Source organism: Mobula hypostoma, chromosome 21, assembly GCF_963921235.1.
Source record: "Mobula hypostoma chromosome 21, sMobHyp1.1, whole genome shotgun sequence".
NCBI lineage: Eukaryota > Metazoa > Chordata > Chondrichthyes > Myliobatiformes > Myliobatidae > Mobula > Mobula hypostoma.
In genome coordinates this window covers 43,320,965-43,433,674 of record NC_086117.1, presented here as the reverse complement: position 1 = coordinate 43,433,674, position 112,710 = coordinate 43,320,965, and the positions used below count along the sequence as shown (strand labels likewise).

The 112,710-nt window shown below is 43.8% G+C and overlaps 1 protein-coding gene across 6 annotated transcripts; it reads left to right on the top strand.

Annotated features, from left to right (window-relative positions):
- Positions 1 to 10,625: 10,625 nt before the first annotated feature.
- Positions 10,626 to 112,450, top strand: LOC134359958 (glutamate receptor ionotropic, NMDA 1). Of its 6 annotated transcripts, XM_063073859.1 has the most exons (21): positions 10,626 to 11,010; positions 24,497 to 24,631; positions 37,355 to 37,531; positions 51,016 to 51,078; positions 51,659 to 51,759; positions 57,549 to 57,670; positions 58,397 to 58,571; positions 59,120 to 59,264; positions 62,011 to 62,094; positions 63,495 to 63,630; positions 68,316 to 68,449; positions 71,120 to 71,284; positions 73,237 to 73,355; positions 74,302 to 74,414; positions 77,333 to 77,481; positions 79,699 to 79,856; positions 81,489 to 81,650; positions 83,022 to 83,131; positions 86,471 to 86,616; positions 103,056 to 103,169; positions 108,163 to 112,450. In XM_063073859.1, exons 1-21 carry the CDS (start codon positions 10,759 to 10,761, stop codon positions 108,229 to 108,231), a joined length of 2,829 nt encoding a protein of 942 aa, XP_062929929.1. In that variant the 5' UTR covers positions 10,626 to 10,758; the 3' UTR covers positions 108,232 to 112,450. The 6 variants fall into 6 exon arrangements, with proteins under 6 accessions (XP_062929929.1, XP_062929930.1, XP_062929931.1 ...); XM_063073860.1 differs by lacking the exon at positions 51,016 to 51,078; XM_063073861.1 differs by lacking the exon at positions 103,056 to 103,169.
- The last annotated feature ends 260 nt before the right edge of the window (positions 112,451 to 112,710 follow it).

Genomic DNA, 112,710 nt, shown 5'->3' with positions numbered 1-112,710 from the left:
TGATCTAAGCGCCTGTTTCAACATTGCCTGGCCAAAACCTAACTAAAGTGGAGAAAAATTAATTTCGTCTAACACAGGATGCGTCAAGAGAGTGTGCTCTTTATATCTTGAAGAATCCGCTAATCGCTGGATTGATATCATTCTAACATGCTAACGATGCTTTATGTGAAAAGCGCGCTTTACACCAAACGAAGTGATGTGAAAGGCAGTCCTGGCGAAGGACCTCGGTCCGAAATGTCGATTGTACCTTTCCTAGAGATGCTGCCTGGCCTGCTGCGTTCACCAGCAACTTTGATGTGTGTTGCTTGAAAGGCTGTTTACCTAGTTTTAGAATATTGCAAGTGAATCACGTTTTACTTTCGTTAATCAAAAGCCCCCAACTGCACCGAGACGGCACATGGGTCGCCGTCTCCAATGAGCCAGGCCCTGACCTCCGGGACAGTCTGTATGGGCTTTTTATTTTCTCCCTGTGACTGCACAGTTTTCCCTCCGATGCTCCGGTTTCCTCGCGCCTCCCAAGGGCGTGCTGGTAGGGCGATTAACTTAAAGCGTTCTCGTTCTCTCTCTCTCTCTCTCTCTCTCTCTCTCTCTCTCTCTCTCTCTCCTCTCTCTCTCTCTCTCTCTCTCTCTCTCTCTCTCTTCACAAACTTGCTGAATAATTTCTTTTAGATTCCCAGCACCCACGGTTATTTTTATGTTCAGAATCAGGTTTAATGTCACCGGCATAAGTCATGAAATTTGTTAACTTAGCGGCAGCAGTACAATGCAATACATGGTAATATAGAGAAAAAATAAATAGATAAATCAATTACAGTAAGTATGTATATATAATACTTAAATTAAAAATAGTGCTAAAACAAATAATCTAAAAAAGAGAGGTAGTGTAGTGTTCATGGGTTCAATGTCCATTCAGAAATCAGACAGCAGAGAAGAAGCTGTTCCTGAATCACTGACTGTGTGCTTTTAAGCTACTGTACATCCTTCCTGACAGTACCAATGAGAAGAGGGCATGTCTTGGGTGATGGGGGTCCTTAATGATGTCCCGGATACTACGGGCATTTACTGGGTGGTTGTGCAGTTGACATTGAACAAGGAGATGTACAATGGAATGGGAGGAGTATCTATTGCAGGATGAACCATGCTTTTTCCTCCGGGATCCCAGGTATTGTTTTGGCTAAACTATTCATGAAACAACCAAAATGTTGACCTCACAATAACCGCTAAAGATTTTCATAAACACGAGAAATGATTCGATGAAATAACTAAATAAGTTGAATTGTAATGTTTGAATGGCAAGGAAAAACACTCTTCTGCCCAACTCAAAACCTATTATTTAACCTTGCCTTTACCTGAGATCTTTTATTTTCATCTTTATTTTTATTTTTGTTTTTTTTTAAATTTTGTCTTCATGTTTGCTCTTCATCTCTTTGCAAAACACTTTGAACTATATCCTCTGTATGAAAAGTGTAGAAATAAGTTATTAACTCATCCATGCTGTCCAGGTTACCCATCTGAACCAGTCCAATATACCCATCCGAATAGTCCAAGGCTTGTGACCTGTACCTCTCTAAATCTTTCTTATCCATGTATATACTGTATCCAAATGCCTTTTGAACATTGTAACTGTACCCAGTTCTACTTCTTTCTTTGGCAGCTCATTCCATATATCCACCACCCTCTGTGTGAAAAACACGCTGCTCAGTTCCCCTTTAAAATATTTCCCTCTCAAATCAAAACCCTCTAACCTTAACCCCCACCGCACCATCACCACCAACCCTGGGGAAGTGTTATCTATCTATACCCCTTATGGTTTATAAAGATCACCCCTCAGCCCGATCACTCTTGAGTAAACAACCCCAGTCTTTCCAGCTTCTCCCTATAACTCAAGCCCTCCAGTTCTGACAATGCCTTTGTGAAACTTTTCTGCATCCTCCATAGCTTATTCACATTCTGCCCAGAACTGTGCTCAATTCTGGTCGCCTTATTACAGGAAGGATGTGGGAGCCATGGAAAGGGTGCAGAGGAGATTCACAAGGGTGTTGCCTGGATTGGAGAGCATGCCTTATGAGAATAAGTTGAGTGAACTTGGCCTTTTCTCCTTGCAGCGACGTAGGATGAGAGGTGACCTGATAGAGGTGCACAAGATAATGAGAGACATTGATGGTGTCGATAGTCAGAAGCTTTTTCCCAGGGCTGAAATGGCTAGCACGAGAGGGCATAGTTTTAAGGTGCTTGGAAGTAAGTACAGAGGAGACGTCAGGGGTAAGTTTTTTACGCAGAGTGGTGAGTGTCTGGAATGGGCTGCCGGCAACGGTGGTGGAGCCGGATATGATGGGGTCTTTTAAGAGATTCCTGGATTCATACTTGGAGCTTAGAAAAATAGAGGGCTGTGGGTAAGCCTAGGTAGTTCTAAGGTAAGGACATGTTTGGCACAGCTTTGTGGGCCAAAGGGCCTGTATTGTGCTGTAGGTTTTCTATGTTTCTATGAGGCAGAGATTCTGTATCTAGCTCAGAACTGTACAACCAGAACAATGCAACACTCCAGGTGCCATCTTACCCAAGTCTTGTAAGGCTGCAAGATGACATGCCAGCTCCTGTACTCGAGTCGTGTTGCCTTGGGCCAGGAGAGACAGGTGAAGAGCAAAACCTCAGCTGCTTCAGGTTTCAAATAGCTGTCAGGCGTTGCCTTAAAAGTAAATGGAAAAAAAAACACTGCAGATGCTGGAAATCTGAAATTTTAAAAAAATGAAAATGCTGGAAGGGCTCAGCAGGTCAGGGTACTTGTGTGGAGAGTGAAATAGTTTCAATCCCTCATCAGAACCAGATCCCTTCTGAATTTGCAGCACCCACTTCATTAGGAACTAACCCAAATTCTGACTAAGGATTTTTGATCTAAAATATGAATGCTGTTTCTCTCTCTATGGATGCTGCCTGACCTTCAGACTATTTCCAGCTTTTTCTATTTTGCTGTAGATCGTAGAGCAGTACTGCACAGCAGAGGCCCTTCAATTCATACTGTCTGTGCTGAACACAATGCCAATTTACTTTGTACATCTGCCTGTACATGCTCTCCATTCCACTCCAACTTGTTCTTGTCTCTGACTAAATACCTCTTAAACAGATTATTATATGAATGGTGGCCGATTAGGAAAAGGGGAGGTGCAATGAGACCTGGGTGTCATTGTACACCAGTCATTGAAAGTGGGCATGCAGGTACAGCAGGCGGTGAAAAAGGCGAATGGTATGCTGGCATTCATAGCAAGAGGATTCGAGTACAGGAGCAGGGAGGTACTACTGCAGTTGTACAAGGCCGTGGTGAGACCACACCTGGAGTGCAGTTTTGGTTCCCTAATCTGAGGAAAGACATTCTTGCCATAGAGGGAGTACAAAGAAGGTTCACCAGATTGATTCCTGGGATGGCAGGACTTTCATATGAAGAAAGACTGGATCGACTAGGCTTATACTCATTGGAATTTAGAAGATTGAGGGGGGGTCTTATTGAAACGTATAAAATCTTAAAGGGATTGGACAGGCTAGATGCAGGAAGATTGTTCCCGATGTTGGGGAAGTCCAGAACGAGGGGTCACAGTTTGAGGATAAAGGGGAAGCCTTTTAGGACCGAAATTAGAAAAACTTCACACAGAGAGTGGTGAATCTGTGGAATTCTCTGCCACAGGAAACAGTTGAGGCCAGTTCATTGGCTATATTTAAGAGGGAGTTAGATATGGCCCTTGTGGCTAAAGGGATCAGGGGGTATGGAGGGAAGGCTGGTACAGGGTTCTGAGTTGGATGATCAGCCATGATCGTACAGAATGGCGGTGCAGGCTCGAAGGGCCGAATGGCCTACTCCTGCACTTATTTTCTATGTTTCTATGTTTCTAAACCTTTTTATGTATTTTCTGCCACCACTTCCCCTGACAGACCAGGCACTTATCACCCTCCTTGTACAAAAACATGCCTTGTAAATTTCCTTTAAGCTCATGCCACCTCCACCTCACCTTAAAACTAAGCCCATTAGTAATTGACATTTCCATCCTGGAATAAGGTCTCTATCTACCATATCTATGCACTTCATAATTTTATACATTATCAGGTTGCTGCTCAGTCTCTGATGCTCCAGAGAAAACAATCCCAGTCTGTTCAACCTCTGCTTATACCTACTACTCTCTAATCTAGGTAACATTTTGGTGAACCTCTTCTGCACCCTCTCTAAAGCATCCACATTGTTCCTGTACTGTGCACAATATTCCAAGTGCTGCCTAACCAAACCTTTATACAATTGCAATATGACTTTTATACTCAAACTCCCATGCAATAAAGGCAAGTAACGCTGCATGCCAACTTTACCACCCTATCTAACTGTGTTGTAATTTTCAGGGAGCTATGGGCCTGCAGCCAAAAACCCAAGATCAAGATCTGTACACCTTAGAGTTAGGACAAGGGTGCTACAGTCAGGCAAGGGTAATCTGGTCAGTCATCAGAAGCCATACCTCACTGGATCATCACTGATATCTAAGATGGTTGTGGATACATGGGCTCAGGTCATAGTACAGAGGGGAAGCAAGAAAGGATAAGGTGTCATAATCACAAGAAAATCTGTAGATGCTGGAAATACAAAGCAACACACAAGAAATGCTGGAGGAACTCAGCAGGCCAGGCAGCATCTATGGAAAACAGTTTCAGCCGACACCCTTAATCAGACCTGGGAAGAAAAAGAATGAAAAGTTAGAGAAAGAAAATGGGGAGGGGGGAGCGGAGGAAGAAGTACAAAGTAGGTAATAGGTGAAACAGAGAGGGGGAGGGATGAAGTAAAGAGCTGGGAAGTTGGTTGGTGAAAGAGATAAAGGGTGAAAGAGAAGGGAGAATCTGATAAGAGAGGGTGAAAGACCATAGAAGAAAAGAAAAGGGAGGAGAACCAGAGGGAGGTGATGGGCAGGTAGAGATAAGGTAAGAGTAGGAAATGGGAATGGGGAATGTTGGAGGGGGCGGGCAATTATTGGAAATTCTATAAATTGATGTTTATACCATCAGGTTGGTGTCATGGTCCGGTCCATGAAGTCCGTATTCCGGTTCATGGTCCGGTCCATCGACCCTTGCTCCAGGTTTTCCTGTCTACCCTGTTTCTGTTCTTGTTGAGCTCTAATTGAGTCAGCTGATGCTTGTTGGGGCTGGCTGCATAAATACCTTCAGAGACCAGGGCGTGGCTGCTGGATTGTTCTTTCCTTACTCCTTGTATCCCTTCCTCTGCCTTCTGTTTCCTCGCCTGAAGCCTTGCCTTGTCTTGCCGGTAACTCTTGCCTTGCCTGAAATTCTTGTCTCGCCTTGCTTTGCCAGAAGCCTTGCCTTGTCCTGCCGGTAACTCTCGCCTCGCCTGAAGTTCTTGTCTCACCTTGCATTGCCTGAACCCTTGCTTTGTCTTGCTGGTAACTCTTGCCCATCTTGCCTGCAGTCTTGTCCTGGAGCCACCCTGTACCTAGCTCCCTTCCCGTCCCTTGCCTCCGCCCAAGTAAGCCAGGCCGTCTTGCCATTACCCGCGGTTGGTCCTGTCCCTTCCTGTCCCTTGCCTCCGTCGGGTAAGCCAGGCCGTCTTGCCGTTACCCGCAGTTGGTCCTGTCCCTTCCTGTCCCTTGCCTCCATCGGGTAAGTCAGGCCGTCTTGCCGCTACCTGTTCTGTCCCTTCCTGTCCCGTGCCTCTGTCGGGTGGTGATCCGCGCCCTGCCCAGGAGGAGCCTGCCTAGCCTCAAGCCTGAAGACTCCAGCCTCCTGCCTCCTGCCAAGCTGCGCCTCCAGCCTCCTGCCTCCTGCCAAGCCTCGCCTCTAGCCTCAAGCCTGAAGACTCCAGCTTCCTGCCTCCTGCCAAGCCTGGCCTCTAGCCTCAAGCCTGAAGACTCCAGCCTCATCCTGCCTGCCTGTCAAGCCTCGTCCTTGTCTAGTTCTGGGGTCCAAGCCAGAGGCAAGACCCAGGTACTGGGCCCTTGTCCAGTCTCCGGCTTGGAGTCCAAGCCCGGGCTCCTAGCTCTCTTGTCCAGTCCTGTTCCGGGTTCCCGGTTTTCGTGTCCATGTCCCTGTCCTCAGCCTGTATCCTAGTCCTGTCCCTTTTACTTCACTGTCTGTGTCTTGCACTTGGGTCCGTTCCCAGCCATTGCCTTATGACAGTTGGAGGCTACCCAGGTGGTGTTGTTCCTCCAACCTGACTGGGGCCTCATGTCAGCAGTAGAGGAGGCCATGGACTGACATGTTGGAATGAGAATGGGAAGTGGAATTGAAATGAGTGGCCACTGGCAGATCCTGCTTTTTCCGGGGGATGGAGCGTAGGTGCTTGGCAAAGCGGTCTCCCAATCTATGTTGGGTCTCACCGATATACAGGAGGCCACACCGGGAGCACCGAATACAGTAGATGGCCCCAACAGATTCACAGGTGAAGTGTCACCTCACCTGGAAGGACTGTTTAGGGCCCTGAATAGTAGTGAAGGAGGAAGTGTAGGGGCTGATATGGCACTCGTTCTGTTTGCAAGGATTGTGAAACCAGGAGAGGGGGAGGGGTGAAGTTGATTGGTGAAATCTTAGCTGTAGTTGTAATCTCTTAATTTCAAGTAAAGGAATTCTAGTCTTTTGTTATTTATCCTAATCCCTAGTCAGGGAATCTATACAATTGACAGTAGTTCTATTACCAGTGTGTTGTTCGGCAGTATCGCTGACAACTGCACGTCCTTCCCCAATGAGCTCAGTGTATTCTATACACATCTTGAAGAGAAAGTCAGCGAAGTGGCAGCACCCACCCCGAAGCACAGGGTGCCATGGTAGTATGGGCATTAGTGCAGCACTTCACAGCACCTGATCAACATTTGGGATTCAATTCCCACTGTCACCTGAAAGGATTTGTATGTTCTCCCTGTGACCGCATGGGTTTCCCTCAGCTGATCCAGTTTCCTCCTACATTCCAAAGACGTATGCGTTAGGGTTAGGGTTAGTGTTTGTAGGCATGCCAGAAGCATGGCAATGCTTGCAAGTTGCCCCTAATGCATACTCGGATTGTGTTGGTTGTTGGCATAAGTGACACATTTCACTTTATGTTTCCGTGTTTTGATATACATGTGACAAATAAAGCTCATCTTAAGCTTTTGACACACCTGTACCCACGGCCACCGTTGCAGATGTCAGATCAGCATATTTCAGAGCAAACCTGTGGAAAATTACTGACGTGGAGAGAGTTCCTGGCCATGCCCTCAGACCTGCATGAAGCAGTTGGTGGGAGCATTGTAGACATCTTTAAGCTCTCGCTACTCCAATCTGAAATTGCCACCTATTTTAAGAAGATCTCTATCATCTCAGTGCCAAAGAAAATCAAGGTAATATTCCGTAATGACTACTGTCTGACATCCATCAACATGAAGTGCTTTGAGAGGCTAGCGCACATTAACTCCAGCCTCCCTGGCAACCTTAATTCACTGGCATTCACCTACCACTGAAACAGGTCAATGGCAGACTCCATCTCCCTGGCCCTGTGTTCATCTTTGGAGCATCTGAACAGTAAAACCACCCATGTTAAACTCCTAATTAATGACCAAGCTCTATCTCCAATGCATAATTCATCTCCAAACTCCTCTACCTAGGACTCTGCATCTCCCTCTGTAACTGGACCATTGACTTCCTGACCAACGGGTAGCAATCAGTAAGGATAAGCAATAATGTCTTCTCCATGATTATCCTAACACTGGTGCCCTGCAATGTTACATCCACAGTCCCCTCAGTCACAATTGTTTGGCCAGATCCTGCTCTATCTCTACAGTTTGAGATAAAGAGCCTGGTGGCATGGTGCCAAGCAACACCCTTCCCTTCAATGTCAGCAAAGCAAAAGAGCTGCTCATTTACTTCAGGGAAAAGGGCAGAATTCACACTCCGGTATGTACCAATGGTGCTGAGGTAGAAATGGGGTTGAGACCATAAATTGCTAGCTGTCAATGTCAACAACAGCTTGTCCTGGTTCAACTACTGTAAGACTATAAGACATAGGAGCAGAATTAGGCCACTCGGCCTGTCATGTCTGCTCCACCATCCCATCATGGCTAATTTATTATCCCTCTCAACTCCATTCTCTAGCCTTATCCCTGTAACCTTCAACGCCCTTACTAATCAAGAGCCAGTCAACCTCAGCTTTAAATATGTCATATGGCTTGACCTACACAGTCATACATGATGATGAATTCTGCAGATTCACCACCCTTCAGCTAAAGGAATTTATCCTCATCTCTGCTCTAAATAGACATCCCTTGTTCTGAGGCTGTGCCCTCTGGTGCGAGACTGGTGCAAAGTACTTATTATGTTCATCCTCCCTTTCTTTGTCCCCCATTACTACCTCCCTAGCATCATTTTCCAGTGGTCCAATTTCCACTCTTACCTCTCTTTTATCTTCATATATATGAAAAAAACTATTGGTATCCTCTTTTATATTATTGGCTTCATATTTCATCTGTTCTCTCCTAATGGCTTTTCTGGTTCCCTTCTGATGGTTTTTAAAAGCTTCCCAATCCTTCTAACTTCCCATTTTTTTTTTGTGATATTATATGTCCACTCTTTTCCTTTTCACTGTCTTTGACTTCCCTTGTCAGCCATGGTTGCCACATCCTCTTTTTAGAACACTTCTTCATCTTTGGGAGGTATCTATCCTGCATCTTCTGACTTGTCCCCAGAAACTCCCAGTCATTGCTGTTGTGCCATCTTCCCTGCTAGTGTCCCCTTACAATCAACTTTGGGCAGCTTAGGCCTCTATAATTCCCTTTACACACTGTGATTCTGATATATCTGACTATAGGTTCTCCCTCTCAAATTTCAGGGTGCATTCTATCATATTATGATCACTGTCTCCTAATGGCTCCTTTAACTTAAACTCCCTAATCAAATCTGGTTCATTACACAACATCCAATCCAGAATTGCCTTTCCTTTAGTGGGCTCAACCACAAGCTGCTCTAAAAAGCCATCTCATAGGCATTCTACAAATTCCCTCTCTTAGGATTCATCACCAACCTGATTTTTTTCACTCTATTGCATACTGAAATGCTCCGCAACTCTCATAACATTGCCCTTTTTACATGCCTTTTCTATCTCCCATTGTAATCTGTACCTCACATGCTGGCTACTCTTCAGAGGCCTGTAAATAACTCCTATCAGGGTCTTTTTACCCTGGCAGTTTCTTAACTTTACCTACAAGGATTCACATCATCTGATCCTATATCATCCATTTCTAAGGATTTGATATCATTTTTATTAACAGAGCCATGCAAAGCCCTCTGCCTCCCTGCCTGTCCTTTTGATACAATGTGTATCCTTGGATGTTAAGCTCCCAACTATGATCTTCTTTCAGTCAAGTTTCAGTGATGGCCACAACGTCGTACCTGCTAATCTCTAACTGCGCTACAAGATTGTCTACCTTATTCTGTATCCTGCATACATTTAAATATAACACCTTCAGTCCCATAATTGTCGCCCTTTTTGATTTTGTCCCCCGTGTTGCACTGCAGCACATATCACAGGCTGCAATTCCGCCCTATCATCCTTACTGTCCTAGCTCACTGTCCTACTACACACCGCACCTGCTTTTATTCCAATTGTCCCATGTTCAACCCTATCACCCCGGTTCTCATACTCCGATTGAATTAGTTTAAACCCTTCCTACCAGCTCCAGCAAACCTGCCTGCAGTGACATTTGTCACCGTCAGGTTCACGTGTACCCTGTCCTTTCTGTAGAGTTAATATCTTCCCCAAGAAGAGATCCCAATGATTGAGAAATCAGAAACCCTGGTGCCTGCACTAATTGCTCAGCCACTCATTTATCTGGCAACTCATCCTGTTCTTAATCGCACTGGCATGTGGCACAGGTAGCAATCCAGAGACTACTGCCCTGGAGGTCCTGCTTTTCAGCTTTCTATCTAACTCCCTATACTCTCTCTCCAGGACCTGCTCGCTCTCTGTGGATCAAATCCGTGACATCCCTGACCCCAGCACGGGAGAATCTCCTGTCTGCTCCTCTAACTATGGACTCCCCTACCACTACTGCACTCCTCCTCTGCCCTCTCCCCAGGGTCAAACTCAGTGCCACAGACCTGACCACTGTGGCTTTCCTCTGGTAGATTATCCACCCCCCCCCCCCCCCCAACAGTATCCAAAGTGTATACCCGTTTGTTGGAGGCAACAGCCACGGGAGTACTCTGCACCTGGGGATTAATTTCCGGCAGGGATGCAGATGACTTTAGTTAGGGACGGTGGTTGTTAGTTCGAGAATAGCTATTGTCAAGACTTCAGGGGGACGGTGAGCTAATTTTGTGAGTATTGGGGCTGCTGAACGATTTAGTGGAGACGGTGGGCTAGGGGACACCAATGAGATGGATAGCAGTGGAAAGAGACTGCATTGGAGTTGGAAGCTCATCTAAGGGTAAAATAAGAAGCCCAGTCTGGGTACCTTGGCAGAAGGTGCCATGGCAACCGGATGAGAGGGAATGAGGTTTGAGATTGCGAATGCCAAGCCAATGAGACGGGAGGTGGGCGAGCTCTGGCACGGCTGGGACCAATGGGAGCGCGGATCTCTGCACCAACAGCAGCGCCAATCAGACGGGACTGAATGCGGCATTGCAGCAAGCGGGAGCCGGCGAGGGAGCGCATCCCCGGCAGCTGAGCTGCGGCCGGCCGTGACGGAGCATCGCTCGCCCCAGCGCCTTTCGCCCCGGCTACCACCGTCGTTCAGGGTCCCGAGCAGCCGCAGGATGAAGTGCCTCCTTCCGTTGTTCCTCGTCGGCGCCCTGCTCCCGGCTGGAGCCGGCGCCGCGCCCAGAGTGGTGAACATCGGCGCTGTCCTCAGCACCAAGAAGACGGAGAACATCTTCAGGGAGGCGGTGGCTCTGGCCAACCGCAAGCACGGCGCCCTGAGGATCCAACTTAACGCCACGGCCGTCACACACAAGCCGAATGCCATACAGATGGCACTGGCAGTATGCGAGGATCTCATCAGCAGCCAGGTAAACCGGTAACTACCAACGCGCATCACTAACTACTACCCCCAACCGTGTACTTCTCATCATTAACCACCTCCAATTACAACCAGATCTTCATTTTTTGTTAACGAATACTAATCAGCGACGTTTTCTATTAACTAGCAACATCTGTCATAGAATACTAAATAGCGACATTTTCAATAAATTAACAATATCTACTGTTAACGAATGTTGATCAAAGACGTTTTCTATTAGCTAGTAACATCTATTGCTATGGAATACTGATCAGCAGCATGTTCTAGTAACTAGTAATGTCTATTATCAAATTCTGATCAGTGACACTCTCTGTAAACTAGAAATACTTACTGTTATTGAATACTAATCATCAATAGTTTATATTAACTAGCAATATCTACTGTTATGGAAATTTAATCTGCAGAATTTTCTAATACTTATTAATAACATTTTTAGTACTAACTATTAACTAGCAATGCATATTAATTTAGAATACAAATCTGCAACATTTTCTCTACTAATATTAATAATGATATACAGCAATATTGAGTACTGGTTGTTGATATTTTATAGTGTTGACTATAAACCAGTAGGATTTACTATGATTAAATTAGCAATTTTGTTTTAGTACATACTATTAACCAGTAGCATTTTCTACTGTAGGAGAGGGAGTGGATTATTGGTGCCAACACTGTGCTTGATTGGGGTGGAGGGGAGTTGGTGACGGGATGGGGCAACACCAGAGACAGCGTTGAAAAGGCTTTTTAACCCCTGATGTGTGTGTTCCCCCATTCATGAAGAGCATGGCTGATGTGTGACAACTCAATGTGCTTGCCTATCCCCGTACATGTTGATATTTACAGTTAATAAAAAATCTGTTAGTATCAAAATTTATTCTCTCATTTTTTATGGCTTAGAAGGAGAACGTTTGGCCCTTCTAGCATGTGCTGGCTTGCATTCCAGTGCCAATTCCATTACCCCATTTATTTCCCTGTAACCCATTTTCTCATGCCCGTATTCTCCCCCAACACACCTGCCAACCACCTATACAAAGAGGCAATATACAGCAGATAATTATTCCTATCATTTACAACTGACAGGCAACCTTGAATCGATAACAATTTGCTGAAAGAAGCAGTCAGTCTCTCTTGTCCTCTGTGTGTGGAGTGTTTCTTGACTTCACTGCAGAACCCTCTGATTTTTAAATATCCTCCAACCACTGGAAACAGCTTCTCTCTGCAAAACAACATATTTCACAACATACAAGACAGTGGTAATAAATCTGACTCTGATTCTCTCCACCAACCCTTATAGTTCTAATTGATATCTAAAATCTTCAAGTAAACCGCAATTAACCTTCTAAAGCACAAGTTTTGTAATCTCTTCTAATTTAAGCTCTGGAGTACAGAGATCAGTCTGTTAAACACCTATTCCACCTTCTCCAAGTACAATGTGTTCTCCCCATTTTATGGATTCCAGAAACACTGCTGGTGTTACAGGTGTGGTCCTGCCAGGCTCTGTGGGTGATGTCCACACTTGGTACACATGGAGATGCTAAGTCCAACCTCCTGTTAACCTTTGTGAATATTTTCTGTAGATGTGGTAATACCCTGAATTGGTTTTATGTGGAATTCTAAGTGTATAAGTGTTTCCATTGCCTTGAGCTTTTCCTTTATAGTAAGTAAGCTGGTTTATTATTTTATGGGTCCAAAGTGGGTGAACAAATGTATTGTAAGCTGGAAATTAATTTCAGATGATATTTACAACTGATGGGAGATGTTTCTGGGGTGAGTGCTCAGATCAGAGGGTTGCTAAGTGCTGAGATGTGGTGTGATTGCACTGTTTGTGTGAAGTGTTGTACAGACAATGGAAATCGCGATGGGGGTGGGAGTTAGAGCAGGAAGCTCGTGATTGCCCTTGTTAACGCAATGAGTGTTTTGCAAAATGATCACCCAAACCATATATGCTTTTCTGAGATTTTCAGGAATTACAGTGTTTTGCAGTGTTTATGACTCACAGTTCTGGCGTTTTATTCTCTCTCTTTTCTGACTTTTTTTCTCCAAATACTTAACCTCCTCCAGACAGATTGGCTACAATGAACGAGACTTCTCATTGCCACTAGCAACGCTGTCTGCATCATTCATTCTCTCTGGTTCTTTGGACAACCCCTCTTATCCCTCTGTCTTTCCCAATCTCTGCAACTTAAAACATGCCTCTTTTCTAAAATTTTCCATGTCTGATGAACCTGCTGGGTATTCCCTACAAACCCCTTGCCATCTCTCAGTGAGAGTGCAGCACAATGTTATTTATGCTCAAAGAAAAGATTCCTCTCCTTTCTCTCCAGCAATAATCAAAACAGTGCAGTGTTGTTATACCTTGTACATGGCTTGTAACACTCAAAGTTAACCATTGCCTAAACCTGCAGAGGGGGCCACTGGTCAGAACTAAACCTTCCATTCCTCCTTGTGCTTTTTTTTTTCTGGATGTTCTGGGCATGACTTGTGAGATGTTCACAACTGAACCAGGTTCCAGACGGCAGCAACACAGGACTGGTCTCTAGGTGTTGGAGCTCTTGATTCACTGCAGCCCCGACTTGCACCTCACGTCTCAGTGGGGCAGGGATGATATATGAGGTGGAACAAGTGCTGTAGCTACTTTGATGAGTGATTCCTCCTACCCTCGCCCCTTTGCAGCCGGGAGTAGGGGAATGTGAGATGCGGCAGAGATCATCACGAGTAGCCTGGAATGGTTCTGAGGCCAAGAAACAGAAGGTGACTAGGTCCTGCTTCCAACCACAAGAGCAGGCTTGTTGTAAAACCTACATCAACATTGATCCTTTGGGAAGTGTAGATATGGGTGAAAGTCTCTACGAACTCTGGATGAATAAGGTTTTAAGTGGTGTGACCTTCCACACCTTTCTGGCTGCTTGTGGTCCCTCTGTGGTCAGTGTCTCCACCAGATCTGCTTGTGAAGGACAAGAGTGCTTGAGTGCATGGATGAGGCATTTACGCTGAAAAATGCTTGTGAGTGTTTGGCCCTTTTGAGTAGTATGGCTTCAAGGAACCAGCATTAGGAGGAGTTGCCTGATCTGGGAGTGGACAAGGGCCGTTGAGGTGCTGGATCAATGTGGGTCAGCATCATTCTGGAAGATTAGAAATAGGTCTCAGACTATTGTGAATATCTTTAGGGCAGATCTAACCTTGGAGGTGCAGTCCTAGAGTTTAAAAAATTCCCTAAGGAAAGGTGTAGACTTTCTCAGCAGGTGACTGGAAAATGTTGCTTTCCTCCATGTTAAACCCTTTCTCCCGCCGGCAGCACAATTGTTTTGTTTTTCTTGGGGTCGTGATAATAAATTTCAAGGCCATTCTGCTGTTTGGTTATTGGACTACAGAGGTAAAATACCATAAGACCTTAAGTCATAAGAGCAGAATTAGGCCATTTGGCCCATCGAATCTGCTCCACCATTTCATCATGGCTGATCCTTTAATCTCTCAACCCCATTCTCCGACCTTCTCCCTGTAACCTTTCATGTCCTGATTAATCAAGAAACTTTCATCCTCTACCTTAAATACACCCAATAACTTGGCCTACACAGCCGCCTGTAGCAACGAATTAAACAGATTCTCCACTCTCTGGGTATAGAAATTCCTCCTCATCTCCATTCTAAATACCCCTCTATTCTGAGGATGTGCCTTCTGGTCCAAGACTCTCCACCATAGAAAACAACCTCCCTACATCTACTCTGTCTAGGCCTTTCAACATTCAATAGGTTTCAATGAGATTCCACCCCCCCCCCCCGATTATTCTTGTAAATTCCAACGAATAAAGGTCCAGAAACATCAAATGTTCCTCATGTAGTCATAATCATAGTCATAGTCATACTTTATTGATCCTGAGGGAAATTGGTTTTCATTACAGTTGCACCATAAATAATTAAATAGTAATATGTAAATTATGCTAGGAAATAAGTCCAGGACCAGCCTACTGGCTCAGGGTGTTTGACCCTCCAAGGGAGGAGTTGTAAAGTTTGATGGCCACAGGCAGGAATGACTTCCTATGACGCTTAGTGTTGCATCTCGGTTGAATGAGTCTCTGGCTGAATGTACTCCTGTGTCCACCCAGTACATTATGTAGTGGATGGGAGACATTGTCCAAGATGGCATGCAACTTGGACAGCATCCTCTTTTCAGACACCATCGTCAGAGAGTCCAGTACCATCCCCACAACATCACTGGCCTTATGAATGAGTTTGTTGATTCTGTTGGTGTCTGCTACCCTCAGCCTGCTGCCCCAGCACACAACAGCAAACAGACTAGTAGAACATCCTCAGCATCGTCCGACAGATGTTAAAGGACCTCAGTCTCCTCAGGAAATAGAGACAGCTCTGACCCTTCTTGTAGACAGCCTCAGTGTTCTTTGACCAGTCCAGTTTATTGTCAATTCATACCCCCAGGTATTTGTAATCCTCCACCATGTCCACACCGACCCCCTGGATGGAAACAGGGGTCACCGGTGCCTTAGCTCTCCTCAGGTCTACCACCAGCTCCTTAGTCTTTTTCACATTAAGCTGCAGATAATGCTGCTCACACCATGTGACAAAGTTTCCTACCGTAGCCCTGTACTCAGCCTCATCTCTCTTGCTGATGCATCCAACTATGGCAGAGTCATCAGAAAACTTCTGAAGATGACAAGATTCTGTGCAGTAGTTGAAGTCCGAGGTGCAAATGGTGAAGAGAAAGGAAGACAAGACAGTCCCCTGTGGAGCCCCAGTGCTGCTGATCACTCTGTCGGACACACAGTGTTGCAAGCACATGTACTGTGGTCTGCCAGTCAGGTAATCAAGAATCCATGACACCAGGAAAGCATCCACCTGCATCGCTGTCAGCTTCTCCCCTAGCAGAGCAGGGCGGATGGTGTTGAACGCACTGGAGAAGTCAAAACACATGACCCTCACTGTGTTCGCTGTCTTGTCCAGGTGCGAATGAAATATTAATCTTTCATTCCTGGAATCATCCTCGTGAACCTCCACTGGACCCTCACCAGGGCAGCACATTTTTGCTGAGATAAGGGGCCCAAAATTGCTCATGATACTCTTAAGTGTGGTCTGACCAAAGCATCAGTATTATATCCTTGCTTTTATATTCTAGTCCTCACAGAATGAACGCTGGCATTACATTTGCCTTCTGCACCACTAAGTTAACCTGGAGATTAACCTTTAGGAGATCCGACATGGGGACTCCCAAGACCATTTTCAACTTGGATATTTTGAATTTTCTCCCCATTTAGAAAATAGTCTATGACTTTACTCCTTCTACCAAAGTGCATGACCATACACTTCCCAACACTGTACTCCTCCTACCACTTCTTTGCCCATTCTTCCAATCGGACCAAGTCCATCTACAGCCTCCCTGCTTTCCCAACACTACCTCCAACTATTTTTGTATCATCCACAAACCTGGCCACAAAACCATCAATTTCTTCATCCTTTGACATGTAATGTAAGAGGAATCAGTCCCAACACTGACCCCTGTGGAACATCACTAGTCACCAGCAGCCACACAGAAGAAGCTCCCTTTATTCCCCATCTTTGCCTCCTGCCAATCAGCCACTGTTCTATCCAAATTAATATCTGTCCTGTAATACCATGAACCCTTATCTTGTTAATCAGCCTCATGTGAGGCACCTTGTCAAAGGCCTTCTGAAAATCCAAGTACACAACATCTACCAATTCTGTTTTGTCTATCCTGCTTGTTATTTCCTCAAAGAATTCTAACAGAGTTGTCCGATAAGATTTTTCCTTAAGGGAATTATGCTAGCTTTGGCCTATTTTATCATGTGCCTCCAAGTACCCTGAAACCTCATGCTTAATAATCAACTCCAACATCTTCCCAACAACTGAGGCCAGACTATCTGGCCCATAATTTCCTTTCTTCTGCCTCACTCCCTTCTTGAAGAGTAGAATGATATTTGCAACTTTCCAGTCTGGAGCCATTCCAGAACCTATTGATTCTTGAAAGATCACTACTAATGCCTCCACAATCTTCTAAGCTAACTCTTTCAGAACCCTAGGGTGTATTCCATCTGGTCTAATTGATTTATCTACCTTCAGATCTTTTAATTTTAAGTGCCTTCTCCCTAGTAAAAGCAACTACACTTACTTCTGCTCTCTGACACTCTTCAACTTCCGGAATTCTGCTAGTGTCTGCCATAGTGAAGACTAATGCAAAATACTCACTTCATCTGCCATTTCCTTATCCCCCATTATTGCCAGTCCAGCATCATTTTCCAGGGGTCCGATATCTACTCTCACCTCTCTTTTACTCCATATATCTGAAAAACTTTTAGTAGCGTCTTTGATATTGTTGGCTAGCTTACTTGCATATTTCACCTTTTCCCCCCATATGGCATTTTTAGTTGCCTTCTGTTGGTTTTTAAGTTTCCCAATCTTCTAAATTCCCACTACTTTTGCTCTATTATAAGTCCTCTCTTTTACTTGTATGTTCGTTTTGACTTCCTTTGTCAGCCACGGTTGTGTCATCCTGCCTTTAGAAGATTTCTTCTTCTTTGGTAGGTGTCTATCCCATGCCTTCCAAATTGCTGCCAGAAACTCCAGTCACTGCTGCTCTGCCATCATCTCTGCTACTGTCCCCTTCCAATTAACTTTGGCTTTCTCCTCTCTTTTGCCTCTGTAATTCCCTTTACTCCAATGTGACATGATACATCTGACTTTATCTTCTCCCTCTCAAATTGCAGGGTGAATTCTATCATATTATGACCACTGACTCCTAAGGGTTCCTTTGCCTTAAACTTTCTATCAAGTCAGGTTCATTGCATATCACCCATTCCAGAGTAGCTGATCCCCTAGTGGCCTCAACCACAAGCTGTTCTAAAAAACCATCTTGTAGGCATTCTACAAATTCCCTCCTGGAATCCATCACTGTCCTGATTTTCCCAATCTACCTGCATATCAAAATCCCCCATGACTATCGTAACATTACCTTTTTGACATGCCGCTTCTATCTCCCATTGTAATTTGTAGCTGACATGATGGCTACTCTGTGGAGGCTTGTATATGTTTGCTACCAGGGACTTTTTACCCTTGCCGTTTTTTACCTCCATCCACAAGGATCCAACATCTTCTGATCCTATGTCACCTCTAAGGATTTGATTTCATCTTTTACCAACAGGTCTTGCCACACCCTCTGCATACCTTCTGCCCTTTTGTACATTGTCTATCCTTGGACATTAAGCTCCCAACTATAATCTCCTTTCTGCAATGACTCAGTGATGCCCACAACATTATACCTGTCAATCACTAACCGTGCTACAAGTTCATCTACCTTATTCCATATACTGCGTGCGTTCAAATATAGCACCTTCAGTCCTGCGTTCGCCTTTTTTGATTTTGTCCCCCTTTTATACTGCAACTCAGCCCACTTACTGCAATTTTGCCATATCATCTGCCTGTCCTTCCTGACAGTCTCCCTATACACTGCCCTTCTTGACAGCCTCTGCTTGTAACCCAACAGCCCAGTCTTCAGCCCTATCACTGGATCCTATCCCCCTGCTAAATTAGTTTAAATCCTCCCCAACAGCTCTAACAAACTAGCCCAGAAGGATATTGGTGCCCTTTGGGTTCAGGTGTAACCAGTCCCTCTTGTACAGGTCATACCTTCCCCAGAAGATAGCCCAGTCATCCAGAAATATAAACTCCTGCCCCCTGCACCAGTTCCCCAGCCATGCATTTATCTGCCAAATGTTCCTATTCTTACTCTGACTGGCACCTGGCACAGGCAGCAATCCAAAAGTGAGTGTAGTTGCTTCTACTAGGGAGATTTTAAGGTCTGAAGGTAGGTAAATCAATTAGACCAGATGGCATATACCCTAGGGTTCTGAAAGAGTTAGCTGAGAAGATTGTGGAGGCATTAGTAGTGATCTTTCAAGAATGAAGAGATTGCTGGAGGACCTGCTTTTCTGGTTTCTACTTAGCTCCTTAAATTCTCTCTTCAGATCCTCCTCGCTTTTCCTGCCTATGTCATTGGTGCAAATATGTACCAAAACTTCTGGCTGCTCACCCTCCCCTCTCAGAATATCGTGGACCCAATCCGAGACATCCCTGACCCTGGCACCTGGGAAGCAACGTGCCATCACGTCCACAGAGTCTTGTGTCTATTCCTCTACCTATGGAATCCCCAGTCACTACTGTGGTGCTCTTCTCCCCGCTGCCCTTCTGAGCCACAGCGCCAGATACAGTCTCAGAGACCCAGTGGCTACGGCTCCCTCCCGGTAGGTCGTCCCATTCAATAATACCTAAAACAGTAAATTTAAAGAGGGGAACAGCCACAGGGTAGTCTGTACTGGCTGCCCATTTCCCTTCCTCTCTTGACAGTCACTCATTCACCTGCCTCCTGCAATCTAAGGCTGACTACCTCCTATTGATCACTTCCTCACTTCCCCGTATGAGCCGAAGGTCATCAAGCTGCAGCTCCAGTTCCTTGACGTGTTCCCTTACACGTTCTCGCCAAAGGAGATGATCTTGTTGTCTTCCGTGACATCTTCAACCTTGGGCACAAGTAACATTATGCTGCACTCTCACCAAGAGATGCCGAGGGGGAAAGCAGGGAATATGCTGCAAGTTGAGCAGCATCTGTGGGGAGAGAAAGCATTTCAGGTCAATGGTCCTTCTTCACAACTGGAAAATGTTAGAAAAGAGGCTCAGTTTAAGTTGTAGAGATGGTGAAGGACAAAGGGATCAGAACAACTTTCTGGAGACTGGAGAGAATGAATATTATAGACAATTATGGAGATGGCAGCAGCAAGTTTTGTTAGTTGTAGCTGGTCTGCTGGGATAAGTGTGAGATAGGTAACTAGTGGGAAAATGAATGAGGTTGGGGCAGAGAGAGATAAATGCCGGTTCTGTGAGTCATAAACACTGCATTTGCTGGAAATCTTCATTTGATACTCAAATGTGGTCTCCTTGATATTGAGAAAAGCGTACATGGTTTGCATGGCCATTTTGCAGAATACTCATCGGGCTCACAGAGGCAGGCAGTCGTGAACTTCCAATTACCCTCTCCACCCTACTCCTTCTCTGTTCTCCCTGTTAAACTGAATCCCAACATAAGCTCAAGTATCAACTAGGTGCAATTTGTGAACCTGAGGTCACAACATTGAATTGAACTGGTTCAGACAACCAGATTTTCCAGTTTATATCAAAGCTATCAGACGCTGGGTATTTCCTGATTTCTCTTTATAGTTATAACTTCCTGCAGCTGTTGTGTCCTCTGTCACTCTGTTCAGCACAGATATCTCTCTCTCTGCCCTTCCTTTCCCGCACACTTCCCAGTGTTGGATGATGGAACTGAGCTAAAACGGAACCAGGGAATGTTGAAAGTGCCCCTTGTCGTCCAGGCTGCTTCTGACAGTGACCACACTGGGGCCTCTGCCCTAACTCTGACTGAGCAGCTGCCAATTTGCCAGTTCATTTCCTGAAAGTGCTGGCAAAGTGTCCTTCAGAGACACGAGGTCGGACACGAGAAATTATAAGACAGTGTCCTAGGAACAGTGGTGAGAACAGCCGGACTGCTTTCTGTGATGGGAGCTAGACAGTGTTTGTCCTTCAAAGTTCAAAAGTTCAAAGTAATTTTTTTCATCAGTGTATGCATATGTTACTGTATATTACCTTAAAAATAAATGAGGAAAAAAGAAATACAGTAGAATTTTACATAAAAGTTAAAAGCTAACAAACAACCAATGTCTGAAAGAAGACAAACTATACAAATAAAAATAATACTGAGAACATGAGTTGTAAAGAATCCTTGAAAGTGAGTCTGTAGGTCATGGAATCAGCACAGAAGAGTGGTGGATGAAGTTCTTCATGCTGGTTCAGAGCCCGATGATTGTGGAGTACAAACTGTTCCTGAATCTGGTAGTGTTGGACCAAAGGCTTCTGTACCTCCTGCCCCATTGTACAGTATTAGCAAGAAGAGGCATGACCCGGATGGTGGGGATCTTTGACGATGGATGCTGCTTTCTAGTGGCAGTGCTCCATGTAGGTGCACTCAGTGGTGGGGAGGGCTTTGTCTGAGATGGGCTGGACGGTATCCACCACTCTTTGTAGGTTTTTCCATGCCTGGGCATTGTTATTTCCGTACTAGGCCATGATGCAACCAGTTAGGATACCCCTGGGATTTTCTTGGGAGAGCAGATCCAAGAGGATAGGGTTTACATGATGAAAGATGATCCTTAGTTTCACTGCAGTTGTGTCTCCAGTGCAGTGGTTGGGAGGAGCATCAATTCTTGTGTTAATCTTTCTCCGTACAGTGGATGAAGGCAGGGCTGGATCACAGAGGAGGGGCTGATCCCAAAATGTGTGTCACACACATTTTGGGAAGTCTCTCTCCTCCTTTCTTTCTGGCTTTGCTCTTCCCATTGTACGGTTCTCCCAGCCAACAGCAATAATAACCAAATGCACTTTGATTAAACATGACTTTAAGCAAATCATATTACAGCCAGTTCTACTACGCTTTTCTAAAGCATCTGAAATCTGACCCGTCAGGGTAATTGATACCACTATAATAATTGGTACCACTATAACTTAGACTGTGCGGTTGATAGAATCAAGATCACCCTATTCGAACTAATGCACAGCACCACTGACCCAAGGACAAGCAAAGACTGCTCCAGCTCATTGAAAACTCTTTCCTCCCATCACCTCTACTATCTTAATTTCCTTAATAATGCTAACCCTTGCCCTGCCACCCCTCTATTTCTCTCTGTATGTCCAACCTATCTGATGAATTATATCTCCTCCAGTCTAATTCCTCCGTCACATAGAGTTGTAGAGTCATACAGCAGAAAATGGGCCCTTCAGCACAACTAAACTAGTCTGATTTGTCCTTGTCTTTTAAATGTAATTAATGTACCTGCCTCGACTGCTTCCTTTGGAAGCTCATTCCATATATGGACCACACTCTGAGAGGAAAAATATTTTTGTCGCTCAGGCTCCTATTAAATTTTTCCCTTCTCACCTTAAACCTATGCCCTCTAGTTCTTGACTCCCCAATAGAGCGCATTTAACCTGTCTAAACCCCTCATAATTTTATACAGCTCATTCTCCTATACTCAGATGTGGAGTCCAAGACTATTCAATCTCTCTCTACACTTCAGTCCCTAAAGTCCTGTATAGGAGGTCATGTGGAGAAAACTTTGGGTCGGACGATGGAGCTGTGCACTGGTGGAACAGGCAGGAGACCCAGGTTCAATTCTGACCTTGCAGTACTGATGATGTGTCATCCCTCTGACAGAGCGAGTTTCCTCCAGACACTCTGGCTTCCTTCCACATTCCTAAGCCTTATCCGAGTTGGTGATGAGTCTACATACAGACAGGTGGTGGAATAGCTGGCCCTCTGGTGTGGTCAGAACAATCTGGAGCTAAATACGCTCAAGACTGCGGAGATGACAGTGGACTTCAGGAGGAGCCCCCCAATACTCCCCCCACTCACTATACTCAACAGTATTGTGTCTGCTGTGGAGACCTTCAGGTTTCTGGGTGTCACAATCTCCCATAACCTGAAGTGGACACCCAACGCGGATACTCTTATCAAAAAGGCTCAGCAGGGGTTGTATTTCCTACGTCAACTCAGGAAGTACAATCTGCCTCAGGAGCTGCTGATTCAATTCTATTCAGGAATAATCCAGTCTGTTCTCTGTTCGCCCATCACTGTCTGGTTTGGATCAGCTACCAAACAAGACAAGAATAGACTCCAAAGTACTGTCAGGGCTGCTGGAAAGGATTATTGGTGTGAAGCTGCCCTCAATCCAGGACTTATATGCACCTAGAGTCAGGAAGCGAGCAAGCAGCATCATTGTAGACCCATCAAACCCTGGACATCACCTGTTCCAACTCCTTCCTTCTGGTAGGCGCTTTAGATCACTGTATGCCTGGACAAATAGGTACAAGAACAGTTTCTTTCCATGTGCCATCAGTCTTATGAACACTTGAATTTTAGTCTATTATAAACCAAGTCCACCTGTACATACACAGGTATACCTCATTGTATATAGTTCACGATTATTTGCACTATTGTTTTGTTTGCTTTTTGATTTTGTACAGCGAGAGCTCAGGGAAATCGGCATCAAATTCCCTGTACGTGTCTACAGACTTGGCGATAATAAAGGATTCTGATTCTGATCCTGAGACATGCAGGCAGATGGGTTAGTGGTCCACTGTAAATTGCCGCAATGTATAGATGAGTGGTAGAATCATAAAACCACAAGATCATAAGACATAGGAGCAGAATTAGGCCATTCCCCCATCAAGTCTGTTCCACCGTTCGATCATGACTGACTTATTTTCCCTCTCAATTCCAGTTTCCTGCCTTAACCTTTCCCCATACCCTTTTGATGCCCTTGCTAATCAAGAACCTATCTGCTTCTGCCTTAGATATACCCAATGACTTGGCTTCCACAGCTAAATGTGGCAATGGATTCTGCAGACTCACCAGCCTCTGGCTAAACAAATTCCTCCTCATCTTTGTTCTCCTCATATATTTTTTTTATTCCCAGGATCATTCTCATAAACCTCCTGTGGGGAGATGGTCAGAATGTGGGAATTTTTTTTAAATGGATTAATATAGGCTTAGTGTAAATTGGTGATTCATTTTGGACAGGCTGGGACAAAGGGCCTGGTTCTGTACTGTGTGGCTCTATGATTCCCTATGCTTCTGCAATCAGTGCTTTCAGGTCTTTTTTTTTATTTGAATTGGGAAAGTTTAGAGGTGTGGTGACAGAAAATGGGGAAGGAAGAATTGGACAGGAGAGAAAGTGTGTGATGGGGAAGGGGAAAAGAAGAAGAGAGAAGAGGCAGCAGTGTGAAAGAGGAGGGTAAACTCACCCGGGAAGGAGCAAGAGATGGGCATGGAGGTTTGGACGTTGAAATTGTTGGTTAGTACTGACTCTGGGATCTGAGAGAGAGAGAGAGGGAGAGAGGGGAGAGAGAGAGAATGAGAGAGAATGTTAATGTTAGCAATTCTTTATGTTTACGTAAGGAGCATACTTCACGTGCTATGGGTAAAGTGAAATTAATCCCTCAATTTCAGTGACTACTATTTCAATTCAGTTATATGGACGAGAAGTACATACCTAGTTTTTTTTACCAAGTAAGGGAGATGTAGTGGTAGTTAATCGTGTTATGCCAATGCTACTCAGCTAGCCACTCCTACAGAGTTCTCATCCTGTACAAGTAGGGGGATCAATAAAGCTCAGTTGAATATCCTGCATGCCAGCATCCTGGTGTGCTCTGCACCCTCCCTCAATAATGAACATAACAGTATGTACTTTCAGACTTTTGTATGTTCTGCCCAATGGAGGGGAGAGAGGAGAAAGGTCTTTGTCCTCCAGGCTAATAAGGCCCAGAGGAGGGGAGGAGGGGAGGAGGGGAGAGGTGGACACAAGTCCTATGTGGTTCTCATCCCTTTGTGCATTTTTATTCCAGGTGTATGCAATATTGGTGAGTCATCCACCTGGCCCTAGTGACCACCTCACTCCAACACCAGTCTCCTACACTGCTGGCTTCTATCGAATCCCAGTGATTGGCTTGACGACACGTATGTCAATATATTCTGACAAGGTAAGGAGTACCCAGACAAATGGAGCAGCTCACCACATCTGTCCTGGGGCAGAGACATTATTTACGTCAATTTTACCTCACTGATAAAATGTGTAGTCTCCTTCATACCACAGATAAGCTTCACAAATCATTTCACCATGTTTAAAACTGGTATTTAATCTACACATCAAGTACGGAGTTGCCAAGTTGAATCCTGATCTGTGACTCAGTCCTGGAGCTCTACTGCATTATCCTAATACCTCTCCTGTACCTTTGCTTCTACAAACCTTTGTTAAGATTAAATATCCAAGGGCATCATATTAATCCCAAACTTTATCACCAGGATTCAGCCGATTTCAGGATTAACGGTCTAACCAACAGCATCCAAAGTCCTACCCTGGGGAAAAGACAGTGACCATCAACCTTACTTATGTCTCTCATGATTTGAAAAATCGATAAGATGACCCCTCAGCCTCCTGTGCACTAAGAAAAACAGTTCCAGCCTAACCAGTCTCTCTTTGTAACTCAAGACTTCCAATCCCATAACAGGGTAATAGGGTAGGTTGAGAAAGTGGTTACAAAACCACTTGGGCTGCTGGGCTCTATAAATAGAGGCATAGACCTTTTTATATTTATAGGCATAGGTATCACTTTATATTTATGACTGTGAAGCTAAGAACAGCTCCAATGCCATATCTAAGTTTGCTAATGATACCACGATCATTGGCCGAAACAAAGGTGGAGACAAATCAGCCTACAGGAGGGAGGTTGGAAATGTGGCTGAGTGGTGTCACAACAGCAATCTCTCACTCAATGTCTGAAAGATCAAGGAGACGATTACTGACCTCAGGAGAGGGTCAGCAACTTCTAATTTCTTGGTGTTATCATTTTAGAGGGCCCAGCGCATAAATCCCTTTACAAAAAAAGCACAGCAGTGCCTCTACTTTCTTAGAAGCCTGTGAAGATTTAAGTCATTTAAAACTTGTATAGACGTGTGGTGGAGAGTATATTGACTGGTTGCATTACATCTTGATATGGGAACACCAAAGCCCTTGTACAGAAAAGCCTATAAAAAAGTAATGGAAGCAGCCCGGTCCATCATAGGCAAAGCCATTCCCACCACAGAGCACATCTACACGGAGCATTGTCACAGGAAAGCAGTATCAATCACCAGGGATCTCCACCATCCAGGCCATGCTCTCTTCTTGCTGATGCCATCAGGAAGAAGGTGCAGGATCCTCAGGACTCACACCACCAGGTTCAGGAACACTTATTACCTCTCAACCATCAGACTCTTGAACCAGAGGGGATAACTTCACCCAACTTCATTTGCCCAATCACTGAACTGTTCCCATAACCTATAGACTCACTTTCAAGGACTTTTCATCTTATGTTCTTGATATTTATTGCTTATTTATTTATCTATTTATTATTTTTAACATTTCTTTTTGTATTTACACAACTTGTTGGGTTTTTTTGCACATTGGTCATTGCCCATTCAGTTAGGTGTGATCCTTCATTGATTCTATTGTGCTTATTTGAGTTACTGTGAATGCTTGCAAGAAAATGAATCTCCAAGTTGTATATGGTGACGTATATGTACTTCGATAATAAATTTACTTTGAACTTGGAGCGTTGTTCATTTCTGTATCTCAGCACAGCCATGGTCTAAACATGAAACAAGATGAACAAATCCAAACGTTAATGTATTTTGATCATAAATTTATTTTGAACTTTTGAACTTTAGAGGAAGTCATGATGAGCCTTTATAAACACTGGTTCAGCCATAACTGGAATATCATGTCTAGTTCTGGCCTTCATACTTCAGGAGAGATATGATCTAGAAAAACGATGCAGAAGCGATTTACTGAAATGACTCTGTGGTGGAGGGACTTTAAGTCTGTGGATATATAGGGGCTGGGACTGTTCTCAGTGACAAAGGGTGAGGAACCAGGGATATTGCAGCAAGACGATTTGCAAAAGAATCCCAAGGGACCTGAGAAAAATCTATTTATGAAGTTATTGGTAATGGTCTGCGATGCGCTGCTGGAATAATAGTCAAGGCAAATTCAAATCTAGTCATAAAACGGGAGTATCAGCTGAGAAAGAATTTGCTGGGCTCTTGGGAGAGGGGACTGAGACCAGCTGAATTAATTCTCAATGGAGCAGCATAAAATTGGTGGGCTATGTAACCTTCATCTGCACTGTCCTGTGATTCTCTGTTTTTGAGAAGTTACGAGGTAGTCAACCAACCACGCATAGATTTTCCAAAGTGAAGGAGGCCAGTTTGTGAACAATGAATACATTAAACTGGAAGAAGTGCAGGGCAATTGCTGTGTCCCCGGGGCAATTGTTTTGCAGATTGGATGGAAAGGAGGAAGGCAAATGCATTAACTGTCCATTCACATCTCTTCCCTTCACACAGCTGCGGACTCAAGTTTACTTGCATGCAAAGCAGTGTGCTTCCGCATTCCTGCTGTTTTGCAATTTCACCACCCCCAGGCATTTGCAACTTTGCACTTTCTCTCCTTTTGTCAGTTCTTCTCTTCTGCATTCTTTCACTTCTCTCCTTCCCCTTTTCTATCCATCCTAAATCTGTTCATCCCTCAGTGGATGTCAGGGCATTGGAAATGCCAGCTCTCTACAGATACTGCCAGATCTGCCCAATAATTCCAATCATCTTTAAGTCTTTATCTGTCACTTTGTAAATAAAGGCCATATAGCTGGATCAGATTCCATCCAACAAATCACTCCAGGCTATCTGTGATCTAACATATCAATCATCCAGATCATATTCCAGTAGTATCTAGTTTTCAAGGTACTCATTTACTAATGACACAAAGGTTGATGAGAGGGCCTGCTGTGAGAAAAGTATTTGGATTCTACAACAGCACAGGTAGAATGAGTGAGCAAAATCTTGAAAAATCCAGTTTACTGTCGGAAAGTGTGAGAAAAATTAAAAGGTGGACTATTATCTAAAAGGAGATTCCAAATGAGTGGAGTACAGAAGGATGTACAAAGTTCAAAGTTCAAAGTAAAAATTTTTATCAGAGTACAAACATGTCCCCACATACAATCCTGAGATTCTTTTCTGTGGGTATACTTAGCAAATCTATAGAACAGTAACCGTAAGCTGTAAACAAACTGTGCAAATGCAGATATAAATATTAGATTATGAGAACACTCAGTCCTCTTTCTATTGTCATTTAGAAATGCATACATGCATTAAGAAATGATACAATGTATATCCGGAGTGATATCACAGAAAACAGGACAAACCCAAGACTAACACTGACAGAACCACATAATTATAACATATAGTTACAGCAGTGCAAAGCAATACCATAATTTGATGAAGAACAAGCCATGGGCACGGTAAATAAAGTCTCAAAAGTCCCCAAGTCGATAGACTCCCAAGTCCCCTATAGCAGGCGGCAAAAGGGAGAAACTCCCTGCCATAAACCTCCAGGCACCGTCAACTTGCCGATGCCACAGCCGACACTGAATCCACCCATCTGAAAACTTCGAGCCTGTGACCAGCCGCCCCCCCCCCCCCCGATACAGCCTCCCGAGCGCCATCCTCTGCCGAGCACCTTCGACCTAGCTCTGGCCGCTGAAACAAGCAAAGCCGAGGATTTCGGGGCCTTCTGCTCCGGAGATTCCGGTTACCACACAGTAGCAGCAGCAGCGAAGTGGGCATTTCAGAAGTTTTCCAGATGTTCCTCCGTACTCTCACATCCGTCTCCATCAAATCAGGATTGTGCACAGTGCCCTACTTGACAGATAACAGATATTCATCACCGGAGAGGCTGCCAGCGCTGCAATAAATAGCAATAAATAACGAGCATGAAATGACAATATAACAGAGTTCTTAAATAAGTGTGTAGTTATCCCCTTTTGATCAAGAGCCTGATGGTTGAGGGGTAGTAACTGTTCTTGAACCTGATGGTGTGAGTCCTGAGGCACCTGTACTATCTATCTGATGGCAGCAGCGAGAAAAGAGCATGGCCTGGGTGGTGAGGGTCTTTGATGATGGATGCTGCTTTTCCATGGCAACATTTCATGTAGATGTGCTCAATGGTTGGGAGGGTTTTACCCATGACGTACTGGGCTGAATCCACTACCTTTTGTAGGATTTTCTTCTCAAAGGCATTGGTGTTCCCATACCAGGCCATAGTGCAGCCAGTCAGCACACTTTCCACCACACATCTGTGGAAGATTGTAAAGGTTTTTGATATTATGCCAAACTGGGGAAGTAGAGGCGTTGTTGTGCTTTCTTCACAATAATATATATATAAGATGGGTCCAGGACAGGTCATCTGAGATTGTGACACCCGGGAATTTAAAGATACTGACCCTATCCACCTCTGATCCTCCGCTGATTACGAACTCATGGACCCCTGGTTTCCCTCTCCTGAAGTCTACTATCATTTCCTTGGTCCTATTGACACTGAGTGAGAGGTTGTTGTTATTACACCACTCAGCCATGTTTTCAATCTCTCTCCTGTATGCTGAATCATCACCTCCTTTGATACAGCCCACACAGTGGTGTCATCAGCAAACTTGTATTTGGTGTTGGGGCTCTACTTAGTCACACAGACATAGGTGTAAAGCGAGTACAGCAGGGGGCTAAGTACACAACCCAGTGGTGCTCCTGTGCTGATTGAGATTGTGGAGAAGATGTTTTTGACATTCTGAACTGAGTGGGGCCTACAAATGAGCAAATCCAGGATCCAATTGCACAAGGGGCATTAAGGCCCAGGTCTTGGGAGTTTATTGATTAGTTTTGAGGGAATGATGGTGTTAAATGATGTATGCATCTTTGCTGTTCAGATGTTCCAGGGCTGTGTGAACAGCCAATGAGATAGCATCTGTTGCTTCTGTAGACAAACTGGAAAGGATCCAAGTCGCCATTTAGACAGGAGCTGATATGCTTCAACACCAGCCTCTCAAAACACTTCATCACTGTGGATGTGTCATTGGGCGAATGCCATTTAGACAGGTTACCACACTCTTCTTAAGCACTGCCAGAGCGAGAGGTTGAAGATATCCGTGAACACACCAGCCAGTTGGTCGGCACAGGTCTTCAATACTCGGCCAGGTACTCCGTCCAGACTGGATGCTTTCCTTGTATTCACTCTCTTGAAGGCAGCCCACAAGTCCTCTTCAGATACTGAGACCAAAGGATTATTGGGAGACCTGGGGGTGTGCGGTGGGTACTCCCTGCTCTCGTGATCAAAGCCAGCATAGAAGGCATTCAGCTCATCTGGAATAGAAGCTCTGCTGTGCCCGATGTCACAGGATTTAACTTTGTATGAGGTTACGGCATTCAAGCCCGGCCACAGCTGTCGAGCATCCCTCGTTGATCCCAGTCTAGTCCACTTCACCTGATAGATGGCTTTCTGAAGATCCTACCTGCACCCCTTGTAGCATCCTTGCTCTCCAGTCTTGAATGTCTCTGATCTGGCTCTCAGCAGATTCTGGGTTTCATTGTTCAGCCGGGGTTTCTGACTGGGGAAAACCCTGAATGATTTTGTGGGGACACACTCATCCACGGCTGTTTTAATAAAGTCAGTAATGACCCTGATGTGGCCAATTAGGTCCTCAGATGAGTTCTTGGACGCGGCCAGTCCACTGACTCAAGGCAATCCTGTAACTGTTCCTTAGCCTCCTGCGCCCACCCCTTGGTTGTCCTGATCTCTGGAGTCTTGGTCTTTCGGCTCTGTCTGTAAGAAGGTAGTAGGAGTACAACCAAATGATCTGACTTGCAAAATGCAGTCTTGGAAAGGAACTATTGGCATTCCTTATGGTAGTGTAACAGTGGTCTAGTGTGTTGGGACCTCTGGTGCAACATTTACATGCTGGTGATAATTGGGCAGGGTTTTCATCAAACGGGCCTGATTAAAGTTAAAGTTGAAATGTGTTGGGATGGGCCATTTCTTGTTTACAGACAGCATCCTGCATTTTTATGAGTGTTTGATTATAATCAGGCACTGGTGATATGTAAACTGTGGTCAGGATCACGGATGAGAACTCCCAAAGCAAATAGAATGGTCTACATTTAATCACTCGTTGTCCTCAGTCAGGAGAACAAGGTAACACCGCCCCAACATCCGCGAACCAATGAGAACTGAAAAAAGCATATTACGCCACCTTTTCCCTTACCAGAGTTCAAAGTTCGATCCATTCTGAAAATCGTCAAATCTTCTGGGCGTTTTTGTGCATGAAACACAAAGAACAGGTGCATCAAATAATGAATGGCTTTTATTGTTAGGAGGTTTGGAGTTTAAAAATCGGGAAGTGTTATCATGCAGGGTGCTGGAGAAACTGTGCACAGTCTTGACCCTCTTATTTAATTCCTGTATTTTATTTTTGAGTGCCGCTCGGTAACAGGCCCTACTGGCCATACAACCCCATGCTGCCCTGTTACACTGTGAGTGATTAGGCTACTAACCCGCACATCATTGGAATGTGGGAGGAAACCCCAGGCGGTCACGGGGAAAAGCGGCGGGAACTGAATCGGGTGTCTGGCGCTACACTACTCTGCCACCCTCCTTTTGGCACCGGAGGAGGTCTTGAACAAGATAACACAGAAATAAGATGAGGGGCCAGTCTTTAAAATCTGAAGTATGGAGGGATTTCTTCTTGCAGAGGGTAGAATTTTCAAACCTGGAGGGTTCTGGAGGCTAGTTTGTTGGAGTAGGTAGGGACATTTATGGAGGATCACGGAACTGAGGGCTGTGTGGAACTGGCACTGAGGTAGAGATGAGGCCTGGGGCAGATCAGACACGATTATGGCTGCTCCTACACCTGTTTTACTATGCTTACTCTTCGTCTGGGTGTGTTCCTCAGTTTTATGTATGTCGTAGTGTGATATAGCACACTGTATATCACAGAATCAGTGTGATATAACACACTGTATATCACAGAATCAGTGTGATATAACACATTGCATATCACAGAATCAGTGTGATATAGCACACTGTATATCACAGAATCAGTGTGATATAACACACTGTATATCACAGAATCACTGTGATATAGCACACTGTATATCACAGAATCAGTGTGATATAACACACTGCATATCACAGAATCAGTGTGATATAGCACACTGCATATCACAGATTCATAGTGTGATATAACACCCTGTATATCACAGTGATAGAGTGATTTGGTGGTATCTGTTAGTCTTGCAAGACCATGGATCTGTGCCTGGAAGGTTTCCAGGGCGCAGGCCTGGGCAAGGTTGTATGAAAGACCGGCAGTTGCCCATGCTGCAAGTCTCCCTTCTCCACGACACCGATGTTATCCAAGGGAAGGGCAAGGGCCGATACAGCTTGGCACCGGTGTCGTCGCAGGAATTGCCAGAACGAAGTTGAAGGCAACGTCGGACTGCCTTAGGGACTCCAGCTCCAGATTTGTCCTCGGGGTTTACTCCCGAAGCCTTTCCTATGAGTGGGTATGGCCGCAAGGCAGCGGTGGTTTGAAATCAGAGTTTTCTCTCTCCTAGATAGACTGCCTTCCCAGGCTGACAAGCTCCATCTACCCGAAAGAGTGATATAGCACACTGTATATCACAGAATCAGTGATATAGCACACTGTATATCACAGAATCATAATGTGATTTAACACCCTGTATATCACAGTCATAGAGTGATATAGCAGAGAAACAACACTTAAACCTATGATATACATGCCTCCAGCAAGTATCCACCTATACTAATCCCACCAGCACATGACCTCTGGGCCGTTGCGATTTAGATTCATGTGGGAGTCCCTGTATTCATCAACTATGCAGTGCACTCCAGGTAGCAACCACCCACGGGATGAAGAAATTCTTCTTTAGATCCCCTCTAAACCCATTTCCTCTAGTGTTAGACACCTCTACTACAAGGGGAGAACCCTTTAACATTTGCCCTACTTTTAAGACCATGAGATATGGGAGCAGAATTTAGGCAATTTGGCCATCAAGTCTGCTTCACCATTTCATCCCTCTCAGCCCCAATCTCCTGCCTTAAATATACCCAGTGACTTGGCCTCTACAGCTACCTGTGGCAATGAATTCCACAGAAACATTACTCTCTGGCTAAGGAAATTTCTCCTCATCTCCATTCAAAAAGGACATCCCTCTATTCTGAGGCTGTGTCCTCTGGTCTTGGACTCCCCCACCAGAGGAAACATCCTCTCCACATCCATTCTATCGAGGCCTGTCAACATTCGCTAGGTTTCTATGAGGTCACCCCTCATTCTCATTCTGAGGTCACCCCACATTCCTCATATGACAAGATGACAAGCCTTTCAATTTTAATTTTCGTGAACCTCCTTTGAACCCTCTCCAATTAAACCCCTCATAATTTTGGATATCACTGTCAAGTCAACCGTCGGATTCCTCCACTCAAGGGAATATAAACCCAGCCTATCTATAACTGAAACAACCTATCACAGGCAACGTCCTGGTGAATCTGCCCTCTAGAGGATCTCAGCGGGAGCTGCATCTGCGGGAGGAAAGGAACTGGTGACATTTCAGGATACAAAACATTTACAGTTCCAACCCCTTCACCCCCACCTCCCTCCACCTTACAGGTGCTGCTGCATGCACTGGGTTCCTCCATCAGACTGCCAATTGCTTTACAATCCAGCACCTATACACCCATAGTCTCTTGCACCTCCATCCTGGTGAATCTCCTCTACGCCCCCTCCAGTGCAGTCTCATCATCCCCATTGTGCGAAGGCCAGAAATGAACACAGTACTCCAGTTGTGGCCTAGCCAATGTCTTGTAAATCATCTACACAATATGAGCTGCATGCTATAGCAAGCTTCTGAAGATCTGCCAAGCTACAGGCAGGGTGGGGAGGCACGTCTTGTGTACAATGGGCCTGAACTGTGGATCTCCAAGTGAGAAGTGTGTGTGGGAAGTGATCCTTCAGTCACTGATAATGTTCCATTGCAAACGTGATCTTGGACCACAAAACTGGCAGGTTACATTATAATTAGTACTGAACATGACTTGTAAACTGCCTTAAGTGGGCGTATGAAACATTTCTTCACTGCAGAGATTCTAAGCCTTAATTTACTTCCTGCTGAATTAATTTTGGCAACTATGCAGCCATTAGCTGCCATTCAGCAGAACTGGCTCTACCTGTTCATCCAACAGCTCTGATCAGAATGCAAGTCAGCTCTATCTGCAGTCCAGTGAGCAGCGTGAGCAATCTCGCTGCCTCCATGAATGTGAGCGATCTTCCTTCTGTCACAAAATGCCAGAGGAACTCAGCAGGCCAGGCAGCATCTATGGAAAAGAGTAAACAGTTGATGTTTCGGGCCGGGTAAATGTAGACTGTTTACTCCTTTCCATAGATGCTGCCTGGCCTGCTGAGTTCCTCCAGCATTTTGTGTGTGTTGCTTTGTTTTCCAGCACCTGCAGATTTTGTCTCATTGGCGAATCTTGCTTCTGTAAATGGTGAAGAACCTTCAGCTTCGAAGGAGAGTGAGGCCCCTCACTGCTGCCATTCTGTGTGGGAACTTTGCTGGTCCCGTGTAGTGTGAGGACTCTCTCCGCCCTCGTCTAATGCACGTGTTGCTGCTTGGCATGGTTCTTGGCAGCCAGTGGTTTCAGGACATCTTCCACTTCCTCGATTGTTTATTCCGGCTCCTGTCTCCCTTGTTTATTGAGCTGAAGATGAACATCGAGCCATTTGGGGATGACATGAGCAAACACCTTCCCAACAGCTGGCTATGCTTGTTGAGAGTACTGAAGTTGTGCTGGGTAGATTGCTGAAAATTAATTATGTGATACAGAATGTGGTTAGTTCCTCTTCGCTCACCTCAACGAGTGGCGAAGGGCTACACACTCAGCAACTCCTCCACCACTAGACTTGTCATCCCCTGCACCACAGTTTATCACTGTTCTGTGTGTGTGTGTGTGTTTGTGTGTGTGTGTGTGTGATCTACAAGATGCACCATAGCAACTCAGCAGTGTATCCTTTGCAGAATCTCGGCAACACATGTCAGGTCAGGGGTCACGGTGAACAATACTGCCACCATCTTTAGGAGCCATGTCCGGTCAATGCCATCCTGAAGCAGAGCTATATCTCCATTCTCCCAAGGCACTCTCTAATCCTTGACTGTCAAAGCTGACCCTTCCCGGCCTGAAGAAAATGGCTCACAGTCGTGAGGCAGGTTGATAACCCCAGCCCCGGCTTGGGGCTGTAAGAAGCTGAAATCTTCAGAATACTCATCTTCAAAGTGTGAACTTGCTTCCGGACACCATTGAAGCTGAAGTCAATACATTTCTGAGCATTAGGAGTGTCACCGCAATGCAGAAGACAGCGCAGTCTCACCGCTAGTACACCCACTATCTCACATTTCCAGTGACCTGGCTTTGACCCCAACCTCCAGCGCTGTCTACGTGGAATTTGCGCACTCCCCCCTGCAACTGTGCATTTTTCCACTGGGTTCTCCGGTTTCCTCTCATATCCCAAAGATGTGCAGGATGGTGAGTTAATTGTTGCTGCAAATAGGGCCCTAGGGTGTGGGTGAGTGATTAAAAAAGGGGTAGTTAATAGGAGGGTAGGAAGGATAACATGGGATTAGTTTACTACTGTAAATGTATGTTGTTAGATCTCTGTTTAATACCTGGTCCTCACGGTCCTAATTCCAAGATTTCAGTTTATTTTAGACTGCAAATAAAGATAGAAATACCGAGCAAACTAAATAAAGAGCTGAAGCTGAAAAATTATGCTAAAGGGACTAAGACAAAGGAATAAAGGAGAAGTCAAGAAACCGAGAAGCCAAACTGGGACCTCTGATCATTTTTATCACTTTTATAGATAAGATATTCCTTAGATAGGAATAAACTAGTTAATAGGCTGCATAATTAAAACAATTACATCATGTGGGTAATGTGCTAATACTTAGCCAATGAAAAATGAGCAAAGTAATAAACTATTAGTTTAGATGCTATACTGCTTTCTGCCAATGAATGTGAAAAATACATGAGTTTGTTAAAAAGTACAAATCTTATAAAAATATTATTACAAAAGTAGTAGTTTCCAATAATGGTCACTGAACTGAATGAGCTGAAAGGGCGTGGGGAGCTGGGGTGAGTATGGACAAAGAGCACATTGTGGGCTGTGGCTTCATTAAGTACCAGAACAGCCATGATGGGCCATATGGCCAGTTCCTATTTCTACCAGTGTTCTAAAGAAGAAATTAGGCAGCTGGCTGTGTTGACACACTGAAATGGACAGAGCAGCCAAGAGCCGAATGTTTATCAATGTTTCAGAAAGTTCAAACAGAAAAAAAACTCTTAAAATATCTTATAATCCTATGAAGAAATGGCAAACAAGAAGAAAAGTAATTGAAAAACCTTTATATTTAAAATATTGAAACCTTGTCGGAAAGCAGGAGGTGAATGGGGCAGGAACTCCATGCTATGTGATATTCCACCCCCCCCCCCCGCCACGTTAGACTCTCAGCAGCGTCAAATGCAGTTGGAATAATCCCAGTGTAGTGCTGACAGCAATACCATTCACATTCCCAGAGATCCAGGGACTGCCGTTGGATACCACAGAATGAGAAATGTGCAGTGCAGAGGGAGGCCTTTTAACGCACTGTGTCCATGTTACTGTAAGTGGATTTAGGTAATCCCATCTCCCAGCTTCTGTCTAAGGCCCAAAGATGTTATCTGGACATCCTTTTTAAATGTGATGAGGGTTTCTGCCTCACAAGTGTGTCAGGCAGTGAGCTCTAGACTCTCACCATTCACTGATGAAAACATATTTTCTCAGCTCTTTTCAGATCCTCTGCCAATGAGCTAACATCCAAGTGTCCCAGTTACGCTTTGCTCTGCTCATGGATCTATCTTCCCTATTTACTATTTTCATTAAATGCCCTCTCTGTCTCCTTTGCTGCAAAGAAATTATGCCCATTCAACGCAGCTTTTCTTGAAAACTGGGAGCCATCCCTCGAGGCCAAAGTTACTGGGAACCCAGCTCTCTAAGCCTAGATTTACTGGGAGCCTAGTTCTCTAATCCCTGTGTTACTGGGAGCCCAGCTCTCTAAGCCCAGAGTTACTAGAGCCCAACTCTCTAAGCCCAGAGTTAATGGAGTCCTGCTCTCTATGCCAGAGTTACTGGAACCCAACTCACTAAGCCTAGATTTACTGGAAGTCCGGCTCTCTAAGCCTAGATTTACTGGGAGCCTAGTTCTCTAATTCCTGTGTTACTGGGAGCCCAGCTCTCTAAGCCCAGAGTTACTAGAGCCCAACTCTCTTAGCCAAAGTTACTGGAAACCCAGCTCTCTAAGCCTAGATTTAATGGGAGCCCAGATCTCTAGCCATCGTGTTACTGGGAGCCCAGCTCTCCAGCTCTGTGTTACTGGTATCCCAGCTCTCTGAGCCTAGATTTACTGGAAGCCCAGCTCTCTAAGCCCAGAGTTACTAGAGCCCAACTCTCTAAGCCAAAGTTACTGAAACCCAACTCACTAAGCCTAGATTTACTGGAAGCCTAGCTCTCTAAGCCAAAGTTACTGAGAGCCCAGCTCTTTAAGCTCAGTTACTGGGAGCCCAGCCCTCTAGCCCCTGTGTTACTGGGAACCCGCTCTCTAAACCAAAGTTACCAGGAGCCCACCTCTTTAAGCCTAGATTTACCAGGAGCCAGTTCTCTGGCACTGAGTTACTAAGATAGGCTTGGCCTCTCCAGATATGGGAGCCATTCTCTGACCTGTATTTCTTCTCCCTGCAGAGTATCCACCTCTCCTTCCTGCGCACTGTGCCCCCCTATTCTCACCAAGCTCAGGTCTGGTTTGAGTTGATGAGGCGCTTTCGGTGGGGTCACATTATTCTGGTGGTCAGCAATGACCACGAGGGCCGAGCCGCACAGAAGAAGCTGGAGACCCTTCTGGAAGAAAAGGAGTCAAAGGTTAGTGTGTCACCTCTCTGTCACCTCCCGAGTGTTTTATGTGTGTAGATATCTGTACGTGAACACATTCTCTCTTCATTATGAACATGGCTAACATATTGCTTGAAGCATCTACGGTGTCTTGAGTGGTACCTGACAAAACTTGTATTTATCATTCCACGTGCTTCACCATAGTCAACATGTGATCAGCAGCAGGATGAGAGCTCGTACACTGGAGCTGTGCAAAAAAAAACAACCCACAGCTCTTTCTGTAGTCAGACTAATTCGCCTGTCAACCAGTGAGAGCAGACTCCAGCACCAGCGCTGAGCAGCTCAGGTGTAGTGCCCAATGCCAACGTTATGCTGGGCACTCCACCCTAACACATGGTCCACCCATCCCCATTCCTGGTCCTGCTCTTGGGATGGACATTGGTGAATTCCTCTCCTCCCATTTCCTTCATCCTCTGCCTGGCTCTTTCATGAGGTGAGCAAGGAGGTCCTCCTACCTCTCAAGCTTTCAGTAAGATCATGGCTGACCCATTACCTCAGCTCCATCTCTAACCACCATCCACTGATCCCACCAATCTAACCATCCCAGTGACTGGGCATCCTCATCCTTCCACAAGCCATCTTTCCTCCTTTCAGCCATAACTGTCTGTCCTTTACCCCAGGGTGCCCTGAGAACTATATCCTCTAGCTAGAAGCAGTTGCTCAGATTTTTCCTGTCAATTCTTCACAGAATTTTATTTTCTCAACAAGTCTGCCTCTCCTTCCCCTGTGAGGAGCACAGAATACTGTTAATCTTTCTCTGCACAAGAACAAATGCCCCATTCCAGGTACATTCTTCAGTGAGTAGATCTCCCCTCATCTCCAAGGCAAAAGCTGATGTGCTCTGAATACCTCCTGAGACAATTACGGAACAGATCAAAAAATGCAACACAGCATTTGCCTTTCCAATTATTGTCTGTCTATGCCAGTTAATTACTGTTTTTCACATCAAAAGGCGCACTGATTCTCACACAAACCCACGCCTGATAGTTTTTCATTATTTAAAAATAAACCTGCTTCCTGCTGGTTACATATTCAGACATTTAAATAGATTTGTCAGATATTGTTTCCCTATTAACTGCTGCATGTTAACTAACTTAGGCTTTTCCTGTGAACATATCATCAATAACTGGTTCTAACACCTTGCTGACATTTCACATCAAGCCAACTGGCCCGCAGGTGCTATTTCCCTTCTCCCTTCATTCTGAAACAGCAGGGTAACATGGCACCTCACAATTTGCTGTGATTCCTGCAGATTCTGGGCAATTTTGGAATATTTTATCATAATTACCCAGTGCCACTACGGCAATTCCTAAACACATATCTTACCCAGTTGAGGACTGGGCATTCTTTGTCCCATTATTTTTTCTGTCTTTAATAGTAAGTTTTTCACTTGCTTTAGAACTTTGCTTTAGGATACAGTAGGAGTGGTGGGAAGAGGATTAATTTACCTTCCTATGGCCATGAATTGCCTCAGACAGAATGCTGGACTAATTTAACATGTTTGTTTGGCAGTGATGGTCATAGCCAATTGGGTCAGGATCAACAAGCACATTCAAACATCAAGTCGATGACACACCAATTACATCACTGAAAAATTTCACTTGAAAATATTTTCTGCCTCCCTCTTCCCTTCACGTATTTCCTCCTGCCCTGCCCTCCTCTTCCTTTCTCCTAACACATTTGTTTTGTTTCCCCATTCTCACTTTTTCTCCCCTTCCATCTAAAAATCCTCATACATACCTCTGCCCTCCCATTCCCTCTTCCATGTCCATAAGGTCATAGACATAGGAGCAGAATTAGTCCATTCGGCCCTTTGGGTCTCACCTATCATTTCATCATGGCTGATTTATTTTCCCTCTTAACCCCATTCTCCTGCCTTCTCCTTATAACCTTTGATGCCTTGATTAACCAGGAACCTGTGAACCCCTGCTTTAACTATACTCAATGACTTGGCCCCTACGGCTGTCTGTAGCAATTCATTACCCTGTGGCTATAGAAATTTCTCCTCATCTCTGTTCTAAATGGACATCACTGTAGTCTGAGGCTATGCCCCCTGGTCCTAGACTGCCCTCCGAGAGGGAACATTTTATCTAGGCCTTTCAATATTCAATAGATTTCAATAAGATTTCACCTCATTCTTCTAGCGAGTACAGGCCCAGAATAATCAAACACTCCTCATATGTTAACCTTCTCTGGACCCCTTCCAATGCCAGCACTCCTTTTCTCAGATAAGGTACCCTAAACTGCCCATAATACTCCAAATGTGACCTGACCAACGCCTTATAAAGTCTAAGCATTACATCCTTGCTTTTATATTCTAGTCCTCTCAAAATGAATGCTAACATTGCATTTGCCTTCCTTACCACTGACTCAACCAGCAAGTTAACCTTGCAGTAGGACTCCCAAGTCCCTTTGCACCTTTGATTTTTCAATTTCTCCCTGTTTAGAAAGTAGTCTATGCCTTTATTCCTTCTACTAAAATGCATGACTATACACCTCCGACACTGGCTTCCATCTGCCACTTCTTTGCGCTTTCTCCCAATCTCTCTGTCGTTCCGCAGACTCTCCGCTTCCTCAACACTACCTGTCCTCCACCTATCTTCATATCATTCGTAAACTTGGCCACAAAGCCATCAATTCCATCATCCAAACCATTGACATTTACTGTGAAAAGAAGCGGTCCAACACCGAGCACCACAAAAGAACACTTATTACCAGCAGCCAACCAGAAAAGGCCCCTTTATGCGACTGTTTGCCACCTGCCAGTCAGCCAATCTTCTATCCATGCTATAATACCATGTGCTCTTATCTTCATGCGTGATATTATGTCAAAGGCTTTCTGAAAATCCAAGTAAGCAACATCCACTGACTCCCCTTTGTCTATCCCGCTTGTCAGTACTGATGCTTCCATGGTCTCTTCAGCTACCTCCCTCAGAAACCTGGGGTGTAGTCCATCTGGTTCAGGTGACTCATCTACCTTTCGACCTTTCAACTTCCCAAACATCTCCTTGGTGATAGCAACTACACTCACTTCCACCCCCTGAAACTCTCAAATTTCTAGTATACTGCTAGTGTCTTCCATAGTAAAGACTGATACAAAATACTTATTGAGTTCATCCGACATGTGTTTTGTCTCCCATTACCACCTCTCCAATGTCATCTCTCAGCGGTCCGATATCCACTCTTGCCTCTCTTTTAATCTTCATTTATCTGAAAACACCTTTAGTATCCACTTTGATTGTCTATATTTTATCTTTTTTCTCCTTGTGTTTTTTTTTAGTTGCCTTCAGATGGTTTTTAAAAACTTCCCAATCCTCTAACTTCCCACTAATTTTTGCTATCGTATATGCCTTCTCTTTTCCATTTATGCTGTCTTGAACACCCCTTGTCAGCCACAGCCTCCCTTTAGAATAGGTCTTCATCTTTGGGATGTTTCTATCCTGTGCCTTCCTAATTGTCCCCACAAACTTCAGTCACTGCTGTTCTGCCGTCATCCCTGCTAGTCTCCCCTTCCAATCAACTTTAAGCAGCTGCTCTCTTATGCCTCTCTACTTCCCTTTATTCCACAGTAATTCTGATACATCTGACTTTATCTTCTTCCTCTCAAATTGCAGGGTGAGTTCTATCATATTATGATCACTGCCTCCTAAAGGTTCCTTTACCTTAAGCTTTCTATCATGTCCGGTTCGTTACTCATCACCCAATCCAGAATGGCTGTTCCCCCGAGTGGCTTCAAACGCAAGCTGTTCTAAAACACCGTCTCATAGACATTCTATAAATTCTCTCTCGGGATCCAGCACCAACCTGATTTCCCAATCTACCTGCATGCTGAAATCCCCCATGACTATCACAACATTGCCCATTTTGCATGCCTTTTCTATATCCTGTTCTAACTTGTATTCTACAACATGGCTACTGTTTGGAGGTTTGTATATAACTTCCATAATGGTATTTTAACCCTTGCGGTTTCTTAACTTTACCCACAAGGATTCTACATCTTTCAATCCTACATCACCTCTTTCTAAGGATTTGATTTCATTTTTTACCAGCTGAGCCATCCCACCCCCTCTGCCTAGCTGTCTGGCTTTTTGAAACAACGTGTATCCTTGGATGTTAATTCCCAACTATGATCTTTTTTCAGCCATGACTCAGTGATGCCCACCATGACGTACCTACCAATCTCTAACTGTGCTCCAAGATCATCTACTTTATTCCATACACTGCATGCATTCAAATATAACACCTTCAGTCCTGTATTCATCACCTGTTTCAATTTTGCTTCCATGTTGCGCTTCAACTCACCTCACTGACTGCAATTTTGCCCCTTCATCTGCCTGCCCTTCCTCCCAGTCTCCCCACACGGCCTCCCTTTAGAATACGTCTTCACATCGACTTGTATACCAACTGCCTCATCTTCAGCCCCGTCACTCCAGGTCACACCCCACCCCTGCCAAATTAGTTTAACAGCTCTTGCAAACCTGCCCGCAAGGATATTGTTCAGGAGAAACCCGTTCTTTTTTGTACAGGTCCTATCTTCGCCAGAAGAGATCCCAGTGATCCAGAAATCTGAAGCCCCGCCCCTTCACCAATTCCTCAGCTATCCATTCATTTGCCAAATCATACTATTCTTACCCTCACTGGCATATGGCACCGGTAGCAATCCGGAGAATACTACCCTGGAGGTTCTACTTTTCAGCCTTCTGCCTTACTCTGGACGTTCTCTCTTTAGGACCTCTCTCTTATATATACCATGACATCTGGCTACTCACCCTCCCCTTTTAGAATGCTGTGGACCTAATCCGAGACATTCCTGACCTTGGCAATTTGGAGGCAATGTACCATCCAGGTGCCTTTTTCACATCCAAAAAGCTGCCACTAACCATGGAATCCCCTATTACTACTGCTCTCCTCTTCTTCCTCCATCCTTCCATCCCTTCTGAGCTACAGAGACAGAGACTCAGTCCCTGCAGCTTCCCCCAGTAGTTTGCTCCCCGCAACAATATCCAAAGCAGTATACTTATCATTGAGGAGAACGGTCACACTGCACTGGCGGCCTTTCGCCTTCTGCAGATTAGAGGTTACTACATCTCTGTAGCTCCTAACTCACCTCCTCATTCTCTCATGTGAGCTAAAGGTCTTTGAGCTGCAGCTCCAGTTCCATAACATGGTCTCTAAGAAGCTGCAGCTCAATGAACCTTGGTCAGATGTAGTTTTCAGGGACATTAGAGGTCTCCCAGAGTTCCCACTTCTCACACAAAGAACATGCCACTAACTCTGGACCCATTCTCAGAGCACTAGCTATGTAGTGTTAGACAAAGGAAGAGAAAATAGAACTTACTAGAAACATACTTAGAACTTCTGCCTGTGCTTGCCCAAGACTGATTGAGCCAAAGTCTCCCGCTCTAACACTGGCCCACTCCAACAATGGCCACTTCACTTACACCTCTCTTCCTTTTATTGGCTCAAATACAGCTCACTCCCAATGAGACTTGTTCTTTTCAACTGGCTCTTACCTTGCAATGTTGTCTCTCTCTCTCATTCACTATAAATTATGACACATTCCTGATGAGATGTTTTCTTTTCTCCTTCTTCACCATATCTCTGATTTTCCTTTAATAGATCTCCCTTCCATTTCCTTCTCCCTCCTTTTTCCATCCTCCCTCTCCCTTCCTCTTCTCTCCCCACCACCTCCTCTTGCCCTCTTCTCCCCAACCAAATACCTCCTTACCTTTCCTCTTTGCATTGTTCCAACCCCTATCCTCATCCTCCTGAACTGTGTCCACCTGTATCAGAAAGCACAAGATCCATGAGTGGGTATTTTGTTCCTGTCTGTCATCCTCTAATTGTCCCTTTGGTTCATCAGATCATCACACCAGTGATCAAGTGAGCTCCGAGCTCAGGGAGGGGTTAATTTTGGTGTGTGTGAGTTCTAATGGGTAGTGTTGCGAAACTGCAAGGGTAAAAAGACCCAGATGGGAGTTATATACAGGCCTCTAAACAGTAGCCAAGATGTGGGGTACAGATTACAATGGGAGACAGAAAAAGCATAAGTTTGGAAAATTAGGTTGGTGCTAGATCATAAGAAAAGGAATCTGTAAAATGCCTACAACGTGGCTTTTTAGAGCAGTTTCTGGTCAAGCCCACTAGGGAAAAGACAATTCTAGATTAGGCATTGTGTAATGAACCAAATTTGACTAAGGATCGTAAGATAAAGGAACCCTTAGGAGGCAGTGATCATAATATGATAGAATTCACCCTGCAGTTTGAGAGGGAGAAACTAAAATCAGATGTATCAGTATTACAGTAGAGTAACGGGAACTACAGAGGCACGAGAGAGGAAGGGGACACCAGCAGGGATGCTGGATTTTCTGGGAGTAACTTGGAAGGCACAGAATCAGTTCATCTCAAAGAAGAAAAAACAATCTAAAGGGAGGGATGACACAATCGTGACTGACAAGGAATGTTAAAGGCAGCATGAAAGCCTATAACTAGAAATAGTGGGAAGCTAAAGGGTTAGGGAGCTTTTGACTAGACTACAGAAGGCAACTAATAAAACAATAAGGAGAGAAAAGATGAAATATGAAGGCAAGCTAGCCAATAATCTAAAAGAGGATACCGAAGTTATTTTCAAATTTATGAAGAATAAATGAGAGGCAAGATCTCATAATCCTTGATTGTTCTGTGGTGGAGAAACCTGTCCTCAGGCTTGAATCTTCTGAGAGAAAAAAATGTTCTTATTTCCCATTTTAGAGCTTGATGCCTTTTTCTGAGACCCTGGCCCTTTGTATAATTATTGCCAGCTGGATAATCATCTCCACTATCTCAATACTCTCTCGAGGTTTAAGATATTTCAATAAACAGCCTAGTCCATTCATACAACTGTCCCTTCATACTAGGAATCAGTTCACTAAATCTTCACTTCTGTTTCTCCCTCTCTCAACAAGGAGGCCCACCCTGTACCCAGTGTCCAGATGTGATCCCACTATTGTGTCCATCCCCTTCTTCTTGACAATGGTCGAGATTCTGTTCACCTTCCGAATTAATTACACCTTTCCTGTATATTTTGGCCAAGACGTTCATTTATCTAAATACCAGCTTCAAAAAGTTCACAAACTTTAAAGAATATTTGTGCATTAAAGCAGATATCTCCTTAATTTCAAATGTACTCTGCTCATTAGGTTAATCTGCCCATGTTCCTTTGCAGACGCTTTGTCTTCATATCCTTCACATCTTACTCTTGCACCATTTAATATCAATTCGTCCCTTCAGCCAGGTCAGAATAATGTAAGAGCAGAAGACAGTGTGTAGGAAGAGGCTTTTCAGCCTACCTCAGCACATTCCCCTGCACTAGATAGCTCAAATAATCATAAATTTATCAGTCTCTTCGCTGCATACATTCAGTGACTGATAAGAGTCCAAATCGATGCAAAAGACTCCAGGTGTTCTCACCAAGACATTCTTTAATGTAGAAAGATACAATCAGTCTAGTTCTCAACTCTTCCTACAATTAAGGCCAGTGGCATTCGCCTTCCCTGGATAATAGGCTTCAGTGAATTGTGCAGATCTACACCTCTCTGTCATTCATATTTCCCAATCTGTCACCATTTAGAAATTACTCAGCTTTTCATGTTTTTCTCCTTTCATCAACATAAGCTATACATGGTTGGGCTTCTGCCAATATTCCTTGAGTGAGTCCAATCCACTAACTTGAAAATGATCTATTCATCACTATGCTTTGCTTTCTGTATAAAACAATCTATCTGCACCATGTCATCCCTGACCCCATGACTCCCATGTGCAATAACCTTTGATATAGATTCTTTGGAAAAGGCAGACGTGCCACACTCACTCTTCTTCTTCACTACCTGCTGGTCACATCCAGTAGGTTTGCTTAGACCACAATAAATTTGAAGGATTTTGCAGAGACGCCACTGGTGGTATCTCTTCAGCACCTTGAGATGTCCACACAGGGTAGCTCATCTCAGAAGCCTACAGAAGGGCAGGGAATACAGCTGCCCAGCACCCCACCAGCTTCATCTTCCTCTTCTAACATTTTCATCAAACAGCTGGAAGGTTTGCTCTCAACCAGGAGTCAATTGTGAATTTTATCATCAGCAGCTGCTGTGAGATGGGAAGTAGCCCATGTTTCTACAATCTTGTGGATGTTTATTCTCAGGCAGTGACGTACAGGGAAAGGCTGATAGACCACCTCTGTTTTGTGGATGTTAAGTTCCAGGTGCATGCTTCTATTTATTTCACTGAAAAAAAAAGTTGACGAAGATCTAGAGAATTCAAGACAAAACTGCAGCTGAAGTCGGGGTGACTTTATTTCTGGTGTCAAGGAGTAGGGTGAACAGCTTCCATCAACCTAATAAGAGAGCTTCACTTTAGTAGGAAGGTGGTTGGGAGAGAGGCACAAGATTGTTAAAATCATGTCTGGCACAAGTCTGTACTGAGATGGAAATCCTTGTCAATCTTTAGTGGAACCACACCTTGCATGCCCCCAGTAAACATTGATAAGGAGATGTATTTCTGTGGGATGATACACTTGAGGAGGATGCATCACAGTTTCTTTCAAATGACAGATTTTGTGGAGGCCATGTCTGCATTTTGTGACAATCATGTCGGCCGAGTCTCTGGGTGGAGGGAGCCCTCACTGCATTTCCAGGATCAGCTGGTTGAGGTGGAGCCAGGTGGTGATGTTTCCTATGGCCGATGTCTCAGAGAGACACCTCTCTAGCCAGTGTAGGTGGATGCATTTCCCTCTGTGGAGCCTACCATGATTTCAGGATCCCTGAGGTTCCCTTCACATCCTCTGTCTAGACATGAGCGATTAGGTTGTGTGATTGTGTCCAAGAATCCTCTTTCTTTCTTTTTAAATCTTTTTATTGAATAAGTATACAAAAAGGTAAGCCATATAAACATTAATACAATGTTAAAGTATAATAAAATTCCAGAAGGTATCAATACCAAAAAAAAACTACAAACAATGTAATTTAAACATAAGAAACCAAGATAACATAATAGTATACTAAATTTTATATATATCAATGGAAAAAAAGAAAAAAAAACCCAAAAAAAAACCCACCGTGCAACTAACTAAAAGCAAAGCAAAGCAATGGGCTAACTTGAAACCAAACAGAGTTAAACTTAAAATCACGTCCTCAATCCCGACCTCCATTAAAAACAGTGAAAAAAAACAAGAAGGGTATATATTACATTAAATGAAAATATCGAATAAAAGGTCCCCAAATCTGTTCAAATTTAAATGAAGAATCATAAAGGTTACTTCTAATTTTCTCCAGATTCAAACATAAAATCGTCTGAGAGAACCAAAAAAAGGTAGTTGGAGCATTAAGCTCTTTCCAATGTTGTAAAATACATCTTTTCGCCATTAAAGTAAGAAATGCAATCATTCTACGGGCTGAAGGGGAAAGATTACTAGAAATTTTAGGTAGTCCAAAGATAGCAGTAATAGGGTGAGGAGAGATATCTATATTTAATACCTTAGAAATAATATTAAAAATATCTCTCCAAAAAGTTTCCAAAGTAGGGCAAGACATATGAGTTAAAGAGGCTATCTGCCCCGAACATCTATCACAAAAAGGATTAATATGCGAGTAAAAACGCGCTAACTTATCTTTGGACATATGTGCTCTATGAACCACTTTAAATTGAATTAGGGAATGTTTAGCACAAATAGAGGAAGTATTAACTAATTGTAAAATCTGCCCCCAATCATCCACAGAAATGGTAAGCCCCAATTCCTGTTCCCAATCGACCCTAATCTTATCAAATGGAGCTTTCCTAAGTTTCATAATAATATTATAAATCATAGCCGATGCACCTTTCTGACATGGATTGAGGTTAATTATCGAATCTAAAATATATGTAGGAGGAAGCATTGGAAAGGAAGAAAGTATAGTACTTAGGAAATTTCTAACTTGTAAATATCTAAAAAAATGTATTCTTGATAAGTTATATTTAAGAATCCTCACCAACAAGTTTGAATCCTCAGCAGAGATTCCTCAGGAACTTATTACTTCAATCTGATGAGTGAGAATTCCACTCACTTAAGGAGCGAGGGATTGCAGATCTGGTAGGGTCAGGGGTTGGTGACTTAGTGGAGTAAGGATTCAGTTATTCTGAATGAGTTGTCAATACACAGATCTGGGAGGGCTGACACGTAATTGAAGAAATTTATGAAAAGTTTGTTAAAAATACATAACAAAATGCACCAGGGGTTGCAAAAAAATAAGAAAGCATAAGTTTTAGATCAGAGGGGAGAGATTTAAAAGGGACATCTGTGGCAGCTTCTTCATGCAGAGGCTGGTGCATATTGGGAATGAGCTGCCAGAAACAGTGGTTGAGGAGGGCACATTTACAATGTTTAAAAGCCATTTAGATAGGTACTGTAAGTAGATAGGAGAGGTTTAGAGGACTATGGGCCAAACACAGGCAGAGGGGACTAGCTTACAGGCCAACATAATCAGCATCCACAAGATGGGCTGAAGGGCCTCTTTCCATGCTGGATAACCTTGATTCTAAATAATCCTGAACATTTCTTCAGAGCAAAAAAAAAGAATGAGAGACAAGGATTCCTTGGGAAGCACTTCTTCAGACCAGGATGGCTGGAATTTGGAATTTTATTACCCAAAGTGGTTTGGGTGTGATGACAGAAGGAGTTTTCAAGACCTATCTGAAGCCTGGGAGCTTTTCCCTACCAGTGTATGTTAATGATGGTGAGGGACTGTGGAAGCAGTGTCAACGAGGCACGACCATGGCGAATAGCAGGACAGGCTGGTGGGGGAATCATGGTCTTCTCCTTAAGTTTGGTGTCTGTGGGTGTTGGATGACGTGCACTGCCCCCTCTCGTGGGCTGATGGATTTGCACAGCAAGTGATTAGAGAGATGGTAAGGTCATGATCAAGATTACGACACGACAGGGACCAACCCGGACATATATTTACCGCAAAGGTCCCATTAGCCTGATGTCTTGCTGGTCGTTTCACTATGAGAACTTTCTCCTGCAATGGCGAAATCTCCAGGCGAGCAAAGTGATTGTGTTTTTATGTCAAAGCAGAGTGCTGCGTGAGGAGTGAGAGCCAACAGAGTGAGTCCACATGAGCAGAGATCAACCCCACCCCCCCGGTCCCCTTCTACCACCAACAAAGAGGTGGGGGTCAGCAGTGTGACAGAACACCCTTTACCCATCTCCAACTACAGCAAACTCTCCAATCACTTCTTACCTCCCAGAGCAAAGCAGCCTGGTGGATCGATGGCCAGGCTGTCACCCATTCCCTGATGCCCTATTGTAAGATGCAGCCACACTGTCATTGAAACAACTTCTCAACACCATCAAATCGTTAATGGGTTTACATCCCTCTTACCAAGTCATTGGGATAGGAGACCCTTGTCATCAGTTGGTTATTGGGTAAACTCACTCAACAGACCTGTAGGAATGGACAATTCCTCCCATGAGATTGACAGTGCTTTGCCTAACAAAGGGGACAGCTCATGCAGAATAACAAAAGTCTCTCATTTGGACTGGATAAATAAGAGATTATTCTCTTTCCGATGGCATAAAAGCGGGATTTCTGAGGTGATGCCAACACCCTCACTCAATCAACAGGATGGGAATTGTGGGAACGATTTGCTGTCAGGGAAGGTGGTGAAGGTAAATATGAAAGAGAGTGTTAAGAGGCTGTTAGATTGCCACAGGAATGTGCAGAGAATGGAGGGATATGGACATTATATTGGCAGAAGGGATTAGTGTAGTTAGGCATCTAATTACCATTCAGCACAACGGTATGGGCTGCACTGTTTGTACCTTCTCTGACTCTCAGCTGGGACAGCAGAATGTGAATACTCTCACTCAGAGCAGACCCAAGTCCTGCATGGAAAGTGTGAGAAGTCCTAGTGTGAGCTCAAGGGGAACGAATTATCTCCTTCAGCAGGGCAACAGGATATGGTCCCCTTTTACACAGAAAAGACGGACCATGAAAAGAGGGAACTCCACCACACGCAGGTTCCCCTTCAATTTCTGCCCCGTCTAAACTTTTAAATGTACCACCAAACCTCACCCTGCAAGTGTGCACACACCACTGCGGGAACACCTTCACCAGCAGTTTTTAAGGGCAATTAGGAAGAGAAAATGTGGTCCTCCCCAGCAGCTCACATCTGAAAAATAAGTGAGCAAACATAACTGTAAGAGGTAATCCCTGGAATAAGACACCTCAGTTAATCAGAGTAAATCGGTAAGGATGAGAGGCCCCTCTCATCACTCGGTCGGACTGAACCTTTCTCTCTTTGGCCCAACATGAATGGATTACAGAATGTACCAAACACCCATCAGGTCAGGCAGCACCCGTGGAGAGAGAAAGAGTTAATGTTTCAGGCTGAAAATCCTGCATCAGATGTGACGCTGCTTCTCTCTCCATTACTGCTGCCTGACCTGCCAAGTGCTTCAGATTTATTTCAGATTCACAACGTCTGCAATTTTTAGGAATAAACTACCCCCTAGGTCAATAAAGGCCTCCCCCATAACAAATATCAATCACTTATGGAGTTACACTTTTTTCCAAATAAATGGAATTTCTTTCTGGCATTAGACATTTAATCCCACAAGCTCAGCCCTACTGCTTCAGCAGGGACAAACCATTCCTTCCTCTGGGAATGAACGTTCCCCTCCTGTGCTGCTTCACATTCTGAGATGAGATGTCTAATCACTCTACATCCCTCTGGAGGTAGAGACGTTGCTGTCTGCAGTTTTCACAGAACTGAGGCGATCCTTTTTCAGGGCACCCAGGAACAAGGAAGTTGCCTACCACACCAGCTCGTTAGACCCCTACTCCCTCCCTCCCCCACCCAGTTGTCCCCAGAAACAAAGAGGAACCCTAGCAAACGCAGAGAGGGAGATATTGCCAGTCTCCATCCATTGTCTGCAATACCCCGGGCACCCTGGCAAAAGCTGGTCAAAATGTGCAGAGCTCACATTCTGGACCCGCAGAACCTGGAGACGCAGAACTGACCTCACTGTGCCAGTGTAACAGAGGGCTTCTCACAGCTTCAGTGTCACGCAACCAGCACCATGGAGGCCATGTCCTACTCCAGCTTTACAGAGCCAGACTCAGGGCTGGTGTCACAGAGCCTGCGTTAGGCTCGCCCAGTTAGCCACCCCGCGCCAATCCCACAGAACCAGCCGGCCAGTCAGAGCGCCACAGAGACGGTGTCACAGACCCTGTTTCGCTGAGAAGGGTGGCTGTATCTATGTCACCGAGACAGAGCCACAGAACTTTCAGTCAAATGAGGAGCAGTTTTTTATTTGCAAGCTCCAGTGTTACGTATTGACCCTGAGGAGGAGAGAGGGTTAAATTGCTTACTACACGTCATTTTCAACTGTTTATAATATTCTTCTGTGTCTGCATATTTTCTCTGTGCACATTACTCATCAGAATAAAAAAAGGAACTTTGAAAACAAGGACCAACATTCGTATGACAGCAGGCGAGGACCAAAGGTATATTTGCATGTAGAATGCACGAGCCCACCAATCTTAAACTAACGGAGTAGCCTAGCCGCAGTCACAGTATGACCAATGAGACTGTTCTGGTAGCACGCTGTTAGTTTCAAACAGATTATTTGGTTTGTCAATGAGAATGGTTAAAGAACATGAGTCGCCCTACCTAACCAAATCTTGTCATAAGGACACGTGCATGTTGAATAAAGACTAACTTGCAAGTTTCTTAAAGTACATTTTAGAATCAAGCCATGACTTTTTCCCGAGACTACAATCCTTTTAAGACGCTATTTTGTTTTTTTGAAAGACCGACCAACTCCTTCTCAGGTTGAGATGCATTTTTTCTCGTCTATTCTACTCTGTCAGCTGCACGCACCCTTTTTTGGTCTTGTTCTATCTTAGTTTGCATGCCCAGTACAGAGAACCTATAGCTCACATTGGCTCCAGACGGGGCCTAGTTCTTCCATCGCCTTTAAGATGATCTTTGCTGGAGATCAAAGGCGACGTTGGTGGAAAGAGCCTGCAGAAGAAGGTTTTGGACAAGTTGTGTAGTAATTCTGAATCCCTGCACCAACTACAGGCTGAGAAGGTCCTGCAGTTTGAACCAGGCACCACAAACATGACATCAATGCTGCTGGAAGCCAAGGAACTGGAAGCCAGAGTCATCATTCTGTCAGCCAGGTAAGTGCCTAACCATTGGAAAACTGTCCCACCACTCACCCTGTTCTGTGCTTACCCCTCTTTCCAGGTGCAGTTCACACGAAGGTGCCGTGCATCCTTGAGTTTCTGCTAAACTCAAGACTGTTCCTCAGAGCCTGACCTCAGCCAGTTCTGCCCGCCCGTCTCTGTTGGCACACACCTCCTCTCTACTCGTCCTACCCAGTTCTGATGAAGAGTTTTCAACCTGAAACACTAACTCTGCTTCTTCCTCTGCAGATGTTGCCTGACCTGCTGAGTGTTTCTGGCATTTTTTTTATTCTTAGAATCTGTTGTTTCAATTCCATTCCCACTCAATCCCCTTCCTTGTGTCCATCTGCAATCAGCCCCCTTTTCTATGTCTATCTGTACTCAGTCACCTCCCCCTGTAACTGGCTGCACTCAATCCCCTTCTTTGTGTCCATCTGCACTCAGTTCCCTTCTCCTTACATTTGTTTGCACTCAGTTCCCTCCCCCAGGTACTTTCTTTGATTCCCTCCCTCCCACCTCATGTCTCTCCTATTTACAAAGACTGTCCATAACTAGCGGTGGCTGTGTCCCTCACCATCTCTCAGATCACTCAGTGTCCATCTGCATTCCCCGGTATCAGTTCGTACCTGCGTTCACTCTCCCAGGGATGCTACCAAGGAGCTTCACTCTCACTGTGACTTCCCCTGTGAATCTTCCTTGCCACTGTGTCTGCCTGCACTCAGTACCAGTCCTCAGAACGTATCTGTACCCAAAACTCTCTTCCCAAAATGCCTGTACCCTTCTCTTTCACCCAGACTGTACCTGTACTCATCTCTTTCACCCAGACCGTCCCCATCTCTTTCACCCAGACTGTACCTGTCCCCATCTCTTTCACCCAGACTGTACCTGTCCCCAGCTCCCTTTCCCCAACCTGACAGAATGGACATTGATTCTCCAATTTCAGATAACCTTCTTCCTAACTGTCCCTTTCTCTCTGCTTCTGATCTCCCCTGTTCATCCTACACACCCTCTTGTACCGAAAACGAGCTGCATTATGATTGATCTTTCAACCTGTGTGTACATATTCCTTTCCCCACTACCTGTCTGTAAGCAGTTTACTTTGCCTGTCTGTCGCCCGCCGCAAGTACCCTTATTCTGCCTGAATGTGCCCACTTGTCCCAGTACTGTATGCACCTGCTTCGATTTCCCTCAAGCCAGTCAGTGACCAGGTCCTTGGCACCAGTCGGATTGTGGTCTGCTCCGTTTCCTGCCTGGGTTTACTGAGAGCTTTCCCCAGACTGAGCCAGACCTGTTGCTCACAGGCAGAGCTCACACCCTCCTGAATCAACCCAACGTGCTCGGTTCCAAGGCTCCTCTGGGCCCTTTTGATGGTAGATAAGCCTATAGCCAGGCTCGTCTCTCCCTCCCACAGTAGGGTCATTGTCCGCAGCAATATGCAAGCTGTGACCTGAAGGCAATGTGTTTCCCGGACACTGGAGCCGAAGCCACGGGCTGACTCTACCCATCAAAAGAAGCCTCGTCCGGAGTGAGGCCTCAAAACCTGTCCTGCTGTTTGCTGTCACACCCGGGGATAGTATATGCAATTCCCTGCTGACCCAGGGACAGGGCTGTGCTGGCGGGGGGCGGGGGGCTTCCTCTTCGATCGAAGGTCAGTCAGTTCTGGGGGAGCTCCCTCCTTGACTATAGGTCAGTCAGTTCTGGGGGAGCTCCCTCCCTGATCATAGGTCAGTCAGTGCTGGGGGAGCTCCCTCCTTGACTATAGGTCAGTCAGTTCTGGGGGAGCTCCCTCCCTGATCATAGGTCAGTCACTGCTGGGGGAGCTCCCTCCTTGACTGTAGGTCAGTCAGTGCTGGGGGATCTCCTTCCTTGATGTAAGGTCAGTCAGTGCTGGGGGAGCTCCCTCCTTAACCCTGACTCTGGAGTGGTGGTGAGGGAACGCCCTTCATGACTCAGACCCTGGGGCCATTCCCTAGCATCCCCCTTCCCCTGAGCCTAGCCCATGGGTGACATTATGCCTGGACCAGCGCAAGTCCTGGACTGTTGTCTCCCATTATGTCAGGAGGTCCCATGGGCCAGACCAGTGGGCAGGGACCCAGTTCTCCAACTCTCACCCGACCCTGAGATGTAAATCACCAGTTCCTCCAGCAGCCATTCCACAGTTCTCCAGTCTACAAATAAAGTCCACGATTGGATCAAGGCAAACTTTGAAGGTATTGAACAGGACATTACAAAGGTTGAATGGGAGATGCTGTCTGCTAGTAAAGGGACACTTGGCAAGTGGGTGACTTTAAGAAGTGAGTTCAAGGACATCATGTTTAGGAAGGATGAGAGAATTCCAGTTGGTGAATGAATTTGAGACCCTTTTCCCAGAGCAGAAATGATGATTGGAGGAAATTATAAGGAGGACGTCAGAGGTACGTTTTTATACAGAGAGTTGTAAGTGCACAGAACGCACTACTGAGGGATGGTGGTAGAAGAAGATACGACAGAGGCTTTTAAGAAAGTGTTAGGAAGGCAGATGGATGAAAGACAAATGGGGGGCTATGCGGGAAGGAAGGGTTAGATTGATCGTGGAGTAGGTTGAAAGGTTGACATAACATCATGGGCCAAAAGGTCTGAACTGTGCTGTACTGTGTGATGGATATTCTCTGGCCTGGACTGGGGGTGGGGGGGAGTGCTTTTTCCAAGCTCAGCTTTCTAACACAGCAGCTAACAGTTCTAGAGATCAAAGAGTTGTTTTTGAGTGTTAAACTTCCAACCACTATTTTTTGTTCAGCTTCCTGTCATAAACAAGAACCAGTCTAATGTAAATGCCAAGCAAAAATCAGTCTGAAGTTAAAAGGACAGCTTTGTGGACAAACATCACTGTCTACAGAGCACAGATTGTTGGCCCACTGCATGGGGCTGTCTACTCAGGAGATGCAGTGTGAGACAATGGGGTTATGTTAATTGGCTTGTATCAAACCAGACCACACTGGGTAAGTTATTTAGTTCAAGAAAGCTTGCGGACTAGATTGCACATCAAATATCTGATCTATCAATAGTTGGAAGATTTGTGTACTCAGAAGTCAGCAGTAATTGTGGGTGTTTGGGAACTCTGTCCCCAGAAACTTTTAGACCACCTGTGTGAAAACGTATCTTAAAAACATTTCATGTGTGTGAAGTAACCCAAGTAGAACTAAAATCAGTATAAATGTAAGATAGCAGTCAGCCTTGTCAGGAATGATCAAGGAACAGTGAGAAAAATGACAGAAAATTGGGGCAAACTGGAATCCATTTCTCTGCCTTCAATTTCTGCGATGGTCAACTCATTCATCTGTTACTCAATTGTACCTGTGTTTTGGAAACATTTTGTGTTTTAGAAATCATTTGTAATTTGGAAATATAGAAATCCTCTGAGAGCTTTAAATGTGTTTTAAGAATTTTATCTAAATTTAAACAGGTACCACTAAAAATTTATGAACTGTGTTGAAACTACCTTGTTAGCTGGAAATATCTCCTCCTTGGCGGTGGGTGGGATCCCACCACTCAAATAGTGGGTTTTGACAGCTAAACTTGACATGGAGGATAAATAGGGAAGTGATCTAGCCTTTGAAGAGGAGGTGGCTATACTATAACCTCCCTTTAGTGAGAGTACCCATAGATATCCATATCAGATAAGGCTTAAGATCTTTGTTTGAATTTGGAACTTTGCAGTTGGCAAACCCAATACTATTACAACTGTCTTGAGTTTTATGTTCTTTCTTGGTCGTGATGAGAAAAAGATGAATCAGGACCGGCGATAGGTGATCTCAAACCTAGAAACTTGAAGTTCTCAAGCATCTCAACCTCAACATCGTTGATGTGGACAGGAGCGTGTGCCCTGCACGACCCCCCCCCCCCCCGCAATACCTTTCTAAAAGGAGACCTGAGGGGCAACTTCGCACAGAGGGTGGTGGATATCGGGAACAAACTGTTAGAGGAAGCTGCTGAGGCAGGTTCAATGACAGCATAGAAAAGACATTAGGGCAGGTATATGGATAGGAAAGGTTTAGAGCAGGAGTTCCTAACCTGGGGTCCTCAGATTCTCAAGGAGTCTGTGGATAGATTCCAGGATGTTCATGAACTTAGATGGGGAAAAAAATTACATCTTTATTTTCACTAACCTCTAACTGAAATTTAGCATTTCCTTCAATTATTTGTTTTTTTAAAATATTTTGATAACTATTTCAATATAATTGGTTTCTTTTGCAATCCTATGTATTTGATTTTATATATTGAAATACATTATTCTGAGAAGGTGTCCGTAGGCTTCATCAGACTGCCAAAGGGGTCCATGGCATAAAAAAGGTTAGAAAGTCCTGGTTTAGAGGGATATGGGCTGAAAGCAGGCATAGATGAATCAGGCCATAGACTCTGTTTCAGTGCTGTGACTCTAACCTGTAGAGAAAGCCGTAGCAGTAGGCGTTCTTCATTAGACACCCAGGTCACCATCCACACGTTTACATCGAAGTAAAGCAGTAACTCTGCAAAGCGAATGCCCTCCAGAGTCAGGTGATAAGATACAGATGAAGTACAGCCAATGTCAATCTGCAATGCGAAGCACATTGTGTTATCACAGTTGGAGAATTTGTTAGACAAGACTTGGAGTATTGTGTTGTCACCTCATTATAGGAAGGATGTGGAAGCTTTAGAGAGGGTGCAGAAGAGATTTACCAGGATGCTGCCTGGATTAGTGAACATGTCTTATGTGGAAAGGCTGAACAAGCTAAGGTTTTTCTCTGTGGAGTGAAGGAGAATGGGGGAGGGGGTGACTTGATAGAGGTATAAAAGTGGCAAAGCAGAGTGGACAGCTAGTGCTTTATTCTTTGGGCCATAATGGCAAATACCAGAGGATACCCTTTTAAGGTGAATGGAGGAGTGTTTGGTGGAGATGTCAGAGATGGTTATTTTATACAGGGTGGCTGGAATGTACTGCTGGGAGTGGACATAGAGGCTGATATAATAGGGACATTTATAATATTTTTATATAGGTACACGGATGTAAGGAAAACAGAGGGTTATAGGTTGTGTAGGAGAGAGGGGTTAGGTTGATCATGGAGTAGGTTTATATAGATTAGAACAAGACCACGGGTGAGGGTGGGAGGGACGGTTAGCAAAGAAAAGCTGGGATGTCCACCTGGAGTTTGTGGCTTTGGGCTCATGCAAGTCTGAATTCTATCCCCCTCCCTGCATCCCCCAGATGCCTGAATACTCAGCACTGATCTCACTCTGTGCCAGACGTCCTCATCAGAAGACGTCTGGCTGCCTCACCTGAGCCTCATTCCCATTTCTTTAAGGCCAGTGATACTGTATGTGTTGCCAAAACTGAAATCCAGCTAAAATCTGGAACGGCCAGATTTTATGGGAAAATGATGCTTCCATTTCCCAGGAAAGTGTGGTTGCTTCCTCTTCACTTTGATGGAAGCCCAAGGCAAAGGGTCTCACAGAGTGAGGAGAAGCCTCTTAGTGAGGCAACCGCAAGGAGGCAGATTCCAAGTGGAGGACGAAATGAGTTTGGGAACAGAAACATGACTGGAATGTCCCCAACGAACTATCCTTGAGTCAATTAACCCCTTGTCTTCCTGAACCCATCAATTTCCTCTCTACACATTTCAGTCAATCAGACCAAGCAGTGACTGAGTTACTGATGCTGAGTTTCGATGTTTCATAGATATGAAGTGACCTGACCCAGGATCGTGGACATTCTGAGGCCGTGTGGAAGCTGTTCTTATAAATGTTAACGTGTCCCTCTTTTCCCCCAGTGAAGACGACGCAGTGACAATGTACAAGACTGCAACACTCCTCAACATGACTGGGCCCGGTTATGTCTGGCTTGTTGGAGAAAGAGAAATATCTGGGAGGGCTATGCAACATGTTCCAGAAGGTATGGTCCCAGAAAAGCATTCCACATACCTCTGGAAGCCACTTTCACTCCATCCTCTAGTACAAGGGGGATTTTATTGATCAATGACTGTGGCTCCCATAGAACTCATATTCTTCACTGTCCCACACACCCCATACCCTCAGTATGTAACTTAGAGACCTCACAACTGTCACTGTGTCCCATAAATCCCACACCCCTCAATGTGTCCCATAGACCCCACACCCTTCACTGTGTCTCATACACCCCACACCCCTCAATGTGTCCCATAGACCCCACACCCTTCACTGTGTCCCATACACCCCACACCCCTCACTGTGTCCCACAGAGACCCCACACCCCTCAATGTGCCCTCTACTGAACCCACAGACCCCAGTGTATCTCCCACACACCTCACACCCCTCAGTCTGTCCTTCCCGCTCCCCACACCCCTCTGTCTCTGTGGTCTAATACTACACTACATCCTTCTGTGTGCCCCGCACATCTTTCTGTTGTATTGTACCGAGAGACCAGTCATCATCATTGTGTCATTTTGTGGCCTTACTATGATTACAAGACTGTGCCTTCCTTCTGTATCCTCGTTCACGCCTGTGCCCCTCTGTTGTGTCCCACCGTGTTGTACTCCGTGTCCTTCCACTCTGGCTCTCTGTTGCCCCCCTCCCCCCACTCTGTGGCACCCAGCTTTCCGTACCCTTTGATCTCAGGTATGGTGACTTGTTTCCCTTCCAGGTGTAATTGGTTTGCAGCTCATTAATGGTAAAAATGAAACAGCCCATATTAATGACGCAGTGGGCATTGTGGCTCAGTCCATCCACGAGCTCTTTGAGAAAGAGAACATTACCGACCCTCCCAAAGGCTGCGTGGGGAACACCAACATCTGGAAGACTGGACCTCTCTTTAAAAGGTAAACACAGAGGCTGGCGTTTGAGACCCTCAGTAGGTGATTACAGGACACTCACATTTCACTATTTTCTTCTGAAATGATTCAGGTTAGATGCACAGGAGTGGAATTCCTGTCCTTAACCTATTGAGAGAGCACAAACCAGTCTACCCCGTGGTTCCCCTGGTCTGCTGAGTCTGGGGCGGTTGGAGACAGCAGTGCCGGTTGTGACTGAATCCGATTATAACAGAGGTCAGAACTTTCACGCAGAGGTCCCATTGATAGTAGCTACCCATCTCCAGATGGACCAGAAGCAGCCAATTGCTTCCTGGCAGATCGATTAGGTTCCCACCGGGGCAGTGATCCTATTGACCAATGACCCTGTGGATGTGATCATGTGGATCTGTGTAATCCTATGGATCAATTATCCTGTGGAACTGCGATCCTCAGGAGCCGTGATCCCGTCTGCCACTGCCACTGTTTATTTTTCAGCACCTGGAACTGCGTAACCGCATAAATCCAACTTATGGCAGTGGCGCCTTGACTGAGAGTGTGTCTGTCTGTTTCCACAGGGTCCTGCTGTCCACCAAGTACCACGAAGGGTACACTGGACAAGTGGAATTTAACGATGAAGGAGATCGGAAGTTTTCTAATTACAGCATTGTGAATGTGCAGAAGGGAAAGCTGGTGCAAATCGGAGTTTACAACGGGACTAATGTACGTATGCAGAAAAACATGTCAATCCTTGCAGAGGCTGACCTTTATATTAACCCCTAACCTTGACTGTGATGTAACGCTAGTACGTGCTGCAGAGAAATCTATTGTGTTGCATTTCCAAAGGCAGTGGGGCCAAGCGGCACCACAGGAAGAGGTGTGGAATTTGAAAGGTGCTGCATAAATGCATGTTGTTCAGAAAGTAAAAATAACCATGACCACTTGCACCCCCTCAATACAAAGGCCCTCTCCACCTCACACCTGGTGCTGAAACCATTGTTCATGGCATTTTTGTATCTGGATTTAACTATTCCAATGAAAATTCAAACACCGCAGATGCAGGCAATCTGAAATAAAAACAGAAAGTCCTAGCAACTCTTGGCAAGTCAGGCAGCGTATGTGGAAAAAGAAAAAGAGTCAATATTTCAGGGTGGAAAGAGGAAAGACAAGTTGGTTTTAAATTGCAAAGTCAGTGGGGAGCAGATGGATAGGTCAAAGGGAATACCCGTGATAGAGGGAGGCCAGGGTTGTCACTAAGATAAGCTGTATTAGTGAAGTGACCTGGTTGATAGGGTAATGAGTGATGTTAGAGGGACAGAGCAGGAGAAAGAGAAGGTGGAGAGGTGGGGAGGGGAGAGAAAGAAAGGGGGGAGAGAGAGGGAGATAGTAGGAGAGGAAGGGGAGGTAAGGGAGAGAGGGGGAGAGGAAGAGAAGGAGGAGGGTGGAGGAGAGTTAGAAAGGAGGGGAGGGGAGAGAGGGGGTGAGAGAGGGAGGGACTGAAAGAGAAGGGGAGGGGAAAGATGGAGAGGGGAAGAGAGAGAAGGAAAGGGGGGAGAGAGGGGCAGGAGAGAGAGGGGGAGAGATAGAAATGGTGGAAAATAATAGGAGAGAGAGAGAAAGGGGGAGGGAGGGGAGAGTGAGAGGGAGGGGAGAGTGAGAGAGAGGGAACAAACAAATGCACATGTAAAAGTTGTTAAATGCAGAGCACATCTTTAGGATGCACAGAAGCTCAGCCTGTTGGCGAAGAGAAGAAAAACATGTTACAAACGGACAGATGGATAGTCCGCAGGAACTGTTATCCAAAGCAACAGACACAAAATGCTGGAGGAACTCCAACTCTTTACCAGCTTGGTGTAAAATCCTGTCAGGCAATACTCCAGAGAATTACCTGGGCATATCCACTCCACTCTTTCTGCCTGAGTGCAGCTCTCTGCTGCAGGTTCTGTGGTATGGGAGGTACTCTCTACATTTCAGCACTGAGAGGTGGAGGTGAGTGGCAAGCAGCTTGACTGGATTCAGGAGTTTCAAAGGCGCTCCCTGTCTCCACTACCTGGTGACCGCCAGCCCATCTCTGGACAAGAAGATTCAAGTTCAGAGTGAGTTCTGTTCCCTCGGGGTTGCCATCTTCAACATCTGTTAAAGTGCGGCAGTGCCTGCCCCGTCTTGTTAACTGGGGAGACCTCAATTCAGAGAAGTGCTTAGGAGTTCTAGTCAATGTTTTTGCCTTAGGTAACACAACCCGAATCTGCTCTGTTCATTTTACATTGGTGTCTGTGGCAATTAAATAAAGCGGTAGATAAAAATAAGACAGTAATAGAAAAACAGTATTAAATAGATAAGTAGCAGAAAATAAGTTGCAGCAGCACCAGAATATCACAGTAATGCACAAAGTGCCGGTAGTGCAAGTATTTGAGTCCCTGTGTGTTCTCACAGTTTCAGTCATTGTTCTGTGGGAGTGGTGTGATGGAGGCCACAGCTCTGGGACAGAAGCAGTTCCTCAGTCTATTAGTTCTGGTTTTTAGTGTCCTGAACCTTTTGCTGGAACGCAGCGGGTCAAACAGGGAGTGGCCGGGGTGTGTGGTGTCTCTGGTTATGCTGATTGCTTTCCTCCTGAGTCTGCTGGAGTAGATGGTGTCCAGTCCTGGGAGCTCCATCCTGACAATCCGCTGGGCCGCCTTCACCACACGATGCAGGTCTTGTCGCTCAGCGGCTCTGCAGCTGGCATACCACACTGTGGCACTGTTGGTCAGGATGGTTTCAATTGTGCTTCTGTAGAAGTTAAGCAAACAGCTTTTGTGAAAGTTTGGCCTGTTTCAGCTTTCTGAGGAAGAAGAGTCTTTGTGGTGCCTTTTTCACAAGCAGCGAGGTGTTGGTGGTCCATGTCAGCTGTTTTAACATAACTCCAAGGAACTTTAGGTTTTCCACACTTTCCACTACCTCTCCATGTACATGGGGGTGGGGTGTACTCTGTCCTTTGATCTCCTGGAGTCAATGATCATCTCTTTTTTTTTAGAAGTGTTAAGGACCAGGTCGTTGTCCTTACACCACTCCGTCAGATGATCCACCTCAAGCCTGTAGGCTGTTTCATCCTCGTCTGAGATCAGGCCAACCACTGTGGTATCGTCTGCAAATTTAATTATGGGGTTGGAGGTGAGATGGGGGTGCAGTCATGTGTGAAGAGTGTGTAGAGCATAGGGTTCAGCACACAGCCCTGCGGGGTGCCTGTTTTTAAGATGAGGGTGGTGGAGGTGTGCTTACCAATTCTGACTTGCTGTGGTCGGTCTGTGAGAAAGTCCATGACCCATGAGCACAGGGAGGAACCTCGGTTTTCCCACAAGTTTTCCTTGCTGTTTGCTATCTGCGCCCCATCGCGAAGAGAAGCTGTAGGAGTCGGGGAGGAGCACACAGACCTTACTCTGCTATTCTTATGTGTGCAATGTTCTGATTCTGTCTTTGGTCCATCCCACAGGTACTGCTGAATGACAAGAAAATCATCTGGCCGGGCGGTGAACTGAACACACCTAAAGGGTTTCAGATGTCAACAAAACTAAAGGTACAAAATGAGCTGAAGGAGCCTGTGAGCAGCACAGGACACAGCGAAACGCGGACTGCTGACGGAAGGCCCACGCTCTCAGTTTCATCGGCACAGTGAGCAGCGGGTAGTGCTGCTGCCTCCCAGGCTCCACTGACCCTGGTTCAGCCCTGGTCTGAGGCGCTGTCTGTGTGGAGTTCGCATGTTCTCCTGAAAGATGCGTGGGTTTTCCCATGGTCACCAGGTTTCCTCTCACATTTCAAAGACGGAGGGTAACTGGGTGATGTAAGTTACCCTGGTGTAGGTGGGTGGGGTACGGAGAGCTGATGGAAAAATGACAGTAAGTTGGAGGGGGTTAAGTGGCGAGATGCAATTCGTGAGATTGTTCTCAGAACCAGCATAGACTTGAAAGGCCAAATGACCCCTGTCCATGTTACGAGGACGATAGTCAGTCACCACTCGGGGCCGCGTCTTCAGTTCTCCACTCAGCGGGTAGAAGTGTTGCTCTTGCAGTACGTTGGCCGCAGATCCCTGTCTATTTATTTCCATCAGTGTCGCTGAAGGATGAAGTGGCCAACAAGCAGACGGGAGCAAGAGGACACATGGAGCGTCCGTGGCCCCACTGGAGGGGAGCTCTACCCAAAGTGACAGAGCGGAGATTTATTTAATGCTGAGAGTTAGCACCGGGAAAGGCAGCACTGTCCTTTGCCTGAAGGTTAACCAAAGCTCATGAGGTTCAATAAATGGGTGTAGTAGTCAATAGTAGAGTAATCATTAGCATAGCGGTCATTAGTGTAGTGTTATTAATGTAGTAATCATTAGTGTGGTCATCATTAAGTGTAGTGGTCATTAATATAGTGATCTTAAGTGAAGTAACAAGCTGGGAAGGGTGGTTGGTGTTCGCGAGTCACCAGGACAGATACATTCTGTGAATAGGGAAGAGTTCTGTATTTCAATCTGAGCCTGACATTTATAGGATCTGTTATCAACACAGAGTAAGGAAATGACTAAACCTGCAAGAAGTCTGATCATATTTCATCTGGTGTAAGATAAATTACTGGTAATAAACATGGAATTCCTTTACTCATTGTGACATCTCGACCGGCTGTGGAAACTAATATGCAGAACTGATGTTGAAACTCGAGTTCAAATTGCATGTTGTCAGGCCCGGAAGGGACTGCGTTTATAACTTCCCTCCACAGACTGTACCTTAGACTGGCCCAGCTTCAACCCAAAGCTCTTGGGATATAAAAACATTTCTTACTGCATCAGGACAGAACTGTTGCCCCATGAAATTGTAGTTGCATCTGAGAACTCCAGTGAAAGAACTGAAATATTGTTCAAGAATATACAGTCATGGAAAAGATTCATTGCTACACCTTATTCAGTGCCATGTTGGGTTTGTTTTACTTTATGCACAGATTGTCACTATTTACCAAGAGCCTTTTGTGTATGTGAAGCCAACGCTACCCGATGGTACATGTCAGGAGGAGTTCTCCATTAATGGGGAGCCCATTAAGAAGGTGATCTGCACAGGCCCGAACTCTACAGTACCGGGTGAGTTTCAGGACTATGTCTGGGAATGATGCCACGCAGTTCTGGTCCAATCAGTGCCACGTGTCTGTACCTAATATCTGGAGGAGAATGTGATTGGTCCCATTCCCAGCCTAAAGTCATACAGGGCTCAATCAGGATATCACAGGTCCCCACTGATGCCATTTGCACACTAGTCAGACCTTCTCCCCGGCTGGGAGCTTGTGGGTCACATTGTTCCCGCCAACCCTGTAGCATTTCTTTCCCTGCATTTTAGAGGCATCACTTACATTATGTCTCCTGGAACCCAGCCCAGAAACATCTTCCCCTCCCACTGTCAGGCCCATTTCCTCTCCTCAGGAAGGGATCGGAGAGTATGGGCAACTGCAATAGGAATCAATGTGAAAGGTGAGGGGAGTAAAAGTATTACTTTAAATGGATTAAAATTATTATATATGAATGCACGGAGTATAAGAAATAAAGTGGATGAGCTTGAGGCTCAGTTGGAAATTGGCAAGTATGATGTTGTAGGAATAACAGAGACATGGCTGCAAGAGGATCAGGGCTGGGAAATGAATTTTCAGGGTATACGTCCTATCAAAAGGACAGACAGGTGGGCAGAGGGGCTGGGGTGGCTCTGTCGGTGAGGAATGAAATTCAGTCACTTGCGAAGGGGGACATAGAATCAGGAGATGCAGAGTCAGTATGGATAGAACTGAGAAACTGTAAGGACAAAAAGACCCTAATGGGGGTTATCTAGAGGTGCCCAAACAGTAGCCTGGATATAGGGTGCAAATTAAATTAAGAGTTAAAATTGGCATGTCGCAAAGGTAATTCTACGGTTGTTATCAGGGATTTCAACGTGCAGGTAGACTGGGAAAATCAGGTAGGTACTGGACCCCAAGAAGGGAGTTTGTGGAATGCCTCAGAGTTGGATTCTTAGAGCAGCTTTGTATTAGAGCCCACCAGGGAGAAGGCAATTCTGGATTTAGTGTTGTGTAATGAGCCAGATTTGATAATGGAACTTGAGGTAAAGGAGCCATTAGGAGGTAGTGACCATAATATGATAAGTTTTAATCTACAATTTGAGAGGGAGAGGGAGAATCAGAAGTGTCAGTATTACAGTTGAACAAAGGGGACTATGGAGCCATGAGGGAGGAGTTGGCCAAAGTTGACTGGAAAGATACCCTAGCAGAGATGACAGTGGAACAACAATGGCAGGTATTTCAGGGAATAATACAGAAGGTGCAGGATCAGTTCATTCCAAAGAGGAAGAAAGATTCTAAGGGGAGCAAGGGGCGACCGTGGATGGCAAGGGAAGTCAAGGACAGTATAAAGATAAGAGAGGAAGTATAACATAGCAAAGATGAGCGGGAAGCCAGAGGATTGGGAGACTTTTAAGGAGCAACAGAAGGTAACTAAAAAGGCAATACGGGGGAAAAGATGAGGTACGAAGGTAAGTTAGCCAAGAATATAAAGGATGATAGTAAAAGCTTCTTCAGGTATGTGAAAAGGAAAAAAAATAGTTAAGACCAAAGATGGGCCCTTGAAGACAGAAACAGGTGTAATTATTATGGGGAACAAGGAAATGGCAGACAAGCTGAACAGGTACTTTGGATCTGTCTTCACTAGGGAAGACACAAACAATCTCCCAGATGTAATAGTGGCCAGAGGACCTAGGGTAATGGAGGAACTGAAAGAAATCTGCATTAGGCAGAAAATGGTGTTGGGTAAACTTATGGGACTGAAGGCTGATAAATCCCCAGGGCCTGATGGTCTGCATCCCAGGGTACTTAAGGAGGTGGCTCTGGAAATCGTGGATGCATTGGTAATCCGTTTCCAATGTTCTATAGATTCAGGATCAGTTCCTGTGGATTGGAGAGTAGCTAATGTTATCCTACTTTTTAAGAAAAGAGGGAGAGAGAAAACAGGCAATTATAGACCAGTTAGTCTGACATCAGTGGTGGGGAAGATGCTGGAGTCAATTATAAACGATGAAATCGCGGCATATTTGGATAGCAGTGGCAGGATAGGTCCGAGTCAGTATGGATTTCCGAAGGGGAAATCATGCTTGACTAATCTTCTGGAATTTTTTGAGGATGTAACTGAAAATGGACATGTGAAAGCCAATGGATGTAGTGTACCTGGACATTCAGAAAGCCTTTGATAAGGTCCCACATACGAGGTTAGTGAGCAAAATTGGAGCACATGGTATTGGGGGTAGGGTACTGACATGGATAGAAAATTGGTTGGCAGATAGGAAACAAAAAGTAGGGATTAACGGGTCCTTTTCAGAATGGCAGGTAGTGACTAGCGGGGTACCGGAAAGCTCGGTGCTGGGACCGCAGCTATTTACAATATACATTAATGATTTAGATGAAGGGATTAAAAGTAACATTAGCAAATTTGCAGATGACACAAAGCTGGGTGACAGTGTGAAATGTGAGGAGGATGTTATGAGAATGCTGGGTGACTTGGACTGGTTGGGTGAGAGGGCAGATGCATGGCAGATGCAGTTTAATGTGGATAAATGTGAAGTTATCCACTTTGGTGGCAAGAACAGGAAGGCAGATTACTATCTGAATGGTGTCAAGTTAGGAAAAGAGGAAGTACAACGAGATCTGGGTGTCCTTGTTCATCAGTCACTGAAAGTAAGCATACAGGTACAGCAGGCAGTGAAGAAAGCTAATGGCATGTTGGCCTTCATAACAAGGGGAGTTGAGTATAGGAGCAAAGAAGTCCTTCTGCAGTTGTACAAGGCCCTGGTGAGACCACACCTGGAGTATTGTGTGCAGTTTTGGTCTCCAAATTTGAGGAAGGACATTCTTGCTATGGAGGGAGTGCAGCATAGGTTCTCTGGGTTAATTCCAGGGATGGCGGGAATGTCATTTATTGAAAGGTTGGAGTGACTGGGCTTGTATACACTGGAATTTAGAAGGATGAGAGGGGATCTGATTGAAACATATAAGATTATTAAGGGATTGGACATGCTAGAGGCAGGACACATGTTCCCGATGTTGGGGGAGTCCAGAACCAGAGGCCACAGTTTAAGAATAAGGGGTAGACCATTTAGAATGGAGTTGAGGAAAAACTTTTTCACCCAGAGGGTTGTGGATCTGTGAATGCTCTGCCTCAGAAGGCAGTGGAGGCCAATCCTCCGGATTTTTTCAAGAAAGAGTTAGATAGACCTCTTAAAGATAGCGGAGTCAAGGGATATGGGGAGAAGGCAGGAACAGGGTACTGATTGTGGATAATCAGCCATGATCACAGTGAATGGCGGTGCTGGCTCCAAGGGTCAAATGGCCTACTCCTGCACCTATTGTCTATTGTCCTCATAAGCCTGCTGATGCTGGCTTGTGTCCACGTGTAGGCCATTCCTGTTGAAGATTTACCTCACCCCCCCCCCACTCACTATTCTTGGCTCTGCCAGGTTTCTGACTGCCAGTGATCTCTTCCCATTCTCCCCACCCTGCCCTCCCCCCCAAACGCCAGATCCAGCTTCGACCTGGGCATTTTGTCTGTTGCTTCAGGTGAGGTGACTTGGGAAATTGAAAGCCTGAGACGTAGGCCTGAGAAGCCAGTTTCCATGCCGATGGGATTTCTGTGCCTCCGGGACACTCGACGTAATGCAAACGATTATATTGGAACACATATTATTGTCTCAAACCATTAACAAGCCACAGCATAAATCTACAATGTAATGGCCACTCATCACCCCCACACATCATACTTATTCACCACACCATCACAATCAAGTCAAGTTTATTGTCATTTAACTATTGTCATGTGTACTATCAAAGGAGATGTTTCTCCAGACCAGGATGCAAAGCACAGTATATAACACACAATAACTTAGGAAATTAAGGATAAAATCTACAGATGAATTATGCATAAATAAACAAAGTAAAGTGGATAAATTAAGTATTATCGGATACAGAACAGATTAACCGGTGGCACTTTAAATGTGATGCGGCAGGGAGCTCAGAAGTCTGAGGGGAGAAGCTGTTTCCCAGACTGACAATTCTTACATCAGAGTGTCCAGCCTGATGGCAGAAGGTCAAAGAGGATGCTGGATGGACGAGTAGGATACTTGATAATACTCAGGGCCCTGCGTACGCAGCCACTCCTGAAAAATGTCCCTAATGGATGGTAGGGAGATCCCTATGATCCTCTCGGCTGTTCTCATAGTCCTTTGTAGGGACTTCTAGTCCGATGTAACTTTGGGCAGTTGGAAGGCCTACTCCCGCTCCTGTTCTTTGTGTTCCAACACCCTTCTCAATCAACTGAGAGCTGGTCCTGGGTAAACAAGTTATTTTTGATGTGTTACAATGAAGAAATATTACCACATGGGGGCAGGAAGGATCCAACTCTAGGACAGAAGATTAGAGACACAAGAGATTCTGCAGATACTGGAAATCTCGAGCAATACACACAAAATTGTGGAGCAATTCAGAAGGTCAGGCAGCAACAACGGAGGAGAATAAACAGTCGGCATTTCGGGCTGCACCATTCTTGGCCCAAAATGTTGACTGTTTATTTCCCTCCACAGATGCTGGGTTCCTCCAGCATTTTGTGTAGGTTCTTTGTTGAAGATTACGTGTTTTGTTCGTGGATTCCGTGCTGTACATCGCCTATATAAGGGTGCGATGCTGTGCCTGACTACCGGAGGCATTAACGATGAACCCTATGCTCTCTGCATTGCTTGGCAGGTCGGCCTATCGTCCCTCAGTGCTGCTACGGGTTTTGTATTGATTTACTCATCAAGCTTGCCAGCACCCCCGCACTGAACTTCACGTACGAGGTGCACCTAGTCCATGACGGGAAGTTCGGGACACAGGAGAGAGTAGGTATTCCGCCTGTCACTGCCGGCCCGTTATAGGTATCCCAGTGGGAGCAAGGCTTGATCCGGTGGATGTTGCAATGTAAGAGCAGTGACCCTGTGAAACATCAGGACAGCAGATCACATAGGGGATTACCACAAGCCTCTCTTCCATCAACAGAGCACAAGGTTCAGACAGGAGGTGATGTTACTGAACTTTCGTGGTTGCAATGTATTCCCAACTTGCATGAAGCAAGAAGGATAAACACAAGAGGTTCGACAGATCGTGGAAATCTAAAGTAAAACACACACACACAGAAAACGCTGGAGGAACTCAGCAGGTCAGGCAGCATCCATGGAAAGGAAGAAACAGGGCTGAGACCTTACATCAGAACTGGAAAGGAAGGGAGAAGACGGCGGAATAAGAAGGTGGGGGAGGAAAAGTACTACAAGTTAGAAGCTGATAGGTGAAGGCAAGTGGGTGGGGTAGGGGGGATGAGGTAAGAAGCAGGGAGGCGATTGGTAGAAAAGGTAATGGAGGTGAAGAAAGAATCTGATAGGAGAGGAGAGTGGACCATGGGGGGAAGGGGAAGGAGGAGGGGCACAAGGAGAAGGTGATAGGCAGGTGAGGTGAAGCAAAGTGGTAATTGGGAAGCCAGAGTGGGGAATGGAAGAAAAAGGAAGAGAGAAGGGGAAGAAATTACTGGAAGTTAGAGAAATTGATGTTTATGCCATCCGGTTGGAGATTACCCAGATGGAATATGAGGTGTTGCTACTGCCTCATTGTGGCAGTAGAAGAGGCATGTCAGAATGGGAATGGGATTGGAATTAAAATGGCTGGCCACTGGGAAATCCTGCTTTTTTTGTGGACAGTGTGAAGTTGCTCTACAAAGCAGTCCCCAATCTACTTCGGGTCTCACCAATGTGGATGAGATCACATTTGGGAGCACCAGATACAGTAGACGACCCTCAAAGGTTTGCAGGTGAAGTGTTGCCTCACCTGGAAGGACTGTTTTGGGGGCTCTGAGTAAAGGTGAGGGAGGAGGTGAAGGGGCACGGTGTAGCAATTCTGCCGCTTGTAGGGATAGGTGCCAGGAGGGAGAGGGATGAATGGACAAGGGAATCATGGAGGGAGTGATCCTTGTGGAAAGTGCAGAGCGAAGGGTGGGGATGTAAAGTTGTATTTGGTAGTAGGTTCCCATTGAAGATGGCAGAAGTTGCGCAGAGTGATGTGCTGGATGTGAAGGGTCATTGGGTGGTAGGTGAGGTCGAAAGGCACTCTATCCCATTAAGGCAGCAAAAAGATGGGGTTAGGGCAAATATCTGGGAAATGGCGGGTGAGGGCAGCATCAATGGTGGAGGAAAGGAAACCCTATTCTTCAAAGAAGGACAACATCTCCACATTCTGGAAAGAAAATTCTTACCCTGAGAATAGACGTGGTGGAGAAATAGGACTGAGAAAAGTGAGTAGCATTTTTACAGGTGACAGGGTGGCAAGAAGTATATTCAACATAGCTGTGAGAATCAGTAGGAAGTGAGAAGGAAACGGGAAGGGTCTGGGATGGGTTCTGGCTGGGAAGAAGAGGATAATGAGGGGCAGGATAAACTGGGGCACTCACCATATGGTTGTGGATTCACACTCTCTAGGGGTTAGAAAACTTTCTTTCAGGGAGGGGAAGTGCCTCTACGTTGGTCTGGTGTACATGGTAGATGTGTGTGTGTATGTGAAATATTTGTATTGTATTTCTGCACATACACATATGTATGTTTGACCTGTCGAGAGAGGACAGAAGTGAGGCATCTCCAACACCAGCACCAGGGACAAGTATTGGAATTGCTTTATTATTGTCACATGCACTAAGACACAGTAAAAGCTTGTATTGTGTACTCTTCACACAGATCAACTCATTACAGTGTATTGAGCTGCCTGTGTTGGCATTCACCTGTCCTGAAGGACAGTGGGTGATGGTGATCATCATCACAAGCTTGGGCGGAAGGTATGGAGATCCTGAGATGCCTGGATGTCATGATCCCCCTCTCGGCCTCACCAGTGTAGTCCAAAGGAAAGCTTATGAAGCAATACGTTTGGCCCCAGTTCGGCTGCAGGAGCTGCCGGAAGGATGTTCAATGATGTCCAGCCTCCTTAGGGGCTCCACTCCGGATTTGCTGTCCGGGTTTACTCCCATAGCCTTCATCTCTCCTGAGGCTGCCCACAAGGTAGTGGGGGAATTGAGCTAGAATAAGGTAAAGCAGCAATGGAGAATAAAGTGTAAAAGCTACTAAAAAAGAAGTGTAGTGCAGGTAGACAATAAAGTGCAAGATCATAATGAGGTAGATTGTGAGGCCAAGAATCTATCTTATTATATAAATGAGTCCATTCAAGCGTCTGATAACAGTGGGACATAAGCTGCCCTTGAAATGGGTGGTAGTGCTTTCAGGCATTTGTATCTTCTGCCCGATGGGAGAGGGGAGCAGAGAAAAAGTCTAAGGTGGGTGGGCAGAGCTACCAACAAGCACATAGACAGGGGCTGTTCATTGTGCATCCTTGTACAAGACTGCAGAAGGCTGGTACTAAAGATGACTCTAGCTTGCACTGTGTGTTGAGTGGGAAGAGTGTGGTTTCTACCAACTTTCTCCCACTGTCTGTGTCACTGTAGCCCTGCCAAAACTCATGGAAACTTTCCATATTTCCAGGTGAACAACAGCAACAGGAAGGAATGGAACGGGATGATGGGGGAGCTGCTGAGTGGGCTTGGTGACATGATTGTTGCCCCTCTCACTATCAATAATGAGCGAGCCCAGTACATTGAATTCTCCAAACCTTACAAGTACCAAGGACTCACCATCTTGGTGAAGAAGGTATCACTCCAGCCATTTGCTCATCTAACCATCATCATCAAGAAATCAGGACCAGTCATCCAGTATCAGGTCCCTGCCGTCAGACAGTAGGGAGCTTTAGGAGCAACACACACAAAATGCAGGAGGAACTCAGCAGGCCAGGCTGCATCTGTGGAAAAAAGTACGGTTGACGTTTCCGGCTGAGACGCTTCGGCAGGACTGGAGAGGAAAAGCTAAGGAGTAGATTTGAAAGGTGGGGGGAGGGGAAAGAGAAACGGTGGGTGATAGGTGAAACTTGGAGGAGGAGGGATGACACAAAGAGCTAGGAAGTTGATTGGAGAAAGAGACAGAAGGCCATGGAAGAAAGAAAAAGGGGGGCAGGGAGAAGGAGCACCAGAGGGAGGTGATGGGCAAGCGAGGAGGTTACATGAGAGAGGGACAAGGGGATGGGAAATGGTGAAGGGAGGATGGGGAAGCATTACTGGAAGTTTGACAAGTTGATGTTCATGCCATCAGGTTGGAGGTTACTCAAACAAAATATAAGGTATCGTTCCTCCAACCTAGGTGTGACCTTATCCTGACAGTGAAGGAGGCCATGGATAGACATATCAGAAAGGGAATGGGAAGTAGAATTAAAATGGGTGGCCACTGGGAGATCCCGTTTGTTCTGGCGGATGCCGCGTAGATGCTCAGCGAAGCGGTCTCCCAATCTAAGTCGGGTTTCACCAATAAGGCCACACCAGGAGCACCCAACACTGTATATGACCTCAACAGACTCACAGGTGAAGTGTCGCCTCACCTGGAAGGCCTGTTTGGGGCCCTGAATGGTAATGAGGGAGGAGTGTAGGAACAGGTGTAGCACTTGTTCTGCTTGCAAGTGCCAGGAGGGAGATCAGTGGGGAGGGACGAATGGACAAGGGAGTCATGTAGGGAGTGATCCCTGCTGAAAGCAGAAAGTCGGTGGGGGGGGGGAGGAAGGATGTGTTTGGTAGTGGAATCCAGTTGGAGGTGGTGGAAGTTTCAGAGAATTATGGACAGGGAGGCTGGTGGGGTGATAGGTGAGGACAAGAGGAACCCTAAGGGAGCTTTAGCATATCATTACAGGCCAAAACAATGAATCTCTCCATTCCTAGAGGGTTGGACACTGGATTGCAATCCTTCAGGCTAGCTACTGGCTGACAAGTATGGGTTAAGAATGGTAGACTTCCAAAATAATCTCTTATCTCACTTTCTCTCCCCCTGACATGGCCATCTCTGTCAGGGAGTTCTCCTCCTGACCCCTGCTCATCTTGCTTATCCTCACAGGGCACTGCCTTCTACAGACAACTGCAGAGCAGCCCTTAGTCTTTCCAGGGGACAGTCCTTCACTGCTGGGTAAAAGACAACCTTCTTCCCTGTTTTATTTCTCTGCCAAGAAGTTTGAGGATTGTCCAGAGATGAAGTTTTAAGCCCTGGATGCTTGGGAGCCTCTCCTGCCTTTTGCCTTTCCTCTCTGTCAAAGGTCAATCCCATTAACGTGGTCCAGAGTTGCTCTATCAACATCAGGGTTATAGAGAGACAGGGACACTAGATGATGAAGGAGGGATATCAGTTACCAAGACAGGCATATGAGTATGTGTGTGAAAACAGACCCCTGTCAAGCTCACAACTCACATTGAAGCAGCTTACTAAGATAACAAAGGATAGAGATTCCAGTTAATAAGAGTTTGTGAGGGGGAGAGATGCCTGTTATTGAGAGAAGGTGTCAACCGGAAACAGAAAGGGAGAAACTATTGAGATAGAAAAGCAGTAGATGATGAATGAGGCTACCAGTTAGTGAGTTATTTGGGAGCTTATTGTCTTCAAGGAGACAGACAAAGGGAGGGGAAGTGTGCTGATACCAGACATTCAGACCAGATGTGAGATTGTTATTCTCACATGGATTATAATCCCATTTCATTTGCTCATGGTAGCATTTTTTCTGCTGTTAACAGGAAATTCCCCGCAGTACACTGGACTCCTTCATGCAGCCATTCCAGAGCACGCTCTGGCTCCTGGTGGGGCTTTCTGTACACGTGGTGGCAGTGATGCTTTACCTCTTAGACAGATTCAGGTTTGTGCACCTCAGTTAATGTCATTTCTCCGTTTCCTTGTGTGATTAGCGGAGAAGTTCTTTGCTCAATGATCTGAGAACATTTTGACAATGAACAGGTGTGTCATTACTGACCCTTGGTCACATCTCCAACGACGTCCAGAATTCTTTGAGCTTGTGGACTTGGAAAGGATTTGATGAAGCTTAGTACGGGGGTTATTGGGAAGAAAGTGAGAAGCTGCTTCAGACTGTAAGTGTCATTATTCATCAGAAGGGCTGGCTGCGGGAAGTTGTGATGTCAGCATTGAGACTTAGGCCACTTTCTTATCCGTCCCCCCGTGGTCACTCACCTGCGTCACTCTTGGACAGCCCCAAAAAATCAGTATAAGCCACTGACTCATATAACTAACAAATGGAAGTTACCTGCCTACGTCCTTGCAGCCATTCTTTGGCAGAAGCCCTGTGCCTCCAGCCGGATAGACCATCCTGAATCAATGGGATGATTCCCAGGACTGCTCTGCTGGACTCCACACAGACCCAGCAGGGTAGCTTAGGGGCAACTGGAGCTGAGGGGTGGCGGTGCAGGCAGAAGGTGGAATATGAGACCCGGGATGATGCTGTCAGCAGTGCAGAAAGATGTCCCATAGTACTGCTGGACTTCTATCCCAGCAGGTGGACAGGCTGGGGTGGAACTATCACCATATCTCCCATGGATTACTCCAACATCCCTTCCCAGCTAAGCCACCTGTAACCTCTCCATCTCATAATGGGGGCTGGTGTGACTTACACAGACCAGTCTCCACCCAGGATCAGCTCGAAAGAGTGAAGTGACCACCTCTTATGTTTATTCTTCCACCAGTGTTACTCTTGTGCTGGTCATGTGCCTACAATTCTCCCACACCCCACGTCACGAATCTGTCTTTCCAAGAGTTACCTCTCCTGTAATACATGAACCTTCTTCCCCCAGTCCTTTTGGGCGATTTAAAGTGAACAGCGAGGAAGAAGAGGAGGATGCTCTGACCCTGTCCTCGGCCATGTGGTTCTCCTGGGGTGTGCTGCTAAACTCTGGAATTGGAGAAGGTGAGAGAACAGACGGTCCGGTACTGAGAATCTCGGCCTCAGGCAGCAGATCCAGATTTGGATCCAGGACACCGTACTGTTAAATCTAGAAAAGTAAGCAAGCAGGTTACAGTGACACAAGCGACTGCAGATGCTGGAATCTGGAGCAGCTGTTGCAATGCCAATCCCCATTCCCCTACTGAATAAATAGTGATCCTTCCCAGTAACATGGTTGGGGGAACTTTTTTATTAGAACCAGAATCAGAATCAGGTTTAATATCACTGGCATATGTCATGAAGTTTGTCGTTTTATGGCAGCAATACATTGCAATACATAAGAATAAAAAACTATAAATTACAATAAGAATAGTGCAAAAAGAAAGCAAAAGAAAGAAAAAATAGTGAAGTAATGTACATGGGTACATTGTCCATTCAGAAATCTGATGGTGGTAGGCAGGAGCTGTTCCTAAAACATTGATAGCTTGTCTTCAGGCTCTTCCTTGATGGTAGCAATGAGGAAAGCCACCGTTGTGGTTATCGTGAGACTATTACAGCTTGGGGCATTCCGAAGTTCACAGCTCCATTCTGGCACCATCCTGTAAGGAGTCTCTAAGCATCTTCCTCGCGGAATGTGTGGGTTTTCTCCGGGTCCTCCGGTTTCTTCCCACAGTCCAGAGTTGTACCGGGTCGGTTAATTGGTCATTGCAAATTGTCCCATGATTAGGTTAGGGTTAATTGGGCTTATCGGGGCTCGAAGGGACAGCATGGCTCCAAGGGACTTCAGAGCCTATTCCACACTGTATGGAGAAATGAAAAGGGCATGTCCTGGGTGATGAGGGGGTTGGGGAGGGTCCTGAATGAGGGATGGCGTATTTTTGAGGCATTGACACCATGGAAATGGGTGGCTTCAGCAGTACTGAGTCATCAATGTGGAAGCTTTTTGCAAATTGGCTGCTGTGCTTCCCAAAGCACCACCACACCCAGAAACCCTTGAAAATATTAAAAGTGGAAAGTGCAAGAAATACTCAGCAAGTCAGACAGCATCTCTAGAGAGAAATAGAGTCGTCATCTGAGGGTCAATGACCTTTCATTGTAAGCAGACTGATCTGGCAATTTTTTTTCAAATTTCTTTATCTCTTTGAATCCCTTTAGGTCATTTCAAAGTACTGGGAGAGACTTTTCTCACTAGGGGAGTTCAAGGTCTTACACATTATGGCACAGAGGGAGGCCATTTGCTTTACTGTGTTGATACTTGCTCCAAGAAAAGTAATCTTAACCCCTCCCCCCACTCCACAATCCCAGTCACATTCTTCTAACTTCCCTGTGCTCTTGCAACTTGTTGATGGGCCACTTGCCCATCAACTCCCCCATTATTTCTTCTGCCATTCACCTACACCAAGATTATTTACAATAACCAATTAACTTCCTTCTGTGAGCCAAGCTTTGCTGTATGATTATCAGTCTTGAAAATGGCTTAATCAGCCTTACAACATGTTGTGAAGCTGACTGGGTCATTTTCACCTCTCCAGTGTGGTAGTTTTCCAAATACTTGGGAAGTAATGCCTGCAGACCAACAGTGATTTAACAAAGTTATACTTAATGTTGAACAATGTAACTGTAGTAATGGGTGATAACTTCTAGTTGTCAGATATTCCTTTGTGTAAGAGTGTCAAAATGTGGAAGAGGAACAGCAAGGAGTCTTGCTTAAGTATAGCAGGATCACCTGTGCAATCATTTCTGTTAAAATCTCTCTCACAAAGATAGCACGCTTTGGTAATTTCCACCAGAATCATTCAAAGCATCTCCATAACATCGCCATTACTGCTGTCTGTTCAAAACCCATGAAGATTGACTAACAAGTAAACCTCAATAGGTGACTAGCAGAAATGAGCAGCTCTGATACAGACTGAAGGAAATAACGAGTTGGAGGTAACGAGTCCAGCAAACTGAAGTGTCCAAATGGATGAGGTGTTCCACAAGTTGGTAACAGTCTAGCAGTGTGGAGGCCACGGTCATAGAGGTTAGCGTGGGAGAGGGATGGATGGTATTGGTCATGGTACTAGTTTATTATTGTCACCAAGATGCAGTGAAAAGCTTGTCATGGAGTCATAGAATATTGCAGCTCAGGGACAGGCCCTTCAGCCCATCTAATCCATGCCAAACTATTATGCTACCCAGTCCCATTGACCTGCACCTGGACCATAGCCCTCCATACCTCTCCCATCCATGTACCTATCCAAGTTTATCTTAAATGTTGAAATCAGCCCACACTCACCACTTCCACTGGCAGCTCGTTCCACACTCTGAGTGAAGAACTTTCTCCTCATGTTCCCCTAAACATTTCATCTTTCACCCTTAACCCATGAGCTCTCCTTCTAGTCTCGTCCAACCTCAGTGGAAAAAGCCTGCTTGCATTTATCCTATCTATACCCCTCATAATTTTGTTTACAGTACCGAAATGCAAAATTATGCATACTTCTCACATACTGTTCAAACAGATCAAACCATTATACGCAGTACACTGAGGTAGAATAAGCTAAAATCGTAACAATGGAGAATAAAATGTAAAAGCTACAGTGAAAGTGCAGGTAAACAATAAAGTGCAAGATCACAATGAGGTGGATTGTGAGGTCAAGAGTCTATCTTATCATACAGAAGATCCTTTCGTGAATCTCGTAACAAGGGAATTGAATAGCAGAATGGATTTGCAGTCAGTTTCCCTGATATGTACAAAAATCTCCCAGAAAATAGTATGGTGTGGAAAGAGGGAAGTATACATCAACCCAAAGGAGCAGCGTGTGTGTGTGTGTGTGTTTGTGTGTGTGTGTGTGTGTGTGTGTGTGTGTGAGAGAGAGAGAGAGAGAGAGAGAGGGAGGGGGAGATGGCAAAGACAATGTTCCAAAGCTCTAACATGCTGCCTTTCCAACCTATGCTTTTAGGGGCTCCAAGAAGCTTCTCCGCTCGAATTCTGGGCATGGTTTGGGCTGGATTTGCTATGATAATTGTTGCCTCTTACACTGCCAACCTGGCAGCTTTCCTGGTGTTGGACAGACCCGAGGAGAGAATCACAGGAATTAATGATCCTCGGGTAAGGTCACTACTCCCAGTATAAAGTATAAAAGTATAAAGTATAAAGTACTCCCAGACATTCCCAAAGGCCTCCAATACCTTCTCCTTGCTAACTTGTATGTAGTACAAGGCAACACCACTCATCTCCCCCATTTCCTTAACTTCCATCATTTTCTCCATGGTAAAAACTGAAGAGAAACTTTAAAAATCTCACAAACTTCCTTTGGTTCCACACACAGATGGCCATGCTGTTCTTTAATGGAACCTGTTTAATCCCTAGACACCCTTTTAATACACCTATAGAATGTCTGGGGATTTTTCTCTTCTTGCCCTCCTAATTTTTCTCTTAAGCGCCCTCCACACTTGTTGTAGTCATCAAGCAATTCACTAGACTAGCATAATGTTTTATAGTACAGGTTACCCAGGTTCACTTTCCACTGCTAACTGTAAGGAGTTTGTACATTCTCCCCGTGACCGCATGGGTTTCCTCCGGGTGCTCCTGTTTCCTCCCATAGTCCAAAGACCTACCGGTTGGACGGTTAATCGGTCATTGTGAAATTGTCACCTGATTAGGCAAGGATTAAACTGAGGGATTGCTGGGTGACACGGTTCTGATCTCAATCAATCTTGGTGGCATCCGTTAGTCTCGCAAGACCATGGATCTGCGCCCAGAAGGTCTTGCTTCATCAATCAATCAGTAAATAAATAAATAGACAAACAAACAAAGTAGATCACAATTGCTGATGCACAGTTTATACTTCCCTCTTTTGTTAAACCAGATCCTCAATATTTCTAGTCAACAAGGGTTCCTTAAACCTGGCACTCTTGCCCTTCCCTCTCACAGGAACATGCAGGACATGAACTTTTGACATTACAATTTTAATTGCCTTCCACTTGGCAGATACTCCTTCTTCTGCAAAGAATTTCGTTCGGTCAACCATTTCAAGATCCCATCTAATGGTTCTAAAATCTGCTCTGCCCCAGCTCAGAACCTAAACTGACTGCACCCTTCTCCACAACTATTTTAAAACTAACGGAATTTTGCTCACTGGACCCAAAGTGCTCACTGACAGACCACTTCTGGCACTTGCTCTGCCCACGAGAAGATCCAGTGTCCCACCCTCTCAAGGAGGTCCCTCAGCTTGATCAAGAAGACTTTCTTGGTCACATTTCACAAATTCCACTTCATCCAAGCCTTTCACACTATGGTTGACCCAGTCAGTATTAGGGAAGTTAAAGACTCTCACAAATACTACCCTAATATTATTTTTTGTTCCAATCATGTTTTTCTTGGATAATTTTGTATAATTTATGTTTAATTTGTCTTTTTCTTGTGAATGTTGCTGCCTCTAATTCTTTGTGCCCGTGATGCTGCTTGCTACAAATACATTTTAGATTGTGCTATGCATACATGTATTTGTGAATATGACAATAAGCTTGACTTTGACTTCGTCACATACACACACATCCACCCCCACACACATATGTGCATCCATATGTACATATATACACACACAACCTATGAGAATTATCATGAATTCAAAGATCAAAGATTCATTTATTATCAAAGCCTGTATCCACATACAACTCTGAAATTTGTCTTCTCCAGGTAGCCAAGGAACAAAGAAAGAACATGAAAGTCATTCAGAGAGAAACATCAAACCCACCCACCCCCCCCCCGCACAAAAAAGAATGACATCCTGATCACCAACCCCCAAAACCCCCTTCACCCTGCACAAATGGAACAGGAACATTGATCCCCAAAAAACAATCCCTTCACCACACAGAAAACTAACAGAACACATCAGAACATCAACCCCCAAACATCCTCTCGCACAACAAAATGGAAAAGGAACGGGGAATAAGGAAACATAGAATATAAAAACTATAAGTCTGAAAAAGTCCACAGTCCATAAACACAATAGTCCAATCCATGACCGCAGAACCCAAGATACCGTCCTTTGACTCCACATGTGGCAGAGAGGCCTACTGGCCTGGGCCCAAGATAAGGTTTGAATGTCAGGAGCAGCCATGGGTAGTGAGTGGTCAGGGTCTGGGAATCTGATTGCATTCAATAACCTGTAACATGATGTTCCCATCACCACATTAATTCCCACATCTGGATCCAGGACGGTGCACCCATATCTACATCTTAGAGCCATGTGGATGCGTGCTGTCCTGTGAGACGCCTCGCCTCAGATGTCTGGGTTTGAAAATTGCTTGTGTTTGCTTACAGCTGCGGAACCCCTCGGACAAGTTTATCTACGCCACGGTGAAGCAGAGCTCGGTGGACATCTACTTCCGGCGCCAGGTGGAGCTCAGCACCATGTACCGGCACATGGAGAAGCACAACTACGAGAATGCAGCTGACGCCATCCAGGCGGTGCGGGATGGGTAATGCTTTCCACACCCTCAGAGTAATGGCACCTGCAGCAATTGCTTCAGAGGCTGTTCATCCCAAATCGATCTGGAATGGGGCTGTTGCGGATTCATTAGCAAAATCTAACAAAGTGAACATCACACTGTGTCTCTGGTCTGCAGTTGGACTGGTCAGGTGCAGGGGCTGATGCAATGATCACTGGATAATGCAGTGCTTAGTTCAGTTATCAGTGGGGGCTGTGGGGATTCATACAGTGATCACTGGACAGTCAAAAACACAAGAAATTTTGCAGACGCTGGAAATCCAAAGCAATGGATACAAAATAATGGAGGAACTCAGCAAATCAGGCAGCCATTCCATTTGTTGATTTCCATAGGTGCTACCTGACCTGCTGAGTTCCTAAGCATTTTGTGTGTATCCCTGGATAATGTAGGGGTTTTCAGTGATCACCAGAGGAGCAGTGGTAGACACAATGATCACTGAATGGTGCAGGATCTGAGGCAGTGGTCACTGAATGGTGCAGGATTTGAAGCAGTTATCGCTGGATGATGTAGCATTTGAAACGGTGCATGTTGTTGATCGGTCAATGCATGCTGTGGGCCAGAGTGTGAAGTGCAGAGAGCTCGCAGGGTTGGTCTTATATATCAGTAAATAAGACAAGGTTGGATAGATTTTTACAAAGTAGGGAATTAAGGGTTATGGGGAAAAGGCTGGTAGGTGGAGACTAGTCCATGGCCAGATCAGCCATGATCTTATTGAATGGCGGAGCAGGCTCAACGTGCCAGATGGCCGACTCCTGTTTCTATTTCTTATGTTTTAATGTTGGTAACATTGTCCATCAGAGGTAGCACATGAAATGGGCACTGAATGCCCTTCCGGATCCGAGGTGAGAGGTGTAGAGAAATGATGCAGGAACTGTGGTGCTGCTGAGTGATAAAATCCTCTTGGTTAAAGTATTGGCAGCCTGCGCCATTGGTACACACGGCATGATTTGAGATCAATAAGCTCCAGCGCTGAAACTGTAGGAGAGAAACATGTACATTTATAGAGCATCCCGACCCTTACCCTCCAGCAACCACCTTTAAAATGAGAAACTCCGAATCATTAAGCAGATGTTCTGAAGAAACGTTGTGAATGCTCAGATATGCCCGCTTCTTGCAGTGGTGCAGGTTGATGGATTGGACCCCAACCAATACTAAGTGAAAACAGAAATCTTTTATGGTTTACAAACTTTTTCAACATCTCAAGAAGGTATCTCATCACATTACAGGCAGTGCTATTAGGGTTCTGCACTCTTTTTGTACAGCCACCCATCTCACATGAAGTATATTTTACATCCAAATGTTCAGTCTGTGATGTGGAAGGTCAGGATTAGGCTGACCACCTTGACAGTGTTTTGAAGGGAAAGACCACACAAGAGACCAGCTGGTGCCTGTGAATCCCATCAGCGTCCAACAACATTCGGTGTTATAATATTCAGCATTATTGGATAAAATAGCCCAAACAGGAAACAAATTTGAGCGGTGTTTGGTACGGAAAGCTTCACAGCAGTGCTGGGAGCGATTTGGTGGCTTGTAGCTGCTCTGCCCTCCGGTGCTGCATGAGACAGATACAACCACTGCTCACCAGGAGCTGTTTCATTCCAGGAAACTGCACGCATTCATCTGGGACTCCGCAGTGTTAGAGTTCGAGGCTTCTCAGAAGTGCGACCTCATCACCACAGGGGAGCTCTTCTTTCGGTCTGGGTTTGGTATTGGGATGAGAAAGGATAGTCCATGGAAACAAGCCGTGTCACTTGCCATCCTGAGGTAACATCACCATCCTAACATTGTTAGATTTTACCCTCTTCTCCAAGAAAGAAGACACTGTTTTGGGACTTTATTAAATTGCTCATTATTTTTAACATGTTTTATTGTTTGAAAGTTCTGAAATGTTTCCAGAGAGAATCAGAATAACATTAGCTTTGTCCAGATTTTCCAAGCTAAGCTGTCATCCATTTTAACATTCGATAACTTCACTTGCCCCATCATTGAAATGTTCCCATAACCAGTAGACTCACCTTCAAGGACTCATGTTCTCGATATTTATTGCTTGTTGCTTTGTTTGTTTGTTTACTTATTTATTATTTTCTTTTTGTATTTGTACAGTTTGTTGTCTTCTGCACTCTGGTTGAACACCCAAGTTGGGCAGTCTTTCATTGATTCTGTTATAGCACTTATTCTATAGATTTATTGAGTATGCCTGCAAGAAAATGAATCTCAGGGCTCTATGTGGTGACATATATGTACTTTAATAACAAAATTACTTCGAATTTTGATCTTCTGAGTATAGGAGAGGCTTCCTATAGTACAGTAAACTGAAAACATGTTGTATTTCACTTGAGTGGAAGGAAGGCGGGAAGAGGGCAGGTTTTGCTTTTCTGGGACATGCTTTGGGAGGGAGTGTAAGGAGCAGATTAAGAAGAGAGTTAGATAGTGGCAGAGCTAAGGAAGCAACAAGAAGTGCGACAATCGTTTCTCTCCTTGTGCTCAGTGAATCCTCAGCAGCAGAAATGAGCTGTATTCTGTGTCAGAGTAGGAGACAGCCTGAAATCTCCCCACTGGAAATTCTATACAGTGTAGGGGGGGGGGTTCTAATGCTTGGCATATATGTCCTTATTAAGACAGAGCAATAAGGAGAAACCCCCATGAAGGATCAGTTTAAATATCCTCTCCACCGATCCTGAGAGAGGAGGACTTTGGCAATGAAGCTCAAATTCTCCTTCCTGAATTAGAGGAGCTATCATGAGGATCAGCCAAGTTAAAGTTGATATAGTCTCACCCCAGACCCCTCATCATCACCATCTAGACTCTTCCATTTTGTTCTCCTTCATGTACCTGCTACTATCTAACCATCATATGCAGCTACAGCACTTGCCCCCAAGGATCCAAGGCTTAACCCCTCAGGCTAAGTACCCTTCTCCAGAATACTTTGGTAAATTTATCACTGACAATTTACTTTAATGATACGTTGAATCAAGTGATGGGCCACAGAGGATGTACTGAGAAATCTGCCATTTAAGGTACTGAAGGTTAACTCCACAGTTTCTCAGAACTTTCTGACACTTATCCAGGTCTCAGACTTGGAATACCAGATTTTCTGAGAACCCTCAGTGGCTGATTATTTTCCATGTCTTTCAGTTTCCATGAGAATGGCTTTATGGAGGATCTGGACAAGACATGGGTCAGGTACCAGGAGTGTGACTCTCGCAGCAATGCCCCAGCAACTCTCACCTTTGAAAACATGGCAGGTAATTGTCCCCGCAACATGTACCTCAGAGAGTGCTGCATAGTGTACGAGTGAAAGAGACAGTCACTGATCCAACCTGCCATGGACTGGACTGGATGGCTTGAGAGGCTGGATAGGCTGGGACTGTTTGCGCTGATTATGTGGGGAGCCAAGGGGTAACTGCACAGAGGTCTATAAAATCACAAAGACACCAAATGATGAATGGTTGCAGGCTTTTCCTCAAGATCAAGGAATCAAAAACTAACAGACACAGGTTTAAGGGGAAAGATTTTAAAGAGGTTTAGAGGGGCAAATTTTTCACATGGAGCACATTATGTTTATGGACCAAGCTGCCAATGAGATACAATAACAACATTTAAAAGGCACTTGGACAGGTACATGGATAAGAAAGGTGTAGTAGGATAAGGGTCAAATGGGATAAGCTCAGATGGGAATCTTTGTCGGCATGGACCGGATGGGCTGAAGGACCTGTTTCTGAGCTGTATAACATCATACCTCAATGAATGTGAGGATCTATGCAGGAGTGAAGCCCTCTGACCTCACTGACAGCTCAGGAGTTAGTTCAGGGCCACATCTTCAGCCGGCAAGCTCAGTGTGGTTGGGTGACAGCACCAGACACTCCCCATTGTTGCTCCTGATGGTGGTAACCTCAATAACTGCAGGCAGGTCACTTAGTATTGAGGGGCTGATGGGGTAACTTGGATTAACTTTTGGGAGACTGCATTCTGAGCAGAGAGCAAGTGATACTGTATTGGAAGTGCAGAGTATGGCAGGAATGTTTGGTTCCACATCCAGTGGGAAGAGAAGAGTTCGTATTGCATCTCCTATTCATCTCATGGGAGGGTGCTGGGGAAAACACAGGGTGATCGGACCAGGACTATGGGAGAGCTGCACCTTTGGACTGCAGGTGGGTGTGGAGAATGAAGGGGGTGTACAGTGGTGTCCAAAAACCTCAATCTGGAGCCACAGTGGAGGAGAAGGTGAGGACAAAGGGAACCCTATCCTTGCTTTGAGAGGAGAGTAGGGTGAGGGCAGGAAGTAAGAGATGGAATGAATATAGGCAAGGGTCCTGTCAACTCCTGTGGAGCCACAGCATGGTTCAGGAAAATAGATGATAAACTGGAACCAGTGATGAGAATTTGATCACCAGTGAAAGTGACCAAAGGTAGAGGAATGGAATCATTGTGCAGCGAAGGTCACAGTGGTCTGGGTTAATGTGAAAGGGCGGATAGTACTGGTAACCTACACCCAGACACTGAATTTGTGAAAAGCACAGGAGCAGAAGAACCATTTCACAGCTGGAACCAGTGCCACTGGTCCAAAGCTCAAGCTGAATCCAATGCCACAGGTCATCAGGTCACAGCTGGATCGAGGATCACAGGTCAGCAGATCACAGGTGTATCCAGGGTCACAGGTCAGCAGATCACAGGTGTATCCAGGATCACAGGTCAGCAGATCACAGCTGGATCCAGTGCCACAGATCAGTAGATCACAGCTGGATTGAGGGTCACAGGTCAGCAGATCACAGCTGTATCCAAGGTCATGGGCCTGTGAGTTTGAGAGATTGGACACAGCATGATGTAAATGAGTTCAACCACACTGACGTTCTTAGTGAGATGGTAACTTGTAACCACATTGAGTGAACAATTAGTTCTGTGACATCCTGATGGTAATAAGAAGATTTGACAGAACAAAGTAGAGTCCCTGAAGTGGGTAAGATGTCAAGTGGCTGAAGCTTCATCAAAGAGGTGGTTTCAAAGCAGTTTTGACAGATGGTGTCAGATCCGTGTTACTTCCTATGGCCAAGCTTCATGGTGGGGAAAGATTGAACCAGTGATGAGAAGAGGTGGACCAGGAAAACTCAGAAAAGTATGATGTAATTCACTTTGGAAGGTGGAATTTGAAGGCAGAATACAGGTTGATGGCAGGATTCTTGGCAATGTGGAGGAACAGAGGGATCTTGGTGTTCATGTTCATAGATCCCTCAAAAGTTCTGGGCATGTTGATAGGGTTGTTAAGAAGCTGTGTGACATGAAACATGGGATCCAGGGAAACTTGGCTGTGTGGATACAGAATTGGCTTGCTCATGGAAGATAGAGGGTGGTTGTTGATGGAGAGTATTCTGCCTGGAAGTCAGTGATGAATGGTGTTCCACAGGAATCCGTTCTAGGATTCCTGCTCATTATGATTTTTAGAAATAACTTGGATAAGGAAGTGGAAGGGTGGGTTAGTAAGAATGCAGATGACCCGAAGGTTGGTGGAGTTGTGGATAGTGTGGAGGATTGTTTTAGGTTACTGCAGGCCATTGATAGGATGTAGAGTTGGGCTGAGAAATGGCAAATAGAGTTCAACCCAGAAAATTCTGAAAGTAATTCATATTGGAAGGTTGAAGGCAGAATACATGGTTAATGGCAGAATTCTTGGCGGTGTGGAGGAACAGAGGGATCTTGCAGTTCACATCCATGGATCCCTCCAAATTGCTGAACAAGTTGATAGGGTTGTTAAGAAACTGTATAGTGTGTTGGACTTCATTAATCAAATTGAGTTCAAGAGACGTGAGGTAATGTTGCAGCTCTATAAAACCCTGGTTTTAGACCACTTTTGGAATATTGTGTTCAGTTCTGGTCACCTCATTATAGGAAGGATGTGGAACCTTTCGAGGCAGGGCAGAGGAGATTTACCAGGGTGCTGCCTGGATCAGAGAGCAATCCTATGAAGATAGGTTGAGCGAGCTAGGGCTTTTTCTCTGGAGTGAAGGGGAGGTGATTTGATAGAGGTGTACAAGATGGTAAGAGGCATGGATTGAGTGGATAGCCAAGGAGTTTACCCCAGGGTGGAAATGGCTAATATAAGGGGGCATAAGGAGATTGAAGGTAAGTATGCGGGGGGGGGGGGATGTTAGAGGTAAATTCTTTACACAGAGAGTAGTGGGTGCATGAAATGCCCTGCAAGGTGTGGTGGTGGAGGCAGACATATTAGGGACACTTAAAAGACCTTAGATAGTCACATGGATGAGAGGAAAATAGAGAGCTATGTGGCAGGGAAGAGCTAGACTAATCTTAGTGTAGGTTAAAAGGTCGGCACAACATCGTGGGCCAAAGGGCCTGTACTGTGCTGTAGTGTTCTGCATTCCATGTTCTGTGACACACAGTTCCATTATATCTCTGCAGTGTGTGCCTGCAGATCAGAAGCAGGTCAGCCCCTGCTGCCCTGGGCACCCATTGGTCGGTCTCTCTCTCTCACACACACACACACACACACACACACGCTAAGTCATCTCTGATTTTAGGAATTTAAAGCCAGAAGCCATTGAACTCATGCCTTTATTCCTGTCCTGCAGGAGTCTTTATGCTGGTTGCTGGAGGGATTGTGGCAGGAATATTCCTGATATTCATTGAGATCGCCTACAAGCGTCACAAGGATGCTCGGAGGAAACAGATGCAGTTAGCCTTTGCTGCTGTCAATGTGTGGAGAAAGAATTTGCAGGTATGTTTCAGGGGAAGGTCCCAGAACCTTTGAGACACATCGCTGAGGTACAGTAATTCTAGGGCTGGTTTCAAGAACCGTCAGAAAGCAAGAGGGCTGCATTGAAACAGCCTGAGAGTTACACACTCACAACTTCAGCCAGCGCTGCAGGTACACTGTAAGTCATGGATCTGTGATTGCCTGTTTCGTCTGCTTGCAGACAACATCATCACATAGAAAATATGACAGTGAAGACACATTTGCCATTTTAAAAAAATGTGGATGAAGAAATGTGCAAACCATTCAGAAATGAAAATAAGTTCTATTAGTCGCAATGTAACAATAACTTGGATGAAGTAATTTATGTGACTGTTTAGACACATTGCACTCTTTAAACAGGATGCTGACCTTGAAACACATTATCTTCATTGGCTGGCGGTTGTCTCCGCACGGTTTGGTTAATCCTGTGCCCCCTGCATGTTGCTCCCTGATCGTGGCCTTTTTCTACATGTTCTGCATCTTGGCCCTCACTGGCTTCAGTGCATGACTGCTGCCCCTGCACTAAGAACACCTTATGGCTGCCAATTTATGTGCAATGCATGAGCACCTTTGGGCCATCTATAGTACTCCAAGCAATCCTTGTGCACGCTGCGAGCATGCTGAGGAGGCAGACCACAAACAGTGCTGCTAGTTTAGCTCTCGACTATGTGACACGAGAAGCCAGCGTTTGGCTGCTCGAAGGATGCACCTCCAGCAGGACTCGAAGGACGGACACTTACCTGTGGGTTTGATGGTGAGTTCTCGGAAGCACGAGTTGCTGATTGGTGCGTGGAGAATATCGGATTTTCGGAAGTCTTCAGGGAGTGTGTGCTTTGAAGTCTGACCTCTGAACTTTAGCCAAAATCTGAGGCAACTTGAACTGAGCTGATGATATTCCTCTTGGTCTACAGGCAAGGCAGGGAAGGTAAGTAGAGGGCTTGCAGAACAAGACCACCCATTAGAGGAAGAGTGGAATGCTAGTCGCCAAGGACATTCAGGGAATAGATCTCCACATCCACTGCAGCAAGGAGCAGTGGGTCCAGTAATGCAAGGAGGCAATAACCAAGACATGCAGATGCTGCAGGCACAACTGCGGCCAGGGAGCATGGCCAGGCCTGCGTTGTCAGTGGCAGTGAAGCAGACTGGATTTCTTCACCTCTGCGTCTTCCAAAGCTTGAGCCACATCAGTGTGTCAGATGTCCGAGAACCATGAGGCATCTCAGTCTCTGTTACATCCAGCTGGTCTGCACCTTTCACAGATGTCCACGAAGGTCAGTACTCAAGACCAACCCCCCTCCCCAGAGCAGCCATGATCTGTATGTAGGCGAAACCTGTGTATACAAGGGGAGCTGTCAGACAGGGGGAGCAAGGAGCAAGCATGCCCTGCTTGAGGACACAAGAGGTCCCCTGCTCGAGGCTTTGGAGGGAGTTTCCAATGTATTTCCACCAAACCCCCCTCCCCACCGTCAGCCCTTACCAGCAGCTGTGGAGCAATAGCTGGAGGGTAGGTAGAACAAAGAGCAGGAGAAGACAGGAGTGTTGATGGTAAATACCCCTTTCGGGGTGGTAAGTGAAGGAATAGCTGATTAGATTGTGAGCAAGTATTTGGTTTGAACGCAAACACCTAATCCACTTGTACAGAGCATTTAAGAGAAATCTCTCTGTTTTATTTGGTATTTTAAGGAACCAAAGGATCTCAGACTGATTGACTATACAGATGTTGACATGTTTTGGGTCAAAAATCCTTCAAGAAAATGGGAATAGTGGGGAAATAAACATATTTTAGTTTACAATGGACAGCGTGAAAGGAAAGAGTAGGGAGGGAAGAGAGGGTGGACACCAAAGATATTAAAATAACAATTTAAATACTGACAGGAAAATTTAAAAAAAAATTGAAACTGAAAGTAAAAATTTGTGGAGAATAACAGGCAGCATATAAGGAATTCACAAATATCTTATGGACATGTGATATGCAACCTCCCACAAAATTTCTCTGTTATTTCCCAATGTTAAGTTCATCTTTCGTCTGGGCACACTGCAGCCTTAGAGGTCTAATGTTAACTTTAACAATTTCAGGTAATCGCCATTTTTTTGTTTCTCTCCACCGTTGTAACTGTACCCTTCAGTTTGTTTATTTTTAAAAACTATTTATATCTAACTGGCAATTTTTAAAGTGATTATTACCTTGACATGTTAGATCTCCACCCTAATCACAAACATTCCCTCTCTACAATTCCCACTTCCCCCCCCCGCCCCAACACCTTTATTTCCTTACTTTTTTAGTTCTCTGGAAACTTACTAGTTTTCCACACTCCTTTAAACTTGACATTCAAATGTGCAACATCTTAAAAACAATTTAGTAAAAGTCTGTTGGAATACTAATATAATCAGTATAATTAGCATCTACTAGACTGAAAAATATGTTTGTACAGCATCATAAGATCTAGAATTTGCCAGATGGTGGCTTTACTATATTCTGCCCAGTGCCCTGTGCTTTCTGTGATTATTCTGTCCAGTGCATTGTGTTCTCCCTTATATCTACTCACTGAGTTTGGCCTGGATGTGTCTGGTTTTGGAAAAATCACCAAAGATCATAAAGCAGGGAGGGGAGGGGGGAGGGAACGTTGACTCAGACCATGAGAGGCCTGCGTCGGGCATTTTCATGCCTTACAAGGCACAGATTGTGGGGCGCCACTCCTCGCACATACACAAAGGCAATGTGTGGTTCAGTGCCTTGCTCAAGGACACAAACATGCTGCCACAGCTGAGGCTCGAACTAGCGACCTTCAGATCACTAGACGAACGCCTTAACCCAACGCAGTGTAACCCAGCACTTTGGCTCTTTTAAAGTTCATTAAAATGAAATGTACACCACAGCTAATACAATACACCACAAATAATATAAAATAAAATATTACAAGGAACTACAGGATAATTATTTGATAATTTTGAGATTTTTTTAAGCTTGAGATTTTCTTACATATTGTAATACTGTTTAACCATATTTAGCTTGAAATGCAAAATGCAAATAGATATTTATTTATATACTTCCTGCATTATCTGTTTTTATTTACAGTATCTATAGAAAGAGAAACAGAATTAACGTTTTGAGTCTGACAAAGAATCCTGGCACAGAAATGTTGACTCTGTTTCTCTTTGTACAGATGCTGGCTGATCCTTGAGTATTTCCAGCATTTTCAGCTTTAATTCCATATTTCCAACATTTGCAGTTTTTGACATATCAACAAAATGCCATCTTTATGTAACACCCCTACCTTCAAAACTAAGAAATACGTTTATTTGGTGAGAGGTTTTCATATAATATTGGAAACCATCCTGTCACCTTTGGTCAGTAGCCTTAAACATTCGCAACCCAGTGAACACTCGCTGGCCTATAGAAAGTTCAGAGATACACTGATGGGGACATTCCAGCAAAGGAATTCTGCTGTGGCTTCAACAAGTGCTTCCTTAAAATAAAAAAAAGGCATGTGTGTTTAAAAAAAAATCATTCAGAAAACTCCAAAGAAACAGCACTGCACCACAGAAAATCTGATTAACTTGGAGGAGATTTATTTTAGCTCATTTCTTGGTCCCAAAACCTGGTGGGAAACCCATTTAATTTCTCAGCAGCAATTCTGTGTTCCCTATCACTTTACTTTCTGTGTCAACAGAAGTACCACGGGCAGAATTAGTCTGCTGTGAGATTTTAAACTTCATTGGTCTGTTAGGGAACCATTTATATTTACCCACCCTGTTTCTCTGGAAACCATTTAAAGGGCTTCTCAAATGCTCATGATTCATTCTTTGTCTTCGCTAAGATGTGACCATGTATAAGAACGGCTCTCCTGGTCTCCGGATCATTCCAAGTGGCCGCTGTTGATCTTTGCCACATCTCACACCTTTCTACTTCCCCCAAACTCCATATTCAGGGAGGGGAGACTTTATCTACATGGGCTTCAGACCACAGGAGCAGTCAGAATGGGCACAGAGGGCAGGCATTCAGGGATAGCACTCATATCCTTACAGGGACCTTCTCAAGGAGCACCTGGTGTAACTTTGGAGGTCTCCATATCTCCTTGCACATTGGTCATATCCTCTATGAGCACTACTTTTCACTAGGCCATTCAGGCTCCCCTTAACCTCTCTGAGAGCGCCCTTCACTCCCTCCCATCACTGCAATATCTGATCAAGTGGTATCACTCTGCAATAGCTGGAAATGTGTTGCTAGGATTGTGGCATGTCCCTTTAAGAGCTGGCTATGTCTATTAGGTAAAGTACTGGCCATTTACCGCACATTCATAGGGAATATGATATGTTCTCACACCATCGGTGAAAGTGCTCTTCTGTAAATGTTCAGAGTGAAGTTTTGGCTCTTTTACAATCAAAAGTAGGTCCGAGTAAGTCATGAAAGTCTAGTCATAACCCAAACATTGCTGCTACAGAGAGGCCATTACATTAGCAGAGAAACCTTACAGCATGTTACACTTGTGTAGCCCAGTAACAGAATCATGAAGTTGGACAGCATAGGAATAGGCCCTTCAGCCCACTGTGTCTGTACTGACCACCATGCTTATCTGTGCTAATCCCAATGAGACTGCAGTTGCTGGAACCTAGAGCAACACATAAAAAGCATGTCAGACAGGATCTCTGGAGGGAAATGGACATTCTACATTTTAGATTGATCATCAACTCCAGGTGTCATCACAGCTTTGAATTCCAGCGGTGAGGTGAGAATGTGATGTCAAGGAGCCCCAGCAAAACTGGAGAGCAAGAGGAAAACAGTTATGTGCCTTGCATAAAGGTAAACAGTTGTGGTGTTGAGGGTCAATCAATTGAGGCTCAGGATATCATTGCAGGAGTTCCTCAGGCAGTTTCCTAGCCCCACCATCTTCAGTTGCTACAATCCTTCTCTGTCTTCCTTCCATCACCAAGTCAAAAGTGGGACTGTTTGCCAAAAATTGCATACTGTGCTCTTCCATTTGCAGCTCTTCAGGTGGTAGTCCAGTTTTGCTCATACTTCAACCATTGGCAGAGAAGTTTCAGGTAACCTCTGTGCCACTAGGCATTGACCATCTTGAAAGAGAGAGCTTGAGCACTTCCCCTTAGTATTCAGTGGCTTTGCTGTAGATGATTGCCTCCACTATCACAACCTTGGGGCCAGCACTGGCCAGAATGTTGGTCTCAATAAGGCAAGGCTCATAAATACTATGGTGATAAAGTGGTGGAGTATACTCGACAAGTGACTTCCCAAACCCTTCTGTCATGGATCAGACACAAGGTTGGTAGAGCACTGTAGTTCTCCTGCCTAACTTGGTTGAGTGATTCTCCAACAGCAATGAAGAAACTCCAAACCATCCAGGACAAAGCAACCACTTGATGGACATCCCATCCATCAGTTCCTAGGGCCACTGTGTACTGTCTACAAATTGCACTACAGTAACTCTGTAAGGCCACTATAAACTCTATAAATATGATTTGCATTAATTAATTTATTTATTTATGCTTAGAGATACCATGCATCTGGTGGGTTGATGAGCTGTACTGCCCATCAACCCACCTGTTTAACCCTAGCCTAATCACAGGACAATTTGCAATGACCAAGTAACCTACTAACTGGAGTGTCTTTGGACTGTGGGAGGAAACCAGAACATCTGGAAGAAATTCATGTAGTAGTTCACAGGGAGAAGGTACAAACTCCTTACTGGAATTGGAGTAAGAATTGGTGCTGGAATTGAACTTCAAACTCCGGAATGCCAAGAGCTGCACTGACCACTATATCACTGTGGTGCCCATAATTCTATGGATCAGAGAAATCCCATGCAAAACCTTCCCACAGGAAATTTAAGGTGCTGGCAAGAGTTTGTGATAACTGATGGTTCTAACTTTTAGTTTGTGCTTTCTTTAGTTTTGACTGTGGAGTGCCCAGCAGTGAGATATAACTGTCAGATGAAATAGTTTCCATCCACTTGGGTGAAGTTCCTAGTGTCCCTAAAGTCATTGTATCTCATTAGAAATAATGCAAAATATCATGAATATTGTGAGAATATTTCAGAATGACTCCTAAGTATTGTTAAGAATAATAATTTTAATAAGTTACTAAATAAATAAAAACTATGCATTGTATACATGGAGAAAAACATTCCAGAACATTTTGGAAGCGTTACCAAGACAATTTTCACAACACTGGGAGATAGCAGGGCAGATCCTCGGATCAAAGGAGTAGATTGCAAACTGCATCTGAAAAAAAGACAGGCAGAAAAGTTAAGTAGGTGAACTTTAAGGGCTTAGTCAGCTATCAATTAATTTTAAGGATAATAAAGAGGGCAGAAGAAAAGGAGTAAGGATAAAGTTGAAGGCAGGAGGAGAGAACAGAGAGGCTACCGTCATGCTTTGACACTGAACCTGCCTAACTGCAGTCATTGCAGGGCTCCACATGCAAGAGTGTAATAGAAGGTGGGAGTAAGGACAAGGACAGGAGAGGACTGGATAAATAGTTTGTGGAGAGGAGGGCAACTATGATAGACTGAAACAAAGGCAAGAAAAGAGTTCCACCAGTGATCATCGGTGGCAGGAACTGAGTGTGCTGATGTGATAGTGGTGGAAATAAGAGCCCTAGAAATGCTGTGGGCATGTGCTCCGTAGACAAACATATGGCAAACATCCATAGTTTAACATACAGCAAACAGCCTGTTTAGTTTCATTCAGGTGGTTGGAGAGGGATGGAGACGACAGCTAGGGAACAGTTTTGTAAAACATTGGTGTCAGCCTTCTAAGTATTTAATTGAGGAAACTTCAGCCTGTCTGGAAGAGACTATCAGTCAAGCAGTCAGCCAGAAGAGAGGCCTAGGGATGTGGGGACCAGTCAGAGGTGAGAGTCAATAATTAATATGGAAGCTCATTCTGTTTACAAATTACTGAAACAAACAAGTAGTTGAGAAATTCTAATTTGTCAATAATAATGTAAGTTTTACAACTGCAAGGCTGCTTTATAGGAAGGCATTTCACCTTGTGATTGAATTGGAATTGGCTTACTGTTATTACATATACACAGATACAACGAAAAGTTCACACAGATCAAATCACTATGTAGTGCATTGAGGTAAACAATAAGAGAATGCAGACTAATGTGTAACAGCTGCAGAGAATGTGCAATACAGATAGACAATAACGTGCAAGATCAGAACGAAATGAATTGTGAGCTCCAGAATCCATCTATCACACTGAAGCATGCATTGAAGAATAGGTTAGGTGAGAGTAAAGGAGAGACATCAGACAGTAGTTTGTGGAGAACACTCATTGAAGTAAACTGGCTGTGTATGTGGCCCATTTCTGTACTGATGCATCTATGCCCAGTGAGCAAGAAAGATTATATGGAAGAAAATGGCCAAAAATACTAGTTGGGGCTTTAGAAGGAATTAAGGCTACAATGGAAATAAGCTAGTTTACATTTGAACCTGGTACAGTTGAATGAATATGGCATTTTTCAACATAAATGTAAAGAAAATTACAAGTCTGTATTCTCCACATTCTCTGTCTTTCTCCATATTCATCCCTTCTCTCAGAAATAAAACCTATGTGCTACAACTGGAGGCAAGTTTATGTGGCAGCTATCAATGAAAGGGTGCAACTAATCCTTTCTGAGAGAGCATGCAATTTCTGTAGGTCTGTGAACTGTCTTTAGTTTTATTCCACTCCGGCAGTATAAACTTGTTAATGGAAGGAGATGTGGGATGGGGGTTTGTGAAGAATGGTGGTAGTGAAAGGTGTCAAACCATGACAATATGCAATATGGAGGCTTATTGTTACCATTTTATGGGACAAACAGGGATAGGTAAAATACTATGCCAGAGGGGATGATATTTTACAGTCTTGTTGAAATGTGTGTATTGTCATGATAAGGACATAGATATCTTCAAATGATAAACTGTGATAAATTCTACCCTTGCAATAATATCATTGATAAGATCATGTTTTAAATGGCTTTATGAGCTTTAATGAGAGAAAAAAATAACAATTTCCACTCCCCACATATTGTGTAAATGTGAACATTACATAAAGTTTGCCTTGTTCACTGCTCTGAAGAGTCTGGCTTCTTCAGCTTGAGACCTGCATGGACACATGCGGGTTACAGAAAGTCAGCAGCCGGAGTGGAAGCTGTCAGTCATTTCATACATGACGTGTGAAAGGAATCATTATTGTTAAATGTTATGTCATGTCATCTTCATAACTTGTACATTATGAACAAAACAAATCTTGACAGGCCAAGGGGTAAAGACAGATTCTGAGAAATGGCCACTGTTAGAGGAGGATATTTTTTGTACAGAATGAGAGGAGTAGGGCCATTCAGCTTGTGTTGCCAAAGTTCTCTGAGCAGTTCTATACAGCTCTGACCAAAGTGAACACAAAAAAATAGTTGAAATAAATTTAAATAATTAAAAAATACTTAAAACGGTGATACAATGTACACTTAATTGAAATGAATTAAGTAAACTATTGATAGACCATTAACATGCAAAAGAAACTTCCTTCACTTAGCATGCTCATCCAGGCCAGTGACCCTGTTGAAGTGAATGGGAATTCACCCCATTGTCAGCCTTGGCTGGCACAAAGCTCAGGAGACAAACACAGAGTATCCTAGCCCTCTGCTCACTACAGCACCTCCACCCAGCACGGTACTGAGTCCACAGGCAGAAGGGAGACCAGATATCACAACATCTGATCCCCAGCACGCTCCTAAGCTCTGTACTGCATCAGAAGGTGCAGAAGAGTGGGACGTTTCCAAGTAGTGAAGAGGACATCACTGGCAAATCTCCCCAAGTACCAGTGAAAGGTAAGCATATTTCAGCCCAATACCATGCCCATTTGCTGCTCAATGTCAAAGAGAAAAAATGACCTACATGCAGAGGAAGAAACAAAAATATGGCTGAGAAACAGAGCTTGTGTAGGGATTAACGTCCAACAGTACTGAGATCATGGCCCTAAATCTTTCCAAATGTCCTAAGATCAATGCTACTCACAGAGTCAGTGCTTTACACAAGAAGCCAAGCCATATGAATTTCACTCTGACTCTCAGTGCATCATCATCCTGGGCACTGAATTGACAATCAATGTAAACAGGTGAGCTTTAAGGCTGCAGCAGTTCACGATGCTGGGCACTTCAGCAGTAGTAGATAATCAAGTTATAGAAATACATGAAAATTGTAATGACTTCAATGAAATGATAATAACTTGCTTCCAGACAGAGTTTGCATTGACATGGCCATATTACTGATAATAATTGGAGCTCAAGGTGCAACCGACAGCAAGTGTGACAGATCAGCACTGGGACTTGCCAGTGTTGCTGACTTACAATGAACACTGGCCCTGTTGTCAGCTCTGGTGTGCCCACTGGGTTTTCCTTAGTAGCCTCTTTTATGCGCAGGAGAGGTTCCATTCCCTTTGCATGGGACCCGCTCCTTGAAGAATTTCCTTATGGTGAATGCTGAGTACCCTCACCCCAGGGTGCGTGGGGTCTGCAGTGCATGAATCCAGGGCCAGGGTCATCCTCAGTGCTCCTGACTCCTCATCCTCATCCCAGGTTCTTTGCTACCACAACAGACATGTGCAGACATAATGAGAGCCACTGAAGCATCAGGATTGTAGTGAGAAATGATGTTCGTCCCCAGCAGCTGGTGTCAGAAGGAGAACAGCAAAGAGACCTTGAGCCTGAGGCTATGTGGTTGAGCAGGAGTGAGAAAGTGGTGACTGGGAGGTGTTCCTGCTCAGCATCCATGGTCTCAGCTCCCTCTGAGTGGCTGAGAAAGCCATTATCCACATACAAGAATCACCCTCATTAAGAAATTATACTCACAAGGTACTTGCAAACAAAGTTCCCCACTACAAATCAACTCATCATTTACAATTTAGAAACACAAAGCACATCAAAAGCAGAAAAATCATCTACCTGAAATTTTAACTGTTTTTCTCTCTCTCTAGACGCTGCTTGACCTGCTGACTATCTCGAACATTTTCTGTTGCACCTCAATTGCATTTGCAGTTTTTGGTTTCAGCTTTCCACATACAAGTAAGGCAGGGAAGCCCAGATGCTGCGCTGATTCCCCAACCTGCTCTGCAGATCCAATTGCACAGGTTACAGTGGATGGATGAATGAATCCCAACTCCAGAAATTTAAATGGCCTATTGATAACATCTCTCTACTTCCTGATGAGTGGCACCACATTTGGAACTCAGCAAAAAAAATCTTTTCCTGATGAGGGACCCCACTCTGCAGATGGGATATCCAGTGTGCAATCACCCTGATTTATCTTGTGAGATCATGAATTTTCTTTCCGAATCCCTCCAATGTATGGGGAATCTCACGCTCAGCCTCTATCTCATTGATCAGGTGGCCCTACGGGTCCTGTTTCAGGATGTTAACTACCCCAGCACTACACTTCAGCCAACTTTGGTATTGGCTTATTATTGTCATGTACCTAGATACAGTGAAAAACTTGTCTTGTATGCTGTTCATACCAATCTCATCATTACACAGTGCATTGAGGTAGAACAAGGTAAAACAATATCCATTGCAGAATAAAGTGTAACAGTTACAGAGGAAGTACAGTGCAGGTGAATGATAAAGTGCAAGATCATAAGGAGATAGGGTGTGAGGTCAAGAGTTCTTAAGTAGAAATCAATCCAATACCATTACCGTAGCTAATCCCTTCCATAGCCTACAGAATCAAAATAAAAATGGCAGATACTGAAAATCCAAACTGAAAATTGAAAATGTTGGAAACACTCAGCAACTCAAGCAGTGCTCGTGGACCTGCTGAGTATGTCTAGCTTTTTGTTTTAAGCCCTAAACCGAATGCCTTCTACCACACAGTGAATAATAAATATCGATTTTTTAATGTCAACATTGCCCATAATTGCCCTAGTGTTATTATGGGCAAAGCCTATCTGCAAAGGCCATAATACAGACTGTGAAAACCATTTAGAGATGTTGGAAGGATGGACGGAGAAAACAAAGGCAGATCTCACAGCCTCTGTCAGAGGAGCATCCAGAACAACTGTCTGTGGGACTGGGTGATAATCCACAGTGAAGCACAGTGCTGTTCAATCATCCCACTTGCAGCACTCACTCGGAAATATTGCCAACACTTGATGCAGTGCCTACTTCATCTTTATATATTCAGGACACTTCAGCTACAGATCCTCATGTTTCTGTTTTCTATGCCTCTCAGCTCACTACCTAGGAAGGTTTCCTACCATCTGCTGCTCCTGTTTGTTGCTGGCTAATTTACAGGGAACATTACGGGAAGAGGCCAAGGCAAAGATAGGAAGAAATTGAGGAAGATTTTTTAATCACCTTGATCTTTATTAGTGATGAACTCATGAGATTTATATGTTGGACCTGATTGGGGGTTTGGTTTGGACATTTTTCACAAGATTATAATTTAAAGGGAGATAGTAGGGCAAGCAAATGTTAGCCTCTTGAACTCTGAGGGAGCATGAGGAGCAATAAGCAAGATCTGATAATTTATGTATTTAACCTTAGTTTTGATTTCTCTTGGAGTTTAACTTGCCATCTTTTCACAAGACTACAAGTTATTGATTCTTGTTGCTAAGAATAGTGTTATTCTTAGTAAGAATGTATAGTATTGATCAACTCTGGCTCTCTGTTATGCTGAGTGGTCTGAGATTATCTCAATCTGCACCTCACAGTTTGTAGTGGTTCATTTCTACTAGGAATTGACTGTTCCCCTTTATTGGTAATGCATATGGTATGTTATATAAGGATCTTGTGAATTGTTCCATTTACCAATCTTCAGGCACGAAACAGTGCACTTTGATGCCTTCACTATCATTGCAGGGGACTTCATCAACCAGGTCAACTTGAAGAAGTTTCTGAATAACTACCACCAACATATCATCTGTGGAACCAGAGGAACCAACACACTTGACCACTGTTATATCACCATCAAGAACACTTACTGTGCCATCCCATGCCCACATTTTGGAAAGTCTGATCACCTGGCTGTACTTCTACTCCCAGCATATAGGCAGATACTAAAAATCAGAGCACCAGTGGTGAAGACCAAGAAGATATGGTCAAGGGAGCAAAGGAGTGCCTACGGGACCATTTTGAGTTGGTGGACTGGACAATACTCAGGGATTCAACTTCGAATGGAATAAATGTGCAAAGTTGTCACTGACTTCATCGAGACCTGTGTGGATGAGTGCGTGCCTTCAAAAATATATGGGACATATCCAAACCAAAAGCTGTGGGTGAACCAGGAGATCTGTAGTCTGCTGAGGGCTACATCTGTGGCATTAAAGACACGTGATCCAGAACTATACAAGAAGTCCAGGTACAACCTACAGATGGCTATTTTAAGAGCTAAAAATCAATTCCAATTGAAGTTAGAGACTGAATTGGATGCACGCCAGCTCTGGCAGAGGTTGCAGGTCATTACTTCCTACAAAGCAAAACCTAACATCATGTGTGGCTGTGATGCTTCACACTCAGATTAGCTCAATGGCTTTTTTGCATACTTCAATATGGAGAATAAAGCTACACTTGTACAAATCCGTGCAACATCTGGTAATTCTGTGGTCTCTGTCTCAGAAGCTGATGCCAGAATATCTTTCGAGAGGATGAACCCTCGCTAGGTATCAGGCACTGATGGTGTATCTGGTAGGGCACTGAAAATCTGTGCCAACAAACTGGTGGGAGTGTTCAAGGACATTTTCAATCTCTCACTCCTGCAGTCGGAGGTTCCCATCTGTTTCAAAAGGGTGACAATCATACCAGTGCCCAAGAACAGGGTGAGCTTCCTCAATGACTATTGCCCAGTGGCACTTACATCTACTGTGATGAAGTGCTTTGAGAGTTTGGTCATGGTTAGAATCAACGCCTGCCTAAGCAGGACTTGGGCCTGCTGCAATTTGCCTATCGCCACAATAGATCTACAGAGGATGCAATCACACTGGCTCTCCACTCGGCCTTAGATCGCCTGGACAATAGCAATATCTATGCCAAGCTGCTGTTATTGATTACAGCTCAGCATTTAGCACAATCATACCCTCAGTTCTAATCAACAAGCTTCATAATCTGAGCCTCTGTACCTCCCTCTGCAACTAGATCCTTGACTTCCTGACCGGGAGACCACAGTCTATACAGATCGGAAATAACATCTCCTCACTGACAATCGACAATGGCGCACCTCAAGAATGCAGGCTTAACCCACTTCTCTACTCTCTCTACACCCACTGGTCTGTGGCTAGGCACAGGCTCAAACAGTATTTATAAATTTTCTAATGACCCAACTATTGTTGGCAGAATTTTAGATGGTGACGTGGAGGCATACAGGAGCGAGATAGATCAGCTGGTTAAGTGGTGTCGCAGCAATGTCAATAAGACCAAGGAATATGTTGTGGACTTCAGGGAGGGGAAGTCAAGGGACAACACACCAGTCCTTATCGCAGGGTCATCAGTGGGAAAGGTGAGCAGTTCCAAGTTCCTGGGGATCAACATCTCTAAAGATCTATCTTGGGCTCACCATATCGATGCAATTACAAAGAAGGCACAACAGTGGCTATATTTCATTAGGAGTTTGAGGAAACGTCATATACTCACAGATTTCTAAGGATGCAACGTGGAGAGCATTCTAACTGGCTGCATCACCATCTGGTATGGAGGGGCCACCGCACAAGACTGGAAAAAGCTACAGAAAGTTGTAAACTCGGTCATTTCCATCATGGACACAAGCTTTGCCAGCATTGTTGACACCTTTGAAAGGTGATGCCTCAAAAAGGTTGTATCCATCATTAAGGATCCTCATCACCGAGGACAGCCCTCTTTTATTACCATCAAGGAGGTGGTGCAGGAGCCAGAAGACACCCACTCAACATTTCAGGAACAGCTTCTTCCCCTCTTCCATCCGATATAAGAATGAACAATGAATCCATAAACACCACCTAATTTTTTTTCCCTTTTGCAGTAATTTAATTTTTAATATGTACTTACTGTATTGTAATTTGTAGATTTTTAATGTTATGTATTACAATGTAAAGCTGCTGCAAACCAACAAATTTCATGACATGTGCCAGTAATATTAAACCTAATTCTGATTCTGATTCTGATACTTTTTTTTCAAAAAAACTGCAGATGCTGAGATAATTTCAACAGAAAAATGCAGCAAGTCAGGAGAGGGTGTAGTGTCTGAGGTGTAGATACGTAAGAATCTGCACTGATGCAACTTAATCAGCTGAGCACTGCACGTATTTATTGTTTATTAAACAAAATATAACTAGTACAAAATGTGCTCTATGTATCCATAATTTTTGCATCATCTGAAAAGCACCAGAAATAGTCTGATCCACATGAGCTGTGATTTATATTGACCGATTAAAGGAGAATGTGAGGAAATTTTTAAATCCTAAATGAAAAATGACATTTCTCTCTGAAGTTATGAAATGAACTGTTGCATTGTGCAAACAGTAATAACAATGTCAACAGTATGGGCAGATATTTTTAAAAAATTATATTAAGCACTTTTGAATTATACAACCGTTTTCACTCGGGTGGGCTTATATTTGCTACACTATTTTAAGTGCCTGGAAGTCCAGTTTTCAAATCATACTTGGACTGAACCCCATTAGCTCTTGGACAAAGAAATAAATATCATTCTTTTTTTATTAGCTGGCACACCTGACTTCAATGCAGGGCAGTATTAGATATTTAGATGACCATCTTAGGTGACAACTAGGTGATCCATCAAATTTTCATTGACTTAGTCCAGACACAAAAACGAGCAATGGGTTTAAGGGAATATTGTCTAAATTGCCTGATACAATACTAGTAATCAATATGTTGACATACTGCATTTGCTTCAGATTTCTATGTATGGTGTTTTAACAATATTAGCTCATTTATGATAAAATATTCTATACCTAATTAAAATAGTAGTTGAAAGAATTTCATATGAACATATTCATTGCTTATATTGTTCTGTGCAATTTCCAACTTGGCTGTTTCATATTACAACCTTGGATACTGTCAGTAGAAGCGGGACCAACATGAATGTGGAAGGTATGAAGGTGTCATGATCTCTGTTCTTTTATTGTTTCTGTGACTCTTTTATCACACAGGATTACCATCCTGCCATTGATCTGACAAATGAGGAAATTAAAGAAACAGTGGGATAACAAAAAGACTGTTTCCTGTTTTTCTTTATTGTTGGGTTTATTGTTGAAGAGATCATTCCCTAGAATGTAAATACATCTTTCACATATGTATATTGTCTTTCATCCATGGTGATAGAAACCCATTTTACCCAAGGTTCTTTTGTAAGTGTTTTTTTTTCCAAAATCACTTTTCTCTTATGTTGCTGTTTAGCATCCTGACTGTGTCACTCCACATGTCTGTTTTCCAGCATTTGTCTCTCTCCCCAAATCTTTCAGAATTTAGATGGATTCAGATTTGCTTCTAAACCTGTCTGACATCATCTACATTGGTGTGCTTCATTGTACTCTGGATTCCGTAGTTCAAAACTCAAGATTAGAAAGTTCTTGCTTATGTTTCTGTTTTGGTTCAAATCAATATTTCAACTAATAATGGATCAATGTTAATGAAGAGTCTGGTCTCCACACAGGAAGTAGTGACTGCTGACACCTCGGTCTTATATAGATGAACTGGAGCCTATAGGCTCCTTCAGTCATGTTTATTAAATGCATCCTTCTGCATTCTTTGAAAAGGACTCCACTCTTCAAGACATCAAAGGAGGAATCAGTTTGGACCATGAGTTTTTCAATGAAAGAGTCTATTTGTCTTGGCTCAAAATAATGTGTCATTCATGGCAACAAAAGAGAAACAGTTTTTAAAAGAATAGACATTGTTGAACTGGATATGAAAATTATACCTAGTATTTTAATAGAAACGTTTAGATATTACTTATTTTGCTTTAAGTTTATTTTAGATTGAAGTAATTTTTAGTTTTTTTAAAACTTTTATAAATTATTTTGGAAATCATACAAAAACACTAGTGTATTAGTGACTAGTGCACTACATACACGAAGGTTCATGCATTCTCATCTTCAAGATCTGAGTCACGTTCATTAGATTCACTGCTCTTTCACAAATCTCAGCTTGTGGTGAGATATTTCCTTTGATTTACCATTATTGCTGCTTGACAGTTAGGCCCTCCTTTGCCAGTTAACAATGTGGGACCCTCAAAGTGATTATTCTCATCCTTTTCCTGTCAGTTTGTTGGAACTGCCTTTCTTGGGCCAGGTTGCCACAGAGGTTTGCCAAACAAATTATCTGTAGTGTACATCTACTTGATTTCTTCTTGCCACTACAAATATTAGACAAAGGTAGATTATAAATAGCTATTATCAACAAAAAAAGTCAATAACATCAAATATATCTGTTCTAGGATAGAAAAAGTGGTAGCGCAGAGCCTGACCCTAAAAAGAAAGCAGCACCTTTTAGATCGCTCACTTCAACACTGACCTCCAGCTTCAAGAGACGTAGGTCTTCCAAAGACACGGTAAGAGGATCTGGGACTCCTTTCACCATACCATGAGTCCATTAGCCCAAAGCTCATTCAGTACTATTACATATCCACATCACCACATGCCCATGTGAAACAGCTGCATTACATCCTTAACACTGGGCAAAGGAATAATGTGGGAGAACTCCAAAAGTGTTGATAACATCCTTGAATGTTTATGTCTGACACTTGTTCTTGCTCTCATTACCATTGTTAGTTGCCCTGGTCTTGAGCTCTGTTCTAAAGAAAATTCCCTATGCTTATTGCTGATCCATTCATGATGAACATAACCTTCAGTTAAATCTCACAACTGCCACAGGAGTCTAGGTTCATTGCCAAGATCCATGGATTTCATCATTCCTCAGCTTCATGTCTTCTGCCATTTCTAAGCATTGATATTTTATATACTTCCTGCAAATCATGTTCTTTATCATTCCAAAGAATCATCCCTCACCATTTGCAAGGATCATGTTCTTTCTGCTGCTTTTTGATGATGGTGATGATGAGGATGAAATTTCTAAATTAGATCACTGACATGACCTTTTTATGATATATTTGTTGACTGTGATGATGTAATGATGTTTTGACTTTGTCTTTCTCTCTGCAGACACTTGTTCTTCCTTTTAGATTTCATCTTTTTCTTAACCAATTTTTTCAAGCTCTTCTTGAAATTCATCTTTATCTTGACTTCTTACTGCAAGTTCATCAATGATACATAATTGTCACACATTTTCAACAACTAAAGTCCTTTATCTTGGCATTTTTCACTTCCTCTTTTTAGATATATTTTTCATGTATTTAGTAATTGATTTATGATCCTGGCGATAGTCCCACACAGAAATATTACTGTTTAAAATGACTATTACATATGTGGGGGAGAAAGGGAGAATTTTGCTAGTTTTAGTGCTCACAGAGTTTGAAAAATAGAAGCTGGAACCCTTAATAAACATGTTTTCTTACAAGATGGATCAAAACCATCATTAAGAATACATTGTATAGGACAGCTGGAATTCTGCTTGTACACTCATACTAAGTTCAGTCACCTCATCACAAAATCAAACTCAGCTATATTAAACGCAAACAATATGGGTTATATTAAACATGGGTTTGGCCCACCAAATTAGATTTAATTTGCAGCAATTAAGCTGCACACAGAGATACTTTCAGATTGAAATTTCCCCAATAGAAAGAGCAGAATGAGTCTTCTCTACCATTAGCAACAGATCTACAAAACAGCAGAAATGCCCAGCCCTGACACGAGATATCCGAGAATATATTAACACACCCGTTTAGAAACATAAACGCACTTCCCACTTTTCATTACAGTGATCATCTACATAATAGTACCATTAAACCATTTTAGCCATTCAGCCTTTTTGTGGTTCTATTGTAATTCAGCAGTGTTCTTTTCAATGTTTATTTTCACTAAAGTTTTTGTTTAGTATCCTTGTTTCCCTATGAAAGAATCAATGTAAAGCCAATAAATTATATCCAAATCACAGCCCCTGGAACCATGGTTGTAGCTAAAAACTTTAAATAAGTATACTATTAGGGACTGGCTCTGTAACCTTGGTCATGACAGTTGAGTAGCACTAAAAAGGTAGCTAACTAATGAAGCACAAATTTTAAAAACCAGCAAGACATGGCTAGGAAGCCAGGAAACACTGCTTGAATAATAAGAGTAACATGAATGATAAAGCCAAATTTCTAAAGTCAGAATTTCTATTAGCGATGATGCTGATACAGTACAATGCCTTTTTCTGTCCACAAGGACTGTTGGTATATTTCAGATCTGAGAATTACTCTGGCCACTTAATAATATAAATAGGATTTAATATCAACAGGAAAAATATATGAGGCAGTTTTGGCATATTGCCAGATGAACTCATGTTTTCTCCTTATAACTGAGCAACAAGGCCAGAGGGTATCATATACAATTTTCAATTTTGGATGTTTACTCTCTCCGGGGTTTGGTTTGCCGATATTTTAATCTTGCTGGTCTAACTTTCCTAAGCCAACTGTGAAGTGAACAACGTCTTCATTACACAGTTGGATTATTCTTGACGACTATCAAGTCAGTAATAATTTAAAATCCAGTTTAAGAAATATTGCCTCAACTATTTATCCCTGCATTTCCTGAGGGCATTACTTAGAAATTAGTCTTTAATTCCTTTAATTTGAATGGTTAGAACCCTTCTCCTTGAATGTGGCATACTCCCATTGCCTCTATTTAGGAAAATTTCTCATTTGTTAGGATCTTTCCCTTCCTTTTGAAAAAAAGGCATAGCTTAGTTGGCATTTTTATTTCAAAGGTATGGCTACCCCTTGTCTTCTGTCATCGTCTTGTCTGCCTTCTCACTTAGAAGCACATGTTTTATTTGCGTCATTTCATCAGTGGAACCTTAAAATAATTTTGTTTCTACAGTGTTTTGATCTTCACAAAGTCAGACAAGATGACATTTCAGAAAAACTGCATGATGAATTCCTTTCCCATTCCCTCTAATTGTACATTGTGCTCTAATCCTTTCAGATCTTGTTTTCAGAATTTTAATGTACATTTTTTATTGAACAGCATTTTACTTACAAAATAAAATAGAATGCAAACTGATGTGTCTTGTCTGTCAGTCTGATTTTATGTGCTTTCCTGTTCTTTGATATGCACTGAATAATTTCATTTTTAATGAACTCCAAAGTTGCTAACTTCATACAGTATGTTCCGCTCCATTGTGCAATATGCCTGCCAACTGTCATTTCCCAGCCACTGTGGCATTCCTCAAAAGAACCTTTGTATGTATTGCAGTTATTTAATCTGTTGTTGTACAAGAAACTGTATTTTCCCTCCTGCTTTCAGATGGAACAGTGATGCTTCTTCCTGCTTCTTCTTCTTTTGATTAGAAACTTAACTACTCAAGTAATAATGAATATGGATCTTGAGAAATTGCTTCTTCATTTTAGCCTGGCTGTGTAGGATTAATGCAAAGGCCAGAAAGCTAAGCTTGATAAAATCCATATTCATGAAAATATAATTTGATTATTGTTTGTTTTTAAATGTTATTGTTTGATGAATTTTGCATGATAAGGTTGCATGGAAAATAGTGACCTTACTAGATCATAAGTAACTGTACTATTTGTAAAGGGGTTAAAGTTCTTGCTTTAATCAAGGAAAAATACTGATGCCACAGATTCTGGTTCACATTTCCAATGAGGTTATCAAAATCAGTGAGTGCTCACTTGTGTAACACAGCAACTGAATCTTATATTGGCTCTGACTGAATTGTATTATGGGTTGAAAACTTCATAAAACAAGCTTTAATTTAATAGAAACCAGTTTTGTAATTTGTATTTTTAAATTAACATATTATTCTAAATGCAGGTGAGCACACTTATGTACCATGATATGACAAGAAAAATGAATTTATTATTATTAAAGCAAAAACCATTCATGAATAAAAATACATCTTTACTAGCCATATTCCTAACAATGTGTAAAATATAGATGCTTAAATGAATGCAGTGAGAAATAAGAATAGATTGAACTGAATGTGTTTATTTGGGTGATGTACCATCTTACGGCAAAGGCTTATTGCCTCAATAATGACAGAGGAACTTTAGCCTTTAGTAAATGGGAGTAAACATAGCAATTAACATCTTTTTCTAACTTTACTGAGTATGTTCTAGTTTCTGTAGATTACAAATTAAAAGCATTTGTGGATAATTTTGTACCTTGTTTTATGAAAGGAGCTGGGGCTGAAAATGTAAGCATTGGGCTCTGAGATTGGAGCATATGACCTGGGAAGTTCCACAGAGAAAAAGAAAAAATCTTTCTGTGCTTCTTTTCAATACATTTACTTCACTAAATAATTATTAGTAGCAAGTTTAGTGACAACATGTACTGACTGGAGTTAGTGTTGTTTGGTGTTACGTAATTTACACTGTGACAGCACTTGAAAAGCTCCACTTTCTGGAACAATTTGCAAGAATTTCTAGGTTGCAGATTGATCCTGAACCACCATCATGACCCCATCTTCTCACCCTCGACCACTAACCATGAAATATTGATTTGTCAAAAATATCAGACACTTGATTAGCTTTGTGTAGTTAGTGCAGTAGATTAGTTAGTGTAGTTTTGTAGTAGTTATGAAAATGCTGGCACTATAACAGTTTTCCATGTTACAGAGATAGATCAGAACATAAACTCTGAGAATTGTCTCCTCAGGAAGCTTTTAAAAGAGTTACAATCAATTACAACTTTTTAGGAGAACATGAATGGCTGGTGACAAGCTTATTTCCCCAGGTTGTGAGACACCTAATCAGCAATCCTTAAAGGGATTGCTGGAACCTCATCCCAAAAGTTAAGATTTCTGGTAAGCTCTGAAGCAGCACTTGCTTCTCCCCCCCAAAAGTATAAACTGCTGGCTGGTTAGCTGAACAATTTCTATCAAAATAAATCTTTCACCTGCAGCAAGCTGACTAACTGATACCCACAGTTCATCAAGAAAGTACTAACAGGAACTGAACTTGAACCTGGTTCTAGTTTTGTAACTCTCCTGTTTAAGCAAGCACCAAGCCAGGATATAGTGCTTGACTAAGCAACACACACAAGATGCTGGAAGGACTCCTGATAAAGGGTCTCGGCCTGAAATATTGACTGTTTACCGTTTTCCATACGCTAGATGCTGCCTGGCCTGCTGAGCTCCTCCAACATTTTGTGTATGTTGCTTTGGATTTCCACCATCTACAGATTTTCTCATATAGTGCCTGACTGATGTGCAACCTCTATTTCACCATTCATGAGTGCACCTGAATGCTAATTTAACCTCACCTTCCATTTTCCTACAACAATAAATAAAGTTAATCTTGACAAATTCAGCCTATGTGTGGTAGAGTTATTGAGCAATGACCATTAGACATCTAGGGTGAAGGGCACACTGATTCTTCCGTGTCCTTGTGGAAGACTGGTTCTAATTCCTCTCTCTTTCTTATTTTACAGCAATACCATCCTACTGACATAAGTGGGCAACTGAACCTCTCAGACCCTTCTGTCAGCACTGTAGTGTGAATCTGCCCAGAATACTGATGTTTTAAACCAGAATGAATTAAGCTACTCAAGAATTATTATCCAACAGCACTAGACTTTAGAACACCAGCAGTACGCAGATTGAAAGAAGAATCAAAAGATACAATGGAATCACAACAAAATTGTCAGCATCTTTTTCTGCAAAACTTCAATGTTACTGAACCTTGTGTGGCCTGATCAGAGGAAAGTTACTCATTCTGTAGGTGTTTTATTTACTTACCAAACTTCCAGTATTAACCATCCATCAAACTTCTATGAATCAGTGAAGTTTCAGTATTCCTCATTGACTGTCAGTATTATTTGGAAGAAATTGGACAGGTCAGTAGCTTAGTGTCATAGTCCGTTACCTTGGGAGCATACCAAAATTCTGCCCAAGAGTAGTGGAATGATAGTGTCTGGCTGTTGGGCACAGAAGTAAAATGACTTTGGTACACTTTTAAGTGTCTAGTAGGCATCAAACCACAACAACATATTACCCATAGGTCTGCAAAAATGGTTCTTTACCTGACAGAGTTAATCAGGGAGGACACAAAAACTGCAAGTATGAAAGAGGAAAAGTATGACACTAATGCAGTAGGTGGTATGTTTCTGAAAAGCTAAAGTGTATAATGAGCTGGAGGAGAAGAGAACAGACTTGTTGTGTTTTTAATAGTTGTGCCAAATCTACACAAATTAATTTTAAAGAGGGAAAAGCCATAGTTTTGTGGGAACAAACTTTGAATTCACACTAATTCACTAGGTATGTTTAGTAAGTAGACATGATGGGTATAACTTCTTACTTTCTAACAATTTGTAGAAAATTCCATGCCAATGTATCATGAAATGTACATCAAAGGTGAAGTAAAACAATAACAAAATTTAAAAGTTATAGTTCTGAAAAAAGACTTGAAATGTATTTTTTTGGAACAGTACAGCAGAGTTATCTTTAGTGTTTGGTGAATTACTAATGAGGGACACAATCTCAGCAGATGATTAAAGGGGAATAAATGGGGTAGAGGGAGAGGAGTTTGATGAGGTATTAAAAGTCTTTAAAGAGATGATTATTTTCTTAAAAACAGCTATTAACGCACAAATATTTCATACATAACTGCTTACCTAATTAAAAAGGAAATATATAAAAGCAAATAGAAAAAGAAGTGTGATTCAAATTATAATTCTAGTTATAAACAAAACTATTACTAGCATAGAACCGTTGAGCCAAAAATTCCCTTTACTGTTATTTCTGTGTAAGTTAAGAAAACCTCAATAATTATGTCAATTCCTTTGCTAATATTAAAAATAGAAGAAACAACAAAAAAAACGTGTTCAGATCCGTTCATACAGTGGAGAAAATGGAAACACCCAAAAAGTGCCACTGACCGTTGGCACTTCATCCACTCATAGCAGTTTGAAAACATGACAATGGAAGTGCAGTGCTATTTCAAGAAAGATATAAATAAACCAATATTTTTATTTTAACAAGAAAGCCAGCGTACTCCAGTTTAAACAGGCATTATATGTCTGGGAGCAAACTCAAAAAATGCTACCTTAATCAGTTTTCTATCCATTGTTTTACCAACTCAGTGGACAAATTAAGGATCTGAACATATACTCAGTCTGTGTTGTCTGTATGAGACTTCCTTTCAATATGCCACCAGTGTAAAGCAATGTAACTGTATTGGGAAGATTTTGGTCTCTTCACCGCTATGTTTGTTCCCAAAGAGGGGAATCTGTGGCTGGAAAATTCAGTGAAATTTTCTGCTGATCATTGTGTGCCAGTTTTCTAGGCCACCCAAGTGTAACAGGTGGAGAGGAAGGGATACTGAGATCTTTTACCTTAAGCATTCATATACTGTATTTAAAGTTGCACAACATAATTTCATTAGATTTTTACTATAATTTCCAAATCTATGCACTCAGTTAATATAATTTCCCAGAATTATTCATCATCTGTAACAACAGAAGGCAGAAAAAGGTTTCAGACACTAATTACACAGTTCTGAAATATAGAGTCAGCCCCTATTTAGTCAGCCCATCCTTTTCCCATGTGGAGTAAAATCTTAGAATCATAGTCTGGAAGGACAGATCCGCAGCTAAAGATTTAGCCCAGATGGCATATTTAGCATGATGGCAGTGATAACAGACATCCAAGATCTCCAATCTTTCTCCTTAATGTGTCAATTATTTTACGGGTCCAGTTACATCCATGGACTAGGCTGCCAAAATGCTCCAATGACTTGATAAAGATATTCAGAATTATGAGGGATCTAGTTTTTACACTGAATTATTGTCATCGATATAAAGCTAAAGACCCAGAATAACATGAGAAAACTCTTTTGATCCGAAACTCCCAGCTGGAATGGGTGGTGAAAAAAGAGAACTGGATTGGTACTTTAGGGAAGAAAATATGGAGAATGAGCTGGCATTCTTTGGGATGCAACATCATGCTTTCAAGCTTTGTAAACGAAAACATCCCACACTAACTTAATTACCATAGTCTTCATGCACTGCAAAAACTTATTGCAACTTTTTTCTAAACAAATTTTATGTGCACAACTTTATACATCAAAGTTATTAAAAATTATGACTCAAAGAGTAGACAGGATATGAGGTACAAATATTGATACACCTTGCCCAAGAATATGTATGCAATTAAACAGAACAAGTTATACAGATTGCACTTCGTTACTTGAAGAGCTACACACATTAACAAATGCAATCCTATACACACTGCATATTTCTTCTCAACTGCACTGCCCAGTAAGCTGCTGAAACTATAAATCTTGTTTCTTCTCAAACATAATTAATAATTAGTTCAGATCTGTGCCTGGGAGAGGAATGTATAGAGAGATACTTCGGGCTCTATATATGGGACTAAAATCTCTTGGGTGTTCCTACATGATGAACTGCCAAAATATTTATGAATAGAAATTTATTATCGCAGTTTTGAATGCTGATGAATAGAGATCCATTGAATAATTTTATATATTTGATTTGAAAAATACTAATTTATGATTGTAAGTCAACACTGCAGATTTATTATCATACATGCTTTGGGAAATTCTTGTAGTGCACTTAACCTCACTGTTGCAGGACATTGTAAAGGATTCAGCCTGTATTATTCCCTGTGCAGTGGATAACGTGTAATAAAAACAGAAAATGATGGAAGATCTCAGCAGCCCAGGAAACATCTATGGAATGCTAAACAGGATTAATGTTTCAGGTCAATGAACTTTTATCGGAACTAGGAAGTAAGTTTAAATTTGCAGAGAGGGAGAGGGGTTGCTAGAACGAAAGGTAAGCTTAGTCGTAGGGTGGAAACTAAGGAGAGGTTGAAGGACATAATTGTGATGGTGCACATACAGAGAGGATGGCAAAAGTACATCTTGGAGAGGTTTAACTAGGAGCAGATAAATGAAATCTGAAATATCGGAGGAGGGAGGGGAAAATACTGAATACCAGAAATGTGAGATATCCATCTGCAATGGCTGATCATATGGAATTGTTGTTCAGTATTAATTCCTGGAAGCTCCTATGTGATGTTGGAAGATGGTTTCCCAAGCTTACACTGAGCTTCATTAGAAAGTTTTGAAGTCAAGTTACTTTGATCTGAATACAACTTCAAGGACTCCCACAGTCAATTTGACCAGATTTCCTCTCAATCTGCTTCCAGCAAGAAACGTGTTTCTATGTCTCCATTGCATCAGTTGTGACTGTTGTGTCACCTTTCACTCCAATGGTTCCAATACGGCTTTCACCTCAGCAATAGTATACAAGACTCTCAGGCATGTCTCTTCCAGCTCAAAGAACAGATGCCCCTCTTGCAATTTACAACAGGCACCCTCTTCCAGTTGGCATCACCACCTGTCTCCACCCAATAACACAGGCTCCTTTTTTGTTGCGTCTCCCTCCCTCCTCATTCTTTGTAACAAAACTACAAAATTTGTTTCATTTCTAACTCTGCCTAGTTCTGATGAAAGATCATTAGCCATTAGCCTTTTCTGAAATCCACAGATGCTGCCTGATCTGAAGAGCATTTCCATTATTTTATTAGTATTTCAGATTTCCAGCACCTCCAGTATTTTGTCTATGAGTAATGTTTAGTGCCTAAGATAGTTTATGTAAATTCTTACAAATTTGTTTTTGAACTGGTTATAGATACTGCATGCTATTGAAAATACACACTTTTTTCAACAATTCTGAAATAATAAAATAATTTTAAAAGGTGTTTGTCACTTATGTATGGTTCAAATGTGAACACTTTGGTTCGAGGACTGTTTTTATTTGGATATAATGGCTTCCATTCTGGAAAACATGTAACAGTGCCCATCCACATGGAGCATTCGTAGATTATACCAGAATTTCACAAGATTGACAGAGCAAGCTTGGAGCTCATCCTCATGTGGTAATGGAAATAAAACAGGATGTTGTCAATTCAGATTACCTGAAAGTGCTGGTTTGGATGGGACGAGGAATGCAACA

Coding starts and splice junctions, on each gene's coding strand:
- LOC134359958 (XM_063073859.1), top strand. CDS start 10,759: ATGAAGTGCCTCCTTCCGTTGTTCCTCGTCGGCGCCCTGCTCCCGGCT. Junction 57,671..58,396: donor TATGCAACATGTTCCAGAAG/GTATGGTCCCAG, acceptor TTTCCCTTCCAG/GTGTAATTGGTTTGCAGCTC. Junction 58,572..59,119: donor ACTGGACCTCTCTTTAAAAG/GTAAACACAGAG, acceptor CTGTTTCCACAG/GGTCCTGCTGTCCACCAAGT.